This window comes from Macrosteles quadrilineatus, unplaced genomic scaffold (genome assembly GCF_028750875.1).
Source record: "Macrosteles quadrilineatus isolate MER2022 unplaced genomic scaffold, UCM_ALF_1.0 Scaffold_8__2_contigs__length_117827958, whole genome shotgun sequence".
In the NCBI taxonomy this organism is placed as follows: domain Eukaryota; kingdom Metazoa; phylum Arthropoda; class Insecta; order Hemiptera; family Cicadellidae; genus Macrosteles; species Macrosteles quadrilineatus.
In genome coordinates, this window is record NW_026542601.1 from 88,192,349 (window position 1) to 88,336,527 (window position 144,179).

Below are 144,179 nucleotides of genomic sequence, written 5' to 3' on the forward strand. Positions count from 1 at the left end.
TACCAACCCTTACACTCCTCTGTAACTGAAGGGTGAGTATAATATAGCTGGTAGCTAATGTGTAAAAGCCCAATGATCAGGAACCGTTGGAGCTGGGTCCAGTTTTGAACCATTAGTGATTTAAAAACTATAAATATTTTATAGTTCTATAGTTTATAGTAGACTCTGGACCCCTATCCTTAAGCACACGGGTCACACTGGGCCGACATCAGCCGCGAATTAAAAGAAGTCGTTATTATCAGCTTAAAAGCACTGGTCACAGGCACAGGTGGTGATCAGCGGCTGGCAACAGCACTACCAAGCAGCGGCTGGCAACAGCACCACCAAGCAGTGGCTTGCAGCCGGGTCATACTACTCACCATCTCACCTAGTCAGTTCTAGTTGCCATGCCATCCGTGGGACCTCGTAAAAGAGTACTTAAGCGATTATTGAGGATGTGTGTGAAAGAGAATCTTGTAGCAGGCATTCCAGCATCCTTGAGGTTATGCAACAACTCACTGTAAGCTGCTTTCTATGATGTTACCACAGACAGTGTATTGTCTGTACCATGACCTGCTAGTCGCCGCTGCCTTGCTACTAAAAATTTAACATGTCTGACATCGCGAGCGGTTAGTGTGTGCTTCTATTTTTATTTTTGCATGTTGCCAAAAAGTGTGACCCGTGTTGGATGCTAAATTTAAATAAATACTATTGTTATTATTTTACAGCAAATTTTGCTTCAAATGTATTACATAGAAATAGAATGGCTGCATATATCCATTGTAACCAAGGTTTGAACAAAAGCATGCAGACAGTGAATAATTATGTTTCCATAGAAACAATCTATTTAATTCATTCAATGACACAATTAATTAATGCAAGGTGAAATTTACCTCCTGTCAAAAATATTTTTGGGAAGAATACAGATTCTATAAAGTTGAGTGTATTTGCTCCATTCCAGAGGATACAATGTAGAGCAGTTCTGGAAGATGAAACTTCAGTGAAAATTAGGCAGAATTCTTTTGTTCTTGTCCCTATTGTTACATATTAACTAACAGAAGAGGATCCCTATAGTAAGCAAAGTAGCACTCCTCGTGAAATTGGGAGATTTATAGTACTACATGGATGTATTGCTTCAGTAAAACAAAAAGGATCCACATTGCTGGGAGGATTGTTAATGCAGAGTAAAATGCATAAGGGTTTGCCATGAAAAAACGTTTGAGAAACATTCTGAAATATAGGAGATGAATGCAACTATGGATGAGGAAATTGAATCCTGAGCAACTTCAAAAGGTAGAAACTGAAGAGTTCTACAACAACGCTGTGAGGCGATTGAGGACAAGTGGATACAGAATACAAGGAGTTGTTAGTATAATTAGTATATCTCATGTATCTAGTATTAAGTATCTAGTACCTAGTGCCTAGTGTTTGTATTTTATGTATGTAGTAATAAAGTATCCGTGCGCTTTCCTACTTCAGCGTATACGGAGCGTCCCCTGGGTGGCGGATAGGGGGAAGGTCGGTGGATCTGTCTGTCAGTCCTACCGGTTAGGTCCTATGGACCCGCTGACCAGAAGTAGGTCCTCCATGCATATTGGGGGTTGGGGCGATGGGCTAACCACCCTCCCTCGTAAAACAACCCTGGTTAGGTATCACCTACGGCACGCCTAGGACAGAATGGAGAACATTTTACAACGACCTAGACTGCGTCGTAAGGACTTAGATTTGACAAGTACCGGTAAACACTGCAATAATAAGTACTGGCATATATAATAAACAGCATCAGCGATCTGACACATATTTTCTCCCATTAGCTTGTCGACAACCCAGCAGAAATAACACTAGATATTTCTTTGGGCAGTAAGATATTTCAAGCAAGGTTTCAAACCCAAGACTTGGGGTATTAAAGATCAGCAGGAAAAAGTGATATGTAAGAAAAAATATGTACTTAGTGTATGGGAAGAGTATTTCTCAACAATACTAAATGTGCCTGTACAGCACCAAGAAGAGACGTATGTTGAGGTATTCCAAAATGTGCAGTCAATAATGATGAACCAACACCAAAAGAACTACCCCCCACCGCAGCCAACATGCAGACTAAGATAATTTCCATTTGCCTGATTTGATTTTCACTAGACAAGTAGTGTGATCGGGCTTCCAGCCGTTACTTGGTGGTGCTGCTACTAGCCTAGTGTAAGTGTGATCTATGCTTTACGCCAATCAATGAGAGTGGAATAAGTTAGGTGATTTAAGTGCAGTTAATAATGTCATTATTTATTTATCTGATGGTATTTGCTCTGGCAACTCAAAATAAAGATTTGGCTATGACAGCAGGTCTACCTTAAAGAAAACGTTACAATTCTAGAGACATACTTTGAGAAGTGAAATCTCAAACCATATTTGCTTAAGGACTGGCCTCATTTCAATTACAAACCGCAAGTTTAAATGAGATATAAATTAACACCTGCATTGGTATCTAGGAGTCATTATCGATATTCTGTAAACCTCACTTGGATCAACCACCCAGAAAGTAAGAAACAGGGTAATTGTAGTGCTTATCCAATGCTAATCTAGCTTGTATGTCTTGAGCCATCCACACACATATTACAATTTTCACTCTAGCTCCTCCACAGTTGAATGTTAATGGTGTTCCTATCTGGAAAATTAGTGTGTTTAGTGTACAGGAAGAAGTAAAGTAAAAGATGCGTCTCTTCCCTGCTCCCAGGTTCTCTTAGTAATATTTTCCTAGAGATGATATTAAAGATGCGTTCCAAAAGAGAAATTGTTGAAGGAATCTGTAAATATCTTGCCTGCCTCACACTAACCCATGTCGTGAAAGCCAACGGCATAGCCATTTGATAAAACTCATGCATAAAGAAAATATCCTCATCCTACTAAGTTTTGTCAATTTTTCATCTATTTGACTTTTTTTTAGTTTATTAATATTTTATGTAGGCTTAAAGTACACCACGAGAAACAGGTAAACAGCTTAAAATCAATGCAGTAAAATAATTGAATCAAACCCATCCACAAGTTACTTAATGCAACTTAACCTGACAGGTACCTATAAATCTAACCTTTTGTTTTAAATTAGCTGAGTAAAGCCGACCTGAATAGCTGTTGAATAAATTCTGCAATCAGATTAGCCTGCAGTGCACTTAGGCTGCGTCATTCCCGTTCAAGAAAATGGGTTACCAGCATAGGTATTCGAATTTCAATATTTGTACATGTTATAATGTAATAGTTGTTTTAACGTAGATTTTTTTAAAAGCTACTTAATGCAATAAAATATAGGTACCAACATAACGTTTTTATGTAAATCTAAATTATAAAAATTGAAAAACCATAACCAATAAATTTAACTACACTAGGCTGCTTATGAAACGGGCCCACATATTATTTTCACGAACTTATAGCACATTCCCTTATATCTGACACCCTCAGAACTAACAGAAATTAAATGATTAACCGATTAAATTAAAATATTCACTAAATCAATTTACATGCACTATTCAAGTTTATTGATTGGACGATCATTTTAATGAACATGTCAAACTAAAACTGTGATATTAAACGTTGATTATTGACTTATTTATAATTACTGTTTATACTGGTATGTAACTAGGGGACAAGCTATTGTTTATGATTATATCGTTTTATTTTGGTAAAGGAGGCTTTAAAAAACTTAAAAAAGAATCAATATCTTACTTAAAGAAAGAAAAAAATAATTATTAAATTACCCAATTATAATCCAATAAAGCCTCGTTGCCATGTCCGATCTTGCTGGTTCGTGAGCTCGTTTGAATACATGTAGGTGTACACTTTGTACCAAATTTCATTAAAATTGAATGCTTTTTATTCGATTAAACGTGCTAATACACATACAGACATACAAGGAATTTGAATGGAAGGTGTTTTTGGCTTTTGGAGACATCAAAACAAGAAAGTAAATCCATCGACATATAAAAAGTTAGTTTTATATGTCGATGAGTAAATCAGTTCCAGGTCTGGGTCTTACTAATAGACCTATCCCTGAGGAGGTGGTTGTAGCTTATTCGGATTCCCTGTATGGGGAAATCGCTAAAAATAAAAAATAAATATTTGCTGAAATTATAGCTTGAGTTATTAGTCAACTTCGAAATGGAGGATATAAGTTCCTTGAATACACGAACTTTATTCAATCGTAAACCATAACAAGAATTACTATTTTTATGACGTTAACTAAAGTGGGTGATTAAGCTTAGCAGAATTACGAAGGTGATTAAAAGTGTGATAAAGAAGTCTGCGTTTTCTATTTGAACTCGGCAATATACAAACTTAATTTTCGAATAAGAGTAATAATTTTACTACCAGCTTCCATCTGTAAATGCCTAAGAACGCAAAAAGCAACAGCATATTTTAAGTTTATCCCTATCATGCATTTAAATACCGTACATGGAAATATATTAAAATTTTTTATGATAATGATTTTTTACATATACACAAAAAACACCACAATAAAAGCGTAACTGACAATTCCAAATGATTTGCATTCTATACAGTGTTCTTAAACAAATTCATTATACCCCTTCAAATAGTAAATTTCGATATTGATGTATAGTTAATGATATAGTCATCAAACCTTCAAATCTTATAAGACGATATAATTCAGTTTGCAGACGCCTGTCTTTATACTTCTCCATCTTTTCCAGAACGTCTAGATAATTTGTATTTCGAAAAAAGCACTGATTGTTATTAGTAACATTTTTAAATTCGGTGTAATGATCTGTCATTAGACCAAACCAAAGGTCATTTCCCTGCGACTATCATTTTACAAATTTAAATACCAATTAGTTAATGGAGCACAAACAGAACAACATCTCGAATAACAAAAAACTGTAAAGGCAACAGAGCAGAAACAAAATATTAGAAGATAAGGAAACAGAAACTTTTACAGCCCAACGGACCGGAAAGCTTTAACGATGGTTTGGACTGCTTGTTAAAAATATCGTGTATCGTGTTGGTTTCACAATAACATACTGGATAATAACTTACAATAGTTTACCTACGACCGTTTTTTAAAGTAGCCATTTCAGTTCAGATCTTAGAATTGAAATGTTTCACTTAACAGCTGTTTATACTTTCATAACAGCATAGTTTCATTTCATAACAGCATAGTTTTTCTCATAACAACACGGGTAACGGACCAATGAGGTTCAAGGATTGAGAGAAAAGAAGTACTTGTAATACTTCGAACGTCAACTAATCAGCTGATCAGCTGATCAGTTGACAATTTTAATTGTTGATCCGGCTTGTTCCTGTTGATACTCGCGTATTCTTAACCTAAGTTGGTGGAAGTTAAATGAAGGTTGATTTTAAAATATCAGTTAGTGAAAGTGATGTTGACGAGATAGAAATGAGAGCACAAACTGTTTGTGCTATTCTTTTGCCACCAAAATCAAAACAAAGGTACCATATGCAATTACATACCAGCAATTCGTTAAATGGACGAAACAAAATAAGGTTAAATTGATAAATGAAAATGTTCTTCTGGTTAATTTTGAAAACCTCTTAACCACTTTTTCACCCAACTCGTTGTGGACCACATATTCGATGCTGAGATCTAACTGTAAATGAACTGTTTCACTATATTATTCAGTTGTCCAAAAATATATGCAATATTTCCCTAATTGTACCTGATACAGTATTTATGGTAAGAATGCTGCTAGCAGAACCTATTGCCTGAAAAAGTAACGTATTATTTAACAAAGTTTTACAAACACGTAATTACATGAAATCAGCTGATTATACAATAAGTCTTTGCATCACTTTCAGTGACAATGACAATAAACGAAAACCTCTCTAGGAAGTTATGAGTAGTGATTGTTAGTAATAAAAAACCAGATTTTTAGTAATTAAAAAACGGTTGTAGGTAAAGTAATGTAAGCAGCTCGCGTATTTACGCAATCGTTGCGTAAACTACTATTTTGTAACATGCTCAACTTGAATAGGTTAATAAATAGGGGATGGTTAAACTGTATAAAATAGCAATACTCAATGTTGAAGCTACAGTTCTATTGTAGTTTACGCAAAGATTGCCTTAACACTATTTACCTACGACTGTTTTTTTTGCCGATTCAGTTATATGTTCTTAGTATTGAAAAGTTTCACATAACAGCATTGTTTACTTTCATAACAGCATAGTTTTACTCAAAACAACACGGGTAACAGACCAATGAGTTTCAAGGATTGTAATGATTCGAACTTCAACTAATCAGCTGTTCAGACCAATTTAATTGTTGAGTGGTGCAATTAGTGTTTGGTACAATGTTTCGTTGCATCACTGTCAGTGGCAATAAGAGGTTATAAACGAAAACATAACCTCTCTTAAGCCGGGTTTTCCTAAGTGCGAAAACGGAGAGCGGAGAGAGGAACGCGGAGAGAGGAACGCGGAGAGCGGACTCCACTTGTCTTAAGCCGGGTTTTCCTAGGCGCGGAAGCGGAGGGCGGAGAGAGGAACGCGGGGAGCGGAACGCGGGGAGCGGACTCCACTTGTCTTAGGTAATTTAATGTTACTGTTTTCCTAGAAGCGGAGCGAAACACCATGTCAATCTCTTTTCCGCTCTCCGCGTTCCTCTCTCCGCTCTCGTCTTCTGCGCCTAGGAAAACTCAGCTTTAGAAGTTATGAGTAGTGATTTTTAGTAATTAAAACACTGTCGTAGGTAAAGTAGCGTACGCAACTCGCGTAAAAGTATTTAAATTAGTCAATAATTACTTCAGAACGCAATCAACATCTATATAAACATTTCGTACTTCCTGCCTCATAAAATTGGTAGTTTGGGCATTTCTTAATTACCCTGTTCATAACTTACTCCTTTAGTAATTCGTTTACGAACTGTATTAAGTAGCTTACTATAATATTTTTAGTTACATTTAATCAAGCAAGCTATGAAGCCCACATAATATTTAACAGTTTTAAATTCACCTCATTCTAACAATTTCCAACAAGTGCAGTGACAAACATCCGCGCTGTAAAGTGTTTCCAAATCCCAAAATGCTTGTTTTTCGTTACTCCAGTAATAACATGTTTACACCGTCTGTGTAATTGTTTTACTTGTAAAACATGAGATTAAACTCGTTACCCTCTTTATTTTTGTTCATAATACCAAGATATAAGGGTTGGTATAAAATATATAGTCTTCTACTAACAAAAGCATTTGGGGGATATTTTAATGGTTGTAGTGTTCTAATCTGACTTTTCTTATCATAAATGAGATAGTTTATAATTTTGTATTAACTGCAATATTTAGAAACCTAACTTGAAATTTAAATTGTGTTGGCAACTGTTGTGTCCATAAATGTAGCTTAATGTTTTAATAGCCACATGTAAATTTAAGGTAAAACTGCGTCAACTTATTTGTTTTGTTTTTAACAAGAAATAAAATCATAGATAAAAAAGACCAATAGTTTCAAAAGATATATGTGGTGGATTTAATCTTAGTTAAGTTATTCAACGAAACACAATTATTTTAGGTCTCAAACATGTATATTTCATAACTTGTGTAGCCTACGAGTTATATGTGGAAACATGCTAAGTTATTCCACTGCAGTTATTTTATTGTGATGATAGTGGTGACAAGTGATTGTTATCAGTGCCATGATTTTAAAACTTTTTAACAAAAATTTCACTACAAGATCGAGACAAAATTACTGTTATATTTTCAGGAAAGAACATTCCCTATGATTACATGATTCTGTATGCATGGTAAAGGTGATTCAATAGTCTTCATCTCCTTACATAATCTTGTACTCTAGGTGACTATATTCATAATAACAGGTAGATAAAATATCTAGTTCACATTTAAATATTCAGCATTTTCATATTTTGTTATATACTTAGTTATGATTAAATATTTTGACATGATGAACGAATTGAAAATAAAACGTCCTTCAATGCGTTACCGTTACTGTTGATATTATTTATTCATAATTTAAATTTATAGGTTTCCCAAGCTTAAAATCTTTGGAAAAGCCAACTGAAAAAGTTGATATACAAATCAACCATAGAAGGGAATTTATTTTCTTCATCAACCTACTGTATTCGAAGTTGATATCTGATTAGAGGCTGATTTTTCAGTTCTCTACCCTTCACTTAAATTATATCCGTACGTTTAGACCTAATGTTATTAATTTAAATGCTCAACTTAAACGTAATGCTACATATATTTACTATCTGTACAAGCCACGACAGTAAAACAAAATTGTGGATTTTGTTATAAAATATTTACGTTTTATAACTATAGATACAATGGGACAGAAAAGTACAAAATGTGAGTTTTCGATTGAAAGGGGAAATTTTATGCAACACCAGCTAGACGAAGATTTAATAACACATGTTTCAGAAGCGTTTGAGACTTTTCTATTTCTGGAACCTTTTATACCCAACAATATATAGATTTAATAAATTTTTAGAAGCAATTCATTGGTGATCTTTACATTACTACTAAATATTATGTTAATCTATTAAAATACACATTATCTTTGTTCAAATTAGTGTGAAATTGTATATACATTTTGAAGAATAATTAGGCATAAACATTTGTTGTGCATAAAAAATTATAAATAAGTGATTCATTTACATAATTTAGAAATGTAACTGTTAAAAAGAGTTAATAATATGAATCAATTAACAAATTTACAAAAGTACCATCAGAGTTACAAACATTCCAAAGGATGTTTTTCATATCTCGTCTATGCAGTTTTATCCTAGTTCTGATTTTAAATTATGACTTTGATTATAAATTCGCAATACTAAGAACAGTAGGCCTAAAAATATGCTATTAAGGCACAATTTAATCTAAAAATTGGCAAAATAAGTCAAACTAGTGTAATGATCTTTGTAGCTTGCACTGAAACAACAACACTTTATTTTACTAGAGAACATGCTAAGAAACACCTGAGTGAATTAAAGGAAAGTTTTAGTTAAGTTTAACTAATAAGTAACTACTCTACATCGATAGCAAAGCTAGGCCTACTGATAAAGGTTATAGACAAAATAGATTATAATCTAACAATGATTAAATATTAATACAAAGTTTGAACTAGAATAAAAATGAGCAGTAAAAGTGGGTAAACGTTCAATGATATCAATGCTTCATGGTTCAAGGTTTATTTATTCGAATAATAAATTTTCCTATGGTCGAGAATATTTTAGTATCTGGGTTCAATTTAACAATGAAATGAAGCAAGCAGTGAGGGAGCTTTCTTTTACTGCAGACAGGAGCCAAATTTGTCAGTGAAATAACCAGAAAATTGAGTCATCAAAGCAAGATTGTAATGTCTGGGGCCATTGGATGAAAAAGATAAACTAGAATTATTCATATATATATATATATATATATATATATATATATATATATTATATATACAATATATATTATACATATACAATATATATTATATTGCTCTATTATTATAATAGCTTTATCATTAAAAATGTGAAATCATCTTGGAGTAACAAGTTAAAGAGTGATGTTTACTTTTAGGTAATCCAACAATTCAACACACATTACAATGTACACACCATAACTGATCCCTAGGCAAATTTGTATATACAACAAGGATTTGCTTTTGTGATCAAATAACATAAACAAATCTTTCTTTTCTTCATCTGACATTTTAGCTTTCCTCATAATAAAAAGTAAGTTCCAAAATAAATGTAATGGAAATTAAATGGTCCCGTTTTAAATCAAAATTTTGATCACATTTTATGAAACCTTTTTGAAACAAGTTCATTAAATCCCCTAATATTTTAATACTCACCTTTTAGAATTTATTTTACAAATAAAATAAAGTACCAATTGTTAAGTGAAACTATAAAAAACTCATGTTTACGCACGCAACTGCAAAAGTAATTTGTTAATTAATATCTATGACACTCAAACTGCTGAGCTAGAATTGTGTTTTGGAGTACACAAACGCAAAAGTAATCTTTTAATTTCTGTCTCGTAGCGTCGTTTGTTGAAATACTAAATAAACGTGAGTGCATTCCTAGTACAAGCATTAATTGCATTTCATCTCCAGCCACAAAACATATACAATACAAAATATAACAGAACGCCTGTGCGCTCAAAGATATTTAATTTGATGAATCCTTACTTTTTACAACGTTTATATTTTCTTCAAAACTACTGCAACGAATTTATATCAAAATGAGTCTTTGCATATAGTTAGTACAATCAAAGTTTACATTTATCCAAGTTAAAACTTACTTTATAAATTTGATACCAAACAATAAATGAATACTAAATTGTATTTAATGGTTACTTGATACTTGTTGTCGATATGTTGGTTATATCTTGATTATCCTCCTTAATAGAGCAACTGTTGTTTTGGGGTAAACAAGTTCTCTATTATTAAGTGTAGCGAAACGTCAATCGTTTATGGTACAAAGCAAGTCCAATCTCTAAAGCTTACGTAGCTTTAGAAATACCCACTTCAAAATTTAATATACATACATTTTTCAACTGAAAGTCTGCTATGTAATCTCGACTAAACATATTCCTAAGCAATATATTATTTGTAGCCAAACTGCAAATAACTATTGGGTTTTGAACGTAAAATATTTTAATGGAACACAGCTTACTTTGGATTTAATATCTTATCTTAAATGTTTATTTCATATGAAAACTAATAACAGGGAGGAATTTATGATATTTATTAAAGTATATAAGTATTTATATTTGATGATGTGTTTATATCAGTGCGACATTCACAATACAAGCAGCTTACTACCCAGCAAGATATTTTCTACAACACGCTTCACATGATCTTGCAAGATAATGTGCTTTATTCCTAGAATCATATACCATAATCCAAAATTCGATCGAATATTTAAATAGGAAAGGTAACCTACAAACCTCAGATCGATGCTACTATCGAAAAATTATGGTATAAGAATTTAAATAAAATGTCAATTTATGTTTGAAAATTATACTGTGTTACGTAATTAACTATACAAATTATATGTAGAGCTTAAACAAAATTTGCCGTAAAATTTTGGTATATTTATAGTAAAAAATAACTGTAAAAACAATTTGTTAATCGTCAGCAGTTAATAAAACAATTAGTTAAATAGCTCAACATTCCTCACATAGCAAGTTAGCAATAACACAAAGAATGCACATTTATTTCATGTCAGCCTATTTAATTACTTTTGACGAAGCATGATTTTTGTTCCCTATGTTGTACGGAAATTACCCAAATTTCCGGAGGTAATTTGGATGAAAGTGATTGGCAATTAGCAGCGGAAAGTGAGGCGTGATCTTGATCAAGAACTTGTGAACAAACTTCAACGTGAGACCAATCAGAGTATTTTTGTAGTAGGATTATCTTAGGTATATATGTAAGACGTTACTATTATACGCCCAATACTTAATGTGTAAACATTTATTTCAGTAAAAGTTAAAATATATTGTTAAATGAATAATTGTCCACACTGAAGGTTATTTTCTCTTAATATTGGATCCAAAGATTAATTTTATGAAATTCAATTTATCGTCAAATTGTTACCCATTTGGAAAATGTTGTTGGATTCTCTACTCTACTTTATTAAGGAGTTTAATTCTAAATGAATACTGAATTTAAGGGTTAAATGTAATAATTTTGAACCTAGACAACAATATAAAAATACCCAATTCATCCCTAATCCAAACACCTCGGAAAACTTTATTATCATAATCTACCCTTAAAAGAGTTTTGCACTTGTATTTGACCTGATTCTACCAAATAATTTAAAAGTCAACTAATGAAACTGGTCAGTAGTAAGAAAGTCAGAAAGAACTTAAAAGACTAACACGAAACAATAAAAACTTGGTGTGTAAATGCTATTTCAATAACGATTAAAAAAGTACATCAAAGGGATTAACATACAGCATTTTCTTTATTTTCATAGCAGTAAAACATAAATTATTGGTAAAGATATTTTGAAACTGATTTTTTAGTTAGCTGATATGAAATATATTATTGACGGGATATTATTGATATGTCCTGGCCACATGATATGACAATATATATGTCAGACGCCAAAATATAATCTGTCACAATAGAATGATCTGGTTGTAGACATATCTCCTTGCAGCAATAAAATTTCAAATATTCTTTTTTCGATTTTTTTCAATTCCCGTTTTATATGTTATCACAGCTATCAGATTGGGAGGTCCCTACTAAGGAGAGATTTCTTCTGGATGGAAAGCTCTCTCTCCTCTTTACTTGAATGTTACTTCATGTCCATGTTACTTGAACGTTCTTTACTTTGTTTGTGTTGAATGTGTCTCTTCTTTCTTTGATGTTATTCTACAACATTGTGGTACCCAACAATTTATTCTTGTAGGCAACAGCCCCTTAGGTGTGTTGTAAACAACAAACTTTACTTTCAGTGGAAAGATCCTCATCATTTTTACTTAATGTATGAACCTACAGACTATGATGGACCGTGAACTTAGCAAACAAACAAACAAGAAGTTGTACTGTTATTGCAAGATGCATAAATATTTTAGTATGTATTGTAGGCTATGTATTGAACAATGGTTTATTCAGTTTAATTAAATATTAATTTTCGTCAGCTCTTTTCGTGTTGAAAAAATGTGTTAAAATAACAGTAATAATTTATTCATACAATTTAATTAAAATGAACTAACAAACAGATTAATTATTATTATTCAGTGAAAATTAAAAAAATATTATATGTTGGCCATTTTGGACCTTAACATTTTGTATTACATACAATTTATTTTCCAATATATCCAACATAAGTTAACAAGCAGTACTATACTGCAATACTTAATATACTGCAGTGTATATTTTAGATATATTTTTCAGTGTATACTTTACTTGACAATGATACAGTTCTGTATAATTTACAATGATTCTGCAGTTTAAACTTAACAATCATTAACTCAGTTTATTTATAAAACCATTTATTTAACCATTTTGTATTAATCTATTATATTAAAACGAAACATGGTTTTTTTATTTCACGATTCTGAATCAACCACTTGACGGATTTTCATGATTTTTGTGTTGAAAGAATGATAATTTTGAGAACTAGGGAATGTCGAAGCCATAATTTTAGTTTAGGGTTTCAGTTTTTTAGAAATTAAGTTTTAATTTTTAAAAAGTCTAGCAGCCGACGCTAGCAATTTAAAGTATTTTCAATGCTGGTTTAACTAACAGCTGGTTTATAACTGTCATTGAAATGTTTATGTTACGAGTTGTTTGTTTACAAAAATATTGTTCGTTGGTGTTTGCCTACATACTATTTCACTTTAAAATGTAGGTAGTTTTCCCCTACCGTGAAGGATCTGCGTTATCAGGAAATGTGTTATTTTGAACTAAACATCTCAAACACTTGCGTTTAATCAAGTTTTGTCGTAAATGCAATCTGTGTAAGTATTTAGCTTATGCATTGCAAATTTCAACTCATATTTGGGAAATATTTTTTCAGCAGTTTATCACTTAGTTGTTTAAGATATAAGTGGTTTACGTGTTGATACTTCTTTTCTGTATGTTTGAATGTGAGTATGTCGGCATACTAAAATTTTGGTTAGTAATGAAAGCGTCAATCGGTGTAGTAGGTCTCTTGTTAAATAAACTGCAGCAGAAACCAAAGTCGACTCATACCATATCAACTATCCCCGTAGTACTGATGATTCAGAAACTTGAGCACTGACCAAAGAACCGAAAAACCTTAATGCTGGGTTAGATAATAAAGTGCAGAGAAAATATACAGACCAGTTCAAGATAACGGCCCGGAGGTCGAAATAAAAAAGAACAGAGAGCTAAGAGAAATGTGTTAGCAACCAAATATAGGGATGCTTTCCAGAAGTAGGTAATGCTTAGATGGACAGGCTCTGCATAAACTTTTATAAAGTATATTCCAAGGAGTACCACACGATAAACGGGAAATATCAAGTTATGAAATGCATCCTCAGACTGGGATCTAAATTTTGAAGAGGCAGGTGATAGAAGAGAATCCTCTTAAAAGTTTCAGTGGTCACGGAGGTAAGATAAAACCATAAGTAGTACAGTATGCAATAATTAGAGGTGGCATGTAGCTACTCTACTCAAAACCAGTGTGAATCGGTCGCCAATCTCACTTCAAGATTTTTCAAATCGACACAAATGCTGTTTTATGGTAAAATTATCGGATTTAAAATGCATATCACCATATTTTAGGTCTATATTCGAATGGAATAAATAGGTGGTCACGTTACATTTGTTTATAAGGTGATCTTCCCCATTAAAATTGCCAGAATTTGTGTATATGCGTGTAAACTAGATGTTCTGAATTATTCCGTTTTAGTTGACAACTCGATTCCCGTACCCCCGTACGTAGGACGGGCCACCAGCTCGTTTGTTTTATTATTTAAGACAGTTGTATGATTTAGGTGAACCGGTAATTTACACACTTAAATATTCATTTCGGAACCTTAAATAGCCTTAGACACATCTTTGTAAACGTAAGCAAAGTTTTTGCTTAAAAAAGAAAAAAGATATTCACATGACTTTGAATAAGGCTTTTTTGTTAAAATGGGTATCTAATTACATCTACATAAGTTCTTTCTTTACAACGATACTGCAGAGTGTATACCTTACAGTTTGCTTTTGTGCTATTTAACAACCCTAACACCTTAAAAATATGAATAAATTGGTTTAGAGGTTACACTTAGTCATGGTGTTTTACTCATCTCAAAGAACCTAACAACATTTATTCAAGTTTGAAGTTTACTCTCTGTCCTTAAATTTGCAAGAAAGAAACTGGTACTGTATTTCAAATCTTTACATGGCGTTATGTACAAATCACTAGCATAAAATAACGACGGCTATTAAAAACTTCCTTGAGAATCTCGCATGTGACTAAGGGTGAAACTAAAATTAAAATTAACAATGTTTTATTAATTATGTGGCAGGAACCTTAAAGAAAGCGGAGAAAGTTGAAAAGGAATATTTACAACTAAACATTCATCATGTAGGCTCAGGCTTTCAAAGAAGCTTATTTGTAACTGTCAAGTAATAAACCTAGTTTAATGTTTAAGAAAATATACCACAAAATAAGCATTACTGTTTTTGTAAATTTTCTCCGGAACAAATTTGGTTTACACTGCCAATAAAAATTTGTTATGAAGTAAGTTTGACATGGAATTGCTTAGGGCCTATGAAATATGCTCCAAACATTATAAATTATTTTGTAGCCTACCAGTGCCCTACAGTTGAATTTACCTTAAACTCTAGTTATTTTCTAGTTTTAATAAAAATTAGTTTGGGCGCTTATCGAAGGTTTTACGATATTTATGCTTTATGATCACACACTTTGACATCGGCAAACACTTTCTGGAGTGATTAATAATGTTCAAAGTAGTTTTTCAAGCCTTAAAATTTTCAAAAATATTTTAATTTTCAATAGGTAAAGTAATAAAGTAAGGAATGTGGAATGTAATGGTATTGTACAAAATATCTTGCTACCATACCGTGCTATAGAAAAATTGAAAATTTTAAATGAATATTTATGCGTAGTATTTTAAGTAAGTCCATTAACACTGCTGTCAGTAAGTGATTGTTCTGTGTAACGTTTGTAAATGTCAGAGACAAGCAACCAACTTGAACTTCAACGTTAGTTTAACTAACCTCCATTGTTGGGTTTGTTAACAAAACTTTTGGCGAACACGAATACACAGGTGAATAATTGAATAGACTTACGTCGTTGACTTTTAAATTCATAACATAACTTGAACCCATAGTAAACAACGTAATGAAAATAAAAACAGTTTGGACCAAGAATATTCAAAGCTATTCCTTATTTAATATTCATCAAGCTAGATGAAACGCTTGCATTCTTCTGATAGTATTAGCTGAATTATTTATCCTTCAGTGATATTTAAAACTAATAAACACAAACATCCTGTTTGTATTTACAGGGTAGATTACGTTGGCCTTAGAAATATTTATGTTGGTACTGAATTTTGAATTAAGACTAGTTAAACATAAAAAGTGATAAAATAAAAACAAACAAGTTTTACTAATACAGTAGTTATTCAAATAATTTATATGTGATTTGATTTTTACTTATAACTGTGAGTAATTGTATAATTATTTGTGATTTTTCAGAAAACAGAATCTTTATAAAAAATACCACTGCAGGAATTAAAGCATCATACAAGTTTCAAAACTGACATTTACTCGAAGACTCGTGCATAGCCTTAAACGACTTAAAATATAATGAGCATGTTTTTACAATTTTGCACCGGTATTGATAAAAGATAATAGTAAAATGTATGGTTTACATAAAAAATGCTGTATTAAAATATATTGTTCAAAATTGCAAGACAAATTTCATTACCTCATTATATGACGTTCTTTCTGTTCCGCTGAAGTGTATCCTGTTTTATTTGCATGATTTTGTATTCATGAAGTGTTCTCAGTTAGGAGTATTCCATAGAGGTTTGATCAAGAACACAAAAGATAACAAGTACTACATATTATAAATTCTCCTGGAAAACACCCAATGTTTAAACTACTCACGCTATACTGACACCGTGATTGTAGGAAAGCGGTGAAACATAGTTTAAGTTTGGCGTGTAACTTCGTACGCTAAAAGTGACAAACTGTAGCTGTAAACAATATTCGTCAAATACTTGGTAAAACTAATTGCCACATTCTGGATTGAACACGCTACATATATGAGACGAGTGTTTAATATCAAACGCTTCACATACGTTGATGTCATAGTTGGGCTAGTTTAAAACTTAATACACACAACGTTTCTACTATGAAAAAATATGTGGAGCAATACATGTTATACTGACATTGTTTGGCTTACACGTTGTTGTATTAATAGTCAAAGCTTATACTTTATTTTTCCTCTAAGAAAAAAAGTTCGTAAAAAACTTTAGTTATTCGAAATCGTCATTAATTCAGTGAAGTAGGCTTTACACTTTTTTTGGAAAATTAAATATTAAATCTGTCACCAAAAACCATTAGGAGCTATAAATGATGTATTGATATATTGATGTGAGCTAATCTAAATTTTTAACCATATAGTTGATCGAATATTTAATGTTAAGTAACGTTTCCCATGAAATGCCATGAAAGTGATTTACAATTATAAAGTAAAGCGTTTCCATGATTAAGAAAGAACTACGAGTATACTGAAATGTTGACTAATGTCGTTATAAAGATGACGACATTGTGTTGAAAGAATTACTTTTAGAAGACTATTTTTGGCACTAAGAATAAATGGGTCTATGTATGGCTCTTTGTGTAGTGAGATTAAAATCGTATTTAGATTTGATCTGATTTTACTTTGAAATCCCTTTCGTCTTTGTATAAAATTAAATAAACCCTTTCTTTGCTATTTTTTATGTCTCATGGAAAAGTTACACTTTTTTTACAAAAAAGTTCAGAATGTAATAAAGATGAAGATTTCAAAACTTTTAATAGTTTAGATGGTAAAAACCTTAAAGTTGCCTTTAAAAAATTTAAATATTAAAGTACCCAAAATATATAAATCCATTCGCTCAATTTTGGGTACTTTAATATTTAAATTTTTTAATGGCAACTTTAAGGTTTTTACCATCTAAACTATTAAAAGTTTTTAAATCTGCATCTTTATTACATTCTGAACTTTTTTGTACCACGATCTTTAACCTGTAAAAAGTCACATATGTGTTGGACTGCTTCAATCTGCAACAAATTTCAACACTATTTTATAGTCTTTACCATCACAGTTTTTTTCTGTTGTTAACCTCTTTATTTATACTTATAAATTTAATGATGTCGAAATCTTTATTGTATAAAAAACATATAGACGACCAGAAACTTTTTATTTAGACAACATTTTGACAAAGAAAATTGTGACGAATGAAATTTAACAGTTTGCATTATTGGACCCATAATGGTTTCCTGTATCTTGTCGCTTGTACCCCAATTAATTCTCATAGGCAACGTTTATTTTCCTGATTCTAGAGAAACATGGACGTTCTGTTGGATATTAATCTCAAGCTTATATTGCGAACAGAAATTAGAACTTGATTATAATTTTCAGTTTTAAGTAAATTCACGACAGTACCCTTAAAGGTTTTTGATTTAGGTGCTAATTCCTAACGTATAATACACACCAACAAACTGCTGCTAACTAGTACATAAAAATAATAATGTAAATAGTGTATGCGTAAAGAAAACATAAATAAGAGCTTATCTTCAAGATTACGCAAACTAATGTTCCTTTTGACTAAGAAGACTAGCAGAAAAAACTCAGAGTCAGAATTTTCTCAACGAATCTAACTAAATATCATTTTCATTGTTTATCTCAGTTTTAATTTAGCTGATTTATTTTCTAATACTTGAAATGTATACCTACAAGATACTTACAAGACTTACGCAACTTATGCCACTACTTACTTCATGTATACTTATGCAAGATATTTATAAAAAAGAAACAATTTCTACAGACGAGTCGACAGTTTTATAGTCAATGGTTTTATTTATAAATGATTAACCATCAAGCTCTGTTGTCTGTCCTCATGAATCATTTAGTAGGATAGCAGCCAGTAATTGGACACTATGCAACTGATCTGTTTTAATCATTGGTCTAAAATTTTATATTAAAAATCGCCAATGATATAAATTTTATTTCATATTAATGTCGCTAATTTAACCATTGTGGATAGTCAAAGGTTATAGGTAAATTGATTGTCAACTCATTTACTAAAGTTTACTTAAAAGTTGTTAAGATGCATAGTTAAGTTAAAAACGTTATGTACCAGGGGAACTTTTAGGTAATTTATACATTAAAACATTCATCTAGGAAGCTTACACAGCCATAGACATATCTTTGTATACGTAAACAAAGCTTTTGCATAAGATAAGAAATAAATGGATATTTTGCATGACTTGTTAAAGGATTTCTGGTTAAAATTGGTATCTAAGTTCATTTAAGTATGACAGGCATGTCACATTTACTTATACTGTAAATTAAGGGCTTAAAACCAAGTACATTTTTCGAGGTACAAATTCGTCTTACAAATTAACCTAATTTTTATTCACACAGTGAAAGTACTTTAAAAATAAGAAACGTTTCAATGAAAAACGACTAGGGACGTTTTATTTTGTTCATAACTAAAATGTCTTAAGACTTGTTATTCTTGACGAAACCCTCTTGAGAGTGAGGCTTATAAAAGCATCATTTTAGAACATTCTGGGTAGATTAAATGTAGAACATTGTCTCCCTCTCCAGAGATTGTACAAAGAGGCCCTTAGCTGTTCACTCACATGACGAGGTACATGATACCTCAGGAGGTAGTCCTCTCAGTTAGTTGTGATGGACTACTATGATACCTGTACAATGGTTACTCGCACTGAATTAAAATGCCGATTGTCTATAAAACAATACAATGCATTTTGATGATGCTAATGTAGATAATTTACTGATTGTTGTAAATATGTGTAGGTTGATCCTGAAGATAACAACTGTTTCTGAAACACTCTAAACAACTTAATTCAACCACTTCTTTTATGTTTCATGCTTGCTTGAAAAAGTACTTCGACATTTTATTTGAAAACCAAGGTGCTTATACATAGTTAGACCATTCAGAGACTCACGTTAATATACCCTAACAATTAGATACTTAACAATTTATGAGTTCAAAATTCAATGTACTTTTAGGTAGTTGTAGTTGATGCGATGGTAAACAAAGGTAATTTTCATAAAATACAGGTAAAGTTGATACTACACAAGTAATATACCCTTGTAAAAAACGCAAAAAAAAACTACTTTCTCAATCCTAATTTGAAACTAACATATCGTAAATTTAGTTTATAGCAAAGCTATAGTTTGTAATGTATAATTAATTTTTTTATGTAACACACATAGTTGTATGGTTTTGTATGGTTTTCAGAACTAATTTCTCTACACAGTTTGCAGAAATAGTTAAATAATATAAAAATAATACCCTTCAAGTGGCTCAAACCATTTTCTCAGATCAGATACTTAAATAAGACGAAGCTATGGAGACAGCTCATAGCAAAGGGAAGTAGTAGAATGTTTGAAGATGAAAGGATCCCTACAGAGACTTATGTCTCCTTTTCAGAAAAAAGAAGTTGAAAAGTATACAATGTGAGGTATAGTTGTATGGGAGTAAACTATTGGTTCACCCATAATTGTAAAAACAGTGATGTGAGAAGCAGGGTCAATGTTTTTCTAGTGGGGTCTTGGTCCATTACGTCAACGAATTTCAGCTGTAGTCTATCCTTTATCTTAGGAAATGTTTAAAAAAAATTGTAAAGTTGATATACAAGCATTTGCTGGTTTGTAACCGCTGATAGACTATTGTGAATGTCTGATTAATATTCTACACCATTAATATTCAGACACATGATGATGACAGGAGGTTGGCTGAAGGCAGTGTAATTAAACCATTACAAGTGATATGATGCTAATTGTGTACAACAAGATGAGGAGGCTTCCTGTTTTGGTGATCTATGGAGGAGACTTCTTTATATGGTATTAGTTGTATAACTTTTCATGTATTAATATTCTCGATGTTACTGGTGAAAGCTTGCAAAAAAAGGTAGGATTTGTAAAACACATACACACACTTTTGGCACTTCAATTTGTATTTGTCTGTAATAAATTAAATTTTCTTTTTAAAATTACACACGCCCACATATAAAGCTCATTTATATAGATATACATACATATCTAATATTTTTTAATATTTTTCAAACCAGCCCCACTATACCATCTGATAACGGGTTTTCATTAAATTCATGTCCTTTAGCCTCATATCAAACGATATTATACAAATAATAAATTTTGTATTTCATAAAATAAGCAACTAGTTTTTGATTACATAATGTAAATAAAAATTTCTCGGTAGATTTTGATGAAACGAAAACATACTATGATGAACGAAAAATTATGCAATGAAAATTTGGTGATTTAAGAATGAAGATTTATTTTGAAATTGGAGACACACTCTGAATATTTACACAATTGTAGTATAACTTCACTTGCTAGTACAACAAAAAAGCCTTCACTGTATAGTAAATAAATAAACATTTTCAAAGAATGATTTATGGAAAATAATTTAGTTTTGTAAATACTTAGGTAAGGCAAAATGTTTGATAGATAAAACCCTTAAACTGAAGAGAGGAAAAAATATAGTAACAACTGAAATCTTGCAAATTTATTATAACATCCTAGACGCTTAGCAACTAGCAGATTCTAACGTAAGAGCATGAACTCGTAAATAATTCATTCCTAGAAATTATTAACTCATAGTCTTGATTTTTCAACTTGCAACCATTGCTTATCTTTTGCATAGCATGATTGTTACTAAATGCAGTTTTACTGATCATATCAATGTACCTTTTATGGACATTGTTTTTGCTCTTTTTGGCTAATTTTCTTAGGTGGCTCAGTAGTTTGTAACTAGATGATAATCTCCTGAAACCTAAAAACCTAAATTAAGATATTAATTTAGGTTTTTAGGTTTCAGGAGATTTCCCTGCATTATATAAGCTTTCTTTGACTATTTTCAAAAAGTTTACCTTTTAATTAATTTAAAATTTATATATTATTGATATCTTAAAATTAAATGCCAAACTGATTGGTTTACTAAATTAATCGAAAAAACAGTTATCAGATTATAAATATTCTTTAGAGAAAAGGTGATGGTGCTTTTCGTTGTACTGCATTTTAGGGAAATCGCATTGATGTAGGCACATGGTTCCTAACCATAAATAATAATATTCCAAAATATCAAGAGTAACTATACACGGTTTGGTCTTCAGCAGGTTTTAAACTGATGACACAGGCATTTATCGTTACTAGTAGAGTCAAAAGAGTCTCAGGGATATGCATACGGAGTTTGTAAATATCGGTGGTGCTCTGCACTTCTAGTGGAAAGAAAATATTAGGTTATTACAAAATGCATAACAATAAATAACGAAACAGCGCAGCTTTACTAGGGTTGACCACAAGCCACGGATTGTTGTGGCTAACCACGTGATCAATATGTCACCAGATTCAGCTGTTAAAAAAGTATCTTTGTTTTGTGTACTGTATTTATTTTCTGGCCATTTTATATCTAAATATGAATTTGAACGGAGGGTGTTTTTGGCCTCTGGGGATGTCAAAACGAGAAAGTAAATCTGTCTCGGGTCCTGGTCTTACCATGATACTACGGTAGTAGCTTGTTCCCTATATAGGAAATCCGCTTGAAACAAACCATTAATAAATAACATATTCTATGGTTGTAAAAAGAAGGAAATATAATAAGTACAATTAAAACTATTATAAAACTATTTAGGTTCATCGTTCCTCAACGTTAAATCAAACCATAGCTAAGCATTTGATTTCCTATACGTGAACTCAAGTGTTCCCAGATATTTTTTTTCCTTTTTCCTTATCCTTAAACTTAAATAGCGTCATCTTTTAACAAAATATGCATATCTATTTGTAAAGAAATGAATAAATACGTGTTTTTTATTGTTAGATCAAAGATTTCCATCTTTTATGTTACATTTAAGATGATGTAAAAAAGATATTCAAAGAATGTAATATCTGTAAGTTATATGTCATATGTTTGGTTACATAGCATTAGCATATGTAGATATTATATCAGTAATGAATAAATGTTAAAAAAATGTGCTTAATATTTTAACACTACCTTTTAATTTCAAGCATTACTAAAAACCATCGATCTCTATTAGTATAGAGATCGATGCTAAAAACAAATACCGTACCTACCTAGTAAATTACTGATAGTAAAAAATTAAAACTGTTTTGCCCTTTTTAGGGAAACAATAATGTTATACTAAATGAGAAATATTATTTAATATTTGTTTAACTACTACTACAATTAATACTACAATGTCAGAATGTAATATACAAATTTGCTTACATAAAACGTTAATTATCTTGGTTCGAAATACAACACGTTTTGTAAAACTGTTACACTAACACTACAGTAGAGATTATATACAAGGAAAGCAAGTGTTTAATATAACAACAAGTGGTGGGGTTGGCAAACTACCGTATCCAAAGCGTTATGAAGTTTTAAGGTCTAGTAAGGTCAAGTAATTATTTCTTATTATTTTACTATTATTGTGATTTGTATAATTATTTTTATAGAAATTGTAGAGTTATGTTCCATTAAATTTTATTCGTTTTGTTAAAATTAGGATAACACATTCAACATTTTTTGTATTTATTTTTAACTTTATTAGGACGAATAATGCGATTTAGGCTATAATACGAAAGAAGAAGAAACTCCAAATTTACTGGCTTAGACACTTATTTGGAGTATCGAGTAATAAAATCTCATTAGGTAACAGCATTGATAATAATAAAAATATATATATAAATTGATAATAATAAAAAAATATATATATAAATTCATCTTTTATTTTTTACGATTCATATAAAAACTTTAACGTTGCTCCTTGACGATATGTTTTAGAAAGTATAGTAATATAATAGCCAAGATTTATTATTATCACAAGTAGTAGTTGGATATTACCAAGCAAAGGGATCAACCATATAACCCCTGAAATGGTTGGTGTATCCATTACAACCAATGATTGATCAAAGGAGATAGACATCGACACATGTAGATATGACATGTATTACATATGTCATGACGGAATATTGCATACGATTGTACACACTCTAAGGAAGTCTTCTGCTATGTAACATCTATTTCACGTTGTTTAACCACATAAACTCTTTCTACAGTTGCTCAAACCTTAACTATACCAATGCACTACAGTGAAATTAACATTCCCCTCCTATCTTAACAACGTAAAACAAGTTTTTAAGTTTTTAAGAGTTTCGTGTTGTTAGGTTGGCGAGTGATCGGTTGGAGGGACTTGTCAAATTAGAGGCAAGATGGCGTCATCCTGTTGTTTTGTTCATAGTAATAAAAAATATATCAACATTATGATTGCAATATAAGTTTATTTATTTACTTTACGAGCAATCCATTTTAACAAGATCATAAACCGGTGTTCTTTCTTCAATCAAATGCCATAAATAAGAGCTAAACCATTCATCTCTATGGGATAAACCCAAGCCTAAACCAATATCTTCAAACCAGGAAACTTGACTTTTTTCACGATTAATCATAGCTTGAAAAGTGGAAAATAAGTCTGTATTTATTTAGCATAAAAAACAATTGATAATGTATCAAAATAACTTAAAATACACAGGTTTTAACATGCAATAATTAAATAAGTTGTTGATATAAGTCCATCAAAATAAAAGATAACCCTGATAAATAGCATGGTTGGAATGAATGGAATTTGACAGCAACCAACTGATCATACGGCCAACCAACAACAAAAGGTATCGAAAATATCTCCTCCCGTCAAGTCAGGAGTCCCGCGCAACAATAGCCAGGCACCGTCTCAAAATAGTCTAGGCATATTAGGAAAGTTAGCAGAAAGTTTAGGTACTGTCCTAATCATCACTTTTCTTTATGTTTTTTGGGTCGCTGAACACGAATATGAGGTTTGCTGACAGATATTTTGCCCGGAACATTGGTTATTTTGTGAAAAACCTTAAAATTTCGGCACTTTTTTTGGTTTTTCGGGCAAATCTCGGTAAGTATGGGTTTTTGAGAAAATCCTGCTTTGTAAAATTAAAGATGACAAAATTTACTACAAATTTCCTATATAATGTTTGTTTCTACGACGAACCGATTCGCCACTAGAGCACACAAAAAAAGGCCAGAAGTACAAAAAATTAAAAACATTGCTAAATGCTACCGATTTACATTAGGTTTCCATGGAAACAACCCATGTTACGATAATTTTCACTATTTATTCACGATAACAAATTGAAACACACTTAAAAATATTCCCGCCACAGCAAACCTGCAGACTAAGCGAATTTCCATTTCCCCGATTGGATTCACACTAAAATGCCTCCTTAGAAATATCACATTTATTCCCTATTTAAATAAAAGTTTAACGAGTACTTAGGTTTGCTGCATCAGGGAGGGTAAAAAGGTGTTTTTAGTAAAATGTAATAATTTGGTATGAAATGAATGCATTTTCCAAATTTGATAATAATAACATGGGCATTTCAAATTTACAGATTTATGGAATTTTCCCCGTAACCATTAGGCGCATAACAACGCATTAATATACTAATTTATTTGTTTTTTTAAGCTCTACGAAATGGTATGGAAAGGAATCACTAAATTTTAAGTTTATAGGGTCAAAAATAGGAAAAACCAATTTTACCCCATAAAACCCCCCATAAATCCCTGTTCCCATAGTCCGATCATGCTGGTTCGCGAACTCGTTCGAATAGACGTAGGTTTACACGTTTGTCTCAATTTTCATCAAAATCGGATGATTTTTGTCGAGTTCTTGCCCTAACGGACACATATATGAATTTGAACGGATGGTGTTTTTGGTCTCTAGGGACCTCAAAACGAAAAAGTAAATCGGTCCCAGGTCCAGGTCTTACCACGAGTCATACGGTAATAGCTTATTCCCTATAGGGGAAATTCACTAATAAACTAACTAAGATTAAATTGTGGAAAATGGAGACAATCTTTCTTTTTATAATGTTAATAACCTCATGAATAGGTAGGTTGGTAGGATCATGTAATTCACTCTCTTCGGGTCGAAGGTTGGCATTCTATCCATTTTTTTATGGGCCCAAGATGAGAGAAAAAACATCTTCCACGTCCTCATTTGCTTTTAAGGCTTCCTCAAGGGTTAGAAACTGAGGACCAAGTTTATCTTTGAATATTCTTAGCTGCCTACAGTTTTCTTCTTTATAGCAAGGCAAGGAGTGGTGAGTATGTTGTCGATTAAGTTTTTCTTGGTTGATGCTTGGTTTTTTATGGTCGAAAGGTTGATGCTCTGGCCATAACTTTTGTGTAGTAGGAACCCACCATCAATAACATACTGCACTTGACCATGGAAGTGCTTGTTTTCAATGGGGACAGGGGCTTTAGGCCTTTAAAGATTTGATTTGGTTATTTGTGCAAACCGTTATTATCAAACAACGAGAAAGAGTATGGACCCAGTTCGTAGGACAAGAAGTGTTTAAGTTCTTCATCAGAATTCTTAGCGATGCTGATACGTTGAAACAATGTGTTGGGGTATACGGGTAAGAATTCTCTACTTCATCGCGTTATTTATTATGGCAAGTGGCTGGACACGGTCTGCTCGTCTGAATTTGACGTTACCAAAGTTAAAAGTTATCTACAACTCTTTTAATGTATGTCATCCTTTTTTCTCAATCACTATAGCAGTCAACCTGTGGCCAGCAACATCCCTGTGCTGAGAAAATAAATGGGGGTTTTGTGGGAACGGGAAATGTTCTAGCAGTCAGTCATACATAATTTCATACCAAATTATTACATTTTACAAAAAACACCTTTTTACCCTCCCTGTTGCAGCAAACCTAAGTACTCAATAAAATGTTATTTAAATAAGGAATAAATGTGATATTTCTAAGGAGACATTTTAGTGTAAATCCAATCAGGGAAATGGAAATTCGCTTAGTCTGCAGGTTTGCTGTGGCGGGGATATTTTTAAGTGTGTTTCAATTTGTTATCGTGAATAAATAGTGAAAATTATCTTAACATGGGTTGTTTCCATGGAAACCTAATGTAAATCGGCAGCATTTAGCAATGTTTTTAATTTTTTGTACTTCTGGCCTTTTTTAGTGTGCTCTAGTGGCGAAACGGTTCGTCGTAGAAACAAACATTATATAGGAAATTTGTAGTAAATTTTGTCATCTTTAATTTGACAAAGCAGGATTTTCTCAAAAACCCATACTTACCGAGATTTGCCCGAAAAACCAAAAAAAGTGCCGAAATTTTAAGGTTTTTCACAAAATAACCAATGTTCCGGGCAAAATATCTGTCAGCAAACCTCATATTCGTGTTCAGCGACCCAAAAAACACAAAGAAAAGTGATGATTAGGACTGTACCTAAACTTTCCACTAACTGCCACTTATATTCCCAATATGCCTAGACTAAAAGGTTTGTTTGTCAAACACGGGATTCTCGGAACGCACCAGTGATAGACAATAGACCCATGTCAACGGACTACGTAAATAGGGTCTTTGACATCCACCAGAAGCTTCCACGGCGATCTGTAAACACCTTTGTCTAGGCTACTAGGGGTATCCAGAATGTTCCACGGCAAACTTATATAAGGGACCGTCTTCCGGCACACGGCAGTTGAGTTGAGTTGAGTCTTCCGAGAATCGTCGCGGCAAGCGCCCGTCGGTGTTAGTGACCAGTGCTAGTGCTAGTGGCAGTGACAGTGTAGTGACGGTGTAGAGACAGTGTAGTGACTCTAGTGACAGTGTAGTGACAGTGTAGTGACAGTGCTGTCAGAAGTAGTGATAAATCCCGTAGAGGCTAGCTGTAAGTAGAAACATTGTAAATTAGAATAGGCTTTACCTAGGTTTAGATAGGGTTAGTTAGGTGTTAGGTAATTTTAATTATTTGTAAATAGAGAATAATTAGTGTAAATAAATAGCTATAAAATCGTCAAGTTTTTATTGTAAAGAACCCGTTAAGCCCGAAACAATTATTTTGTGAAAGAAAAGGGATACAATTATAACATTTTTTAATTACTGGTCCTTAACATTTACTATGGACACCTGGTTTATCTGATTGGGCTTCACGTAATCAGATAAAATTTGTCAACTAGTTGTTATCACACAACTAACATGGTCGTGCGGTTATTGTCCACAAATTATCGCACCTCTATCTATCGCACTATGGCGGTCTACACACTGTCACTGGTGGTGGTAGGCCTGTTGTCGGTTGTATGTGTGGTCGACTTATTTGGACCTAAGGTGGTGAGTGAGTTAAAATAAAGAGTTCGTGTAAAGGCATCATTCTGCGATTGATATTTAGCATTCTACTGTTAACTCGTTCTTAATGTTAACATAGTCTTGTTCTAAATTCTCGTACATAGTCCAACTGAACTGTACGAAAACGTGGTGTTATGGTAAAACTCTGCAGTTATTTTCAAGAACTCGTTTTCAAAATAATACAATGAAACTATTGGTATTCTTAATTTTTTACAGTGGGGCTATCTATCTTCAACCTACATTTATCGCAGAAATTCTGTTAGCATGTCATTTAAACATTATCTTTAATGCAACGCCAGGGCTAACCGATAACACATTCAACATGCGGTACGCATTATAAATATTTTCTAGATTAAATTAAAATTATATTAACCAAAGAAGCATTCATTGTATTTAACTAATGCTTTTAAATAAGGCTGGTGTCTACGAACATTTGGCATGTTGGTTCATCAGTGCGAAACAACTATCAAGAATAAAATCACAAATGTATTAAATGCACTTAAGCTTACGACCCTTTACATTACTTCTTAGTGTTCGTGGGTATGATCCAAACCTTTTTTTCGAATTTTAATAATTATTATTTTAACAAAGACACTCTCAGTTCTACTAAAGTTTTAGGTTTAACTAATCTCTATTACTACTTTCAGGGGCCTTATGACCTCGAGATTGAAAAATTCGCAGACTGTAAAGACCAAGGGTCCCGTAAAATTATTGTTGGGACCAAAATAACAAAGGTTGGAAGGGGCAAGTATCTGTATAATGAGAACTTCTCGTTTCTAGTTCCTGTTGATGACGACTTCCAGGTAACGTGTTGCTGTTGAGTCAATAAAATGTACCGTTATAGAATCGATTTAGATAATTGTATAAATTAAGTTTTTTAAGCGAATCTTCCATGAAGGTATTACCGTAAGTCTCGTGTATGACTTCGACCCGGGAAAAATTTAATTTTTAATTTTTTTTATACTAATTAATATGTATATAAATACAAGCTCTCTTTTTCATAATTTTATTTAATAAAATCAGAACACGTTTTTGTTCATAATGTCATTTTTAAGTGTAACCTATTTCTACTAAATAAATATTACTTTTTTAAATAAATAAGTTCATACAGGGTGGTAGCAAGATTCCGGAACGTTTAATATATTTTTTAACCATTTCATATAGAATAGTATTGATTATTACTATTATTACTGGTATGGATTGGTATTTAATATGACGTCGACGTAAACATTTGTATAAGGAGTTCTTACGCTACAAAACAATACCCACCTAATGTGCCACTGTGACTGTGGAATTGGGGTTGAATGAAAACTTCATACAGAAAATGCATACCTAATCAAGAAATAATATATTGCCAAAAAGTATGATCTATGTACCCGTGAAAATACATTAATAACTTAATCCAGAAGATGTAGTTTGAAATTCGGAAATCCTTTTTGGTTTTTTGTGCAAAGTTTTTTTTAACGTAAATATACATACTTTTAGGAAATTTTGTTCACCTTCATTTATATATGACCGAATGTACAAGGCAATTATCCTACCAATTAGAATGTAATAGATAATTATAAATCAAATAATACACAATCATTGTCGTTACAATGGTTTATTAAATTGTTTAATTGTTAACGATACATGATAGGCTACTTAAAACATAAATTTTATAGAACTTATTACTCAATATTCCGTTTAAAAGGACTGTTCACACAATATCAATGTTATTAAGGAAACATACTATGTATACACAATTGAATGAGCATTGTACTGCAACATATAAAAAAAACACACCCATTATACTCGTATAAAATAAAAAAAATTACCATGATTTTTTCATGCAATAAGGTATAACATATATTTTCAGCTTTAAGGTTATACAAATAATGTAAAGTTCTTTTTTTAATAAATACTTCTTGCAAACATTTTAGTTTACTTAATTGTTATTCGTTTAAGGAATAAAGGGTTAAAACAAGATCATTTTGAACAGTGCACGTGTGCTTCTTTCAGGAACACATTGAACTTCAGAAATGGGGAAATGGCGGCTGGAGACCAAAATACATGGAGGGGAAATTAAAAAACTGCGATGAAATTTTTAATGTACTCAAAGACGCGTACAAAAGCTTAATGAGGTCTGCGGGTGTTAATTTAGAAAAGTGTCCTATGCCTATGGTAAGTAAAAACTGTACTCGAATGACGGACATTTAGACATAATAATAAATTTTAAAATGTCAAATTAGGCTCCTTTTATTCTCTGGGGCGCGCCGCACGCCGCTGCGTTCGACGGCGGGCGTCGCATGTTTGTTGTTCAATGTTCATGAGCTTGTAGTCTTCTGATGATCAACCCCACAAACTTGGTCTAGATTTCATTTCGTCGATGAACTGATTGTTCAATGTTGACTTCAGTCGTAGTAGGTTTTGTGATTTTGCATACACAAAACTTGCTAACTGATACTCAGAGAAGAAAAAACCACCTACCACACCGGCAACAGAAAGTGAAATGATAGAGGCAAGGCAAGGCTGTACCGTTGGGCTGAGTTTGTTTTGATCAGTTGTTTTGACAACGCCACTGCGGCACGCCGCAGAGTATAAAGTCTTCCATATAACGCAATGCAACTAGAGGCTTCACGTTTCTGCGGCTCCTAGGTGCACCGTCATTCATCTAGCCAGTCGCAGCGGCGTGCGGCGGCCACCCCAGAGTTTGAAAGCAACCATTTAACTTAATGCACTTACAGTGCCGCAGGCCGCAGTGGCTTGCGGCGCGCCGCAGAGTATAAAAGCTCCCATATAACGCAATGCAACTAGAGGCCTCACGTTTCTGCGGCTCCTAGGTGCACCGTCATTCATCTAGCCAGTCGCAGCGGCGTGCGGCGGCCACCCCAGAGTTTGAAAGCAACCATTTAACTTAATGCACTTACAGTGCCGCAGGCCGCAGTGGCTTGCGGCGCGCCGCAGAGTATAAAAGCTCCCATTATAACGCAATGCAACTAGAGGCTTCACGTTTCTGCGGCTCCTAGGTGCACCGTCATTCATCTAGCCAGTCGCAGCGGCGTGCGGCGGCCACCGCAGAGTTTGAAAGCACCCATTTAACTTAACGCACTTACAGTGCCGCAGGCCGCAGTGGCTTGCGGCGTGCCGCAGAGTATAAAAGCTCCCATATAACGCAATGCAACTAGAGGCCTCACGTTTCTGCGGCTCCTAGGTGCACCGTCATTCATCTAGCCAGTCGCAGCGGCGTGCGGCGGCCGCCGCAGAGTTTGAAAGCACCCATTTAACTTAACGCACTTACAGTGCCGCAGAGGGTATAAAAGGGGCCTTAAGAAGACTGTTGGAATTCACATCAATATTAGATCAAATTCTATGTAAGTTGTTAAAAGCTTAAAAAAAAACTTTTCACCACACTATGATGTTTTTGGCTGTATTACATACGTTAATTGGTGGCTGAAAGTTACGTTTTGCTGGCCATGCCAGCTGTCACCAATTTGGGGACCGAGCAGGTTTTTACAGGCCGGGGCCGCAAAATCAGCTGTCCGCTTACTTAATTAAATCAAGAATGCGTTTTAAATACACTATCAAAATCCATAGCATTGCAATATAGAATTGTGTTATTGTCACCGTTGCCTAGCAACTATTTATTTATATTTTTGCTGATTCCTCAAATTATTTCTTCACATAACCTTAAAGTTGTAGTTGTGTTGACGATCAGTGTGCATTATTATAGTGGTGAATAGTGGTAATAGGGTATAGTGTGGTGAAAAATAGCGTTCGTACCACGGACCGAAATGGTTTTGCAGCTCTCGATCGATTTAAGTTCTCGACTTCGTCTCGAACTTAAAAACTATCTCGAGCCGGCAAAACCTCATTTTCGGCCCTAGGTACGAAATATACTATTAAATCAGATAGCTATTACTTTCAACACACTTATTTACAATTTGAACTCACAACAATAAGCATTTAAATCATAACTGTATCTTAGCAATGAAACATCAAGTACCAAGAGAATAAAATATATAACAGCTGATTTAAATTATTTCACTAGCTTGGACTTAACAAAGACTTTGCTTGGAACTTTTGTTCCGCTTATCACATCCAATTGTCACTGTAATCAAAAAAATGGCTACCAAATAGGAAGCGTTTTGGAAGCCAGATTTATAATTGGCTATTCAAAATAGAATTTAGCTGTTTTAAAAAGTCGTGTCTCAGTAAACACCACTTTTCATCACCCCCAGCCATACTACTTTGAGGCAAACATCTTGAAATTAAATTATCCAAAAATCATCACAATGTTGCTGTGGTTTTTTAATTTTGAAAACACACTCCTTAACATATTTTACGTCAGGTTTTAAATTTTTGTCTCGGCGTAGTTAACGAATTTCTCGTTCTTCCACACCACATAGCGTATATCTCATCATGTGACCACATCTTTATGACAGGGCTTTTGTTGTTACCGCTTGCTGTCTTACGGTTACGGCCTACCCCTGCACATTAAATACCTTGAAAAACGTCTCCAATTTGTGGCAACACTAAAAAATCTCCACTTTGAGCAAATGGTTTTGGCTGGTGTGTCCCAAGGATTCTGTGTCTTTGCGCGATTGCTGGTGCGTGTGCGTGCCAGTGTGTTTGTTATTTATATTTATAATAATTATTATTTTGTTGAATTGCACTGTTGTTTCATTTGTACTTAATTTGTTAAATATGCAGATTTATATTACATTAAGAAATCTCATTGTATTTTTATTTCTTTGTACTTATGTATGTCAGGTTAAGTGTAAAAAAGGGCCTTGTGGCCCTAACTTTGCCTGGTAAAATAAAGATTTTTTCATTTTATTTAATTTTAATTTAGGCACTACCTCAATTTGAAGCTCCACTTATCACTAAACCTTGATAAAAAAAGGTCTCTAAGGTAAAACCCCCGTTGTGATCTACATTTTCACGGGTTCCGCACACATATACGAGTATACACGCATACGGTAATCTAAACAGAGTATAAATATTAATGGAATTTAAAAATGTCTTGTCGTTGCAGGGAAACTACACGGCCAAAAATGTAGTTATCGAGTTGAACATTGAAAAAACCATACCTGTCATGGAGTATGGAAAGTATCGAGCAATTATGAATCTCATATATAAAGATGAGAAAGTTGGATGTGTGATGTTCTACGGTGAAGTGGTCCCCAAGTCTTTGGGGTGATTGCAATAGCATGGTGATGAAGTTATTCCAAAAAAATGTATTACATTTTGCACTGTTAAAATATTTTCACTGATTTTCTTACCTTGCACCCATCCTGTCTCATGCCAGGCATCATCTATTGACCAGTAAATGGCGTAAAGGCGTACTGTGATAATGCTGCTAAGACATACAAGACATAACTCACTGATTATAAGCTCCATTGTGTGAGCCTGAGATAAACACAAATACAACACTGATTATAATTAACCTTCTATCGTCATTCAAACATCTAATATAGGATTCCCAAGTCAGTTTTAAAGCTATAGGGTATAGTCCACTACTTTAAAGGAAGTTTTAATATCCCTAAATTTCCCCTAGATTATTGGATATCCAGGGGCCATTCCGAGCCCAAAATAAAAACTGGAACCAAACAAGGACTGCTGTACCAATCGGTCAAAAAAATAAATTCAATGTTATCAAGATTAGTGACCATTGCCTACATTTTATTTCATGAACAAATTACTAACTTTACTTTGTTCCGAATTTATGGCAATAAAATACGATGAAATGTGTGTTAAATATTTGAACGTTTCGAGTAGAATAAAAACAACATATAATCCCAGAAGTAATGTTTCGTGAAGATTTAAACCCTCGTCACAAGAGCGCTGAAACGCACGGCCATTCCCAGAAGTTGAGTTGTGTATTCTTTACATTTAAGAAGTTTTCACAAACACGGTTTCTTATTTGTAGTTCCACATTTAAATCATGACGATGTTATTGAATACAAATGTAGAAAATAAGTGTATTTTTTATATCATTTTCATGAAATAATACTTATTTAAACAATTAATTGACTATTTAAATTTGTTATAATTTATAGATTATTAGTTACCGGTACTATTTATGTATCCAATCTTATTCAATTGCTACAATTTATAAAGTATCGAAAACTAAGAGAAAAGCTGAGGTCGGGTTGTTTGTAGTACGCCAACGGCAACGGTGGCTTTAGTGTTTTCATTTTAAATCGGTGTTTTCTTTACTTTTTGGGGTTTTATCCTACTAATAAAAATATTTATGATTAATTCTAATTTTTCAAACACAAACTTAACACTAAAATATGATTAACCATGTTACATTATTAAAAAACACAATTCCAATAAGTACAAATTGTAAATAAAAACAACTATTCTTAATCTTAGAAGGATTGTTATTTTTAATAAGTAATAACTTTGTAAAATGTACAATGTAATTACAGTGTAAATTGTACACTGTAATATACAAATTAGACAGAGAGTGTAATATAAGTGATGTTCAGCTATGCCACATTTCTTGACATAACAAATTAAAATAACGTTAGTTTGCTATCATACCATTTCTACCATACGTCACTAAAGGTCTACACAATCGCTGAAATTTTTTCATATAAAACTACTGAATGTTAACCAGTTATCGTCAGTTTATCATTCCTTGGTGAAACATAACGGATTCAATCAGTGTCGTCCACAATCACGTTGTAACTCCGCTGAGAGAATGGACAACGAGTCAATCTTTGCTAAATGTCTGCGGATGAACATTTATGCCTACTTATTTTGAATTTTAAATGACGATTGCGTCTGCCTCTTGATTGCCTAGTTTTGAATGTCTCCTAAAGGTCCTAGTTTTTTTGTTGTACATAAGCAAGTGACAGTTTACCGATTAAATTTACCACTATTGATAAGTTACTTTACTCACGGTTATCAAATTCTTTTGTGAGATAAAATAAATACAGTATAACACCCATGTAACAAAAGTATAATACGCACATACTGGCGTACCTATCTTAAACAACTGATTAATAATACTATTAAACAACAAGTGGCGGCCATGTTGAATATATATAATCCATCAGCTGTTTTTTGGAGTATTCCTTGCAAAGGAACACTTTGGGGACCGATTTGCAATTGAGAATGTTCAAAAAATTACAAATAGCTCTATTACGAATCAAGTTATTTTTATAGATGTTAAAATGTTATACTACTATTGCTTTTATTTTGTTGTGATACTGTGTCTATAACTTTTTTAGTAAAGAAAAACTATTTATGAAAGATGTGTAGTGCCATAGCCTACACAACCAACTAGTACCTGCTACTAACCAATACAAGTACGTAGACTTCTCATCCAATTGTAAATGTTTAAAATCGTTTTTCGTTCTGGTGACCGGGGCTATAGAATACATTCTATAGCCCCGGCTGGTGACACTGATTTGTAGTGACAACGAAATTTTGTTTGTATTATTTTAGGGTTAATTTAAGATTTGTGCGTTATTGTTTGGTTAAATAACTAGGAGACGAGTTACTGTTTTTGATTTGGTCGTTTTATTTGGTTTAAATGAATGATGTTTTAAATCATTCAAATAACAGGAAACAAATTGTAAACGAAACACGACCTTTACAGTACACAGGACAGATATAACAATACAATTGGCTTCAGCTGTTCCACGAGGATGAGTAATCTAGTAAGGCAGTACCGGTATGTTTTATCTATGGTAGTTCTTACCGAATGTGTCTAATATTAGCGTTTTTTTGTACAGCTTAGTTTGGTGACATTGTTTGCAGTTAACACTCCATGCTAAGTGATAACGCGATTAAAATAATTATCTATTTGCTTAAGAAACCATTCTCCACAAAATTACGTGTTTTCAAATATCAATCTGTTTAAATAAATCTTGGTACGCTATAAAAACGTAATTATTTAATTACAATATTTTATGAAGTTTGTTTAAATCGTTCATTTATTCATTGTTCTAGCAGTAACGACGTAATCCTAGGTAGCCTAGAAAATGGAGATTTAAACTAGAGATTTACATTACTGTCCTCAACTACATAATTGAGTGCCCGTGATTTACAACTCAAAATAATTTAACAATGGTTTACGAGAAATGTAAAAGGGATCGTCAAAAGATTGTATTATATCTGTGCAGGCAGAGTATTACGAATTTCTATACGTGAGCGTGTAAAGTGTGGAACTCAAGGTATAGCTGAGATTTCAATGGTGAAAGTCTATGTTTTGGGCCTTCCTGGTGTTTTACTCGTGCACCTTTTCTCCTCTATGGTGAGCCACCAAGTTAACCTTCAACTAGGTCAGGATTCAAAGTACGTATAGTGTGAGCACCCCTGGGCCCTTGAAGAAAAGCTGGCAGTGATCCAAATACCCAGCCGATGTAATAATCCTCAAAGAAAATCTTTTGCAAAAACAGCATCTTCAGCCGCTGAGATGTACCCCCACGATACCAGTCAATACCCAATGGGACACATGGATATGAAATAAGGCATAGTTCACTGATAATAGAGAAGCTTTTGGAACTTCAGACCTAAGTTTTCTGAGAAGATTGAGGACTCGAGATAGCTTAACATACCTGCGAGATATGTTGGTTCCAACTTAGCCTGGTATCCACCATGAATCCTAGAAGCCTTACTGCGCTCTCTTCCTTAACTCCCCGTTTCAGCGTGCAGACTAGTGACGGTGTTGTCATCATTAACTTTAGGTGGTAAGCCACATACCAATCCTTGGCTTTTTCAAGCAGGTCTTCAGCCTCTGTTGGTAGATGGAGAAAATTTGCATCCCTGGTCAACAAATGTATATCATCTGCAAATAATAGCGTGGTTTTTTTCATTTAAATGTAGTTAATTTATCATTATTGTAAAGAGGAGAGGGCCTAGAACTGATCCTTGAGGGATGCCGTGTGAGAGATAGCCTACGCTGGAAAGGGCCCCTCACAGAGACACAACCTGCTTACGATATCACAGATACACAGACCCAAATGACCCAACAATGAGAAAATAAACTATTGCAACTCTACCCCGCGGCGCTTCCGTGACGCTCACAACGGACTTGGCTCACTCTCCGCCTAAGGGACCTCTACAATGGTTAGTTTCATTATACATCAATGGTTTCACCAATCAAATAGTGTGTGACTAATTTAGATCTCAAAAATAACATTAAGTACCTTTCAAGTCAAACACTTTACCACTTCAATTCTCACTAGCTACGGCCGGCCATAACGCCTGGTCCTTCGAGTAATAACTCAAATAGTATACATATCATTATAATTAACCCCATACTAATCATTTGCTCCTTGTCGAGCCGGATTTATTTGAATTAGTTCTGTGGGGTTATGTTTTATACGGTCAATATTTGTCAGATGTCTAAAAATATTTATTGTACAATTTTCAATGTTTCTATCAAAATTGAAAGGATTGTAGATCGCCATATTGGCTTCCTCAAATAACTCAAATAGTATATACAGTACATCACTCTAATTAACCCCATACTAATCGCAGGTTATGAAAGTGAATTTGGAACAGAGATTTTTTTTTTTATTGAGGTATCTAAATTGCTCTTTATGGTGTAGATCTAAAAACAATTCTGTAAATGAAATGCTAGTTAGCCGTTTTATTAATCTAATAACTGTCATAAACAACAATCTTCTTTTAAACATAAAAAGGATAATGCATAATTCGTTTTGCCTTGGAAACGAGTTTCACACTCTATATAAATGCATGATTTTCGCACGGGTTTCCTCGTAACAATTAGTTCACAATCTTGTTTTTTGTATTACAGAGGTTATAGTTTTTGGCTATTTTGGCAACTGATATAATTTAACCAAGGACATTTGATTTGCCTGAGTAGGCCTAGTACACGATCAGATGACACATGTCAACTAGTCGTCATCACGCAACTACGAAGGTCGTGCGGTTATTGTCCACAAATTATCGCACCTCTATCTATCGCACTATGACGGTCTACACACTGTCACTGGTGGTGGTAGGCCTGTTGTCGGTTGTATGTGTGGTCGACTTATTTGGACCTAAGGTGGTGAGTGAGTTAAAATAAAGAGTTCGTGTAAAGGCATCATTCTGCGATTGATATTTAGCATTCTACTGTTAACTCGTTCTAAATGTTAACATAGTCTTGTTCTAAATTTTCGTGCATAGTCCAACTGAACTGTACGAAAACGTGGTGATACGGTAAAACTGTGCAGTTATTTTCAGTAACTCGTGTTGAAGATAATACAATTAAATAAACTATGGGTATTCTTAATTTTTAACAGTGGGGATATCTATCTTCATCCTACATTTATCGCAGAAATTCTGTTAGCATGTCATGTAAACATTATCTTTAATGCAACGCCAGGGCCAACCGATAACAAATTAACGCATTATAAATATTTTCCAGATTAAATTAAAATTATATTAGCCAAAGGAGCATTCATTGTATTTAATTAATGATTGTAAATAAGGCTGGTGTCTACGAACATTTGGCATGTTAGTTCATCAGTGTGAAACAACTATCACGAATAAAATCACAAAATATTAAATGCACTTAACCTTTCAACCCTTTACATTACTTCTTAGTGTTCGGGGGTATGATCCACACCTTTTTTCGAATTTTAATAATTATTATTATATCAAAGAAACTCTCAGTTCTACTACAGTTCTAGGTTAAAATAATCGATATTACTACTTTCAGGGGCCTTATAACATCGAGATTGAAAAATTCGCAGACTGTAAGGACCAAGGGTCCCGTAAAATTATTGTTGGAACCAAAATAACCAAGGTTGGAAGAGGCAAGTATCTGTATAATGAGAACTTCTCGTTTCTGGTTCCTGTTGATGACGACTTCAAGGTAACGTGTTGCTGTTGAGTCAATAAAAACTACCGTTATAGAATCTATTTAAGTAATTGTATAAATTAAGTGTTTTAAGCGAATCTTCCATCTTGAATCCATTGAATCTTCAATGAGCTATTACCGTAAGTCTCGTGTAAGACTTCGACCCGAGAAAAATTTAATTTTTTATTTTTTTTTTATACTTAATAATACATATATAAATATTAGCTCTCTTTTTAATAATTTTATTTAATAAAATAGGAACACATTTCGCTCATTATGTCATTTTCAAGTGTAATGCTTAGAAATATTACGTTTTTAAATAAATAAGTTCATACAGGTTGGTAGCAAGATTCCGGAACGTTTTAATATATTTTTAACCATTTTATATAGAATGGTATCGATTATTACTATTATTAAAGGTATGGATTGGTATTTAATATGACCACGAAATAAACATTTGTATAGAGTTCTTACGGACCAAAACAATACCCACCTACTGTGCCACTGTGACTATGGATTGGGGTTGAATCAAAACTTCATATAGAACTTGCATACCTAATCAAGAAATAATATATTGTCAAAAAGTATGATCTATGTTAACCCGCGTTAAATTAATAACTTAATCCAGAAGATGTAGTTTCAAATTCGGAAATCCTTTGTGGTTTTTTTTGTGCTAAGTTTTTTTAACGTAGATAAACATACTTTTAGGAAATTTCTTTCGCCTTCCTTCATATACGACCAAATGAACGAGGCAATCATCTAACTAACTGGAATGTAATCATAGGCATCTATAAATCAAATAATACACAATCGTTTAAGCGTCACAATGGTTTGTTAAATTGTTTAATTGTGAACGATACATGATAGGCTACTTAAAACATAAATTTTATAGAACTTATTACTCAATATTCTGTTTAAAAGGACTGTTCATACAATATCAATGTTATTAAGGAAACATACTATGTATACAGTATTAAATGTGTTTTGTACTACAACATATAAAAAACACACCCATTATACTCGTATAAAATAAAATTGTTTACAATGATTTTTTTATACAATAAGGTATAACATATATTTTCAGCTTTAAGGTTACACAAATAATATAAGGTTCATTTTTATTTTTTTATAAAACACTTCTTGAAAACATTTTAGTTTATTTAATTGTTATTCGTTTAAGGAATAACGGGTTTAAACAACAACATTTTGAACAGCGCACGTGTGTTTCTTGCAGGAAATCATTGAAATACAGAAATGGGGAAATGGCGGCTGGATACAAAAATACATGGAGGTGAAATTGAAAAACTGCGATGAAATATTTAATGTGCTCAAAGACATGTACAAAAGCTTAATGAGGTCTGCGGGTGTTAATTTAGAGAAGTGTCCTATGCCTATGGTAAGTAAAAACTGTACTTGAATCACGGACATTTACACATAATAATAAATTAGGCTCCTTTTATACTCTCTGGCGAACCGCACGCCGCTGCGTTCGACGGCGGCCGCCGCATGTTTGTGCGTGTTTGTGTTGTGTAAGTGTTGATTGAGTCCCTTCAACATCCCTGAGCTTGTAGTCCTCTGATGATCAACCCCACAAACTTGGTCAAGATTTCATTTTGTTGATGGTCAAGATTTCATTTTGTTGATGAACTAACTGTTCAATGTTGACTTCAGTCGTAGTAGGTTTTGTCATTTTTCATTCACAAAACTTGCAAACTGATGCTCAGAAAAGAAAAAAAACCACCGACCACACCGGCAAAGAAAGTGAAATGATGGAGGCAAGGCAGTACCGTTGGGCTGAGTTTGTTTTGATCAGCTGGCAGCACTTGACAACGCCACTGCGGCGTGCCGCAGACTATAAAGGCTCCTATATAACGCAATGCACCTACAGGCCGCACGTTTCTGCAGCTCCTAGGTGCACCGTCATGCATCTAGCCAGTTGCAGCGGCGTGCGGCGGCCGCCGCAGAGTATGAAAGCACCCCAATGCACTTACAGGGCCGCAGGCCGCAGTGGCTTGCGGCGCACCGCAGAGTATAAAAGGGGCCTTAAGAAGACTTTGCTTGGAACTTTTGTTCCGCTTATCACCTCCAATTCTCACTGTAATCAAAAAATATCTACCAAACAGGAAACTTGTTGGAAGCCAGATTTATAATTAGCTAATCAAAATAGTATTTAGATGTTTTAAAAGTCATGTATCAGTAAACACCACTTTTATTAATCAAATAATTGCCGCTGTTTTTTTTTTTTTTTTTTTTTTTTTTTTTTGAAAACACACTCCACATTCCTCGATCACGATCATGTGACCACAACTTTATGACAGCGCTTTTGTTGTTACCGCTTGCCGTCTTACGGCCTGCCCCTGCACATTAAATACCTTGAAAAACGTTTCCAGTTTGTAGTGGTACTAAAAAATCTCTACTTTGAGTAAAGATGAAGTAAAGTGGCTGGCGTGTCCCAAGGCTTCTGTGTCTTTACGCGATTGTTTGTTACTTTCATTTATAATTATTTTGTTGAATTACATTGTTATTTAATTTGTTCTTAATTTGTTAAGTATGCAGATTTATATTAGATTAAAAAATCTCATTGTATTTGTATTTATGTATGTCAGTGTAAGAAAGGGCCATGTGGCCCTAACTTTGCCTGGTAAAATAAAGAATTTTTAATTTAATTTCATTTTAATTTAGTCACTACCTCAATGTGAAGCTCCACTTATCACTAAACCTTGATACAAAATAGGTCTCTAAGGTAAAAACCCCGTTGTGGTCTACATTTTAATGGGTTACGCACACATATACGAGTATACAGTATACGCATACGGTAATCTAAACAGAGTATAAATATAAATGGAATATACAAATGTCTTGTGTTTGCAGGGAAACTACACGGCTAAAGATGTAATCATCGAGTTGAACGTTGAAAAAACCATACCTGTCATGGAGTATGGAAAGTATCGAGCACTTATGAATCTCATATATAAAGACGAAAAAGTTGGATGTGTGATGATCTATGGTGAAGTGATCCCCAAGTCTTTAGGATAATCGCAAAACCATGGTGAAGATGTTATCCCAAATAAATGGATTACTGTTTGCACTATTACAATATTTTCACTCATTTTCTTACCTTGCACCAATCCTGTATCATACCGGCAGACTCCACAGCCGGTTTGAGATAGGCTTTTTATATTAGATTGACCAGTAGGCGTGCTGCGATGTTGCTGCTAAGACATACAAGACATAACTCACTGATTATAAGCTCCAGCTCCATTGTATGAGACTGAAATCCACACGAATACAACACTGATTATAATTAACCTTCTATCGTCATTCAAACATCTAATATAGGATTCCCAACTCAGTTTTAAATCTATAGAGTAAAGTCCGCTACTTTAAAGGAAGTTTTAATAACCCTAAATTTTCCCTAGATTATTGGATATCCAGGGGCCATTCCGAGCCCAAAATAAAAACTTGAACCAAACAAGGACTGCTGTACCAATCGGTCGAAAAAATAAATTCAATGTTATCAAGATTAGTAATTATAGCCTACATTTTATTTCATAAACAAATTACTAACTTTACTTTGTTCTGAATTTATTGCAATAAAATACGATGAAATGTGTGTTAAATATTTTAACGTTTCGAGTAGAATAAAAACAACATATAATCCCAGAAGTAATGTTTCATGAAGATTTAAACCCTCGTCACAAGAGCGCTGAAACGAATGGTTTGGTTATACCCAGAAGTTGAGTTGTGTATTCTTTTTAAGAAGTTTTCACAAATACGGTTTCTTATTTCTAGTTCCACATTTTAATCATGACGATATTATTGAATACAAATGTAGAAAATAAGTTTCTTTTTTTAATTATTTTCATGAAATAGTACTTATAAAATTTATTGAATATTTAAATTTGTTCCAATTTTTAGTCTCAATTGCTACTATTTATAACGTATCAAAAACTACGAAAAAGGCTGAGGTCGGGTTGTTTTACTATGTTGTAATGGAAAAAAGATTGATAAAGTTGGTTCATACATATGGGACCTTAGCATACCAACGGCAATGGCTTTAGTGTTAAATGCTTATTATGCTTATGTTAATTAAATGCTGTATTTTTGTGTGTATGTCTGAGTCGGTAGCGCATATTTCTCAGTGTTCCGTACGGACAGGAAAATAGCACCTTTGATAGTGAAAATGTCAACCTAAATGTTTAATGGTGAGGTTGAGGTGTAGTATTTTAACTACTTTTAACCATTGTGGAAAGTAGCTTTCAATTATATACCTACTTTAAGCTATGCATCATAGATCTATAAAGCATTTTTTTGACTTGAATCTGTCAGATATTGTATTTGTTTATATACAAGTTTGGCCAGGATATCTGAAAGTTTGCAAACCAACTGCTGTTCTTTATGTAAGAAGGTTTCAACTGACTACTATAAGAACCCCGTGTGTAGAACGGGCACACAGTTAGTGTAATATACAAATTAGACAGAGAGTGTAATATTAGTGATGTTCAGCTATGCCACTTTTCTTGACATAACAAATTAAAATAACGTTAGTTTACTATTATACAATTTCTATCCTATGTCCCAAAGGGCCTAATCATTACTCAATCGCTGAGCTTTGGATATATATAAAACAACAGAATATAAACCAGTAATCGTTAGTTAATCATGCCTTGGTAAAACATAACGGATTCAATCAGTGTCGTCCACAATCACGTTGTAACTCCGCTGAGAGAATGAACAACGAGTCAATCTTTGCTGCTAAAAGGATGAACATTTAGGCCTACTTATTTTGAATTTTAAATGACGATTGGGTCTGCCTCTTGATTGCCTATTTTTAATGTCTCCTAAATTAAGGTCCTAGTTTTTTTTTTTTTTTACATAAGCAAGTGACAGTTTACCGATTAAATTAACCACTATTGCTAAGTTAGTTTACTCACGGTTATAAAATTCTTTTGTGAGATAAAATAAATACAGTAAAACACACATGTAATAAAAGTATTATACACACATAGTGGCATCCCCATCTTAAACAACTGATTAATAATACTATTAAAGTGGCGGCCATGTTAGATATATATCATCCATCAGCTGTTTTTGGAGTATTCCTTGCAAAGGAACACTTTGGGGACCGATTTGCAATTGAGAATGTTCAAAAAATTACAAATAGCTCTATTACGAATCAAGTTATTTCTATGCATGTTAAAATGTTTTCCTACAGTTACCTAACAATGTACATGTTCTCTCTGATTTGAGAAAGTGGCCAATTCGCTCATCAGTGAGACAATGTTAACATTGTCTCACTCTAATTACTTTGTCTCACTCCAGATTTGCAAGTGCAACGTGAAGGCAAGAAATAGTGAGCGCGTAACATGCAGGCAACGTCGTATGCGCGCGAAATACGTTGGCAGCACTGGCTGTAAATCAGCTGTTGTACTGTTGTATTTGTCACTTCACATTAAATGTTATATTAAAAGTTCACTTCTGTGTAAAAATAGGTTATGTTTCTTAACCAATTTATTTGTTTTATGGTAACTGTAGGAAAAGTATAATGTGCAACTCGAGTTCAAAGTACAATTGCCTCACTCGAGAAACCATTCCTCACTCGCCTACGGCTCGTGAGTAAGGATTTCTCTCGAGTGAGTCAATTGCTCACTTTTCTCACTAGTTGCACAAATAACTATTTACTACTATTGCACTTATTTTGTTGTGATCTATAACTTTTTTAGTAAAGAAAAAATATTTATGAAAGATGTGTAGTGCCATAGCCTACACAACCAACTAATACCTGCTACTAACCAATACAAGTACGTAGACTTCTCATACGATTGTAAAATTTTTAAATCGTTTTTCGTGCTGGTGACACTGATTGTCAAGGACGACTAAATTTTGTTGGTATTATTTTAGGGTTAATTTAATGATTTGTGCGTTATTGTTTCGTTAAATAACTAGGGGACGAGTTATTGTTTTTGATTTGATCGTTTTATTTCGTTTAAATAAATGATGTCTTAAATTATTCGAATAACAAGAAACAAATTATAAACAAAACACGACCTTTACAGTACACAGGACAGATATAACAATACAATTGGCTTCAGCTGTTCCACGAGGATGAGTAATCTAGTAAGGCAGTATGTTTTATCTATGTTAGTTCTTACTGAATGTGTCTAATATTAGCGTTTTTTTGTACAGCTTAGTTTGGTGATATTGTTTGTATTTAACACCCCAATGCTAAGTGATAACGTGATTAAAATAATTATCTATTTGCTTAAGAAACCATTCTCTACAAAATTACATTTTTCAAATATCAATCTGTTTAAATAAATCTTGGTACGCTATAAAAACGTAATTATTTAATTACAAAATTTTATGAAATTTATTTAAATCGTTCATTTATTCATTGTTCTAGCAGTAACGACGTAATCCTAGGTAGCCTAGAAAATGGAGATTTAAACTAGAGATTTACATTACTGTCCTCGACTACATAATTGAATGCCCGTGATTTACAAATCTCAAGGGTTTACGAGAACCAGAAATGTAAAAGGGATCGTCAAAAGATTGTATTATATCTGTGCGGGCAGAGAATTACGAATTTTTATACGTGAGCGTGGATATCTACTGAAGGTACAGCTGAGATTTCACTGGTGAATGTCTATGTTTTGGGCCTTCCTATTGGTGTTTTACTCGTGCACCTTAAGGTGAGCCACCAAGTTAACCTTCAATTGGGTCAGGATGCAAAGTACATATAGTGTGAGCACCCCTGGGCCCTTGAAGAAAAGCTGGCAGTGTCCAAATACCCAGCCGATGTAATAATCCTCAAGGCCATCTTTTGCAAGAACAGCATCTTCAGCCACTGAGAAGTACCCCCACGATACCAGTCAATACCCAATGGGTCACATGGGTATGAAATAAAGCATAGTTCACTGATAATAGATAGCTTTCAGAATTTCAGACCCAAGTTTTCTGAGAAGATTGAGGACTCGAGATAGCTTAACATACCTGCGAGATATGTTGGTTCCAACTTAGCCTGGTATCCACCATGAATCCTAGAAGCCTTACTGCGCTCTCTTCCTTAACTCTCCGTTTCAGCGTGCAGACTAGTGACGGTGTTGTCATCATTAACTTTAGGTGGTAAGCCACATACCAATCCTTGGCTTTTTCAAGCAGGTCTTCAGCCTCTGTTGGTAGATGGAGAAAATTAGCATCCCTGGTCAACAACTTTGTATCATCTGCAAATAATAGAGTTTTTTCGTTTAAAAGTAGTTAATTTATCATTATTGTAAAGAGGAGAGGGCCTAGAACTGATCCTTGAGGGATGCCGTGTGAGAGATAGCCTACGCTGGAAAGGGCCCCTCGCAGAGACACAAACTGCTTACGATACCTCAGATAGCCCAAATGACCCAACAATTACACATAAACTATTGCAACTCTACCCCGCGGCGCTTCCGTGCCGCTCACAACGGACTTGGCTCACTCTCCGCTGAAGGGACCTCTACAATGGTTAGTTTCATTATACATCGATGGTTTCACCAATCAAATAGTGTGTGACTAATTTAGATCTCAAAAATAACATTAAGTACCTTTCAAGTAAAACGCTTTACCATTTCAATTCTCACTAGCTACGGCCGGCCATAACGCCTGGTCCTTCGAGTCATAACTCAAATGTATACACATCACTCTAATAAGCCCCATACTAATCATTTGCTCCTTTTCGAGCCGGATTTATTTGAATTAGTTCTGTGGGGTTATGTTTTATACAGTCAATATTTGTCAGACGTCTAAATATATTTATTGTACAATTTTCAATGTTTATATCAAAATTTAAAGGTTTGTAGCTCGCTATATTGGTTTCCTCAAACAACTCAAATGTGTATACATCACCCAAACCCCATACTAATCACAGGTTATGAAAGTGAATTTTGAATAGAGAATTTTTTTATTGAGGTATCTAAATTGCTCTTTATGGTGTAGATCTAAAAACAATACTGTAAATGAAATGTTAATTTGCCGTTTTATTAATCTAAAAAAATGCATGATTTGCGCACGGGTTTCCTTGTAACAATTAGTTCACAATCTTGTTTTTTGTATTACAGAGGTTATAGTTATACGGCTATTTTGGCAACTGATTTTAAAATGTAACCAAGGACATTTGATTTGCCTGAGTAGGCCTAGTACACGATCAGATGACACATGTCAACCAGTCGTCATCACGCAACTACGAAGGTCGTGCTATTGTTGTCCCTAAAACAATCACAACTCTATATATCGCACTATGACGGCCTACACACTGTCACTGGTGGTGGTAGGCTTGTTGTCGGTCATAAGCGTGGTCGACTTATTTGGACCTAAAATGGTGAGTGACGTTAGAATATAGTTTGTGTATTACTCATGGGGCAGAGTGTTCCCTTATTCTATGTAGTCCAGCTCAACATTATTAGAATGTGATACAGGAAAGCTTTGTAGGTTTTCTCTAGATCCACTGTTACATTACAATTCATGTTAAAGCCGTTATGAAGCAAGATCAGCATCACTGGACCTTTAAAGTGTACTCTAAAAATAAATGAAATTCTAGGAGATGATGCCCTAAATAAAATTACAAATTTAGCTCAAAAATATTACAAAGGCAGACAGTAACAAGTTACCCAACTTTTACGATCATTGAGTTTCTACATTTTTTTTACACATTCGCAGTAAGTCATATGATTTACAATACTTTCTTTACTGAATGGTATAAACATAATATGGTGTATGTTATTAATAGCATTATTCGTTTTAGTTAAATAAAGCATTTATTGTATATGTATACATGTGAAATAAACATCATACATTTGGTCATGTATGTATGTGTTTCATACCAAACTTGTATTTTCTATCATTAGAGAACGACTTTTCAAAATTTTTTTGTGAAAAAATAGTTGTATATTTTGATGTGGTATTACGATATTTAATCTACAAATATCGGCGTAACATAGAAAGACGAAAACATGAGTTTTGAAATTTACTTGTTTTACCGTACTTAAACCCTTAATCTTTTAACCTTTTACATTACTTCACACACGTTTTTTTTATTTTTTTGGGTTTTAGGTAAAAACTATACCTAATCTCTATTACTACTTTCAGGGGCCTTATTACCTCGAAATTGAAAGATTTGCAGACTGTAAGGACCAAGGATCCCGTAAAGTTGTTGTTGGAACCAAAATAACCAAGGCTGGCAGAGGGAAGTATCTGTTTAAAGAGAACTTCACATTTCTGGTTCCTGTCGATAATGACTTCAAGGTAACGTGTTGCTGTTGTGTGAATAAAATCTACCGTAATAGAATCGATTTTGTGTCTTTATTTAGATAACAATTGTCTAAATTAAGTTCCTTTTAGCGGATTTTCCATACAGTCCTTATAGTATAACTATGGAGAAAGTATTGTTTTCATCAAAGTTTTCGAGTTTGGGTTTTGGGTGGGTGTATTCATTTTAGGTTCCTCTTAACACAAAAAGTAACCTTTTAAGTGTTGTATCGGTGTTTCTGTATGTGTAGATATGTACAGAGAGCTACAGACCACACCCGTGGTCCGATTTTGATGATATCTAGTATGTGGGTACAAATCCTTACTATCTACGGGTTTGATTTCTTTTAATGGTGATGTTCCCATGCAAACCAAATAATATTTAAAAATGAAATTTGCACAAAAACTGCCCAAAACTATTTTGATTAAAATTTATTGTTAAATGGGATACCTACCATGAGTAGTAAACTTAATGTGTTTTGGTCTACATCATAACTTTTTAAAAATATATTATGAATTCAAATCAATTATACTGGTATCCTAGTAAGGCTAGAGCCTTATAAATACTAAAAACATGAAGTAATTCAAAGAAAAGATTATAAATATCATTGAATAATAAACACTTTTGTTTAAAGTATAAACGACAATAAATTAAATTAAAACCCAAACAAAAAGTCAGGTGACCCTATGGTAATTAAATTGTATACTGTATTATAAATTATAGCAAATGCAATAAGTAGCAGACTCATATAAATGGTAAAAAAATATATCTAAGGGACTACAGGTTAAATAAACATAAATGTTTGAAACGAACACGTGTCTTTCTTAAAGGAACACGTTGAACTTCAGAAATGGGGAAATGGCGGCTGGAGACCAAAATACATGGAGATGAAATTTAAAAATTGCGATGAAATTTTTAATGTACTCAAAGACATGTACAAAAATTTGATGAAGTCTGCGGGTGTTAATTTGGAGAAGTGTCCTATCCCTGCGGTGAGTAATAATATTATTTAAATTACGAACATTAATACAGAATCGTCAATTGAAAATAGTCTAATTAAGAAGACTATGTCAAGAAATTTTATCCCACACATCACCTCTAATTCTAAGAATCTTTTAATAACGATAATAAAGATCGCGAACTTTTGAGAGAACCGTAAGCCACATACTTGAATGAAAGGCCTTGATGTCAAACTTGCCCGAAAATTATAATTGTGTCTTATAAACCATCTCCTAAGGGCACGAACCTCAATTAAAGGACCAAATTTAATCATATTTATAATATTAAAGATGCATCAGCTGTTTGGTTGGTTTCAAGGTTTGTTTGTTCACTTTTCCCTGAGTTTATATTTTGATTCCCATTGTAGATGTTTACATCCATCTATATTGATAGAACAAAACCAACAAACAGTTAACAGGCACGTAACATCTATAACTTCTATATACTTAATTGGCCAAAATTGGCCAACATGCAATTTGTGATAGTTTTTTTGAAGCTGCCACGCGCCCGATCCATGTGTCGTTGGATAGCTCGTAGACTTGCCATCAAACAAACCATTTTTTAAATACCATCAGGGCTCTGTCCCACTGGCCTTCAAAGTTTCCATGTTATTCTTAGGGAGAACATTGTTGTTTACATTTGAACAGCTGATGCATACTTCGAAATTGACATAAATATTTGAAACAGCTGATTATATTACAAGTGAATGGAAAGATATTGATGACATTAAAATTACAGTAATTGAATTGATTAATTTAAAAGGTAAAGAATTGGTGTTTCACAGCATAACGTTTTTCGAAAGGTTAAATGGATTTAAAGTCAAGATACATTATATCCATTATTTGTTGTTTCTTTTTAAGATATTTGTTTTATTTAAAATAAATAACAGCATATTATTTAATGAGTGCTGGATATCAATGTCAAAGGAACAATGATTTGATTTCTTTTTCAAGTAGAAATCACGGCAATTCCCTGCATTATTATTACCTGCACGTTCCTGTATGATTATATAAGATAGGTGCTCAACAATAATGATCAGAAGTTCTTGATATTTGTTGTAAACATGTTTTCCATCATTGAAAAGAATATTTGATTATATCGAATACGTAGGGATGGACGGTTCCCAAAATTTCAGGGCATTTTCAGGGGAAATATATTTTAATTTTCAAGATGGCATACATTTAATTTGGAATTTCCCAGATCTATATATTTAATAGGCAAATGTGAATTTGTTAATACTTGTTTTGTAGCTGTCACACTACTAATCATCATGTCCAAGGTGTCGTTGGATAGGGGTTGAGGAACGTATCCTGCAAACTTATCTAGGCCTTCTACCATCTCCATGTTTTCAAAAAAAACCAAAATACCCAAAAACACAAAAAAAAATAAAAATCCTTCTTCCACTGTGTCTGGATTGCGCACGATGTCGTGCACCAGGTTTGCTAGTTACAATTAAGCTATAAGTTTAATCTGATCACACAGTTTAATGCAAATGCACAAGAGATTTACATTAAAATAAGAAAGAAATACGAATGAGATTTGCCTGCATGGCAAGTTATTGTAACTGTTTTTTACAGTACATTTATTGACCCACTGTATGCTCTTAAGTATATTGCCCAGTTGCTGAGCAAGGGCAGAACAACTAGTAAAAAATATGAAATCTGTACCAAACAGAAAGATTTTAGTTACATCTGGAGAAAGTATTAGTGTAGTTTTTATGTCCTAAAAGCCGGTTCCTAATCATGCTAATCAAAATGGCACTTAACTGTCTTTAACTGTCAGAAAAGGTGCCTCAGTAAACACCACCTACCCCAGACACCATCCTACTATGTAGCCTCAAATATACCTAAACAGCGACACTAATACGAATCTCTTAAAATAACTGTTATCTTTAATGGATTCCACACATTTATACGAGTATCCAATCATCCAATAATTATTGTAAGAGAGTATTATAGAAAAAATAAAAAATCTTGTTATTGCAGGGGAACTACACGGCTAAAGATTTCATCATCGAGTTGAACGTTGAAAAAGCTATACCTGTCATGGAGTATGGAAATTATCGAGCAATTATGAATCTCATATATAAAGACGAGAAAGTTGGATGTATGATGTTCTACCTTGAAGTGATCCCCAAGTCTTTAGCATGATCAAAAAACGTGTTTCTGAAGTCATTATAAATAAATGTATTCAGTTCGCACCATTAAAATATTTTCACTGATTGTCCCTTACATCCATCCTGCCCCATGTCAACATTCCATTACATTGACCAGTTAAACGGAATAAAGACGTAATGTAATAATGCTGCTAAGACATACAAGATATCACTAATTGATTAAGAGATCCATTAAATGAGGCTGAGATCGGCTACTTAAAATATTTTATTTTATTTCAACTGACGAGATTGAGACCATCTTGAATTATCTCAAATGTATACAATTAAAAATGTATGGCTGGATATTTCTTTTAAAAAGAATAATTTGCAATTAAGTAAAAAAATCTCAAACATGTTTCAAAACATTGTGATTTACACATGGTTTTGTGTAAGCGATGTTCATCGTAATTGAGGGACTTAAGCCTGAATTTGCCTCAAGTTTTGATCCAGGAGCAGCATGGATTCACGACTAGTCGCTCAACAACAACCAATCTTTTAGCCTTTAAAGATTACATAATGTCTTCCTACTCAATGAGTTTAATTATGTGTGTACGGCTGGTGCTTTGTATCTTGTTTGCAGCTAGGCTTTCGATAAAGTTGATCATGCTATAGGCCTACTAATATCGTTGTAAGATATTATATTATATATTATATTAAATAAGATAAGATTATCATGCGTTATGGATACCTTGTTATCATGGTTGAGAAGCTATATACAGGGTGCAGCAAAAACCGATTTATTTTCTGAAGTGCACTGTTCAGCGACAGGTTGTCTGAGGGTGGTGGGGGTAGGCTCTTTGGAAAGCCTACACGATGCCATTATCTGTAGTCATAGATCAGTAGTCAAATGAGGAACGTGCGTTTGTTATCGAGTCGTTTAGAAAAATATTGATTCAGTCATTGCAACTCAGCGCCATTTCCATGCATTCTTTAAATTAGGTCGACATGGAGAGGTCCTGTCCTGATTATCTGTATGGATAATCAACAAAATTAAACATATTAATAAAAAAATAATCTGTAAGGATAAGAGTTAAGATCGATCCTCAAAATTAGTGTAACCCAGCGGGCAAACATGTTCAAAGCAGATGCTTGTTAGACGGGCTTGCGAGGACTGTTTCCACAGCAGCACGAACCCTATCGAATGCTAGTTGTGTGGCATCCGATTTGATTTTGGACGGCTTGTCAGCTTCTTTTTGAACGCAGAAGCCGTTGTTCTAAAGTTTGTAACCCACCACATGATTGTGCTACTTGACGGAATCCACGTCGCCCGTCGCCCTATTTAAAAGAACAACTGTGTATTAAATATATAGATGCACGGAACTGCCACTGAGTTGCAATAACTGAATTACTTTTTAGATTCCACTCGATCTATTTACAATACTACCACCTATATAAGCCTAGCCTATATATAACCTAGCCTGTTTGTCATCAATTGCTCTATGGCATCGTGTAGACTTTCCAATGAGCCTAACCCCACCCACCACTCTTAGACGACCTGTCGCTGCACAGTGTGATGCAGAAAATATATCGGTTTTTGCCGCACCCTGTGTCTGGGAGACACTCAACAATCATATTCGCAAAAGGTTTTTCTGAAATTATCAATGTGATATTAGGAGCTCCACAAGGCTCGCTCCTGGGACCCTGCTTGTTTTAATTTATTTATGAACGATATTGGTGAGGTAATTGAGTGCAAGTTTCCCTTGTTCGAAGATGATACTAAGCTTTTTCATGCTCTGAATTTCCCGGAACATGGTAACATACTGCAACGCTCTATTGATAATGTCAGTATTTGGTGCACTAAATAATATGATGCAACTTAATGCTAGTAAACGCATGGCTTTTTCTTCTACCGGAGGGATTCCATCTTGCAGATTGATTATGAAATTAATGTTATTAGTATAAACGTTGTGAGACTGTTAATACCATTGACTGGATTGGATTAATAGTCAAAGGTTAATACTGTTGGTGACCTAACACATCTCTTACTCCTGATGACCTGAGTCCCTGAGTTATTTTTTGTGTTTTAATGTCTGACTGTGGGTATATTATATTGTTTTTTGTAAATTAAAGTTTAAATGTGTAAAGTGTTTCATATTGGTCTGTAGAAAGGTTGTTGCATTCCAAATAACCATTTGGAATTCAACAGCTTTTCTTCTCTTAACAACCGTCAAGAGAACCCAAAATCAATTTTAGAATACACCATATTCATCCCAGTCCTAACTTACCGTGGTTCAGTAACTTAGTAACCAGGTGGTCACTAACCAGTGAATCCGAAAAACGAGATTTGATTTTTGGTTTTGCATTAGATGATGCGAGATTCTTCTAATGGTATGACTATTTTTCAGGATTAAGATGTAGGAAAAATGTGTGGTGACATTTCTCTGAATGAATGGTAAATTAATAAAAACTATTATTGATAGTGACGAGTCATGATCCGGATAATATAGATCCGGGTCAGAGGATCGGAACGAAAATATAAAGATATAAGAGATAAATAAACATATAAAGAACCTCGTTTACAACAGATGAAAACCTAGTATGTAACCAGGTGCAACATTGTATAAGTATATTTCTGTAATCGTTTTTTGGTGGTTTTACAGTTCATCAAGACAAAAGACGAAAGAATGTATTGACATTTTTTCTTTACAGTCCAAAGTAATGAGCAAATAACAGTACGTTAATGATCAGCCAAGCGCGATCATATTTAGCACACCTGGCTGCACTCAACCAGCCTCGGGAGTCTCAAACTGACAAAGCTTAGGTAAGTATTTGACTGGAAAATAATACCAGAGGAGATTTTGTTTCATAGCCAAAGTAATATTAAGTGTAAGCTTTCGTAAAAACGAATGATTCAAAGTTTAACATAAAACTACAGAAATATCAATCTGTATTTGCATTAACTACCTTTGTGTATTTTTATACCTCATGGGTAAATATTGATTTCTAAAGTCAGCTTATATATGTTTATAGTAATCAGATTTATGGATTCGTATTTATTTCCTGAGTATATGTAGGTAATGTAACAAAAGGTTAAGTATAATAGTTACAAAATTGGATATAAAAGTGAATCGTTCATAATATATTATTCGTAACACACTTAAACATATTAAACAAGTTAAAAGCAAAGATAAATCCAATGTTTAATTTACGAAGCTGCAACAGAAAAGCTTTTTTCTTACATCGTCAAAGCACGAGGATATAGCATTGTTTATTTTACTTTACATTTGCTTTCAAAGACAATTGTAATGCTTTGTTACTTTTTATTTGTGTTGATTCTGGATTTATTGCTGAAACACTCTAGCAATTGCCAAGAGACTATTTTGTCAAAATTTTTAGTAATAAGTGTTAAAAGTTGTGATGGGTAAAGAATTTCCCAACACTAATATAGATGTTCAAGTTGATAGAACAATTTTTTAACATGAGAAAATACTGTTAGAAACTGTTAAAATTAAGAAAAAGAAAAATTGAAATTTTGAATTATAATTAGTTAGTAGTTAGCCTACAAGACCTACGCTAGTAATCTATGTTTGAAGCTAGATAGTAAAGTATTTTGAATTGTTTAAACTCAACTTGTTTGAACTGTATTATTTAACTATAAGTTTATTAAGTTAGGTTTTAGATTATTGTTGCATTTTTGTCAATAGTTCAACATATCGATGATATAACATATCGATTACACCGACGTAATTACTAAAAAGCTGCTTATTTTTATTAGCTTGAAAACAATCTGGAAGTCGTTTTGAGAGGTTATCTTCACATGAAAAGTATTTTTATTTTCTTGCTTAATGTTTTAGTTGTTGATAAAATGTGAAAAAATCTACTTCATTACACGGTCTAAAGTGTCTTTTCAACCCTCGCTCATTGTTTAACCTCTATCGCCTCAATCCTACAAACAGAGTTTGGATTAAAAGGTCATTTTATGCCATAATGATGAAATATATGGTTTTAGCGAATTTCCCTATAGGGAAGTAGCTATTACCGTAGGTCTCATGGTAAGACCTAAGCCCAGGACCGATTTACTTTTTCATTTTGATGTCCCCAGAGGCCAAAAACACCATTCGTTCAAATTTTTATATATCTATATATATATATATATATATGTGTGTGTGTGTGTGTGTCCATCCGCACGATAACTTGAGCAATTTTTGTCCGATTTTGATAAAATTTGGTTTGAAGGTGTAAGGCGGGATAAACTTGAATGAGTTCGCGAACCAGCATGATCGGACTATGGGAACGGGGGTTTATGGGGGGTTTTATGGGGTAAAAAAAGGTTTTTCCCATTTTTGACCCTAAAAACACAAAATTTCACAATTTCTTTTTAAACCATTTTGTAGAGCTTAAAAAAACAAATAATTTAGTATATTGAAGCGTTATTATGCGCCTAATTGTTACGGAGAAAATTCAAAAAAATTGTAATTTTAAAATTCCCATGTTATTCTTATGGAGAATAAGTCAACTGTTGTAGTTTGCTTGTTTATGAACATATTTTGATAAAAGTTGGAAAATACATTAATTTCTTACTAAACCACAGTACCTTTTAATATTCTACATAAAATAACTTTTTTACCCTCCCTGTTGCAGCAAACCTAAGTACTCATTAAACTAATTATGTTTAAATAGGGAATAAATGTGATATTTTTAAGGAGACATTTTAGTTTAAATCCAATCAGGCAAATGGAAATTCGCTAAGTCTGCAGGTTTGCTGCGGCGGGGGTATTTACTTTTTGAGTGAGGTTACCAAAAAAGAATATTTTAACAATGACCTTTACCATTTAATTATGGACACCTGATTTTTATCTGGTTGAGTTTTACACAATCAGATAAACCTATCAACTAGTTGTTATCTCGTAAATACAAAGGTTGTGCAATAATTGTTCACAAAACGATCACATCTGTATCTGTCTGTATCTGTATCATGTGTATCTGTTGCACTATGACGGCCTACAACACACTGTCACTGGTGGTGGTAGGCCTGTTGTCGGTCATAGGCATGGTTGACTTATTTGGATCTAAAGTGGTGAGTAACGTTAGAGTAGAGTTTGAGTAGCTAATTAAGGGACAGAGTTTCCTCATTATATGTAGTCCAGCCAAACTGTAAGACAATGTGGTGCTAAGGGGAAACATTTTCATTCCAGTTAATCCCGTTCAAAATAATAAAATAAATTAAAAATACTGGTTCTTAATTTAAAGCAGCAAGGTCATCTAACTTACCTTGATCTTAAATAGAGTATTTTGTAAGCATCTCATGTAAAAATTAGTTTTAATCAAACATACGGACCAACAGATAACTGTTTAAACATGACGTACAATATAGTAATTTCACACAATCGCATTGTAATTTTGCAAACAAAATTGTCAGTTTTCCGAAGGACCCACTATGACATTACAATTCACATTACACCCGTTGTGAAATAATCAGAAATCTTATCACCCATTTTTTACAAATTCAAACTGATAGGTCAACTTATGGTAAGCCAACATGTCTTATGTCACAAAAAGTAAGGAATAAAATGTAGCGTTGACACTAGCACCTTATGGGAGTGACTCATTCAACGATGATCTGTTCGAATAGAAAATAACCGATTTCACCAATCTGATGCATACTTTCTCCCATTAGCTTGGAAACAGCCTTTATCATGGGTAAGTGATGAGAGTAACTACATTTAATAGGTAAAATAAAAAAGGTTGCATTTGAACCGTATTTTTTACAGGAATAGGGAGTTGCACTATTTTGTTTAGAATTATAAAGACTGTTACAGAAAAATTTCAATCAGAATTGGTGTTATCTTTTTTGGAAAATCAATTTTTCCGTTTTTATGGGAAAAAACATAAGTTACAGTAACTTTTGAGCCGTACATTTTCCAGCAATGGGGACACTATATTGTAGGAATTATAAAGACCATCACATAGGCCTGCTTATTTCCCTCAGCTTTTTTCCAAAATTCCGATTTTATATAACTTTAAAGTTTTTTTTTTAAGATAACATTATCAACAAAAACGTTTGAACCTTAATTTTTCAGGATGGGACTTGTACAATTTTGTTCATAATTTAAAGGGCTACAACATACAAAATGTTTATCAAAATCGTTTGAGCCACTTTCAAGACAGTAAGATCTTTTATTATTTTATGGGGTTTTATGGGAAAATCACAACTCTTTAGCTACAAAATCCACAGTTTTTTAACTTACCTGGCCAAAAAATACAAAAAGTAGCAGCCGACGAACTTTTTCCTGTCATATTTAAAAACTCATTTAAAAGTACCGACTTTATTTGAAGATTTAAAATAGAAAATATTAACTCTTAAGCTTTTTATTAGAACCAATAGTGTCATAGACTTATTGACTTCACTCATACGAAGTTTAAACCATATAACTTTAGTCTAAGTAGGCTAAATGTCGAGTAATTTTGAAGCGGAACATTGAGTTTTGGTGCCGTTTTCATTGACATCTAGCGCTTCTAACCTAAATTAAGATGGCGGACCTGGCTTCACCTGCTTTAATGTTAGTAATCTCTTAGGCGTGCTCTATCTATTGGTCTTTTGTGATCGTTGCGTTAAACTTATACGCCGACCCCGTCCGAAGGGCGGGTACTCTGCTAGTTCAGTAAATAAAAATTCATTGATAAACCTGGTAACAAAGAAAGAGGAAATTATCAGGTTTCAAATGCACTTTTTTAACTGCACTGAAATTTTCAATCATATTCATTACTTCACAGTGTTTGTGGGTAGGTTCCACACAAGTTTTTCGAATTATTATTATTATTATTTTAACAATTCAACATTACTCTATTTATTCTAATACGCTAGTTTTAGGTTCAACTAACCTCCAGTTATACTTTCAGGGGCCTTATGACCTCGAGATTGAAAGATTAGCAGACTGTAAGGACCAAGGGTCCCGTCAAATTATTATTGGAACCAAAATAACTAAGGCTGGCAGAGGGAAGTATCTGTATAAAGAGAAATTTTCGTTTCTGGTTCCTGTTGATGATGACTTCAAGGTAACGTGTTGATGGTGTGTGAATAAAATCGACCTTAATAGAATCGGTTCTGTGTCTTTGTTAAGATAATTGTCTGAATCCAGTTTCTTTTACCAAATTGTCAAAATATTAACAATGGTAAAGACCGGGACCCGGAACGAATTGACTTTTTTTTACAATAATACAAATAAACATGCATGCTCTCTTTGTTATATATCTAATAAAATCATAACACGTTACCTTTGAAATTAAAATGTCTAGTGTTATAATCTAATGCCACTCGTAAATAATGTGTTTTATAATACGAGATATTCATATATCTCGTATACAAATACATATGTTAATTTTGTTTGTATGGGATTAATTGTTTACCTGGTGTTGGGGTTTCTAATAACGGTATGGTACTTATAGTTTTTTTAAATATTGGATTTGTGTTCTGTGTGTACTGTATGTAAAATATTTCCTTTATTTTCTTGGTAGCGATTTATGCGTACATTTTATTTTGGGTACATTATGTTCCTTTGCTCACTATGCACAGTATGGTAATTATTAACTAAACCTCGATCTTGTAACTTTATATTTGTAAACTAAAGCCCAATTGGTTCAGTAGTTTATGAGTTTATCCCATACATACAGACAGACACACAGACACCAACTCTTCTTTGTAATATTATAGATTTCCCATGCTGCAGCGAAACATCGGGTTTAGTACATGCGTTGTGGATCTAAAGTGGCACTTTTGCTTCCTAGGGAGTAAAAACCCTCTTTAGTCCCTAGGGAGTAAAATTCAGCTGTTGTAAACTCAGTTGTAGGCCTAAACATCGATTTAAGTAATCGCATGTATCAAAACTATGTATTGATTGATTTAATCGTTTGCAGCTTATTCTTGCGTTCTTTTCAATAGTTCAACATATTTATTGCATTATGTATAGAACAATCAGACAAATGATTGAATTACTTAATAGTACAGAGCTGCGTGTTTGCATTAGCACGATTGAAAACAAGTCGGAAGTCGTTTACGAGGTTATTTTTACTTGAAAATTATTCTTGTATTCTAACTTAGTTTGTCAATTAATGTTGCAATTAACATAGTTAACCACACGGACACAACGTGTTTTTTCAACCCTCGTTCATTTTCTGACCTTTAGTCAAAAAGTCACTTTATACCCAAGTGATGAAATATATATTATTATTACTGAAACATTAGCTTAGGTCGAAAAGAGCTACTTTACGCCCTAGAGAGGAAATCATAGATTATAGAGTAGTCTATTGTCAGTTTATAAAGTTATACCAATATTATATAGTTCCCTTCTGGTGTCTAATATAGCTCCTTTTACAATCTTTTAGTTAATATAATTGATAAAAAATAGCTTAAAGTAGCTTAAGAGACAACAAGTTAAAACAACAAAAATATTTTAACCACACACGTGTTCATTGCAGGAATACGTCGAAGTTCAAAAATGGGGAAACGGTGGCTGGAGACCAAAATACATGGAGGTGACTTTGAAAAACTGCGATGAAATTTTCAATGTACTAAAAGACATGTACAAAAACTTGATGAGATCTGCGGGTGTTAGTTTGGAAAAGTGTCCTATCCCTATGGTAAGTAATAGCTATGGTAGTGGTAGTTTATTATTATTTTATACATTTATATAGAATCATTGATTAGAAAGAGTCAAATAGACTTGATCAGACTTTGCTGAGAAATGTTGTCCCAAACATCAAATTTTTAAATCGATGTATCTTATATCTTTATATAAAATTAACAAGACAACTAACAGCCTAGGCTACAAAAAACTGCCTTGAGAGCATTAACATCGAAGTGCTCCGTTGTAACATTGTAAGTCAATCTTAAGAAGGCAAAAACTGTATACTGTTATTGGACAGTAATATTCTCCTCCCTTTTACACGTCAGGTAGAACATTAAGCTACTAAGGACTAGAGGTTTTCATAGCTATAACACACACAGCAGAATAACAATTCTTGGAAGCTGTACAACAAGGTCCCCCTAGAGGTCAGAAGTCTCCGGAGAAATACGTTTGCCAGGGCTGTACGGGATAGGCTTCCCAAAAAGCTTCCTACTCCGTGAAAGATTATTTTCATGACCAGTGCTAATCACCTCCGCAGTCACCCACCAATTTTTATTTGAAATCTTGTTATTTTTACTATAGGGCCCTGTGCTGCTCCGTAGCTTTGAATTATGTTTTTTATTAAATATTGCAGTATCTTGAACTTAACTGATTCAAGTAGCCTTTAATTCTAGGAGTATTTTAAGTCTAAGACATATACAGGGTGCGGCAAAAAACCGATATATTTTATACAGCGCACTGTTCAGCGACAGGTCGTCTGAGAGTGGTGGGGTTGGGCTCGTTGGAAAACCTACTCGATGCCATTATCTGGTCATAGAGCAGTGGTCACCTGAGCAACGTGCGTTTGTTATCGAGTCGAATTAAAAAAAGTATTGATTCAGTCATTGCATGCGCTTGCCAAAATAGTTTTTAACCGTGGTAAATGTGCCCCAGTAAAAACCACCTTACCTCAGATGGTACCTTACATTTAGCTTTAAATACGACGAACCCATATTACTAGGATAGGGCTCTTAGGCAAAACTGTTATCTATCATGGGTTCTCTGCATTACAGGGGAACTACACGGCTAAAGACTTCATCATCGAGTTGAACATTGAAAAAACCGTACCTGTCATGGAGTATGGAAAGTATCGAGCACTTATGAATCTCATATATAAAGACGAAAAAGTTGGATGTATGATGTTCTACGTTGAAGTGGTTCCCAAGTCTTTGGGGTGATTGCAAAGCCTGTTGCCGAACTCTTCTGAATTAAATGTATTCAGTTTCGCTTTATTAAAATATATATATATCTTCGTGGGTTTTCTTACCTTGCATCCATTTTGTCTCATGTCAGGTAACATTCTTTACATAGACCAACTAAAAGGCATAACGAAGTAGTGTGATATTGCTGTATAGTCGAACTAGACATCACTCATTCATTATAAGCTCCATTATGTGACCTTGAAATAGCCTACTTAAGACACATTTTTTAATTTCCAACCAACAAGATTGATACAATCTTTAACCATCTCAAACGTATAAAACTAAACCTGTATATTCCTTCCAAATGTTTTACAACATCTGTTGTTATTTAGGAAACAAATCTTTGTAGAAGTAAAATAAATTTTGTACATGTTAAAAAAATAATTGTAATGTACACATGGTTTTGTGTAAGTGATGATCATCTTACTTGACAGGTTAATAACCCTGTACTTGCTTTGGTTCTCAGTGATAATCACTTACGAAAAGCCTTGTGTACATTACAATGTTTTGAAATATGTTCAAAATTAAATTTACTTCTACTGAGATTCACCTGAGACAGTGAAAGCTCCAGTGATGAATATTTAGTTATAAATATTCCTGCCTTAACTCCTCCAAAGTACACCTGGTATGTTGTAGTGTTGGCAAAGTAAGCTACAAACCTCTGCGTTTACAACATTAGTTTTACGTTAATCATATCAAAAAGCTTTATACACAATACTAAATGAATTGTGTTGTTGTATTTTTTTAAATTAAAAATGTAACAAAACAATAACATAAACATCAACCAAGTTCAGAATCCACAACACAACTGCTAATACAAAATTCGGCACAACTTTCCGAATTGTACAGCCATAACCTGACACAAATTGACAGACAGATTTCTCGGTTTGTTCAGAAACTAGCTTGCACTGTGATTTAGAGACAAAACAACCTAAATATGAAAAATATTTATTTCTAAGATTACAAAAACTTTAGCTTCCGGCTCGTTTATAAGGTAAAGCTTGTATGGTAAGTTACATTGTAGTTGTTAATTATTGACATTAATGGAAATACAGTAGATCTAAAATTGACAATGTCAAAAAGTGAATAGATTATTATTTATTATGTGAGACACACGTAAAACGTGTTAAAACAAAATAGAAACAAAGACAAATGCGATGTTTTATCTACAAAACTTTAACGGAAAAGCATTTTTCACACAACATCAAAGAACGTCGATATGACATTGTTTATTTTACTTACGTTCTCTATCAAAGACTTTTATAATGTTTTGTTACTTTTCATTCGTGTTGATTCTGGATTCATCGCCGAAACACTCTCTAATGATACTATTTTACTATAGTTTTATAAGAAGTGTTGAAAGCCGTGATGAATAAAAAGATTGTCAAAACTAATTTATATGTTCGAATTGATAGAATTTTTTTTTTTTTTCAATATGAAAAAAGATATACACATTGAACAAAAAAAAACTGTAAGTACGAAGTATAAAAAAAAATGATCAATCAACCCAAAGAGTCACAAACAGAAAAATGTGTATTTTCCTATTCGAAGAAGTACACACTTTCAGATAGGTACTTAAATATTTTAAATGCAGTATTGAACTTATCTTAACTAGACCAATTTATATTTATAAGTACAACTAGTAGCCTAACACAGTTTGCAATGTGTTAGTACTAATTATTGGAATATTGTTTTGAATATGCCTATTTGATTTCTAAGAAATTTAGAATGTAATAAAATAATGATTTACATATAATACAACAACAATGTATATTTGTTTACTTTATAAAACCGTTAAATTTGCAATATACCATACGGAATTGTACTTAACAATATTGTGCATTGCAATACTGTTTAGTGTAACCTTATTGCCCAACGAAGATTATTCTTCTCTAGTTTTATTATTTAATGCAAATGTTTTATTAAGACAAATGTGAATCATATTATTAGAAAATCACCTGAGCAAACATAAAATACAAGATATACACGGTTGGAAATCAAAGTTTGCTATATTTCTCGGAAAATACGTTATTAGATTAATTTAATTTACCATTTAAATGATAATTTTCTATTCAACGATCAAATGTAGCTTTTACGCCTATTACTATGAAGTTTTCTCAATACATTTACTATAAAGAATTTTTACTATTATAAATTTAAGTTCATGTCTCACTTTTTTCTACTAAATGCCAATCACATTTATCCCAATGAAACTCCGGTAAACTGCTTTCCGCCAAATATCCTTAATAAATTTAGGCAATTTAAGGAAAAGTCCTGGAAACATTTGAATTTATGTCCTTGGTGTGTTTTTAGGCTATGCTAAATACACTAAGTATATAAATTTACCCTTCATATTTTTCGTAATTAAAAGTATTTTTTAAATATTGATGATTTTTTTCATAATAATCGTCCGCCTATTTATTCTTCTGCCCCTTTTTACTAAACACATGTCTATTAGTATGAAGTTTGTAGCATACTCAGTAAAATTATATTTTAGAACATTATTTTTAAAGAACTGTTCTGTAACAATATACAACCTAAAAATCTGTTTTTAAAAATTTTAGTTTTTTATTTGAACAAAATCTTTTGTTTCTATTAATTTTATGCATGTGAAATTAACATCACACATATTGTCAAACCATGTTCGAAAATTAGTTTTTCAAATTTACATTAAGACCATCTTAAAGAGCTTAAAAACGAATAATTTTGTATACTGAAGCGTTAGATTAAAAGGTAACGGAGAAAAAAAAACTGTATATTATATACAATTTCCATAAATGAAAAGAAAACTGTTGCAGTTACCTTGTTTATGGATACATTTTAATCAAAAGTGGCATATTTATTTATTTAATCGTGTACTGCTTAAATTTGGTCAAAATAACACTTTTAAGCCTCCCATAGCACCAAACCAAAGTACTCGTTAAACCTAATGTTAATTTAATGGGTAATAAATATGGCATGATTATGAAAATGTTCTAGTAAATATCCTATCAGACAAACTGATATTCGCTTAGTCTCCAGGTTTGCTGTGGAGGGGTAGTATTTTCTTTAATGCAAGAACTATTTCCAAATTACCAAAAATATATATATTTTTTTTAATTTGTTAGGCAAACAATCAATATACAGGGTGTTTTTTTAAAAACTTGCATCTTTATTTATGTAAAAACCGCAATAGATAGAAATATGCAGTTTGCGGGAATCATCTATTGACGTAGGGGGACCAATTGTTTTGAATTCAACGTTACATTCACATTCCCCCCCTTTCCCCCCCTGACCCCAACTTATTTTTTTTAAATAGCAAGGTACCCCTTGTGACATATCAAATAAAAGAGCGCGAAAAAAGAAAATGTTTGATGAAAAAAAATGAAAATCGGTCCATAAATTTGTGAGATATGCCCCCCCTCAACCCCCCGGAACTTAATTTTTTTTAATAGCAAAGTACCCCTTGTGACATATCAAATGAAAGAGCATGAAAAAAGGAAAATTTTGGTGAAATTTATTTTTTATTTGATATGTCACAAGGGCGGGTACCTTGCTATTAAAAAACAAGTTATGGGTAGGGGAAAAGGGGGGTGATTATCTCACAAATTCATGAGCCGATTTTAAATTTTTGTTCACCAAAAATTTTCTTTTTTCATGCTCTTTCATTTGATATGTCACAAGGGGTACTTTGCTATTAAAAAAAAATTAAGTTCCGGGGGGTGAGGGGGGGAATATCTCACAAATTTATGAACCGATTTTCAATTTTTTTTCATCAAACATTTTCTTTTTTTATGCTCTTCTATTTGATATGTCACAAGGGGTACCTTGCTATTTAAAAAAAATAAGTTGGGGGCAGGGGGGGAAAGGGGGGGAATGTGAATGTAACGTTGAATTCAAAACAATTGGTCCCCCTACGTCAATAGATGATTCCCGCAAACTGCATATTTCTATCTATTGCGGTTTTTACATAGATAAAGATGCAAGTTTTTAAAAAAACACCCTGTATAATAAAAGGTTGTTATAAAAAATATTCATATAATTTGGAACTGCACAGATTGAATGAAAGAAAATATGTGTCTATATGAATAAAAAACCGAATGTCCTAAACTATTTATAAAGCTAAGCTTGTTTAATTGTTAGTAGCAATGGAAAAACTGTTTAAAACACCACAATTTACAAAGGTTTGATTTAAAATCTATTTCTTTAGTGTCTACAAGTTTTGTGTTCAAGGGTTGTTCTACATTAAATCTAAGGCTTGGCGAGCAGTAAGAAACAGTATATTGGAAAATGTGTCTATGTGAGAAAATCGACAATCTACCTGAAACGTGACTTGCATGTGCGATATTCACTACTACTTTTACAACATTTTATTAGTACTACAACAAAATAAGTTTTTAAATTTGATGTTGACATATATTTTAAAAACAAGTTGTTATGGTAGACATTTCCACAAAAAAAAGTATTTTTTAATTTACCTTACAACTTTATTGTGTTAAAGTTCAATGCAAAAAATATTTTCCTACACACCCGATAAAGTGCACTAATAATCACTAAACGATCCTGTCTTATTTCAGGGTAGATTTTACAGTATGAACATGGTTTTATGGTTTTGCTTATTGATAAAAAGCCTGACAATATAAAATAAATAGAAACATTTTTAACAGTCTTATGAGGTTAATATAGTTATATTTTTTATATTCTGTTTGATAATCAAAAATTAAAGAAAAAACTGACTATTCCTAAGCTGGGTGCAAATATCTTACAGATAAGGAGGAGTGTAGAGAAGAATAAGGAATAATGAAGACTATTTTAAATTTGTTCATTTATGATTATTGAACTGATCTATAACAATACTTACACAATTTTATTTGTTCAAAACATTTTTAAATTTTGACGCATTTATAGATGATCTCCTGGGCAGATAATAAGATTTTAGTCTGTGCCTTCTGAATGCCTGTAATTTACAATTCTAAATCATTTTCCGGAATTTACCAGAGCCAGGAATCTGAACAGAACCATAAAATCGATTATATTTTGCTCTAGGTAATAGGTTAAAATGCTAATTAAATATTTGAATACTACTTTATAGATGTAATTTGATATAGATAGACAATTGTCGTTGCGATTTAAGAATTTGGTCTGAACGAAGTTTTCTCTGAAGGATATATATCCTGAAGGACATTGTTGTTTGTTGATTGAAGTGCTCTCTTCCGGAGACTGGCTAAACTAAACACGGTTCTTCTCTTGTTTACTTCTGCAGAATGTGCCCTCGTGTGCATATCCTAGAAAAAATATACTTCAGAATACACTTTATCTCCCAAGGCATGCGAGACGTTTTAGTATATAAGGAAACTTGGTTAACAAATAGATGGAGACGCTATATTGTTATGTTATAAAGAAATATATTGTAAAACAGTCTCGAGCAATATTTTTATAACTATAATACTGTTTAGGCTTAAAAAAATGTGAGGTAGCCCTAAACAAAAGGGAATATGCATCTGGGTGACGATTTAGGAGTGTTTTAGTCGTGCTACAAAACTCTTTCCAATAAATAATGTGTATATTTTTTATACATTCTTGTAATTTATATAATTGTATGTAATTTAACAAACTTAGTATGCACGCGTCCTGATCTAAACAATTGATAAGAATCAAATATCAATAAGAATCAAAAGTGTATGCTGTGAACACGATTTTTCATAATCAAATTATTAATGTATTCTCGATGGAAAACATTTTTATAACATTGTGAAAAGATAATACCCCCGATGCAGCAAACCTGCCGACTTAGCGAATTTCCATTTGCCTTGATTGATTTTTATATAGGCCTATTGATCTATTAAATTAACATTTATGTTTAACGAGTGCTGCTACAGGGAAATTAATAAAGTGTGTTTTTTATTAAAATATCAATAGCTTAGTATGAAATAAATGAAAATGCCAAGTTTGATCAAAATTTATCCATAAACAAGCCAACTAAAACATATTATGATATTCTCCACAAGAATAACATGGGAATTTTAAATTAACAATTTTTTGAATTTTCTCCGTAACCAATTATTGTACAAAAACACTTTGCTATACTAAATTATGTTTTTTTAAGCTCTTTAAAAAAGGTCTGGAGAAAAATTGATCAATTGTGTGTTTTAAGGGTAAAAAATGAGGAAAACCCATTTTTACCCAATAAAACCCCGCGTTCCCATGGTCCGATCATGCTGGTTCGCGAACTCATTCAAGTTTATCCCGCCTTACACCTTCAAACCAAATTTTATCAAAATCGGACAAAAATTATTTAAGTTATCGTGCGGATGGACACACATATATACAGGGCGATTGATAAAAGTGTGCCAGCCGTTTTATTCGAAAACCATAAGAGATATAAAAAAAAGTTAAATGGTAAGTGCCTTGGATTTTTTATTTTAAAAATTGTAGTCAAGTCGAAAAAAAATTTTTAGCCGCCAATTTTCCAATATGGCCGCCAACTTTGATTTTTCTTATAGAACACCCTGTATTTCATGATGTATTCCGGTACAAAATGTAATTTTAAGACGATTTTATTCTTGTGATTTTTTTCATAAACCTAACAGTTTCATAAACCTAAGATAATAATGGTTTAAGTTGTGAAATTTTGAATAGTTTTTGAATAAAACAGCTGGCATGCTTGATTAGGCCTTTATCGAAACTCTTTCTTATGCCTAATTTTTAAAACTTTAAACATTATTATCTTTGAAACTGTTAGGTTTATGAAAAAAATACCAAAATTAAAATCGTCTTAAAATTACATTTTCTACCGGAATACATCATAAAATACAGGGTGTTCCGTAAGAAAAATCAAAGTTGGCGGCCATATTGGAAAAATGGCGGCTAAAATATTTTTTTTAACTTGACTAAATTTTTTAAAATAAAAAATCCAAGGCACTTACCATTTAACTTTTTTTAATATCTCTTATAGTTTTAGAATAAAACGGCTGGCACACTTATATCAATCACCCTGTATACATATATAAAAATTTTAACGAATGGTGTTTTTGGCCTCTGGGGATATCAAAATGAAAAAGGAAATCGGTCCCGGGCCTAGGTCTTATCATGAGACCTACGGTAATAGCTACTTCCCTATAGGGAAATTCGCTAAAAACATATAAAAGGAGGGAAATAAATAGAAAAAGAGCCTTGGTTTACAGTGAAAAAAATAAACTAATAATGTTTTAAAATAATGAGCTGGAACATATGATGGTATTTTGGATACTAAAGCATATATCCCATCTATATGGACCAGCTGCTGTCACCAATGTTTATTCAAAAAGGAGATAGTTGTGTGAGCCAGTCACAGAATGTGCTAGTGTCAAAAATTATATTAGCTTGATTTTTTTGCTGACATAGTTGATGGGCCATAGCAGTTGATTTAGCTCACAATAAGTCGTTTAATCAAGTTGATCAGGTCAAAACGTTCGTGTATTTGGAAGAAATTAGTAATATTTAAATCAGCACAATCTTTTAGTGGCTCATATAAAATACGACGGCTTTGATAAAAAAGCAACAACTTTAACGTGGGAATGGATTGTTTTACCAATAGGTAGTCAAAAGTTTTATGAAGATATATGCAATATCATTGTCTCACCCTGTATAAGATTAAACGAATCAAATTAAGAGCCTTAATTGTTTACAATAAGAAATAATGAACTAATATTTAAATTAAAATCCATGTTTTAGCCCCTGAGCTACGTCCGGCAATAATGTAAGACTAAATTACTTACGTAATTACCGTCACAGCTTAACGAAATATGCCAATTTAGTACATATTTTGGTGTTAATAATAGTACAATTTTGCTTGTTCTGACCACACAGGTAGCAATGGACAGACTCTAAAATCTAATTTTTTAATAGGTACCTAAAAAATAAGATAATAAATGTTTTTAGGAGACAGCAATAAATCCTGAATTTAACACGAACGAAAAGTAACAAAACAGTACAAACGTCTTTTAAAGCGAACGTAAAGTAAAATAAACAATGTCATATCCTCGTCCTTTGACGTTGTATGAAAAAAGCTTCTCTGTTACATTTTTGTAGATAAAACATAGGATTTTTCTTTGTTTCTATTTCGGTTAAACATGTTTTAGCTGTGTCTCGTACGATAAATCATTATCTATTTGCTTTTTAAATTACTAATTCCATATATTTTTCCAATAATTAACCACTAAGTTGTAGCTTATCGCAAAACTTTACCTCATAAATGAGCCATAAGAAATGGTATTTGGGATTCGATAGATAAATCTGTAGTGTAAAGAGTAGGTTTCTCTGATAGAAGTTAGCCTTTAAAACAAGTGATTTTTAAAAACGTTCGTTTCTGTCATGACAATAACGTATTGATACACTATTTTATGATACCGTAAATCTAATTAGAGTATTAGTCTAAAATGACCGAAATTCGTAATCGTCTTTAGTTAAAGCGTAGACTGCCCTGCTTTGATGTGTTTTACTATGGATTTTTAGCTTACATTTTAAGTTTCATTAACTTAAATGTCTAATTACAATCACTTACCAATAACCCAACGATTGAATGCTGCTTATGTTTTTCTAGTTTTAGAATAACCGATTAATGTTTCTGGAAGTTAAAGATAGGTTTTGGTTGTAAAATTCGGCATGCTATGTTATGCAAAAAATGTTTTCAATGGTTACATTGCGAGATGTAAACTCTATGTTAATTTAGGGTAAGTAAAACTATTAAATAATGACAACAGCACAATAATGATTAATGTTGTAAACGCAGAGGTTTGTACCTTACTTTGCCAACACGGGATACAACATACCAGGTGTACGTTAGAGGAGTTAAGGCAGAATATTTATAACTAAACATTCATCACCGGAGCTTTCACTGTCTCAGGCGAATCTTAGTAGAAGTAAATTTAATTTTGTAAATGTTTTAAAAACATTGTAACATGCACAAAGCTTTGTGTAAGTGATTTTCATTAAGGAGCTAAATGAAAATATGATTTAACGTTGAATCTTCATTGTTTATCAACCCACTGTTTTGTTTTGACAAATTTATAGTCATTTTAAACTCGTTTACATTGTTTTTACACGTGCATATTACTTAAAAAGTAATCGTAGAGAAACTGAAAATTTAGCAATAATATTTTATACATAGAATTTAAATCTTGTAAAGTTTGGCAGAAGACATATTTTTTACAAGGTAAAAGCGTTTAAAACTAAAAAACATTTTTGTTATAAAATGTACCTATGATTATTTGTGATTTGAACATTATGTATTATTTTTAAAACGTTAAAACTATAATATTCGAGTCTTTAAAACCAATCAACAAAATAATAGAACTGGAGAATAATATTCGTTTAAATTTTATTTTATTTTGGGGTGTGTGGTTATTTTGTTTAGTAGTATCTAAATTAAAAACATAATTAAATATACATTTTTGACATCAAATATCTTAGTCTACAGTCTAAATAATACATTGCTTTATGGAGATTATTTTTCACAAGTTGAAATAGGTTAAGCAATGTTTTTTTATCATTTTAAAAAACAATAGTGTATTTTCTAAAAAAAATTAACCCTTAAACACGTCTCAACAAACCATTCAAATCCTACAATCTAGTTTTTAATTAATAAACATGAATCTGTTACTTCACAACATAGTATAACATCTATACGAGATATACGCTTCGCTTATAATATTTTTTTTAAGTTAGATTATAAAGTATTTTACTTAATTTTAAACTCCTGAGGAATTAAAACAAATAACCAGCTAGATAAAAGCCGCTCATGCATATGGTAATTTTATGCATGAGAATCGTCCTCCAATTATTCTCCTACATTTTTCACTAAACGAATAGATTTTCTATTTGTAGAAAGGTTTACACTTATTAAAATTATACTTATAGTATATTATTTAAAAAAAGAACAAATGTTTTATAACGTAGAGCTTACCATTCACCATTTGTAAAATATTCAGTTTTTGTGGTTCAATAAAACTAAATAAGGGATATTAACTCAAAAAAATTTGGTCAGAATCTCAGTTATAGAGTAAATACATTTTGTAACATGTAGAATTTGTTAATAAATAATATTCTAAACGATTTTTCGCTAATAGCAGCAACTTGTATTTGCAAAGGCAAACTTGTATTGAGTTTTTGTAATTAGCGTAGATAAGAAACGGATTTTCAAACACACATCATAGAGAGCAATAACACTTTTGATCTTGAGCTTGGCTAATTTAATGTTTATTTTTTAGATTGTTAAGAATTTTTTCTGCTGACCACACAAATTGTTTAAGTGGTCAGTTAGTATTTCCAATAGTAATATTGTTTTTACTTTGTAATTTTAAGTAGAAATAAACTCATTAATTCGTAAATATTCTACATAAGTTAATCATAGAAAATAATTTATACCTATTTCAAGTTTTTTTGATAGCGCAGATTTTTGCTGAGTCTTATTTAAGATATTATCTGGATATTAAGATACATAAATAAATAAATATCGGCTGGTTTGTCTATAACTATAATCTTGTTTGGTTTCACGTCATAATAAACTAAAGCGTTACAAGCAATCCCTATTTTTCACATGCACATAAGAAATACCTATCCAAATAATGTAAACAAATACAAAATGTCAAATTGTACAAAACTGGCCACTGCGGCAGTAGAGAGAATTTACGACAAGACTATTGTATTGCGACAGTCTGATATATCTCGGCGAATGACACGGCTATTGTTGTATACTGCGGTCGGGATATATCAATAATATCCTCACAATATAAGGTACATCAAGAAATGATATAAGCCTGCTAGGATATTTGGCGTTGTTTATAAGTCGAAAATGTTTTTCTAATATTATAGAAAATAAATTAAATGTCAAAGCTGTAAAAAGTTCACCAGTATGGCATCAACTCCTTAATTGAATTTGAAAACTAGTGTTTGGTGCCTGGGTTTATATTTTTTTCTGTAATCGGATGAATTCTTCTTGTAAAGAGTACTTCGGTCTCTGACTTCTAAAAATATTAAACTATTTAACTAAAAGTTGTGAGAAGAATACACATATACATTTCATACACATACACATTACACATTACATAATCATTTTGTAATGAGCACGTTCAATTAATTTGAACTACCTTTATTCACCTTTTACGTAGGTAGTATGGTGTGTAATCAGACTAATAATATATCAAAAAAACAAATTAGGTACGAAGGTATGAAATGTCTTCGAATTTATATTTAATATATCATTAAAAAATTACTTAACTTAAAAATAAATTTTAAACATGAATATTTGTTTATATACAGTGTATCTTTGAAAATGTTACTTCGGGTTTACTACCGTTTAAAGGAACTTGTCTATGCCAAAAGAAACAAAATGTTTGTGCTATGTACAACAAAGTTTAAAGGTTAAGATGAATTTGGCAAGGCATCACTGGTATCAGGTCTATTGCATACGATTAGTGTAAATAATTTTTAATATCTTTTGTTTTTGTAACTAAATTTGTGCTTTTCGTAAAATACAAATTCGGGGATATCTTAGTAATGTGATATGCGCTGTAGACAATTAAATTATACAATGTTTGTTTATCTATTTGATTTCTTCCCTCCCTTATTAATAATTTATGATAAAATATTGGGTTTAGAATTTCCTTCTCATATGTTAATTCAGAATTATGGGTCTACGGAGAATATTAATATCAATCATTCATCTAAATACACAATACAGAAAACAATTAATAGTACGTTATCAAATTCTGTGATAAAACTATTATTTTAAAACTCAACTGCAGGACATACTTTCACATGAATCACTTGTATTGATCACTAGATATTTTTCTATAGACTGTAAGACTAATAAATATTCACTTTTAAGATATAATAGAACATTTGTTTCTTCTGTGAAAACAGACTAAATGATGGGTTACATATTAAATGTCATGAGTTAATATTAGTAAAATTATTGTAGAACCCCTGAATTTTCCAACTCTCTTAAAGACCTTAATAATTAAATTCTCTGTGTATTTTAGTAGACTATAGCTTATAATGTAGGAACATAAAACGTAGTACAAAGATTGTGTTAAACATCCCCAAGACTCGTTAGCTCTTTAAAAAACTCGGAATTCAGTAATCTCACGTTCAAGTTTGTTCACAAGTTCTTGATCAAGATCACGCCTCACTTTCCGCTGCTAATTGCCAATCACTTTCATCCAAATTACCTCCGGTAATTGGTTCATCTCCGTTCAACACACGAAACAAAATCAAACCGTTGCTAAAGGTGATTTATTTGGCCTCATTCATTGCATAGAAATTCCTGATTGCATTTACAATGAAAACTACATATAATGGACGTATAATGTAAGTTAGGTGGTCAAATAAAATTTCATGGGAGTTAATTAGTAAAAATCAATTAAAACAACCGGATGAGGTGAAGGACCTGAACCCAAAGGCTTTTAAGAAACGACTGAAGGATTGCTTAGTGAAAAGGCCGCTCTACTCTCTTCGAGAGTTACAAGATGGGTCTCTATTTGGGCATTAAATAGCCTCAACACACTTCTGACGCAGTCTGTCCAATTTTCATTGGTCAACGACGAAGACGAGAAGTATTACAAGTAGTACAAGTAAGTTAACACTATTTACGCGAGTTGCGTACACTACTTTACTTACGACAGTACTTTAATTACTAAAAATCACTACTCATAGCTTTTAAGGGAGGTTATGTTTTTGTTTATAACCTCTAATTGCCACTGACAGTGATGCAAGGAAACATTGTAGCAAACACTAATTACACTACTCAACAATGAAATTGGTGTGAACAGATGATTAGTTGAAGTTCGAATCATTACAATTTTACTTCTTCTCTCTCAATCCTTAAACCTTATTGGTCCTTTACCCGTGTTGTTATGAGTAAAACTATGCTTTTATGAAAGTAAACAAAGCTGTTATGTGAAACCTTTCAATTCTAAGAACTGTACTGAAACGAATACTTAAAAAAAACTGTCGTAGGTAAAAGGATTTAAAGCTTTTATTTGAATGTTAGCTTCTTGGACTAAATAGTAAAGACCGTTCAATTATTATAATATTTATATTTACACTTTATTTATCGATTGAGAAAGTAAATAATTGTGTACACCTCTGTTAACCACCATCGATCCGCTCTGAAATAGAGTTGAGTTGACGATTCGGTGTTAAAGTGTAAGTAGTTTTAAAGCCTGCGATTTACATTCCATATATGAAGAAAATATCATTGAATGCAACTGCATTGGTTATATTCAAGAACAATTGATACTCGTGCCTTTAATGTGTATTTCAACACGACTATTCAAGTGTCATGGACGAGATAGCAATCCATAAATTACTTTTGCAGATGTATACTTGAATCTGACTTTGTTTCAAGTGCGCAAGGCTTTATTAGTCAGTTTTTTGTTTGTAAGCTCAACTTCATGTAGCAAACATTCCAATATCCCAATTTGATTTTGAAATTGAGGAAAACAGCATTGATTAAATTTGAGTTCCCGATTAATAAAGGAAGCAAGACTACGAATTTCATTCCAACAAATGGAACTTATGCTTCAAGTGAAAAATGTTGTTCTCTACATATGTGGAAAGCATTGTAAGATAGTTAAACTAATGAATACTAAATTTATTTAAGGTTTTTAATATCCAAGCAAGCAAGGGTAAGTAATTAATACAATTAATAATATTTCATGTCTTTGGCAATAATATATCAATATTTTATACGTGAGAACGGTCAAGGAAGTGTGCTTAAAGTTTTTTAAACTACCGTAACCGTATTATGAATTCCGGATATTTTCTAAATGAATAATATAACAATCATAATATTATTTAACTCCATGTATTTTCCTAGACAGAAATGACGCTACATAAAGTGTACTGCAGATGTAGCCTGATTGACTAATGTATTCCGCAGCTATTCAGTTTAGTTTTTCTATACTAATTTACAGCAAAAGGTAGCTTTTATAAGTTTTAATATGGGTTACATTAAATAATTGTAGATTTTCTAACCATTCTTAATTACGTCTTTGAAAATAGGTTCTAAATATTCTGTGGCTATACACTAGAAACTCGTTGCATTAATCTATTTATATCTCGAGAAAAAAAGAGAACGGTTCTTATGGATAGCATTGATGTGAGTACATTTCACATTTCAAGATAAAATAGGCAAGTTTTGATAAGTCTGTTCTATTTATAATTTACATTTTTACTAAGCAATTGTTTGCAGAGACTTTAAAAGTAATTATACTGTTGCGTCGGAATTTAATTGTATATTTATCTGTACGTACATTTGTCAATTATGCTCGATTTCGAGCGACTGTTTTCCTATAGTATTGGAGGTAGTAGGATTAATATGCACGTTATTAACGTGGGTTCATTAAGAACCGGAGTTGTATTGCTTAGGTTCTTCCATTGAAATCAACGTTATCTAGGTAATAAGGGTTTCGTAAATGTAGATGTTTTTATGTAAACATACACGTTTTTTTAAATATCCTTTGGAAAAAGTTGCACTTGCTGTAAACCTTAAAACAAACAAAAATTATATGGAAAATTCTAACTATAATTGGACTAGTGGAAAAAGTTTTGAAACATGGAATTTTTATTTGATAAAACACGCCATTTCTTTGAAAACTTCGTACATACAATAGTCAAAGCGTCTGATTTTTTTTATAACAGTGTAACAAGAAAAGAATACCAACACTTTAACACTTTGTCAAGTATCTTTGAGAGGAAACGGATCTTTGCAATCTTTTTCTTTTTCAACTTGAAAATATAATATTACTCTACTTTATGATTTATAGAAAGCTATTTATTAGCTGAAAAGAAACATGACCCAGTTAAAGACATTAGATAATATTAGTGAAACATTTCAGGATATCTTTCTTGGCCCAAATGACCCTTAAAATTACAATCCTTAAGGTTTAAGGACTCAATTTTCTGGTTGTTTCACTGACAAATTTCTTACCCGTGCATTCTGTATGAAACCTTCATTATTACTTGATTAATTAAAAATCATAAATACCATTCATATTTTTTCTAATATTTATAGCTCAATCATATTAAGTTTCAAAGACAGCTGGATTTTCTTTTTCATACCAAATGATTTATTACCTTCATTCTGATTTACCTACCAAACAAACAATCATCGGTATGAAACATTGAACCATATTCTCTAGTTAAAATTCGAACTAGAATACATTTACCTGACATTTAATATGATTCAGTAGCCTGTACATTTAGCTGATGAATAAAAAAATACACGTCCATCGCATGATAATTCCTTATCTTTACATAGATGTAGCATAGGTTGACTCTGCCTATAGTATCGAAAACATTAAAACATCTAAACATATTTCGTATACAACAACTAAGGTGCATATGCGAAGTTCTGTTGGTTATTTTATTAGTGGAAATTTGAAATTCATTTGACAGTTCTGCTTGTTTACATTGAAACATTATGAGTTTGCCCTCTAAACCTCAGCTCAAGTTTTATCCGTTACATAACTTTATTAATTTGAGCCAAATAAGCTAAGAGTCTAAAAACAAGTCAAATGTTTATCACGAAAAGTCTTCCATTTGGTAAACCAAACTAGCAACATGTATAATTAATTTAAATTTGAATCATCGACTTGCCTTCGGGTTGTTTATAAATATCTCCAATTTTAATGTAATTCTCAAAATAGGTCAGTTGTATTGTATCCAGTTGCTGGATGTTCCTACTATGATTCATGAGAACAGACAACAAAGCTTTGTTGATTAATTTTTTTAATGAAACAATAAATTTATTCATGGAAATTGGTATTTTTGAAGTAAACGTATTTCAGAAGTATTGCGGATTGGTTATACTTACTGTATATATAGGATGGAACCGAAGTCAGCTAAATAATAACTAATATTAACCATGTATATTTTATTTAGTAAAATAAAGAATAATAAATAATGAGTCCATAACTTTTCTACAACAGAAATTAATACGCACAATTTGAAATAATTTGTGTGTAATCACTTATGATTTTAGTATTTCCCTTAAAATGGTAATAATTGAAAAACAAACTCAAGCGTGATAAAATAGGTTATAATTATGGTGTTATGCATGAGAACGGTTTGAAAATTTATCCTAAGGTGTTATCCACTAACACCTAAGTTACAACATTAGTTGGCGTACCTGATATTGAAGATAAGCTCTTACGTATGTACTGTTTACTCTAAAATACCTTACAATATATTTTATAAACAGTTATAACCCAAAACTAGCATTTCTATACTAAATTAGGGATCATGGATGAATCATAAATTTTGTTACTGAGCCTATTAGAACTGAAGAGTAGAATAAGTTAAAAACAAATTTAAGCGTGATAAAATAGGTTATAATTATTATCCACTAGCACCCTGGTTACAATATTAGTTGGCGTAATATTGAAGATAAGCTCTTACTTATGTAGGCTACTGTTTACTCTAAAATACCTTACATTAGTAGTATAATATATTTTATAACTATTTAAAGTTATAACCAAAAACTAGCATTTCTATACTAAATTAGGGATCATGGGTGAATCATAAATTTTGTTACTGAGCCTATTAGCAATGAAGAGTAGAATAAGTAACCAAAAACATTCAAAATTATTTGTAGATTAAAGTAAAGCTGATCGTATATGAACTTTTTAGGTTGAAACATTATAAACCATAAAATATAAAAATGTAATTTTGATATTATAAATCGTAAACAGTGTAGTTTCTTTAAAAATAATTCAGTAATGGTATAAGGCACAATACATGATAATAGCCTATAGTAGGAAAATCTTAAATGCTATGGTTGCTACTTTTACCTGAAACATCAAAAATCATAGATAAGTGGAATTGTATATTTTCATTTAAATTTGTTTTCAAAGATATCAATACAATGTATTTATACAATCTATATTGTGTAAAAATATATTTTTTTGTTTATCTGCTTGTAGGTGAGATAACCCTGTTGAGTGGGCAGTGAAAAGCGATCCTCTAATCTATAAAAAGCAACGTTTCTTGTGATCGACTGCTGACAAACATTGGGCGCTTATTTTCTTTCGTATAACAACAACAACCCCCTTAAACAACAAGTACCTTCTTGTAATTTAATCAAACTTCTTTCAGAGTTTTAACGAAAAACAAAAATACATGGAAAACACTATTACGTATAAGATATTGTTTTTGCTTGAAAAATGTTGAATGGTTATAGCTGAAAATATGACCTCTAATTTGTTGACCATGGCTGTTATTTTTATTAATAGTGTTTTAACATAAATCTGTTTCATATTTAGGCTTCGTTTAATCATTGACTATGAATTCATAGTCAATGGTTTAATTAAGCCCGTTTAATATTGTTCGGCATGGATTTTGAAATGCACCTCAATTTACAAGTGTAATAAGGGTTTTTATTATTAAAATTAAATATACAGCAAAATATTTATCAACGACGTTTGTTTATATTTTGATACGTTAATGATAATTACTCTTTGTCTGTTCAATATAAGTGGAAAAAGTACAGAAAATATAACAAATAACACGCTAGATAAAAACCTTCATATGTATGGTAATTTTATGCATGAGAATCGTCCACCAGTTTATTTCCTTACCTTTTTTCTCTCGTCTAATGTATGTTGCATTACTGCTAATACCCATTTGGGTTTTCTCGAATGGAGTTAAAATTTTCTTTTTTAATTTAGGGATATAGGGATTTGATTTCCTAATTGAGGATTTAAAATAATGTAAGCTTTCACAATCATCGCACATACATTAAGTCGATCACTGTCATGATAGGGATTTATAAAGAATGCACTGTTTAATTTTTTGTAAATATGAAGATGAAAAAAAACTGTAAAATTTATAATATTTGTAAGATTATTTATATAAGTAACGTATCACACAACAGTATACCATTCTGATTCATTGCAGGCTCTGAAATTGTTTATATCTTGAATTGTATGATTGAATTAAATTGACTGGGACGGTGGCGTCGCGTCGTCCTGTAATCCAACTACTAGGAGGTCACGGATTGTGGATATTTATAGGCATGCACTGTGGATGGATACTCCCTGGTGTGGATTAACGTCCGCACTAGTGAGTACTACGACTATCCGCAGTACTATATCCTGATAATTAGACCAATTCGTTAATATCAAGGCAAAAATGTGGTTTGGATTCCACTATAAACTGTAGGCCCCTTAGTTGCCATTAGCTGAATAGGCTGATAATTAACAGTTGTGTCTAAGGAATATGTCGGTCTAAGTCACTAACAAGACTATAAGATTGCGCCACTCATCCTACACTCATCTTTCTTTCATATTTGGTTTAAAATACGCACATAGTGGCGTCCCCATCTTAAATAATTGATAATTGTATAAAATGTTGAGTGGTTAAAGATTGATCCAACCAAGCTGTATAAACTGCTGTATACCAAGCTGTGTCACTGTTTTAGTCAGGTGTGACAATAAAATCAAAATCAAAATAAATAGCAGGTAATTCGTTGAAATATTCCAATGACAACACTTTTATACAACATCAAAGGCCGTCTGGGAAACTGCAATGTTTTATTTTCTTTTACATCTGGTTTTAAGGACTTTTTCAATTCTTTGTATCTTTAAAAGCATTGTAAGGCTATTGTCGAATTAAAAAACATATTGTTTTGGAAGACAGTTTTCTATGAAAAACCTGTCATGGGGGAAAAAACTGTTACATTATTTCCTCTAGTATTTAATAATTATTTACTGCAGTATTGTTTGTTGCAGTATTTAAGGCTATCGAGAAGTTTGATAAAACCACATAGTCATAAAACAATAAATTGTTATTATTAGTGGCAATCTATGTAAAGCCATATCTACTTAACTGTTAACCAATGATTTCATTCCTCTAATGATTTTCGTTTAAACTCTATGTAAAAAAAGATTTTACGTGTTCAAAATACGGTTATAATGACGTTATAACATTAATATCTCAATAATTTCGTGGTTCAGGAATAGTTTCATTTTATAAAAAAGTAAATCTTATTTTAATAGACAAAAAGACTTATGAGTATACCACAGACACTTTTCACACATTAATACCCATTTTATACCTAAATATATATTATAATAGATAAGATTTTCAGTTTTGATATTACGGGCTAGGAAAGTACCCATTACAAAGAAAACCTGAACCCATAAAAAAATCAATTAATTAAGAAAACTTAAAATTTACAACCAAGGTGATATGAATATTTAGATATGTAGGAATTATAGTAGGAGCTTTAACACTAAAGAATATCAAAAATATAGTCGTTTGAAATTCAATTCCCATTCCTGGCTCTCGTAAAATATTGGAAAATGATTTGGAGTTGTAAATCACAGGCATTCAATAGTCACAGACTATAAATCATCTGAATTTTTCTAATTGCATGTTCATTATGACTGCTAAAACAAGGATTGAGTTGGTTAACAAGTCAATACTTATTTTAAAATAATTAAAAAAGTTGACAACATTTCTTATCAACGTTTTATTGAATAAGTTCTCATTAAAAATCTATTGGCGATAATGACTATTTGTGTGTCATTACATATTAATAATGATATAAGACTATATCCTTTGAATTAAGAAGATATATAATATATCCTTTATAAAAAGAGATAGCGAATTCTGTTTTTCACCATTCTTTAAGATTTTTTATACACTTCAAAATGAGGTGTCACTTGATGAGGGTTTACATCGAACCATTTTTAGTTGCCCCCCACGGCCCCCAAATCCCCCCCTTTTGGGGGGACACTCAAAAATTTGTAATGTAAACCCCCATTTAGTGACACTTTGTTTTGAAGTGTTTACAAAAACTTAAAGAATGGTGAAAACCAGAGTTCGCTATCTCTTTTCTATCCAAAATGGTAGCCAATATTACCATTACGATCCAATTTTACCATTGATTTTCCACAACATTTGACGGGCTACCATTTTGGATAGAGAAGAAATAGCGACCTCTAGTTTTCACCATTCTTTAAGTTTTTGTAACCACTTTAAAATGAGGTGTCATTTGAAGGGGGTTTACATTTAAAATATTTGAGTTGCCCCCCAAATCCCCCCTTTTGGGGGGACACTCAAAAGATTCAAAATCTTGAAACTTCCTGCTAAGATTACACGATCACCAAAATGATATCTCTGTATATTTACTTGGAAAAATATTACAGGGGGGGGGGTGTTGACTTTTTATTCACCCTGTATTTTAATATTTTCTAATTAAGGTAAACGCAATTTAAGACTTTTACATACGATTTGAATTTTAAAATTTTTTGTACTGAAGTAATCTTTGTATGAACCGTGTCTGATTTCATGGATACGATTACATTTTTGTTGTTACACATACAACTAAATGAAACGATTGATCTAAAATAGTTTTCAAAATATATCTAAGACATAAATTTGCTTTTTATATTCTCAGACGTTTGTTTGAAATGGAATTGAATAGTTTATTGCAGAAATCCCATAACTAACATTTTTTCGCAGTTGTGTGATTTCTGCACCAAACAATGTATTTCAATTTGTATATCATTAATGTAATAAAAGGTCAAAATACAAAAATAAACATGCTAAACATAATAAATTTGTAAACAGAATAACACGATAAATAGCTTGCTGTTAGAATTCAACACAACTGCGTGCTTTTTAGTTGCAAAACTTCACTATTCAATTAAATAATTCGGTTAGACTACCAAAGCACAATCATTGCTGTAGAAGCAGTAGTAGATATCTTACATGCGAGTCACGGTTCAGGTAGATGTCGATTTACTCATATATACACATTTTCCACACTACAACTTCTTGCTGGTAGGCCTCAGAGTTCCATAAAACCTTATAGAGAGTTACACGTAAAGCTTTGATTCTAAACTCTAATAAATACCCTCGAACTGTTAATTAAAATATTCTTACAGAATTTTTGTTTTTTTTTATTAAACTTAAATAAATGTATAGTTTTAAACAGCTAATTCTTATATATAATACGTGAAGACAATTTATACGAAACACTACTCCTCTGTTAATAATGGACGGATTTTTACAAACGATGTGTCAAAATTAAGTATTTATTGTGTAAACGCCCCCTTTCGCCAATTCCGGTAATAAAATTCCTCGGGCTTCGCCCCACAGGCCATCAAAATCCCAATGTATTTCTTATGAAGAAAAGATTTTGTTTACTTCAACAGACGAAATATTTGTATTAATTACAGCAGTTCATTGTAAACACATGATACACACACGAGAGTTCGTTTTCAGAGTGAGTTCGTTTCCAGTTTCTATAACTGGAGTGGAGTAATTGATTACATAATCTTTGAGTCATAATAACATAATCTTTTAAGTCATCGGAAATTGTGACTGTTATTCATTTTCAACGCCTGTAATACTTTGCAATTACTTGAATTGAGCAACAAGTGGACTAGTAGCATATTAATAGCTGTGACTAAAACAAGTAGTATTAGCTTCGTGTGATAAAAGTTGTTAGGTTGGATGCTAATTAATTGTAATACCTAAATATACAGTATAAAACAACAACGTCGTGTTAGAACACTTATAACTCAAGAACGGTTGGACTGATTTTAATGATTTTCGATTCGTTGGATTCGTCTCTGCCTCGATTAACATAAAGGCATATTCAGTGTTGTATTTAACCTTAGGGCTAAGACCCACTGGCCTGTTAAGTTTGTATCTTAGGCTTATGAAGAAGATACATTGGAGAAAATACATTGAAGAAAATACATTGGTTAGGCTATTCAAGGCTGCATTGGAGCGCATGCCAAATGATGACTACAAAGTCGTGATCAGACCGTATAAACGACCAGCTGGATCATATGAACGCACGTTTAACGCTCCAACAATATATGAAGTTGTAATCTTGATTGTTGGTGAAAACGTGGAATCACGCAACATTTTTTAGATACTGGGCAACTGCAACAAATGTATGAAACACACCGTTCAAATGATACTTTACAATACCCATTGATGTTCTGGAGAGGAGGCGATGGGTATCACTTAGATATCAACGTCATAAATGACTGTTATGCGGTACAAAGTTTGCCAGGTTAAGAGGTAAATAATAACCTGACTAAATATGACTAAATATGATCACTTTCTGATAAGGACCACAGTCTCTTAAGTGATGCATGGTGAATTATATTGAAATCGTTTTAGAAACTAAATGGTTTTTTTAAGTTACAATAATGTTTAACTTAATTAGAAGTTAAACAGACTAAAATTTACAAAAACATACTATCGTAGAAGATGGTTTCTGAGTAAAAACATATTTTCAATAACATTTTAAGAACAAGCTCACATTAATGCTGCTAATTTTACGCTGAACAACAAATTGTTGAAAATGAGGGTTCACACTCAGAAAGAATACGTTAATAACCAATAACATTTCTTATATAAACAGACCACATGCCTTATAACAATAGAACTAGTGTCAGAGGATTTAAGTATACAGAAAATTTTGAGTTAAAGTAAAACAATATATCGGTTGTTCACACATACTCAGTTACAAATCGGTCCCCAAAGTGTTTCTTTGTTAGGAATACTCCAGAGACAGCTGATAGATCGGAGATATTCAACATGGCCGCCTCCCGTTTTTATATTTCGCGTGTAGTGATCTATTTTTATAAACTGTATCTTGTATATGTAGGATCCAAATTTATAACTGTAATCCTTAACTCTTTATTTTAAGAACAAATGTAACGTAAATTTGAACACCCCAATAAAATATTAAAAAAAAATTGTCTTTATTACGATTAAAATCACAGCTCCTTCAGTTTCCTATCTTAGCCACAGTTTTTTTATGTCACGTAGGCTATGGCCATAAAACTTTTATGTATTTAGCTGTGAGATATCAATAATTGATGTTTATTAATACAAATGACCAGTAGTTTAGCTGACTATGCAACGATATGTGACTGAAAGATGCAGTCAGTTTTTTTATACAAATCAAAGGAGAAATGTTAGTATCACAGCAAACTAATTTCATATAACACAATTTATACACGGTAATAAAAAAAACTACTACATGGTGTCAATAAATCAATTGTTTGTAAAGTAGAGGCAAACAAATTTTAAAAAGTTTAGGAAAAGGCATTGTAAACAGTGTAGTTATTATTTTTGCTGTAAATATTAATCGCAGAAGGAATTCACGTTACGCTTTAGTGGTAGAGTCGTGTGTTAATATATAAACGGCGACGGGTCTTTTACCCATTTTTACCATGACATATGATGTTTTAATATTTAACATAAGAAATGCACACTGAGCATTAGGCCGACTTCCGATTAATATGTATTTACAATCAGAAATAAAATGATTCCTCACTCAAAAGATTACATAAAAATACATCATTAACAATTAATTGTGTTCATTCATTATCCATGTTATATATGCAGCACCTTCCTTATAACTATCCTGAAATCCTGGTTGTTATGTTATAGAATGTTAATAAGCTGGCGACTTTTATTAACAATTCAAATTCATTAGAAAAAACGTTCATCCGCAGACATTTAGCAAAGATTGACTCATTGTTCATTCTCTCAGCGGAGTTACAACGTGATTGTGGACGACACTGATTGAATCCGTTATGTTTCACCAAGGGATGATAAACTGACGATTACTGGTTAACATTCTTGTTATTTTAGATTATATAGGGCCTAGTATGTTAGAAGCGAGAGTTTATTTTGGTTTGAATATGACGCGTATACTACCAAGTTCAAGTCCTAAAGTTTTTCGTTAATTCTTCTTTGAGGTCTAATTCTATTGCAAAAACAATGCAAATTCTCCTTTTAACCATTTGACGCGGAGGATATTATATTATATCCTTACCAAATAATTTATTTTTATTTTTTTATGTAAGTTATAGCATGCGTTTTAATGAACAAATTGAGCACTTTATGTCCATTTAATTGAAACAAACCTGAAAATGGTAGGTCCGTGTACTTATCCCCTATACAAGTTAAAACAAATTTGAACATGTGTTGCGTCTAACATTTACAAATGCCGTCAACTTGCATCAGAACAAAACGTCGCTTATTAAGTATCGCCCTCCCAACGGCTGAGCCACATATTAGCAACCTTAATAAGGATTAATCACTCAAATGAGTCAAACCCATATAAAAAGCCCTCAGTCCTGCACTCGTGTTTGGAACTCTTAAGCTAAAGCATCATATCTCCATCGGATGACTGTTGTGACTCTTTCTAGACATTATTGGAATTGTGCTATAAATAAACTTGAATGCCAGTAATACGTAATAGGTTCTTACACTGAATTGCTAGTTTTAAAATAATATAATATAAATTCGTCCTAAGCAAATACGGGTACTAATTCAAGTAATTATATCTAAGCATCGAAATTTTATTAGTTAAACTTCCTACGGTAATGAAACAAAATCTCCTCTGGTAATATTTTCCAGTCGAGTACTGACCTAAGCTTTGTCAGTTTGAGACTCCCGAGGCTGGTTGAGTGCAGCCAGGTGAGCTAAATATGACCGCGCTTGGCTGATCATTGTCGTACTGTTATATATTTATTGCCTTGGGATATTTGTTGTATGTCCAAAGAAGATTCTTAGCTTTGAACATTGCTGTACTTCCTAGTGTAAAACTGAATGCCAAAGGTCGGAGTGAGAATAATATTACAACTTTGAAACAGCTTTGAAATGTGGCCAGTTTGTTTTTATGCCAAAACGGCAAGGTTTTCAAGGGTATCATTCCGTGCCTAACACTTGCACAATATTTTGTGTCGTTTAGTTGAAATACCGAAATGCGTGAATATAAAATGAGTGCGACAAAGTAAAATGAGTGCGGTAAAGTGAGTAAATGCAGGTATCAGCTAATTTGCGTGTTACAATCAGTGAAAGAAATCCCATTTTGCCAGTTAACTGCAGAAAATGGACATGTTTAAAAATATACAACCCTTTGAAATATATGACTGCATTACAATATAATCATTTTTTTGTAAACAGGATAAAAGCTGCCGAAGTTGTTACATGTCCTATGCTCATTCTTTCACAAATTACCAAAAAATATTACATTTACAATATAGAGACAATGCTAATTATGAAAAACTAATTTGAATTCAAGCTATAAGCTAAAAAAAATTTATTTATTTATAATATACGGTATATCGAGTTTATTGTTTTTGGATTTACAACGTTGTTTGATGTGTTCAATAAAATCGATTTTTTTCACACGTAGGCTGAAAGCATTCTTAGGGGAATATGTCATTAGACTTGATAAACTCAATTAGTCGAAACAAGCAACACCGCCACAAGTAAAAATAAAAATCCATATCACTTATTAATTTACTGTAAGGAGACACTCAACGCTACCATATGTTGCCATATAGAGCACATGGGTCCCTCATATATAACACTCCTGTAATGAATATTGCAGAAAGCCTCCTGTTGTAATACATGGGACAACAGTTCAGTGAAGTGTATTGCCTAAACGAGGTCATTGTTTAAAAAAATCTTCCTTTGATTAGATTTACTTTAAAACACTGACAAATGTGTTTATTGTGACTAAACACATTTGACTAAGATTTGCACGTTTTCTGATAAAGGTTGTTGTTAAAATGTTGTAACGAGGATAAATTTCACTAAAAGTTCCATCCAATACTAGCCAGAAAGTACTCGATACTTTAAGATCCAAATACAACAGAAGATTGCACTTGAGAGTTATTTTACAAATTTATATCATTTTAAGAATCTCATATGTACACATCTGAAATAACGGTTTCCAAAAAAGTGCTGCTACTGTATACTAATATTGGACCAGTGTCCACATCCCCTTACCAAGTGAAAGAAGACAAAGATTATCAGTATGTCCTACATTTTATGATAAATTCGTTGATGTGTGGCTAAATGAATCCTTGATTTTGAAATCTAAATTCAATAAAGTAAAAGTGATTACTGGTACCCTTGTGTTACTCCCTCTTCGTTATCAGATTTTTGCAATGTCTTCTGATAATGTTTAAAGATACTCTCCTTAAAAAGTACATTTTAGAACTATTTCATCCACGTTTCGACGGGTAAAGTTTATTAAAAAAATTATAATTATGATTCATTATGTATATCACATTTCAGTATTTCAAAATGAACCTTTTAACTACGAATGTGTTGCAAAATAAATTACAACTGGATATTTTATTATTAATGAATTACTTGAAAACAGGGGTGGTATTCAAAAAACGGTAAAATAGTTACACATAATTATATTATAATTATAATTGACTAAAAAATCAATAAATGTGACCGTCCACAGGAAAAGGGACCTTAACTTCCCTGGCAAAATTTTACAGTATGGCACTTTTTAGTGGTTTGGGTCAAAATTTCACATTTTTAGGTTTTGATTGCATATTGTAACTGGATTCTTTCTGAATATGAAAATGTAATTTTTATACATATATCTTGATTATAACACCCTTAATTATCTAGTTTTCTAAACCTCTGCACTCAACGCAAAAAGGACCTTAACTTCCATATGATAAAATACATTGTGGAAGATAAGGTCCCTTTTACTGTATTACTCTGTGACATTGTATTATTGTCATTTTGTTTTGACGTTTCAACAATAATATAACCTTAAATACCCCCGCCGCAGCAAACCTGCAGACTAAGCGAATTTCAACTTCTCTGATTACATTTTTACTAAAATATTTCCATAAATAAGACATAGGTATTTATTCCCTATTTAAATAACATTAGATTGAACGAGTGCTTAGGTTTGCTGCTACGGGGAAGGTAAAAAGGGATTTTTGACCATAACTCAATAGTATAGGATGAAATAAATAAATTTGCCAAATTTTATCAATATATATCCATAAACAAGTAAACTACAACAATCTTCATTTTCTCCATAAGAATAAAATGGGAATTTTTAATTACACTATTTTTGAATTTTCTCTGTGACCGTTAGGCATAAAGCAGCGCTTCAATATACTAAATTATTTCTTTTTTTAAGCTCTACAAAATGGTTTAGAAAGAAATTGCAATTTTTATTGTTTTTAGGGTCAAAAATGGGAAAAACCCATTTTTACCCCATAAAACCCCCCATAAACCCCCGTTCCCATGGTCCGATTTTGCTGGATCGCGAACTCGTTAGAATAAACGTAGGTTTACACGTTTGTACCAAATTTCATCAAAATCGGATCATTTTTGCTCGAGTTATCGTGCTAACGGACACATATATATATATATATATATATATATATATATATATATATATATAAATATATATATATACATATAAATATATACATTTTAGACATTTTTGCTTCCAGCTACCAGAAAAAAAAGGAAAATGAAAAAATAAAACATATTTCAAATCAGGACAAAATTACCTACAAGTAGGTACCTCAACTTTGATATTATTGTAAATAATAACAGAAATATTCAACGTTGAATATTACCAAAATTTGACGCTCATTTTCCGAAAACGAGGTTTTTATGATAAAAAAACTTTAAAAATTCATAACTCAGTCATTTTTTTAGATATCTCTACAATTTTTTTACCAAAATGTTTGTAATTTAATGGTGTATCCAAAGCAACCAATAACTCAATTTCGAAATTTTGGAAGTTAAGGTCCCTTTTCCTGTGGACGGTCATAAATTTATGTTTAGGCCAAGAATCAAAGATTGCTGGCAAGGCTGTATAATTACTATAAATAACTTCCAACGTTAACTAACGGGTTATCAAGCATTTCCGTGACATTAATATTTAGACACTGACGATGACAGAGTTTGGCTGTCAAGAGGGTAATTAAACCATAACACGCGGCGTACATGACAACATGTTAATTACGCTATGTGGTTTATACTGACTATGAGATTGAACACTGCCTACATGTGATGATTTGGACAGAAGTTGACAAGTAACTGTAACTTATGTTATTTTCCTGTTATTTTCTTCTGTTTTGTTCTGCCAAAAAGGTTAATTCAGCACTATAAATGTAACTTAATTATTGACAGTAGAAAACACATTTTATTTAAATTTTATAAAATATTTATAGTTATTTTAATACTATGTGACTTATACCCTAACAATACTTCGCTGTTTGTAAATCCCTGCACATACCATTAGGTCAATGTGAAAAGCTGTAGGCCTATAGTAGGGATTTAAAAATAAAACATATTCTCTACAATTTCCATTGATGCTCTTAACATGTTTAGTCCCTTGGAAACGGGGGGGGGGGGGTTAGTAAAAATTAAATAAAAATATTATTAGATATCCACTGTTTAATATTTTAGATGCAACTTTACTACAACGATTAAAAAAAGCATTCTACTTAAAAAATACCAAAAATCAAATACTTTGACCGAATAACTGACTTTTTTTACTGGTATTTTCCAAAAAAACTTATTAACTCTATCTTGATACTATAACTGTATTTAAATTCTGGTAATAAATGTAATGCTGATTTTAGTATAACAACCCGACATGTTAATAGACAGTGTTGCCAATGATATATGTCTTGACAGGAGATTGTAATCTTGTGATTCACCTTGCACGAGGATCTATGTTCCAGGAAGCTCTTCATGTCACTATTATCATGTTACGGAGATTAATTTAATCCTAAACTATACATTGACCTTTTTTACAACCACTTCTATAAGTTTGTGTAATTAAAAGAACAAGTTTTTTGTTAAATTTACTACATGTGTTTAAGGCCAAGTATTGCTGGAACTTCATCAACTGGCAGATGCTATTTGCTGTTAGAACATCCAATTTTTTAAGAACCTTATACTATCTTATTTTTTATTCCTTAACAGTAGAAAGAATATTTTAATTTTGATATTATACTAACATCTTTCTTGCTAATTATAGTCATAAAAAAGCTTAAAAAATTGTGTTTTTGTTCGATTAAAGATATTATCGACTAAAGATATGATAAATGATTATCAATTAGTTAAAGCATTTTTATGAAATGGAGAAATTCGTTTTTGAATGTACAAACTTTTAATCTTAGTGGTTTTATTCAATTGAGGCAAACTATATAACAAAATACCCCCGCCGCAGCAAACCTGCCGACTAAGCGAATTTCCATTTGTCTGAATTGATTTTCAGTTAAATATATTTTAATAACATTAGGTTTAACGAGTACCTAGGTTTGCTGCTACAAGGAAACTAATAAAGTGTGTTTTTGAGTAAAATATTGATAGCTTAGTACAAAATAAATAAATTTGCCAAGTTTGACCAAAATATATCCATAAACAAGCAAACTACAACATTTGACAGTATTCTCCATAAGAATAACATGGGAATTTGAAATTTACAATTTTTTTAATTTTCTCCGTTACTAATAATCGAACAAAAATACTTTTATATACTTAATTATTTGTTTTTTTAAGCTCTTTAAAAAGGTCTAAAGAGAAATCGGGAAATTTTGTGTTTTGAGGGTCAAAAGTGAGAAAAACCAATTTTTACCCCATAAAACCCCCCGTAAAGCCCCGTTCCCATGGTCCGATCGTGCTGGTTCGCGAACTCATTCAAGTTTATCCCGCTTTACACCTTTAAACCAAATTTCATCAAAATCGGACAAAAATTACTCAAGTTATCGCGTTCACGGACGTATATATATATATATATATATAAGTCTATATATATATATATATATATACATATATAAAAATTTGAACGAATGGTGTTTTTGGCCTCTGGGGACATCAAAATGAAAAAGTAAATCGGTCCCGGGTCTAGGTCTTACCGTGCCACCTACGGTAATAGCTACTTCCCTATAGGGAAATTCGCTAAAAACGGAAGTTAATCGGGAATTTAATTTCAGAACTAAGTTCTAAAGATTGTTCGTCAAAAGTTGTTTACCCGTTAATGATTTAATCCTTTAGTGATTCATCCAAATCACAACCGTGCTGTTTGAAACTTAAAATGCTGTTTCATCATAAAACCTACTGCTTCATAATATTTGACCAACCTCTTTATAAGTCAACTTTAAATACAACATACGCTTTACAAAAACCATGATTTGTTTATACTCTTTATTTGTGATATTCTAATATCCAGATATATTATATAATGTTATAACATACATATAGTAATTACAGAAGAAGCATTACATAAAAAATCGGAAATATCTTTCTTTAACAAAAAGGATATTAGAAATGTATGTCCAATTATATTTACTGTGTGTTTGTATAAAGGATTCTAAAGCACTTTATCATGAAGATTTCTTTGTTTTATTCAGAGAGTTGTTTTACTAAATAATAAATACATTTTAAGAAACACATTTTGAACAAATTGTTTGCGAAGACATTAATTATACATGTGTAAACCTTTAAACTTCACAGTGTTTCAGATACATTAGTTTGGCAAACCCCACAACACAACATGGTGTCATATTGAACACTTGCACCCCTCTATATAATCTCTACTGTAGTGTAAGTGTAAAGCAGCGTAACAACATGTGTTATGTACCAAGCAATGATTTATATAGTTTAGATGAATTGTTATCCAAGCAGATACTTTCATTTTATTAGTTGGAAGATCGGTTATTAGAGAAAATATAATTTACTTATGTAGTTTAGTAAGTTGAACATGAACATGTTTATGTTTTTTTTATTTTATTTTACTTAGTGACGCAGTATGTGCATTGCATAGCAGCTTTGGTTATTTCAATTGCAGTAGTACATTTATTACTAATAATTAAATATCGTTATAGTCTTTTAACGAAAAAGGTGTTGCATAAGACAACTTTGAACTCTTCCTCAAATCATAAAAACGGTTTCCTCCAAACATTTAAAACTTTCTAGGTATACAAATTATATTACATCGTATAAGCATAGATCTATGGTATAAGATATATAAGATATATAAGATATAAGATAGACATCTATGGTATAAGATAAAAAAATATTGTTTGCTTGCAATAAAAAGATATGTATATGTATTCCACTGTTGAGGTAATGAATGTAATCTTTCAAGTAATATTTTTATATTATATTCATTTCAACTAGTTCAATATAGCTATGTTTTATGTATTTCAATTAGATTTGTCATTTTATATTGTGGTGTATAATAATGGGCACTATTTTAGCTCTTTCGTGGCACAGTCGCTGATCCATCTCAGATGTGTATTATCTTAACATGTGGATCTGTAGATTTTCATTAGAAACATAATCTAACCCTTTGTATCTTGTTCAAATCTTAAAGTCTTAGTACAATTCAATCACACAGTCCCAAAAGACAACCATTCGTTTTGTAAAATAATGTTTTACTAACTGAAGAAAATGTATGATCGTGTTTATACAAAGGATTAATGGAGGCTACCACTTGCATTTGGTTCTCACCAAACAACTATTTTAAACATTGGGATAGTTCTGTAACACTCTGTTTACACTAAGACCACTAGGTTTTGCAAAATTCACGACAATGAATTACCAAACAGCAGCTCCAACGCTTGGGTCGACCGCAAACCATGGATTGTTGTGGCTAACCTTGTGATCAATGGATCAAAGTTGAACATGAACATGTTTGTGGTTTTTTTTATATTATTTAATGACACAGTATGTGTGTGAAAAATTGAAAAAGTTGCCGATTATTGATTTACTAATGAAGAGTTTTATTTTAAGGTACTGTTTAGTGTGAGATTATTGTACTGTCTTTTCGTAAACAACAGTAAACCTATATTGTTGAATAAAAAAGTATAACTTAATATAATTTTGAAAGATAATTGAAATCAGAGATTCTAAAATAATTTATTGCCAATGACAAATATAGATTTTAGTTTTAGGGAAATGCCCGTGTTGTTTAACTCGTGGCAGTACTGGCCAGACCAGATTATTCTTATTTTATTTGTAAGCAAACACACTTGGGAATGAGTTGCTGCAACGCATGCGAAACATTGGAAATTATTGCCAGTTCAACGACAAGGTCGTTTCCAGAGGTCTAAGATTAAAAAGATTAAGAAGTTTTATTTTTACATACATATATTTATATAAATTCTTTTTTGTAACAAATCCCATATTGTTCTGTATAAATACACAAATATTTCCTATGTAAAGGCACATAAAATATTATAAAATAATAGATTGGTCAATAAAAGAAGGCTATCACTCTAAGAATACACGTATCAAGGGAAAAATAATACTATTTCACTTATTTAAGGTTTAATATTCAACTGATCTTTTATTCAAAACTTAACTAAATTTTAATCCAATCTGTAGCTAAGAACGTGATTATTATCTTGAATGGTTGATTGTATTTTATAACTTAACGATTCCAACCTAGGATGGGACTGACCATATATTGAGATTCAGTCTTCCAAGACAGCAACATCATTGTTGAGACGTATTCAATCTGTGAACTCAAGTGTTCATCCCTGAGTCCCTGTATTGCAATACGTGTATTGTGTATTGTAAGTTACGGTTCAGTGAACACACTATTGTCAGAACTCTTCTTTTATTAAAGTTTTACCAAGTATTGTTGTGTATGCAAGCAGAATAATTATGTGTTATAGGCTTCATGTAGTGTATGCAGTATTCGTAAGATAAGCTTAGTACTCATAATTTAGAGTTATTTCTATAATTAAAAAGTTTAAACCGTTACAAACGTTTTTAAAGAACAGCAAAAATGGTAAACAAATTATCAGCTGTTTAATAACATCATTAACTTTTTTATGCGAGTTAGATTTAAATTGATGGTTTTGCAAAAATGTAAAGCATGGATTTCAAAACAAAACATAATCATTTATGAGATAATTTTCTACTAATTCATGAAACTAAATAACGTGCATTAAACATACGATCCTTGCAAGTAGTAATTCATGAGTGTAATTTAAGCTCAGGAATGAATTATTCTCATTTTACAGTACGGCCTCGATTGGAATTATCAAAAAGGTCATTATGCCAAGGTCATTTTTTGGCCGGATATACTTCTTCTTTGGATTAGCTATACATGTGATTGGGTTAATGCAAAATCAATTGAAAATTGCTACTGTAATTTTACTGAGGGTCTTGCTGTTTTATTTAGGCCTCACTGTATTATATTGAACTACTTAAACTCTACTTTGCGATTCGTCTTGGATGTTATTATACATTCATAAAATTTGTGTCGTCGACCCTTTTATGTAGAAGATTGTATTTATATCGTATGTATTTATATTAGGTAATTTATCTATTTTAGGAAATGAAATTTTTGTACTAAGCATTTGGTTAAATGTTTTATTCATTCACTGTACAATGAAGATATTTAAATGAATACAGATTATAATTTTGCTAAAGCACTCAATCACTATTGTGTGACTGAGCCACCATTTCCATATCAAATTACATTGTTTTCATTTTATGGTATTCCATTTATTAAATTAATTTTTAATTTGATCGAAATCTCTTAATTTATCTATTACAAATTGAAACTAGTAGCGTAACATCTGACATAAGGAGAATTTGTACGATAAAGTTCTATGATGGCTTCGGAATTTACATTGTTATTTGGAATAACCGTCAGAAGGTTAGGTCACCAGTTTTAAACTGGTGAAAGTGTTAGGAAAATTACAGAAGATGAAACAAAAACTGGTAATAGTGGCAATATATAATTTTAGAATTAAACATTTTCATATTGTGTTGTTTATTCCGAATCACGTTAACAATAATATTTCAAAACGTTTAAAATATCTGTATTTTACTGGTACGTATTACAGGTATTTAGACCTTTTTACAATATTATTAAAAAAATCTTGATATATATTAAGAAATTTCATTCCACAGGTTTATGGATGTGTATTTAAAATGTCATTTTTTCTATTTCACTAGTTTTATTAACAACAAATACATACGACTTATACAAAAAATTCTTCTCCATAGATCACCAAAACAGGACGCCTCGTCATCTTGTTGTACATATGAACACAATTAGCACCATGTCACGTGTAATGGTTTAATTACACTGCCTTCAACCAACCTCCTGTCACCATCATGTGTCTGAATATTAATGGTGTAGAATATTAATTAGACATTCACAATAGTCTATCAGCGGTTACAAACAAGCAAATTCTTGTATATCAACTTTTAAATATTTTATAAGACTTCTTGAGAATGGGGTGCATTCAATTTTTCAGTCTCAGTATAGCTCGATTGATGATTTATTCATATAAATCAATTCAATTGTTAATACTTAACAACAAGTGCCTTAACTACAAATACTGAACAATTATTTTTTATGGTCGGTATGAGGTCCTGAATGTTAGTTTGTTTTTTTCATTAAATCTGTTTTGATGTAGGCCTATATAGTTTGTTTTATGTATCTCTAAGGGTTTATTTTGTAATTATGAAGCCTACAAATTTTGAACACCAATTTCCATAATTTGTACATTTCGTGCATTATTTTACTTTATCATAATATCAATACATTTTGAATTCATTCAAATTTTTGAATGATACATGTTATCGGTTTATATAAACTACATGTCAAAGTAAATCCACCATATTATCTAAATAAACATTAATTTAAATAGTCTCTGTATTTGATTAAGTCAGTATACAATGTCACTTGTCAATATAACATTGACAATATGTCTGTCCTTTTCAAACAAAGGTTTTGTTTGCAAATCCGCTTACATTATGGACGAAACAACGTTTGTACAGTACCGATACATTTAGTATACATACACTGTACCGATCTAAAACATTAATCACACAGAAGTAAAACGCTTCATCATGATTGTGAAATGCTTTGCTTAAAATGGTAATACACGTAGGTAATATATTTAACCAAATTTTATAAATTAATTTTGAAATAAAATACTTCCTAGGATATATCCTTTTACAACCTAAACGATTTTTGCCCTTTTTTACCTTTTTGGTGTTGCATGTAACTGAATATTGCTTTATATACCTGTAAATACATTTGACCAACTCGGAAGGGGAAAAAAACATAAAAGCTTACACAGGATTTTAGAGATACATTCGTTCATTCTGTACCTTTGGTTAGTCCTTGTTTTAAAAATTACGATTGTAGTAGTAGTAGTAGTAATAGTAGTAGTAGTAGTAGTAATAGTAGTAGTAGTAGTAGTAGTAGTAGTAGTAGTAATAGTAGTAGTAGTAGTAGTAGTAGTAAAAGTAGTAGTAGTAGTACGTCTTTTTTATTCATCCATTAATTTACGTTACTTTAAAGAATTTCAAGATGACGAGTACTAAAAGGAATTTAGATATTACAGATCATACAAAACATATTTAAGTAATTGTATGTGCTCGTATCACATTTCCTTGACAAATAATAAATCTGTCAAAACACTAAACCACTATGTTTATTATAATGGTAAATATGTTTTACCCTGAAGAATAGTTACAAGAGCTTTACCTTGTTATTTCCCTACTCAAAATTTTGCTTTGTTATTCCACAACACTAACCATGACGTCTTCTGCTGTTTTATTTACCGAAACTTTATTTTAAACACAAATTGTGCCAACGTTCCAGCGTATGAACAAAGTTAAGTAACGATATGTTTACATAAGTTCACATTGTTTTCTGTAATGTTTACTTACTTGGAAACATTCCTCACATCATATAAAATCCTGAAACGTTTCTTTTTTTATTATATAATTATAAGATAGGGAAAATGCTCTCTCTCTCTCTCTCTCTCTCTCTCTCTCTCTCTCTCTCTCTCTCTCTCTCTCTCTCTCTCTCTCTCTCTCTCTCTCTATCTTAGTATAAGAGTTTTAACGTTTATTAAATTGTACATATATAAATTATGTCGACTACCGTATCGAATGTTAGTGTTAGAAATCAGTGACTTTTACATCATATGTTTATTTGCATAGCTTATAATGAACACGAAGGACCCCTTGTGCAGAGTTTAATGCTTGTTTTTAAGGCTAATCAAATGACATAATACCCTTTTACTTTTCAAAGGTCATGTTGGTTTAAGACAATTATCAGGTGAAAACTACCAATTAATAATAAACTTAATTTGTTAATTTTCTTTCTATGCCATAATGACTAAATTTGCCCTCAATTAGACTAAAAATATCACTCCGTGCAGACCTATATTATTTAATTAATAATATATCAATTTATGAAATTTTAATTTTAAGATACGTATGAATTTCAAAACGAAATGATGCAGTATAATATTTTATATTATAGTATATTGAATTTTATAGTAATTGAAGCGTTATTGTGCGACCACAAGCTACGGAGAAAATTACAAGCAAATTTAAAATTACCATGTCATTCTTATAGAGAATAAATCAACTGTTGTTGTCTGCTTGTTTATGAACATATTTTGATCGAATTTGGAAAATACATTAATCTCTTACTAAACTATTAACATTTTACAACAAAAACCACTTTTTTGCCCTCCCTGTTTGCAGAAAACCTAAGTACTCGTTAAACTAATAAATTAATTCTATTTAAATAGGGAATAAATGTGATATATTTAAGGAGGCATTTTAGTGTAAATCCAATCAGGCAAATGGAAATTCGCTTAGTCTGCAGGTTTGCTGTGTCAGGGGTATATTAGAATTGCAATGGCGTAAACACACTGATTCTTACATGAGACTGATTAGCTTTTCTATTTATGGCTAAACAATCTGTTGTAGCTCATTGTACGATAAAGGTCGTGTAAACAGTGCACCAATCACAATAGGATTGAACTCTGAACGCTTTGTTCAATTAACTCAGGCTGATTGCTTAGTTGCTTTTTGTTAGCTCATGTTAGCAGCAAAAGCAATTCAAAACTGTTGTTAGAGTGCACAATCAATGATTGAAAGATTACTATGGTGTGTTACCTCTACTTAAAGTAGAAAATATAGAATGAATGTCACTGAAAGAAGTTAAAATCAGACGATTTAATGCTTTGAATTTATACCTCAAGAAAAAAAAATCGAAATAGTTTAACTGAAGAGCGATTTCATAAATGTTTAATGCTTCCTATAGAGTTAAATGTGGTGATGTAAACATTTGCACTTTAAATTTTTTGATAGAAGTTTAGTAAAACATTTATTAGTTTTGAAATTTGTTTTTGTTGTTGTTTAACTGCTTTAGTGTGTGTATGTTTGCGTGAATATGTTCTAATTGTAAAACTAACTGGATATAACCTGTTTTTTAATGATATATTTAAATAGATTTGTGAGACATCCTTTCCCTAACAAAGAAAATGCACATATGTTGAAAAAATAAGTAACATTTTAAGTCTTTTAATTTTTAGTTACAATTGCTAAACATCACGTCATATCCTAAATCCCGAACCCCAAAACCCAGATCCAAACTCCCAATACAGTAATTTTTTTGTTTATAAATTGAAAAATCTGATAGGATTAAATTAATTGTTCGGCGTATAATGTTTATATAGACAAGAAAAACTGTTTTGCCATAAAATAATATAAACTTCGTGGTAATATAATATTGCGGAATTTTAATTCTGGGGGCAACATAACATTACACTTTTCATGTAACGAAGTGCAAAATAATTATACTTGTGTTAGTCGTCCTTGAGCTCAGTTCAAAACTGGAATATACTCTCTTCAACAAATCGTTAAGTCGTTAACTTCATACAGAACTTTTGCAGATATAACAGTGCTAAAGGCTCAGTACGTCAACCTTTGTGTCTCATAAAATAGCACAATGTAACTTAAATCTTACAAAAGGTTTATAGCTAAGATTGATCATTTGATTAAAAAAAAGGTTTATAAAATGAGACAAATTTCCAAGCTTAGCAACAATATGTTTACGGTAAAAGAAATGAATAAGTAAAGTATAATTACCACAGGAAACATAAGTCATAGTTGGCTCATCACTGCGTTATTTTTACATTTTATCACAGTATCGTCAAATATTGCATGACTGCTTCCCTCGGCTCTGAAAACTTAGGCCTCGTGGGGAAATAAATCTTGGAGTTATCTCTCAGTTTCTTCTACACTAAATGGTATGACACTTTAAGCAATATCAGTTTTCCATCAGTTATCAAGTTTAATACAGTATTTGTTTCAGTTGAGTTTCGTAGATTTATATAATTTACATTATAAAAATTTTAACGTTTTAATGTAGGCTATCTGGGATCTGTCTATCGTACGTAGCTCTAATATTTTTTTCTTAAGCAGTATTTATACTTACAATATGATATTTAAGGTACTGTACACCTTTTACCAGGTATATATCAGTACAAAAAGCTGATTCCTGTATTCAGTGAGTATGAGATGAAGTATGAGTTAAATGCAAGTTACAGCTGTGGTAGGACAATAATTCGTCTTACCATACAAACACAAAGCATTAGCATCATGTCACGTGTAATGGTTTAATTACACTGCCTTCAGCCAACCTCCTGTCATCATCATGTGTCTGAATATTAATGGTGTAGAATATTACTACTATTATGATAATCCATCATGAGTATTGTCAAAATGGTCCAATTATATGAAAGTACAGACGGTTTTATTGTTTTATATCCTAATGTAACGAAAGAAGTATAAAGAGTTGGTTGATTGCAATTTTACAAATGAACCAAACAAGATTTCTTTAACACGATCTCCATGTTGTTGATAAATACAGCTCTTGTAACTTGGCAATCCTTACGAAAGAGTTTGGTTTATTATTATTCTACTATTGGAAAAATCTATAAGTTTATTACTCGTTTTTTTTTTTTTGTACTATGAAAAGTTTAACCATCAGCTTGAAGATACTACATCACATCTGCAAAATCACCTTAAGTAATTTAAACTTTTTCGTTAGCTTCTTAGGACAAGTCTTGGCTTATTCATTCCAATAATAGAATGTTTCATAATATATTAGAATTTAAATACTCAAATTCTCATTTTTTTAAGATTAATTAATTAATTTGACAGATTCTTAAACATTTAATTTATTGCAATTGCTTCAAAATCGAACATGCCGTAAAATAGCAAAATTTATTATTGAAAGAGGTGTTCATATCTTTGAAAGAGTAGTTAAATACAATCGGTTCCGACTATTGAACTAATACGTATTGACCACCAAAATATGTATACATTGAAAATCGTTAAAGTGCCTGTATTAATTAGTGACAGAGTGTACAGTAATTCCCATTCATTCGTCTCACACATTGTGTGATATATTTGACAGACTCATGTCCTTTGTATTTGGTCAGCCTTATGAAATATTCTGCAACACCTGTCATGTCATCATCGGAGTACAGCATGTATTGTGACAGGGCTTTTGTTGTAACTGCCTGTCGTCTTTGGAACAATATTTTCTCTTTTTCTCTCCAAAAAGATGCTTGATAACTGTCCCAGACCCATTGAGGCACCCAAAACATTTTTAGAGTGTAACTCTTTGGATAGTTCGTAATAGGATTATTTTTACCCTCGATTAATTGCTGAGTTTATGAGTTCAAATTTATGAGTGATTTGATAAAAAATTTAAAAATATATTTTACTGTGAATATACAGTGTTTTTACGAGCGTTCATTTTCAGAGTGAGTTCGTTTTCAGTTTCGATAACTGGAGTGGAGTGATAGATTACATTATCTTTGAGTCGGCTCTTTTAAGTCATCGGAAATTATGACTGTTATTCGTTTTGAAATAACGCCTGAAATACTTTGCAAATGCTCGAATTCGAGCAGTAGGTGCACTAGTATATAATAAAATAGGTGTTTGTTTTGGCCAAAGTCTATAAATCGAAATTAATGAAACAACATTTTCATAATGTGGTGCATTGCATCTTTGAGTATTGAATTAGAAATTCCATTCCTAAGTTAAACATTTAGCAAGTTTCACAGTAAAATAAATGTGGTTGAGCTCATCCGACATATGCTGCTGTTTCTTACCGATTTCTGCTGTTTAAACTAACTCACTTAAAATTATACCAACTTATTGGAAACTTAGTGGTACTTATTTCGACTTAGGGGTTTTAGCAATATCACTTAGATAAAATCCATTGTCAGTTTGGTGGATTTGAAGCCGGCAACTCAGGGACCGAAGTCCCGCGCTCTACCAATGGACCAGCTCGCTCCCCTGCGTTCAATTTATCAGAACTTGTTTATCAAAATATAATAATATTACTCAATTCACATACGCTTGTCAATGCAATAAAGTGACAGAGTTTGTAAACATTTCCAGTTCTTTGTTTCCCAAAGGAGACGTCATCTCCAATGTATCTCTGAAGCCTTTCATCTTCAGCCTGTCTTCAAACATCTTCTACTAATGGATTTACTTTGCTGAAAGCTGCCTCCAACGCTTCGACGTATTTACATATCTTATGAAATAAATTGTGCTCAAAGTACTAAGTGTGGAATCAAATCATGTTCACTTTTACATCCTCAGTTTTTTTAAGTTTTTTCAGACATTTGCACGTTAATAAAATGTCCAATTCGCTATAAGAAAATCTTACGTATTTGTGTAGTTTACAATAATTAGTAATTCTTGTAAGGCTTAAGGGATTATGGTAGATTTTTGTCAAAATTTACAAATATATTACTCATTAATATTAAAGGAAAACTTTATCATAATACATTGTGGTTATGATGTGTTAACATTGATGACACCATTATTGAATCATATTATTCTCTATCACGATTGACAAAGGCATAAAAAATAGTTATGTGTGTATATAGTGTAAAAATTTTTTTTTTCTTATTCACAATGAATAATCTAATAATAGCCTTGTTTACATAACTGATAAAACTGACCTTTATTATTGAAATATAATTTGCATGTACTTCATCATACTTAGACTATTGTATATTAAACTTTTCAGTAAGACATTGATTTGATCTAAATACGTAGTGTATTATTATAATGTCAAGCTATATAATAGCTTAACTATGCTACTTTTAGCTTACCTCCTGCCATCATCATCTTTCTAAATACCTATTAATGATGAATGAACTACTTAATAATTGATAATTATTCATTAATTATCTGGTATCTATAAAATAGGTTATATTATAATGCCAGATATTATTAAGAATTTTTTTAAAGCAACGCAGATTGATAAATTATGAGTTTGCTAAAAAAACCTTTTCGTAACTATTTCTTTATACTACTTATTTTACAATTTTTTTACTACACAATTTTTCTTGATTAACAGTGACGTATGTAATTAGGCTTTAACATTCTACCTCCGTATGGTCAATATTTCAAAAAAAACTATTTCGTATATTTATTTATTAATTAATGATTGCATGCCCCTACATCTTTCTGTTTAACATAACATAGAAAAGTTTAATAATCTATACAGCTGTTTATGAATACTCAATTATTCTTTTTGTACTCATGAATTAACTCTGGTACAAACTAATCTAAAAAATAGGGGGCAGGGCACATAAAAGTATATCTAGATTTTAGTGAACACTGGTTTGTAGTACTGTGGCACAAAAACAGTTCAATTTAAAAGATTATTTTACAAAGTTAGATGTTTTATTTCTAAACTAAAGTTAGATGTTTGTGTGGTGACCATAGAATAGAGGAAATAAGGTATTGGTTAAACATAAAGATATTTGAGATTTCCATTTCGGAAAAACGAGTTATAATATAAATTCGTTACATTAAATGGCAAATGCTGCTTTTGGGGACGATACAAACGTTTTACCTCTAATATCATAAAACGAAACATTTCAAATTTTCTGTGTATTTTTCTAACCATTTTTCATTGTCCCTTCAATATAGCGCGAACAGTCTATCCTTTTTAAACACATATACCGTTTCCCAATCAAAACAGTTCAATGTCAAAAGAAATATGACAGTACTGTGCGAGCGTTTAAAAAAACAAACCTACTCTCAACTACACTGAATTTAATTCAATGTAAAAAGAACGAGAGCGTACCTGGAGTCGCGAAAACCCGTCACCTTTAATAAAAACTGGCGGTGGCGGGTTGTCGGGTTGTCGGGGTGGCACCTTGACGGCAGCCTAGCATTGCAGCGCACGGTCCAGTTATATTAGACTAATAAGAGATATGAATTAAAAACTAACTGTTCCTTGGATATTAAGATTTTCCTCTGCTTTGATAGTATACTATAGTATAGTTGCGTCAAACAATAGATTTAAGAATCGTAAAAGCCTAACCCGCTTGATTACGTTATATATTTTTGGTCTTTATAGACTATTTTAAGATGGAAATGACATTGAAACTCATAAAAAGACAATTTATTAGTTATTTCATGACGGAAAGTGTGGAATTTATATCTAAATTACATTTACTCATCCGTATTCTACTAACTAAAACGATCTTGAACAAGCCATTTCGCTAAGAAGTGTTCAATTCGAAGGACGAACAAAACAATTGGAGATAACAAGAGCTTTAGCTGGATATCAGGGAATCGCTCGTTGATTTTCTGTAGTTGATTAGTTCTCATTTTGATAGAAACTGTTAACTAGTAATATTTCCATTTACTGTCATTATAGAGAATTTTTATCAACATGAATTTATAGGAATCCGGTTTATGTATAAAATATGAGCTATGACAATGTTGTTCTAATGATATAATGCTAGGTATATTAAAATCGTTAGTAAACTTTCAACTGTAAATTAATTTAACACGAGTTAACATTAGCTTCTGTTGACATTATTTATTTGCTCCTATGTTTCCCATTATCATTAAGCCCGTGTAAACTAATCTTAGTTGTCCTCTCTCATTTTTCAAATCTGTTTTAGCACAAATAAACCTACGTTAGGGTATACATGCAAGACCAAGGGATAAGCTGTTAACTTTGTTTTCTACGATTTAAAATATATCACACCATAATTGTTCATGAACTATTATGTCTAATAGTTTCTTGTATATTTTCATTAAATGCAACTGTGGCCAAAACCTTTGTCTTAACACATTTGATTTTTGCTGCATCATCATTGTACAATCTGTTTTTCGCCTCGTTGGATTTTTGTGCCAGAAAAATAAGTTCTTAAGAACAAAGCCAAATGGTACATCAAATATTTAGACTGCAAATTGCCGTATTGTACTATGTTCAACATATGATATTTAGTTTAGTTCTGGTTAACGATAATGGCCATAGTTAATTCCCTTGGTTATGTTCAATGTGTTGGAATCGAAGTAGTTGGCAGAAGTTACAGTACCTCTGGGAACACATTTTGGATGTAGTATCAAGGTTATCTGGTAAGTTTCTGTTTAAATTAGGACACTATTCAATGTTGAGTTGGTTTGATAACTACTCAGGGTTCAAACTTATGGTAAGAAATTTATAAACTTGTAACTAAATAAATAACTTATTATATATAAATATACTATAAATTATTATTTTTATTTGTAAGAAAATAAACTCTTAATCCATGCCAGTGTTGTTAAAATATAGTATATTATTCTTACTAAACTCATCCGTGTTTTATTCTTCTTATAGTATATCTCACTACTCCAACCTTAATATCATTACATTGGCTAGGTTACTACTCTTTAGGTTGGTAATGAGTTTAAGCATATAGTTTCATATGATGATAGGTTCTTAGAGCAAACAACTTATATCTAATTATAGTATACAGGGTGTCTAGTAAGTAAGTGCCAAGAATCTAGGTATATGTTTTACGGTTCAAATTCGGAGGAAAATATAGAATAGCATTTTCTCTATTAATGACGCGTTAGTGATATATGTGCCACTAGATTTTTTTTTATTTATATCTCCAAAAAATTTAAGATAAATTTACAAAATAAGTTAATTGATTTGAGCTAGCATTAAGCCGATTGCAAAAAGTCAGTAAAATATTTTTGTTTCAAAATGGTGGTAATTTAAAAGTTTTATTTAAAAAAATAAATAACTGAGTTAATGAAAGCTAAACAATTCAAGAACACAATTTTTTACTGTACAGGTAGTAAAATAAGGCCAATCTGTCATTGTGTCAAGGGATAGGTATTTATCATGTTGTGCCCAAAATGATTCTTCGCCAATTATCATTTGATCGTGATGTTCTTTGGAAAGTTTTAAATGCTAAAAGGTTATCCTTGAATAGTTTTATGAAATCAGCCACTTTTATAATTTTAGTTATAAAATAAACACATAATGTTAAGGTTTCCTTGAAAAATATAATTGTTAATCTCATTTATATTCAAAAGTAAAATAACTCGTGGTAGAACAAAAATAATCAACAAGGTAAATATAATAAAGAAATGGTTACATTGTTCCAAGTACAATAGTCAACGTTTAGTCCCTAAAAGGTGTTAATTAATATGAATCCTAATAATATCATTTAGTTCGATTAAATAGTTAGTTTAATGCACTACCCAAATCGTCACTCATATTTTTATTGCTATTTTTATTGCGGAAAAGTTTTTATTGCTACGAATACGTATTACAAAATTAGAAACTAGAAATTTTAATTAAAAGAACTAATACCTAACCTGAAAAAGAATTTACAATGTATCCTTTATAAGAAGAAAACTATACCATTTTGCACATACTTCCATTAAGAAATAAATGTCATAGTACTACAATGGGTGTGGTTAATACATATTGAAGTACAATTGGATTTCAGTAAAGCATGATGTGTAAACATCCAGACAACAGTTAGCCAACTGTAAACTGTGATAGACAGAAAGTCAGATAACAGTTGGACAGTTATAACAGTGATGATCTGTACACATTGATACAAATAATCCAGCTGGTTTTGTTTGAAATATCACTAAATCAACTTCACGATTATGCACCATGTTTCACATTAGTTTTCAGTTTTATTTCGTTACTGTTTTACTCACAACCCATGTGAAAAGACGTCACTCAAGATCGGTTCAATGATCAATAAAAATTTAGTTTGAATAAACACTTCTGGAACCAGTTTAAGCGTGTAGTATGGTGCTTCATAGTCTGTAATATTATACACGGGTGGACGAAATATAGACTTCATTTAAATGGGTAGAGTTTAAAAAAAAAATATAAAAAATTGAAAATGTGGTTGAATTCGTGTACAAAAGAATACTGTAGATTATTGTATAGAACATTGTTTTTATTGTGTTTTCGCCAATATCATGGACACTCTAAGATCTTAACACCACCTGCTTTTGCAAAGTAGTCTACATTTTCAAAATTTTCCTGTATATTTCTGAAAATTATTTTAACACCTTTTAAGGCCAAATATCTGGTAATATTTCTCCAACTTTTGCTTGAATATTGTATATTCTGTATTGGGATGGACACTAATATTTTTTATCTACCTCCTAGACAGTTATTTATTTATTTATTTATTACGCCACATTTCCAATTTTTAAGTTTAAATTTACTACGGCATAAACGTGGGATTCCAAACCTAAATCGACCAGCTGTTCAGTGTACGGCACAACACATTGTAGTTCATTATATGATAAAGGTCGTGTAAACAGTGCACCAAACACTACAGGATTGAACTCTGAACGCTTTGTCTGATTAACTTGGACTGATTGGTAAGTTGCTTATTGTTAGCTCATGTTAGCAGCGGAACCCATCCAAAACTTTGTTTGGATAATTCATGATGACAATACATAAATTACCTCTAGCAGTGGTAAACAACATTAGTTTTGGCTGAATGTTAAACATGAATAGTGCAAACTTATTGAACTGTGAAATGAAATGAAATAATATTTTATTTCCCATTAATTATTTACAGACAAGTACATTGTATTTTTTTCTTTTCTTAAATATGAAACAGCAAAATATTACTAACTAGATAACAAAACAAAAATTATATACTGTAGAAATAAGTAAATAAAAGTGTTAAAAAAAATACATTCTATAAGAAAGGAAAAAGTCTACATAGGCAGGGCCTGTGCGTAGACTGAGTTGCGAAAAGATTAATTTAAATGGGAAGTAAAAAATATATAGAGAAAAAAAATCGTATAATTTAAACCTTTTTTTTTTATTTGTCTTGCTTGAAGCTGAATTTTTAGTGTTCTGGAATAAATTGACGGTAAAAAAAAAATTCCTTGTGCAAACAGAGGTAATTTATAATATCTGGTGAAGATTGAAGAGGAGAGGTGGGGTGTAGTGTATTAGTCAGTCAGTGAAAGTGGTGTATCAGTGATTGTGTAGGGTCAACGGTCAGGTCCACCCAACGCGATAACGGCCTCGGTGTCCTCTGTACTCAGACCAACAAGCCACCCCACAACATGCTTCTTAAATAGAGAGAGAGAGGGTGAATTTAGAATGTTGACATTTTGATATCTGTTACACATGTTACGATAAATGATTTGGGTTAAGTGAAAGCAATTCGTATTTGAAAATGATTTGAAAGTTTGTGGAACACTTACACCAACATTTCGAGAAAAGCGCGTATTGTGGGGATAAGTAATTTTTACAAAAATATTATCAAAGTTTTTGTACATGTGAACTAAAATAAATTTTAAAAATAACTGCCTGACTGTCAAAACTCCCGATTCTACAAAAAGATCGTCAGTTGAATATCTAAAGTGTTTTTTAAAAGCAACTTTAAGTATTGTTTTCTGCACTACAAAAACAGGTTGCAAGATAGTTTTGTAAGCACCACCAAAAGCAATAATTCCAAAAGACAACAATGATTGAACATATGCATAGTATGCTATTTTAATTTCTTGCTCTTCGAGAATATCACTAAGTTGCCTAAATGCATAAATATATTTACGTAATTTATTTTTTAGGTATTCAACATGTTCCGACCATTTCATCTTTGAATCAAAAACAATACCAAGATATTTGTATGAATCAACTTTTTCAATTTTGCTACAAAAACAAGAGTTATTGAAATGATTTCCACAGACATGAATAGTTAGGTTATCAAGTTTGTATTCGGTTATCTTGCGTAATGAAATTGGCATAAATTTTGTTTTAGATATATTAAGGGACAATACATTTTGATCAAGCCATTTTTTTAGTAAACAGAGGTCTGATTCTGCCTTGTTTTTAACCTCCTCCCAGGATGCTCCGGTTACAAATATTAGAGTATCATCAGCAAATAATGTTAATTTCCCTTCTGTTTGAATTTTAGAAATATTATTAATATAAATGAGGAATAAAACAGGACCAAGGGTCGAACCCTGGACTACACCATACTCCACTGGCAATACATCGCTTGCCACTTCACCAAGTGCGACAGTTTGCAGCCTATCAGAGAGGTAGCTGCTGAACCAAGCGAGCGAGGTGCCACGCACCCCGACAAGCTCAAGTTTACGCAACAACCTACTTCTGTCCACTGAGTCAAAAGCTTTTTTCAAGTCTAAGAAAATTAACATGCTTCGTTTGTTGCCATAAATTGCCTCGTTAATGTATTTATTAATATCAAATAAAGCATCAGATATGTTTTTGTCACTCCTGAAACCATACTGATTTTCACTTAAAATATTGCACTGGTGGAGGTAAAAAACAAGTTGGTCTTTGGCAATTTTCTCTAAAAGCTTAGCAATTACACTTAACAAAGAAATCGGACGATAGTTATTCATGTCTGTGAAATCATTAGATTTGTGCAATGGAATGATCTTGGCCAATTTAAGCTCGTTTGGGAATATACCAGATGTCAGGCTAATATTGACAATGTGCAGAAGAGGAGCACATAGAGAGTGGATGTTTTCTTTAAGAACAAAGGCCGAGATACCATCATGGCCAGGTGCAGACCCTCCGCGCAGACCCTGGACGTAACGTTCTATGTCAGCGTGTGTGACCGTGTTGAATGTAAAATTCGTGTCAAGTGAGAAGTCAGCGTCGTTTACGACTGGAGCCCCAGCTGAATTTATTGAGTTGGCCAATTTAGAACCTACTGATGTAAAAAAGTTATTGAAATCGTTTGCTATTATAATCTTAATGTTCGCATTATTCGAAGAACCAGGTAAAACTTTTTCAAATGGGAAATGGTCCTTAGTGCAATTCCTGCCTGATATTTCACTAACTATGCCCCAAAATAATTTTGGATCCCTGTTAGATTCTGAAATTTTACCCCTATAATAATTTTTCTTTGCAATTTTTATGTTTTGATTTAAAGATAGGCGCAGGGCCCTGAATCTATCTAGTAGTAATAAATTAAACGGTTGGGTTTTGATCTTTTTACTTAGCTTGTCTCGTTTTCGAATTAATTTTATGAGATCTACGGTAATCCAAGGCTTTATTTTTTTTAATCTTGTAGAGTGATGTTTGATTGTTTTAGTTGAGGCTTTGATGCAGTTACTCAGTGTCGAACAAAAACATGCTGTGCACTGATTAACCTCGTGATTGCTCATGATTGGACTCCAGTCTGTTTTTGTAATATGTTCAGTTAATGTAGCGTGATCAATGTAGGTGCGAAATTGGTTCTGTGGCTGAGTGTCAGTTCCAGTTCCTGTAGGCGTCTGAATGGTGTTAGTGATTGTAAGAGCAGTGCTGTAATGGTCAGTGATGTGAGATTGTATGACAGCAGATTTGACTCGTCTCATATCTTGGAAACGGACAAAAATGTGGTCAATACAAGTAGATGTGTTGTGTGTCACTCTGGTCGGCTTGTCGATGCACTGGACTAGTCCAGCGCCTAGTAAAGTGTTTAAGTAAAGATCCGTTATTGCATCAGTTTTGTGTAAGTCGATGTTAATATCACCCAAAAAGATACAGTTAGTATCTTTACTTATGCGATTATAATAGCATTCCAAACCAGATATAAAATGATCAATTTCACAATCAAAAGTCCTATAAACAGCTAACAGATTGAATGTTTTATTAAAAAGACTGAATTCCAAAGAAATACCAAAAACTCTGTTGATGTTTACTTGTGTTACGGTAGCAGACAGTTGTTTGTTGATGAAAACAATGACTCCGTCATTTTTGTTGTTTTGTGTATCCGTCATTGTACAGTCAAACCCGTCCATGTGACCCACCTCCCCCCCGCTCAACCAACACTCTGATAAGACGATGATATCTAGATTAGCATTCAAAGACTGTAAATACACTGATAAATTGTCAAAATTTTTTGAGAAACTTCTGATGTTCGTGTGAAATATTTTAAGACTACTATTTATTGGGGGTTCATTAAAAAAAATTTCGCTTTCAAAAACATTATCCAGCTCCAAGCAAGAATCGTATTCAAAAGGTGTATTTTCATCTATGTTGCCAATCATCGTCCCGCATAGGCCCCCCTGCCCGTGCCTATCCTGATAACTTAAATAATAAATTAATATTTACATACATAAAATGAAATTATGCAATTATTAATCAAACCATACAAATCTAATCATCGAAAATTACTTGAATTAGATATAATATGAGTTAATACACGAAAAGTTTACTATTAGGATTGCTTTACCTCAGAACACTTAAATACATAAATTTCTTTTGGAACTAAATAAATAAAATTGTTATTGAATAGCTTAAATTAAATTAATGGTATTTTGGTGTAATAAATATTATAAAATAACTAATGGACTTTTCTTGCATCCCTTGCATCTCAATTAAATACTGAATAAATAATTCTACTAATTTTACATGCAAAGAAACATGCTATTACAAAGATTGAACTGAGGTAACAAATAATTTAATGAAATATTTCACTTATTAAACTCCATGCAGTTGTTCAACACATGATCTTTAGAGTACTAGATAATTAGTTTTTCTCTCAATAGTAGTGATAAAGGCTGGTAAAAAAAAAAAAAAAAATAAGTCAACACTTGCAAATAATAAATAAAAGTTAATGAATAATGAAACATATTTATGTTGCAATAATCATGCTTTAAAAAAAAAATGTGAAAGACATAAACATAACAATAACAACGACCTTGATTAAATGAAACATTAAAATAGTGATTCTAAATTTAAATTCAAAGAGCAAAGCTAACTGAACTGAGATCAATAAATATTTTGATAAAAATGAAACTACTTTAGCTTTAACCATAGAAAGAAACATAACTGAATACAACATATAAGTTTATCAAAAAATTAAAATATTATAAATTTTTATTTTGTAGTAGATTTGTAGTATATTTTTTGCATGCCTAAAATAAATTATGAAAAAAATGGTAGTTTTACCTAATTACTGTTAACATCATCGTATTTATCCAAGTCTGCCTTCTGCTGGATCCGGATGGCGGCTGCTTCCTCGGACAGCTTGACGAGGATCTTGCCATTGACGAATCCCGCGTAGTGCAGCTTCCCTGCCTTTTTCAGACGTCTGGCCCGTCCCAGGATGGTTTTGTTGAGAGGTGTCAGATGCTCGTTGACGTACACCTTCCCTGGACGAAGGTTTGCGGCGATCTCCCTGGTCTCGATGGTCTTCTTGTTCCTCGCCGCTGACAGCCAGGCGTCCTTCGCTGTTCTCGAGGTGAATTGTACGATGATGGGAGGGTGGTCGAGTTTATCCGAGAACAAACGAAGCCGATGAGCAATGGAGATGAACGCCCTCCTGTATGTAACGCCGATGACATTGGCTAGCATCTCTAGACAGGTGTAAATGTCTTCTTCCGCAGTTACAGGAATGCCGGTGATCTCAAGGTTGTTGACACGGGAGTACTGCTCGATGTCAGCGAGTTGCATGCGCGTCGTCCGGAGCTCGTCACGAAGTCGCACGTTTTCCTCTTCAAACTTGGTACATCTCTCTTCCAGATGCTGTTGAGACGTCTCCACGGAGTCTGTACGCCGGACTATGGTGTCTAACTGAATTTTAAACTCAGACAGCTGTTGTTGAAGAGCTGATACCCTTTCGTCTGTGTTAGAATTGATTTTAGTTTTTAGGTCATCTAGGGCACTGAGAAACCATGACTTATCTTCACTTGAGTCTTTGTCGAGGGATGACACTGACGAGGCTTCTTCACTGCACCCTTCGCACTTCCACGAACGAGTCTTAGTTTTAGTAAAGCCGCGCACACACGTGGCGTGGAACGTCGACTTGCATGCGGTACACTTGGCGGTAGTCTCACCGGACGAACATAAGACGTCGCACTTTCCGCATTTGCCACTCATGCTGACTCACAGAAATGAAAAACGAGATAAATAATTAAATAAATAACATGTGTTGCAAAGTCTTACATAACCTAAAACAGACGGTAATGTAGGCACTGAGCAGGACTAGGCACGCGTTCAGATAAGGTTGGAACGACGAGATAAGAGGTCCTTCCTCATCGGCGCTCAGACCGCAACTGATAAATAATCCAACTGTTAAAGTGTAAAACCAGAATTTAAATTAGTCATAATAACGGAAACTTAACTTTTCACACTGTGTGAGCACAAATTAGGAGTGCTAATAGCTATATAGAAGTTTTATGAAACATTTCAAAATTTAGATTATTTAGCTTGACAGTTTAAGATATGACCAAGTAGTATGAGTACGTTAATAAACGTAAGGTTACATTAAAAACTAACATATACGATAACATTTCCATACTTATTTGGTTATGAAATAATATAAACAGTAGGATTTCTTGTTTAACTGTCCCACTACAAATAACCAGTGCCATATATTGTGTAATAGTTCAATAAAGAGTCATCAAGTTCACTAATTTTATGATATTTTATAATACAGTGAACAAGAAAACGCTTATAGAATGATAGAAAAATACATGTGAAAACTGTATAACAACTATAAATGTAAAACATTTTTTCTATATATATATTTTTTTTAATAACACTCATAATAGCATATTTACTGAACCGTATTCTTTTAATACAAAACTATTTTCTCCGTTTCAGACATGAACACTTATGTTCAAAGGATTGAATACAATTCAACAATGATTCCATCGTTCACGATATGATAGCAACGTTAAATGTAAAAGTCCGACAGTATAATAATAAAAAATACAACAACGTAGTCAATGGAGAAAATATCCATACTTTGTTTAGCTCGTCATATTTTCACAACAGATGTGTTAGGCTAAGTAGGTCTCATTCGGATAAACATTAATACAATGCTTATGAAGACAAAAGCATGTTCACTGATCCATAAACTGACAATACACAATACACGTATTGCAATACACAATACACGTATTGCAATACAGGGACTCAGGGATGAACACTTGAGTTCACAGATTGAATACATCTCAACAATGATGTTGCTGTCTTGGAAGACTGAATCTCAATATTGGCTCAGGTCTCATCATACGTTGCTTATAAGTCTATAACATATGAGCACTACTATTCAAGGAGGTGCAGAAAATATCCGTTCTATTTTTTTTTATTGTCATTTTAAACAATGCAAGTACAAAGACTTAAACATATACTTTATATTTAAATTATTTATCTTGTACAAATCGTATAATGTTTGACCAAGGAAGGGTTTCTATTATTTGAAACCCTTCGCAGATTGCCTATAGATTTTTAGACTCAAACTTCCAGCATCATTGATACCTACATATTTTTTAATAAATTTTACCTTCCTCACTAGCGCTTATGTTTACAAGTTATCAAATTATATTGTACTAGAGGCCGTCCAGTGGTCGAAAACTTGACCAAAATGTACAGACTTCTCTATTTTCACTCCACGTTGTAAATAATACATGTGATTGGAATTTCTTCTATTTTTTTCTGTTTATGTTTCGTTGTTATTTCGTCACCAGCATGGCAACCCATAAGGCAAGTGTTAATTTTGTTTTAATTTTAAATCCAATTTTGTGTGTTTATTTTTGAGCCTATTTTAATTTAAAAAGGGATTCTACACATCTGCAGGAAAATATCTTTCCAGCAGTATGCGTAGATTTGCGTAAATTTAGGTACTCATTAAAAAATTTAATATAATTTAAATAGGGGAAGATCCGACCATTTTCAGGGAATATTTTTGTAGAAATCCAGCCAGGTAAATGGAAATTCTCTTAGTCTGCAGGTCTGCTGCGGTGGGGGTATTTATGATTGTGTTTATTGTGCTTATTGTTTTAACGTGTCATTCACCCCTTATTTGAAAAGTGACTGTACAAATCAAATTTGTTAGTAACTAGTACTAGTCCAACACATCTAAAATGGGTTACGATTAAAGTTATTGAACCAACACCTAATCATTATTACAGTACATCGTACAGCAATTCATACAGTAATCGTTCTTTACACAACATACTACTATTACCAACCTCGCTTTTGTCAAAAAAGTAATTTATTTTCATTCTTAGCACGATCCTGTTGGACTGATGTTTATTGTATTTGGACAATTTCATGAAATATTATGTTACACCTGTCTTTTCTGCATTTGTTTTCTACTCCATTGCACTTGTTTGGGATATTTGTAATGCACTTGTAATAGCAAAAGACAATCTGTCATCAAATAAATAATTAAAATTATGCTAAATTGTTGGGGAAATGGTATATAGTTTCTAAGAATACTAATAAAATGGAAACGGGAATACAGGATTCAATACAGCTAATAAATTGCCAAAAGGTGAGGAGGTGTTTATACGTAATGATGCCGAAATTCTCTAGGACTAGCAAAAACATTAAAGAAGGGAGAACTGTCCATTAAACAAAAGTCTAGGATGACTGTGGATATCTAATTAAGTTAATTTTAACCACACACCTCCAATTTTTGGACGTGTATTTTTATTTACGATTTGATAATAGCATTCAATGCAAGAGTCTGACAATATACAAACACAATACAGAACAACATGCATGTCAATGGTGGAAATATCCATTCGATTAGCTCGTAATATTTTAAAAACTAATCTGTTTAATTAAGTATAACTCATCAGGATAAATAACCTCATTTAATGTTTACATTAAGACAATCCGTACACTGAACCGTAAACTTGCAATACACAATACACGTATTGCAATACAGATACTCAGAGAATTATTTTACGTAATTATAAAAGTACTACATAGACAATTTAACAAACACACGTACAAAGACACATACTATTTGTGTGCTGTAAATTTAAAATAAATTATTCTTTTTATTATCTTCCATTGACTGTCGAACCTGATGATCTATTGATCACGTGGTTAGCCACAACAATCCATGGTTTGTGGTCAACCCTGTACAAACTTTACTGGTGCAAGGCTTGGAGCTGTGCCGTTTACTAACTCTTCATGTGTATATACATTAGACTATTATTGCCATAAGAAATGGTAGTTTTAAATTATAAAAAAAAATACTTTAAGTATTTAATTATTAAAGACTGACAAGACGCACAGTGTTTTATCGAATTAAAGGTCTTTTTAGAAGAATACAATGCCGCAAACCCGACCTCAAACGGACAACCGAGTCAAAAATGGCAGCATTGCGAATATTGATAAAATAGCGACAATAAGCGAGTAGGTTTTTAAACATTTTAAGAGATAAATGAATGAGGCGCTCCGTTATCTTATCGGTTTAAAGGTCCCTTATCGCGGAACGCCATTCATTCGCCATTCATTCCTTGGGTATTTAAATTTATCTCTACTATGGAATGTCATTGATTTTAATTTATACTTTTAAAAATCGTAGCTTCAGAACGAAACATGCTATTGGAGTCGGGTTTTCGCCGTTGTGTTTCCCCATATAAAATCTTCAAAATAAAACGTATTTTTTTATATATTAGATAATTTTGATTATTTTAAAATGTACAAAAACATACTTATTCCACCAGGTTGTTTTATTGTCACCGTTGCCTGGCAACTATTTATTATTATTTTTTCCGATTCCTCATATTATTTCTTCACATAACCTTAAAGTTTTTGTTGTGTTGACTATCAGTGTGCATTATTATTGGGGTAAATAGTGGTAATAGGGTATATATAGAGTGGTGAAATATAGCGTTCGAACCACGAACCGAAATAGTTTTGCAGCTCTCGATCATTTTAAGTTCCTTCTCGACTTCGTCTCGAGCTTAAAAACCTCATTTCGGTCCAAGGTACGAAATATATTATCGTCATCTGATGCTAAATTTTAATTTGCTAAAATTTAACTACTTATTATATATGTTAAACTTTGTAACTTGTCACTCTACTTGAAAAACGTGGCCAGTTTAAATTTCTCAACTATTATTATGATTACTACTTTTTTGTTATATTAAATATTATATTGTATTTATTAATATTTTTTCATTAATAACCAATAGAGTCAATGTGTCATTAGTGCATTCATAAGCTATTTACACAGATCATAGCGATCTAAAATTTACAGTTAAGGATTTTTTTATTTATTGCTCTCCATTAAATAGTTTGTGGTTCTTCCTTACGAAATGCAACTGGTGTTGATAGTATCATAAAGAATACATAAAGTGAAACCCTGAGTAATCATCTAGTATTAAGCAACAAAAACCCATTATATTTGGTATATACTGTATTAGACCTGTAATTTCAATACTTTAACTCTTTCTAATAAATGGCAAACAAATTACAATACGGTTTCCATACCTTTATCTCGGGGTGTCTTGGTTATTATCGCAATGACATCAACAAAATAGTGAACAAAATTGGTGAGTCGGTGGCTCAGTCGGTAGCGTCACGGACTTCGGGCCCAAGGCAGTAGTGTCGTGGGTTCGGATCCTGGTCACTGCCACTAACTTCTATCAGTACAGTTCACCTTTGTACTGTACCGGCTCACCCCTTGCTTTGCTGGATACGTTCCAAGCACAGATCTGTAGTCTATGTGGACGGGCAAATGCAAGGTTAAAAGAGGCCGCCAACCTCTTTTTCTAAAAAAAAGAAAAAAAGTCCTCGGACTTTGCCCCACAGGCTATCAAAATCCCAATGTATTTCTTATGAAGAAAAGATTTTGTTTACTTAAACTGACAAATAACTCGTATTAATTACAGCTGTTCATAGTAACCACATAACACACATAAGGGTTTGTTTTCAGAGTGAGTCCGTTTTCAGTTTCGATAACTGGAGTGGAATGGTTGATTACATTATCTTTGAGTTGAATTTTTTTAATCATTGCAAATTAGGACTGTTATTCATTTTTAAATAACCGTAAATAACCGGTTAGCGACGCGTACCGGCCGGTACGCGTCGCTAACCTTCTCAGCAACTTTGTATGTTTTTTAAATGTTAAACGTCAGTGTTCAGTGTTCAATGTTCGTGTTACGTGTATATTCGTTTTTTTTTAACTATGACGACCTTCAAATGAAGTGATAACTTATATCCTTGGACGCCTGAAGATGACTCCACGGAGTTGAAACCGGTTGCAACACAAGCAACGAATTGGATTACTTAAATGCAGGTATTTAAACCACTTTAAGAATTGTATACACAAAGAATCTCTGGTTCCTGACCTGGATGATGCCTAGTTATTTAATTTCATTTACGGTTACACTATAATATTGCACTTGCGATTAATTAAATCCGTTATGTAAGAAAAACGTTTTTAATCTCACTTTGTTTGGGATTTGCTTTCAAAACGTGATCGGAAATAGCTGCGGTATTTGTAAACAACATTTGTAAACATATCAGTGACAGCTAGAAAAAATAATCTTGACCCGAACAGCTGTTGTTATTTCATAGATGATTATGTGTTAAAAATTTTCAAGAAAACTTGACAAATATCTGACAAAACTGCATTTTTGAACGTCCGTAATTTTATTTACAAAGTAGTGAGGCCATATTTTAATGGCTAAAGACACTCTCGCCAATCAAGTTAATACATTAAAATGGCTTGGGTCTTGATAGGTACTCTCGTTTTTCTGGAGAAGATAGCGTAAAATGCCATCTTGAGTGTTACAGACAGATAGAAAGACAGACAGACAGAAATAGAGATAAGACTCGTTTCTGCATCTTTAATGTATAAAATGTAAAAATGACCTTAACATATGTAATTCTGAGCAATGTACAGACAAAACTCTAATTTTATTTATATAGATAATATCAAAAGATTTCTCAAAATATATTTACCTTAGAAGGTAATTAGAATTTATTGTTTGCCGTTAGGTCAAACAACAACAAACACCTCTCATTCAGTTAGATTCGTTTCTGAACTCAATCATTGCAATGAGACAAAAAGTACCTAGATTAATTGATTTACGATTGCCAATACCTCTTAGGTCGCAGCTTTCGTAAACATTTCCACTTCTTTGTTTCCCAAAGGAGACGTAATCTCCAATGTAGCTCTGAAGCCTTTCATCTTCAGCCTGTCTTCAAACATCTTCTACTAATGGATTTACTTTGCTGAAAGCTGCCTTTAACGTTACGTAAGATTTACATATTTAATCTGAGAAAAGGGCGTTAAGGATAAAGTAAAACAATTTCGCCTTTACACTTCCTGTTCTCTCCAAGATATGCATTTATATTTTAGAAATGTTTCAATATTTAATGATAATGGTTATTATGTGTAGGCCTAAGCAGTTAACATGAAATAAAATTGTTGGTATAGATATTTTGTATCCTTTTGTATCAAAAACTATGGAGATTGTTTTTCATTATAAAGCACAGGGTTATTCCAAATGATGGACCCATTGTTAATGCTTTATAATTTTTATACTATTAAACTTACCGCTATAAAATACACATCAAACGAAAAAGCAACTCAAAGAGTTTATGCCTTCCAAAGACACATCATTTAACAAAATCGATCCAGCAGAACTGTAGACTTAATTGTACAAAGTTAAAAAGTAATCTCCAACTTTTTTTACCACTAGAAATTTGGAGATTACTTGACGTTTTTGCAAATAACTTTTGAATGGTGAGGAAATCGACCAAAGTGGAAGGTAATATTCCGAAAGAAAATAAAATTTCCTACAATCTACTATTATGCATTTTTTGAAAATACTCAAAAAATGTACCAAAAATTGCCTCAAAATGAAAAAAAAAATGAAAATCCCCGTCTTCAATGTAGAAAATAAACATAGCAAACATTAAATTTCACACTTTTTTATTTTAAGCCAAATTTAGGCTACATTATATTTAACAGTATATTTAACGCGGTTTGTAAGCAGTTTTAGCCGTGAACAGTCGAATCAAACAATATAATCAACATCAAACAAATAATATAATGTGTTTCTGGCATTTTACAATTTATAATTTATAATTGCCTGTAGAAACTATTGTAGCCTAGGTCATCAAGAAAATTGTGTGACTATGTATTTTTTTCGCATATTGTTCTTTGTTACATTTAAAAGCCATTGAGTGTTCAATGCTAAAACCACTTACGTTTTTGTGGCAACAAGAGATCGCCAAACGAATGAGTTTACATTCGTTTCTAAATATATGTAATGCATCGAAAACCAGTCTATGTATGTCTTCAGGAAAATCAAATTATCAGACAGAGCTACAGTAGAACCTCGAAACCAGACTCTCATGGGGGGAAAAATAAGACTACTATTAAGGTTGACTTCTTATCGAGGTTTATAATAACATGTGATTAGGGGTCTCCAAGAGGATTTGAAAGTGACACTTGTTTTCAAGGGTGGCTTTTTATCGATGGTCTTGTTATCGAGGTTCCACATTTATCAAAACAATTAACAAAAAACTGGTGTTAAAAGAATAACAAGCTTGGTGTTGGTCAACTTAAGCTATTTAAACTTGCAGTGTTTGTAAACGAATTACTTTAGTAATTAAGAGCTAAGGTAGGCTAAGATTCGGAATAGCACCACAGTAAAAAAAAAAAATCTAAAGTCTTTAATGGTTTTCAGTCCTAACACTTATCTTCATTATTTCATCTTAGTATGTTTGTTTAGTTATTTTTGTCCAATCGGTGTTTAGAATCGGGACCATAAACCACATAGTAAACGAATTATAAAATCAGTATCTGTAATACTTATTTGATAATGAAAACTTATTAATGCTGTGTATTTGGTTACTGAGTTATTATTAAGACAATACAATTGTTAACTTACATGGCTATTATAATATTGGCAAGGCAGTAGTTGGTAGAAGTTACAGCACCTCTGGGATCAAAGTTTCCCAAACAGGACCATTTGGACTAAGTATTAGTAGCAAGACTATCAAGTAATCTTCATTTTGTTTTGGTGCAATGTTGACAGGAACAGCATCACTTTGATATACAATATAGGTTTTTGAACTCAATATGTTAAAGCTTACATGGTTTTACTCATTCATATCATTATTGTGGTGTATCTGATAACCATTTCAATCTATGTCTATATTTATAACCCAAAGTTAATCATATTTTAAGCGTAATTCACAAACTTAGTTTCATAATTTGTTTCTATCCAGAATATTGAAACCGAAATATCATGATTTAAACACACATTAAATACTTGTGAAATTAATTAAATATACATTATAATCTATTGATATTAAATCCGCCTGCCATGAAGGCAAAGACAGATGTGCAAACTATCCAGACAACTGTTAGTCAACAGTAAACTGTGATAGTCAGGAAGGTAGAACAGTTGGACAGTTTGTGATAGCTTGCAGTTTGTGTAATTCATCTGATATTGTTTGTACGTAAGTTTGAATATTGAGTAAACAATAGTACTTTCCACGACCTTAATTGAGGTACTTAATGTGTTTCATTCATCTTTTATTTATATTTAGTTTTTACTTTGCTCAAACTCATAACCGATGAGCTGAGCCACCCAATATATGATCCATAAATATTTAAAACGAATGTCTGGAACATGACGTCAATGGTATTTTATTGTTATTATTTATAGAAGTAGGTTGGAATTAGAAAATGTCTTAACCCATAACAAGAAATGAATGAAAAAAACCTATATTAATTTGCTACCATTAATAAGAAATTATACATTCTCTTCTAAGCAACAATGAACATAAAACCCAGGTGGAAGTTTTAAGTTTAAAACAATCAACTACAACAAAAATATATTTAAGTTATTTAAATAATAAAGTTCTTTTAAAGGAGTAATTTTAAGTATTTTATTTCATTACTCGTTTCAAGAACGAAATATTTTAATGCATTTTTGGTTTCCACTATTTAGAGTGAGTGGAATGGCTTGACACGTTAATTTTGATTTAATGTAGTGCAAAATTTCTTAAACACATAATTACTCAGTCTGCACTATACATCTATAGTATACATGTTTTAGGTTATCGTACTCAAACCTACATTGTTCAATTAATTGTAATATTGATTGGGAAGGAGTTATACATAATTTTAAAACATTCAACTGTATGTTGAATAAACAAAATAATCTTCTAACCTATACAAACACATTCTTTTAGTCATATTACCAGTAACTTTACCTGTATTAATCTTTTCTACCATAGTCTCAGTGATTTAAAAATATATAAAAATGCAGACGATTTTTTCTAAAGAACGTTAGGGTTATGACAAATATTTTTAGATAATACGTTCTTGGATGTACATTGATTGACTATTCGTAAAATGTACTCTGATAGATTATTTTTAATATTTTTAATATTTTTATACTATGTTAAAAACTTGTAAACCTACACAAATAAATCACCAAACATTTTATGTAAACTCTACTTCATTGTCAATTTGTGTTTCAGTTGACCTAAAATCCCAGGAATAATTAAACTCAAAGCATCAATGCATAGTTTATAACATTAATTATGAATGCCCAAGCTATATTGGTTCTGCGTTTAGTTGCCGTGTTAATGGCAAATAAATGACATTTGGTCGTTTTATTAAATGTAATATCTAATTAAAATGACAAATATTTGTGAAACAGTAATACAATAAATATGCTTGGCTAGAAACTAGTTCAAAGAATTAACATAGAATTGTTTATGACAATAGTCCTCTTGCAATCTATTTAATACTGGATTTTGTAATTGAGTAAATGATCGAGTGAAATTCCTCATGTCTGATTAAAACAATTCATTGCCTAAGTCCTACAAGCAATTTGATACAAGTAACTGTTCCAATTTAAGTTCTAGTAATAGTGGTTTTGTATTCCAAATAGTTCTATATATTCGAATCAAATATTAGGAACATAACTTAGCTTAATTAATTGGACTATATTCTTCCTGTATCTATTATTGTATCTTGAATCTCTGAATTCTCATTACATTCCTCATTATATATCTAAAATGTTGCAGTAGCTTCCCATCTGTAACATGCTATACTCTGCTTTATTCTAGCTTTTATAGTGAAGCTAACAAAGGGGTCCATGCCAAACTTCTGATGTTTGTTTTTGAACTTGCCACAGAAAAAAAAACTGATTCATAAAACTGACCGGACCAGTTTTTCATTGTACGGCACAACACATTGTAGTTCATTATACGACAAAGGTCGTGTAAACAGTGCACCAAACACTACAGGATTGAACTCTGAACGCTTTGTCTGATTAACTCGGACTGATTGGTAAGTTTATTGTTAGTTCATGTTTGTAGAGCGAATTCTGTTGAAACACAGCGTTAATTTGCACTGTAAGTGAAGTGTCGGTCATTCTACAACTAACTAGGAGCAAATAATGTACGGTGATTCCTATTGAAAATACTTCAATTCTCTGGTTGTGTGTGTAGAATTTATAATACAAGAATAAAATCACGTTTCAAATCGTGCAAATATGAAATAACATTATGTTGTTCTTGAGCGAAAGTTAAGGCTAGAACGAACGCCCCTTGTATATTAAATTTATCAACAGTAATTGTATAAAATATTTGCTAATTTTGGTGTTTATTACTTTTTAGTTGAATTAAGTGAGCTTTTTCCCTTTGCATTTCATAAGATTAATGTATCTACATATTTAAGGTGAAATTTAAGAGTGTTGAATTATTGCACACCACAAAAAGAAATAGTCAGTGTAATGATTCATGTGAAATGGCTATGCCTAGTAAATTTATTATAATTAGGTTAGCGATAAAACTAATTTTTACATGGAGCCAAACTCCACCAACGAAATGACACAATGCTTATATCCAGCCATAAAACTGGCAATTTTGAAACAGCGACATTTGTCATGTGAAAACTGAAAGTGGACTATAGTTTTATGCGTGATTTTATGCACTTAATATTGCATGGTCTTACTAACGTTGTGTAGTGAAATGTTATGTGGTTTAGATGCCCTGGTCCCTTCCATGAGTTATCCTGTTTAAAATTCTGCGAAGTGACAGTCATATGAAATTAAAAAGAGGTCAAATCAACACATACTTTTATCAGAAAAATGATTTTGTTCCCTTAAAACACCATAATCTAACGGGATTTTTAAAATTATCAAAGCAATGACATACTTTTGGCATAATGCTGTCTGTATACTAGATGTTTTTGTCAGAGGAAATATGATTTTAAGAGCTCAATACTGAGGTTTATAAATCACTCTCTTACAAATATCAATAAAATAAAAGTTTAATAAATTATTATTGTACATAATATTTACAAATAAATCATCCATATTTTTATATATATATTTTAACATTAAACACCCATTTTTCTATTTACATAGCATCCTTATACTGTACAATGAAATGATAAACAATAAAATATAAATATACATTTCATTTTATACATTTTAATTGGAATATAGTATACATCTGTTAATACAGTTTTGTGATTTCCTGTCACTATAAAATCTTACATTACACAAAAAAAAATAAAAAACTGGCAGAAAACTTCGTATAATTACATTTGTGGGTTTAAGGTTGTTTAGTGGTTGAAATATGCACTTATTATGAATTCATGATTTGTTGTTTTTTCCGTTTTATTCCATACAAAATTGTATTGCTAAAAAGTGTTAATATTTTAAAATTATGATTATAATCAAGATTTTCCAATAGTGTAAACCATATGGTAGGGTGTAGCTTACAGGGTGAAATAAATTGTACCTCATATTTTGTTTATCTTAGACCTCTACACGTTACTCATTATATTTAAAAATATTTTACATAATTGCATCTCATCAATGGTTTTCATTCTAGATGAATTGACATTGAATTGTTTTGACTGCAGTTTATATATTTCATTTAATACAAACATTTAAAATCGTTATACCTTTTTACTTTCTGGCACAATCAGTTATTTAACAATAAAGACTTTTTTTACTATAATTTTAGTGTTTGTATTTTTAAATTATTAAGTTTATTTTTTTCACGTTTTATTTACAACTCAAAAAATAGTTACATATAGTTTAATATTATACATGATTATTTACATAACACAGCTTTTAAATAGATCAACAGTTATCCTATACATATTTAAAAACTTAGGCGATGTTACAAAGTTAAAATACGTGTTATATAAATTGTAAAAAGAGGTGAAACATCGCCAGACTCAGCGTAAAGCCTCTTCGATGTACGGAAGCTGATGGAGATGACAGGTGTTCCACGTTGTTTTCTGCAACAAGAGGTTTTATATTTACATACGTGTTCTGTCCGATAGAAATGTAAAGAATTTGAACATCAGATAAAATGTTTTTACTTGCTGGCCCTGTAGGATTTTTTTATTTAATAAGTATTATAGCCTACATAACATTGCATCATTGTTTTACTATGGTTTGAACTGTTTCAGCACAAAGTAATATTAATTATTCTAATTTTTGTACAGCCAAAATCTAAGTTAAGACAGTATTTGTTATCTTGGTTAAATTGCAATGTCATACATTTTTTATCGCACTTATTTTGTGTAAGTTATTTTTATATTTTTATTTTTATTTTTTTTTTACGATGAAGAAACTTAGGAAATATTGTAATAACATCACTACGACCATTCAGGTACATTGGATGGATACACATTATACTGTCGTGTTTTACTTCCAGTTTGACAGTTTTGAATGGGTAATTTAAATAAATCATTCTTTTGACCATCAGTTATTGAATATGTATGAGAAGAAAATGTTACAGAAACAAATCAACGAAAACCACTGCATTGAGAAGCTTCCAGGACCTTAAATTAAAAGCCAAACCATAAAGAAGGATGTGTCCTTCAACAAAGCATAACAAATGACTTACTTTCGCCATCAATTTCTGACCAGGAAAGTGCCATTATGATTCAGATTCCCAGCTATCTACCACCCATCGTAGGTTGTTCTTTTTCCATTTTGATAAAGATCCTTAAAGCCTTGGACGCTAATTTGTAGCCCAAAACCGTTTTACGCATCACCTCAGGATTGGCTCTAAGGGTCGTGGCATTTCTCATGGACAAACGTCATTGGTGATTATAATTTATTTTTGTAAAAAAATACAACCGACTTCAAACGCTCTAAAAAGAATGAAATAATTTCAATAAAGTAAACTTTTGTATTAGGCAAGCTCACGTATTTTAAGTCGGCGCGGCTCTATGATGATTTTTGATAGAAAATTAAAAGAGGGTGCCCATATTGCAGGTCACTATCTATAACTAAAGGTGTTAATCTGCATGTCTTTTTCATAGTTATGCGTTAAGTGTTATTTTATTACCGTAATCAGAGATCGGCATTATAGTGGTATTAGAGTATCTTTAAAAAGATTATAACGCATTTAAATGTTTTTAACTTGGAAAAGTAACGTTTTAATACTAAACTAGCTTCTTTTCCCTATCATAATATCAAACTAAATTATTTTCCTATTCATATAGAACATTTGTGTGTGTTATTTTCATAATGCATTTATTCTGAAGTAAACATAAAATACAAGAAAATATTTCCTTTAATATATAAACAAAACAGTTCAGTATGTTTTTTATATATTTATGTTATCCAGCTACAATTTATTGATTTTCAAAATATACACACAATATTTAATTTCAATCATATTTGCAGTTTGAGCCGCACCGACTTGAAATACGTGAGCTTGCCTAATACAAAAGTTTACTTTATTGAAATTATTTCATTCTTTTTAGAGCGTTTGAAGTCGGTTGTATTTTTTTACAAAAATAAATTATTTCATGATTTTTAGTGACTGTATAATTTTTTATGTATTAATTACTCGAGGTTTTTTGATAAGCAAAACTGTTTGAAACGATCAAAAGTTCCACAGAACAATCATTATTTTAAAACTGTTTGAGTCACCTGTTCAGGTTACATAATCAATGGGTATGAAAATAAACATTTTTTGATATTCCTTAAGAAAAAAAGAGTTGTCAATTACATTTTTTTTGTCCTAAGGACGCTAGGCACGAGCCTAGACCTAGGGGTTGCGGCATTATCACTTAGATAAAATCCATTGGTGACTTGGCGGGGGTCGAACCCGGGACCTCAGGGACTGAAGTCCCGCGCTCTAACCACTACGCCAGCTCCATTACATTAGGCCTAATGAAATGTCAGACATCATCGTTTCCTGCAATCGGTGTACTTCTACATTATAAAAAGAAATACAGTAACGTATCAATAAACAATATGAAAGTTATTCCTCAGCCACCAGCACTAAAATATCTCTCAAAAGTGGAAAATTGGTCGTTAACACGTATAGTACCTTTGGAAAATATTATATGAAAGATTGGTTCAGCTAAAAGTGGTGTAAGTCATGTAGGGGGTTTTGTTTGCTCAAGATATAGCCTAGTCGAAATTGCAAATCATCTTTCTCTAGGACTTTCCGAAGCAGGCATAATAGAGTTGATATGATATATTAACTGGGTAGAGAATATCAATAAACATTCCACATCTGCAAATGAAATATGTATATGAAAGATTGGTTCAGCTAAAAGTGGTGCAAGCCATGTAGGTGGTTTTGTTTGATCAAGATATAGCCTAGTCAAAACTGCATAATCATCTTCCTCTAGAACTTTCCGAAGCAGACATAATAGTATTGATATGATATAGTAACCGGGTAGAGAATATCAATAAACATTCCACATCTGCAAATGCATGTTTAGTAATTAAAATATTTAACACTTTTGACGATTATGCACTGTCACACTTCTTAGGTCGTGTAAGGAATAATTGCATTTAATTTATATTTAGACCTGTTTTACGAATGCTTTGGTTTTCACAATACACCTTTATTTGTCAATATCATACAGCTATTCACTGAAACATATATGTTTTTGTAATTCAGAATATTCTCTACTAAAAACAGAATTACTGTATACACAAATCAGGTCAAGCGTTAAAATACATTTTTTATAGTAACCAAAACAAAATGCATTTTTTTCAATGTTATTCATTTAGGCTCCATGGCAAGAAATAGTTTATTGATCAATATGAAGCAACTGTTTCATGAAGAATTGTCTGTAGCTTCATTTAAATGGGTTTCAACTAACAGCTGTAGGAATGTTATTATTATTTATTGCCTTCTCTGCACAAATGTAAACAATCTGCACAAATGTAAACAAAATAAGTGTTGAATATTTAAGGTTTTCAGAATTTTTCACCGAAACAAATATTATACTTAAACATAATATATAAGGTACCAAATAGAAACTTTCCTGGTTATTTTGGTGGTGGAACCACACTGATCGGTAAAAGAATCACAAAGAAATTGATGAACATACATAGAAAAAAAAAAAAACATCGCCACAAACAAATTGAGAACCTCCTCCTTTTGTTGGTAGTGGGGAAGTCGGTTAAAAAGCCAAACCATAAAGAAGGATGTGTCCTTCTTCAAAGCATAACAAATGACTTACTTTCGCCATCAATTTCTGACCAGGAAAGCGCCATTATGATTCAGATTCCCAGCTATCTACCACCCATCGTAGGTTCTTCTTTTTCCATTTTGATAAAGATCCTTATAGCCTTGGACGCTAAGTTGTAGTCCAAACCCGTTTAACGCATTACTTTAGGATGGTCCTATAGGGCCACGGCATTATCCCATGGATAAACACCATTGGTGATTCAAGAGAAAAAATCAAGACCCTAGGGACCACAAAGCCCGCACTCTACCGCTAAACCAGCTCGCTCTCACCTACCAAAGGTACGAGATATAAGTAAGCTTGTCAAATTACCAAAGAGGTCGTGAGTGTCCCCCCTCGTATAGAACTGGAATGGCTCGGACATATCACTCCAACCGTAGCGATTGCGAACCTGAGTCTGACCCTGGTAGACCGAGGACGGCTGAAGGTCGCCGAGCAGGAGACTGAGGGTGGAGGACGACGGAGGACGAAACCTAGTCTCCAGCCAGGGTCCAACCTGCTGATGGGAGTCGTTGATCTGTGGGGGTTAACAATAGGTATTAGTAGGTAGTAGTAATATGCTGCTGAGGGTAGATGTTATGTAGGAGATTGGCAGATGATTAGTAACAAAATGGTTAAAAAAGAGATAAGTAACATTTAAGTGACACGGGAGATGTTTTTTTTTTATTTTAAAAAGAAATACCATAAATTAGTGACAAGGGTGAGTTTTCAACAGGTAAAAAAAGATACATCAGTAACAGATGAATAACCAATTAGTGTTTTTATTATTTAAGGGACAATTGAAGAAATGATAGCAGATTTACATTGAAAAAAATTTAAAATTTTATTAATTGTGCTTGTGGACTTTTTGATATCCATCTAAATAGCTATGTTAATTATTTGATTATCAAATTTGATAGGTTGTTTAAGTTTTAAATGACATAGCTTTTCAAACCATCTATTTATCATTTAGCATAAGTTCAATGAATATATTTAAAGAATATATTTGTCTTTATTAAAATTTATGTTTCATAATGTTTGTCTTATATTTGTAAACCATTAAATTTTATCTTTTTAGTAATGTAGAATAACTAAAAACAAAAGGAATAGTGACTGGAACCCTACGGTAATTATGGGTTGGTTGAAAAGGAGTATGAACACATTTAAATGGATTTCCAGTGGGGATAAAATCGGTACACACATTCATTCAAATATAGGAATTGATACATTCTTGTTTACAGTAACCACATCAAACATGGTGGTAAGAGTAGAAACATGATTGTGTCTGTTATCGCAGGTCATTGTCAAAACCTCTTGATCAATCCGTGATCAATGAATGGAATCAGCCTAATGGAAATGCACCATAATCTGGCTACTAACAGCAACTGGACGTTCGGGGATTATTTATCCATTAGCCACTCACTTCATCAGCTTTGGAGGTTTTGTTTCACTCTGTCCAATCTCCTTGGATAAATCTTTGTAGGTAAAGCTATGTTAATGTAACAAGTATTAAATAAACTTATGCCAAATAATGTGCAAAACCATGTAAACCGGCGTAGGTTAATATTATCTTCACGATACTGCTGAAAAAAAAGTAATAAGCGATTGTAAAAATGTCTTTTTTGAACGATTACGACTTGACAAAGCCTACGATTTACTTCATATAAAGCAACCAATAAAGTATGCTTCAAATCATGATTTGAAGGTTAAAGAAATATTTATGCCAAAAGTGTCCTTACTAAAATCTATTACAGCTCCAGTCTTAATTTACCATTATTTTCCTGTAAAGAACTCTGCACTCCTCGAGCGGTGAGGCACTGTCCACTCTCCAGACAAAGTTGTAACTGTGAGATGAAGAACTGTATGGTGAGCTGACAACCCTCAGCTTGCCCGGCTTACCTGCAAGTAAAGCGATGATTCAAGAGGCAGCACTACTCTCGACTGTTGTAATGTGTGACTTGCTATTTTCATGAGTATGCATCGAGGTAAAAAAATATTAAGGTTAAGAAATTCGAAACTATTTCATGGATATTACACGAAAAAGTGTTCACACATAGTGAGGTTCTTGTCTGAGTTGCCGAAATTACAGCCTTCTTAAGAGGCGGATCTGCAAATGAGAATTTGAGAAATTGTTCAGGTAGTGGCTCTATTGCATAGCGTAAGCTATCTCTACAACCAATAGACTGGCATTGCCTCCATCTCTAATGGCCCAGTGTATGAGTGCTTGTAAATATTAAACAAGATAGTGCAACCCTTACACCATAGAAGACTCACCGGAAAGCTGGATAGTGTGTTTTGAGCGACCAAGTGGGTTCTCCGCAACACAGCTGAAGTTTCCAAAGTCTTGTCTCAGCACTGGTGCTAGTGATAGAGAGTGTCTGTTGTTGACTGTATCTGTAGAGTACCTCTTGGTGGCCACGACTAGAGCACCCTCGTGGTACCACAGCAACTGACAAACATTTACGTCTTACATTTACACCATAGCAAGCTAATATTTATTCCAGAACAGTTTTACATATTACTTTTGGCTGGACCTAAAATATGACGGCATTGTGAAAATACATTGGTGATTTGCGGGATTTGGACCCCTTGTCTCACTTGTAGAACACCCATTAGTGGTGGTTGTGAATAGTTTTTATAGCGTTCTTATTTTACCTTAGGAAACAAACTCTTTATCGGGACTCCTGCAAAAAAAATTATATGGGCGGAATACTATACTCTCCTATATTCTAGCCCGGGTCAAGGTCAATGGGTGGGAGAATTAATTTTCCAAGACATCGGGTTCAAATACCAGCAATCACCACCAGCATTTAGCAATGCGACAATACCGCTATCCTTTTGGCATAGCCTGAATTTAATGTGTAGAATGATTCTAAGCTAGAGAGTAGTATCCATAAGTAAGATGTAAAAGATTCTTTAATAATCAACAAACATCTTTGATTTTTTAAAGTTAATAATCTGTAAGTAATATTATAGAGCTTTTGCTGTATTCCCTCCTAAAAACACAACAACAAAGTTTATCATTTTTATAGACAATTTCCTGTTAAGTGAGTCTAAGCGTTGTTTGGGAGGATTACTGAAAACTTCTATCTTTATCGGAAAAGTTCTCGGAGTCGTGCCTCATAGAATGAGGATTCTTTAGTTTTAGGAATTTTTAGTTTAAAACACATTCTTTGAAAGATTCTTCTAGAAAAAACTGTATAATTCTTGTTCAATAAGTATTTTTATGTACCATTATCATAGGATGTTTTGTTGTGAGTTTATTAAAAATACCTGATAACCATTTCACTCACAAAGAATAAGAAATATTGTTTGTGGTAATATCATTTATTTCGTTTATTTAATTAACTTATACTGTATGGTCTCAATAATAAACTGGTAATATTGCAAACATGTTCTTCAAAGGAAAATTTAAATTATTACTATCATTATAAAATCACAAGAAAGTGTTTAAACGAACTATGTTACATTGAACGAATTAAAAATATTTAATCGTAACCTATGAATTATGTTTATTTCAAAAATAGTCTCTTTGTTCGCACAAAAGTAAATCCATGATATTGACTGGATTCACCCAGTCGACCTATGATTTCCACATCGGCTATACTCATAAATCAAATTGAACTGTATTGATATTTCAGGAGGGGCGTTTTTATGCTCTGCTTTAAATTCCAAAAGACGTTATCATATTTATCATGGACGTTTGTTAATCATACCACATTGTTATTATTTTTTTTAAAGCTTTGTTCAAACAGTTTTATTAATGAGGTTTAGCTGAGTTGATTGTACATAGTACAGCTTATTTTTAATAGCAAATCTTTAAGGGTGTTTGGTCGCAAATTTTCATGTCTGATTTTTTGTTATTGTTTAATTGTACTAAAAATTAGAGATACAAATATATAAGAAAAAATGTTTTATTTTGAATATTAAGCAAGATATGGAGCTTGAAAGTAGTAAATTTTTAATCTTTGGTACCAGTTCACAGGGAGAATGGGTAATGCGATTCTCACCAAAATTTGCATTCAGGTGTGGAAAAATAAGATAATAATCACTAGCTATTTAAAATTAAAAAATTAAAAAAAAAATTTATTTTTTATTTTTTATAATTTTTTTTTAAAATTAAAAAAATTTTAAAAAAAATTTAAAAATAGCTCTTTGTTTTTGGGAAAAATGTATCTGTATGTTGGAATAACAAAAAATGTGATATGTTAACTCGTTTGGGCTGTGAATTCGTACCTTTGATGCCTTGCGCTGTCGGAGCACTACTCGGTGAGAGTTTGTACACTAACACCGGGGCTTAAGAATACTTTAACATCACGTAATTATTAACATCCTTTAACATTGAAAGAATACGTTTATCGTTGTATTCTAAAGCCCCGGTGTTAGTGTACACACTCTCAACGAGTAGTGCTCCGACAGCGCAAGGCATCAAAGGTACGAATTCACAGCCCAAACGAGTTAACATATCACATTTTTTTTTATTCCAACATACAGATACATTTTTCCCAAAAACAAAGAGCTATTTTTAAATTTTTTTTTAAAATTTTTAATTTATAAAAAAATTTATAAAAAATAAAAAATAAATTTTTTTTTTAATTTTTTAATTTTTAATAGCTAGTGATTATTATCTTATTTTTCCACACCTGAATGCAAATTTTGGTGAGAATCGCATTACCCATTCTCCCTGTGAACTGGTACCAAAGATTAAAAATTTACTACTTTCAAGCTCCATATCTCGCTTAATATTCAAAATAAATAATTTTTTCTTATATATTTGTATCTCTAATTTTTAGTACAATTGAACAATAACAAAAAATAAGACATCAAATTTTTGACCAAACACCCTTAAAATACTACAATATTTTCTTAAATATCAGGATTAACTTGTAAAAAGGATTGTTGTATTACACTGTTACGCGTATCGTATTATAAAAACATGATTTAATACATGTATTTCAAGCTATGTAATAGGTAAAATTTTAACAAATAACCCTGAGATTTAGTAGAAGAAGCAATAATGGCTATCAATTAAACGAGGTTTTGTCAAATGACCCATGGTAGAAATATACGCCTGATTGTCCCTCGGATCGTTAATTGGTTGATTCTCCGAGGTTAACATACAATATTCTTTCAATTTGTTGCTCTCAAACATAAATTTATGAGTAAAATTAAAGTTTGGATTATAAACCTAATTCCGCTTAACAATATTGAAATTGAACGTCAACCATAATATTCACCATAGACATATACGAATCAATAGACGAACGATTTGATTTATTGAATGAACATATAGGTTTCCTAGGTGATTTGCCATTGGAAACAGTCTATACAAGATTTTGTTGCTAATCTAGGATGAAACAAAACATGGTTACTCACATTGGGAGTTGGGTTTCCATAAACCGTGCAGACAAGCTTTACTTGGCTTCCCTCCGCCGTGTTCACCCACCCTTGCTCCACTTCTATTTCAGGGGGATCTAAATATAAAAAGATTACTTAAAGCTAGTGAATTAATGGATTGCTAAGTTAAAGTTCTTAAGTTAGAATTCATGAAAGGTACGTACTACCTTTGACTCTACGAATGGCAACGAAAGCAATCTTGTGATTGCATTACGTCTAAGATACTATCATAGGCCACTATGTAATATATTGTAAAACGTAAATGTGATCGGATGTAAAATCAACCGTTACATATGTCACAAAAATTATTAGGTTCTTCCTGACATCGGCTATCTTTGACAGCTATTAAATAACAGAAGCAATTTTTAATCCCACGGACGTATATTTGTAAATTAACTGATAGTTATCGAAGTTTTAGAATCTAGAGAATACATACCGTATACGTTAACACATCTAGCCGTACATCCAGCACTGCAGGTGGTCCCACACCATTGGTGGCTGTACACTGATACACTCCTGCGTGGTGACGATCTACCCTGTCTAGCGTCACCGTAGACCCAGGTTTGTAGAGATGGCCACTGTCCTAGCATAGCAACATACTGTCATGTTGTTATACTCACGTAACACATCTAGCCGTACGTCCAGAACTGCAGGTGGTCCCACACCATTGGTGGCTGTACACTGATACACTCCTGCGTGGTGACGATCTACCCTGTCTAGCGTCACCGTAGACCCAGGTTTGTAGAGATGGCCACTGACCTAGCATAGCAACATACTGTCATGTTGTTATACTCACGTAACACATCTAGCCGTACGTCCAGCACTGCAGGTGGTCCCACACCATTGGTGGCTGTACACTGATACACTCCTGCGTGGTGACGATCTACCCTGTCTAGCGTCACCGTAGACCCAGGTTTGTAGAGATGGCCACTGACCTAGCATAGCAACATACTGTCATGTTGTTATACTCACGTAACACATCTAGCCGTACGTCCAGCACTGCAGGTGGTCCCACACCATTGGTGGCTGTACACTGATACACTCCTGCGTGGTGACGATCTACCCTGTCTAGCGTCACCGTAGACCCAGGTTTGTAGAGATGGCCACTGACCTAGCATAGCAACATACTGTCATGTTGTTATACTCACGTAACACATCTAGCCGTACGTCCAGAACTGCAGGTGGTCCCACACCATTGGTGGCTGTACACTGATACACTCCTGCGTGGTGACGATCTACCCTGTCTAGCGTCACCGTAGACCCAGGTTTGTAGAGATGGCCACTGTCCTAGCATAGCAACATACTGTCATGTTGTTATACTTACGTAACACATCTAGCCGTACGTCCAGAACTGCAGGTGGTCCCACACCATTGGTGGCTGTACACTGATACACTCCTGCGTGGTGACGATCTACCCTGTCTAGCGTCACCGTAGACCCAGGTTTGTAGAGATGGCCACTGTCCTAGCAAAGCATCATACGGTTATGTTTTATGGTTGTGTTATAATGCATACGTAAATACAATTTTGTTGTTTATTTTTACGTTTAAAATAAAGTTTTGGTTGCACTAGTTATGAAAAGAATTGGACAAGACCCGAAAATGAAAAGTATTAACCTGAACAATGTTTGGTCCCTGTGTGATTGGAGCGTTAAAAATTCGTTTAAATTGTTATATGTATGCATAAAACATCAAATATATAAACGTTCCTGAACTCGATGACTTAAGTAATTTTGTCAGATTTCGATGTAGTTTGCCTTAAAGACGGGTGGGATAAACTTGCTTACCTTACTTGAATGAATTTGCTTACCAGCATGATCGGGCTATGTGAATTGGGTTTTACGGGACGGTTATATGGGGCGAAAATTATATAGTTCATTCACATCTCGGTGAGATGGTTTTTATCGTACTTGACCGGGTGGACACAATGTACAAAGGTTAATGGACAGCTCTCGTTTGTCGGTGTTCCTCAAGGCAGTTGCTTGGGGCCGATTTTATTCCTTATATACAATGCAGATTTGAAAGATAATTTGAGTCACTGTTCTTTACACTCTTATACGTATGATTCCCAACTGCTAATTTCTTATAAGCCCTCAGAAACAGCTAAGACTATTCGTTATATCAACAATGATTTAGAGAGTGTAAATAGATGGTCGGATGACCATGGTTTGCTATTGAACTCCAGTATTGAACTCCAGTGTTCTGTCTTGCTTGTAGATAGGCCATATTCGGGTGCCCACTCAGCGAATAGTTGTGTTGAACAGTGTATCTTTGTTGATGGCAAACCACTAATTTTAAGTAATATTCTTAAGATTCTCGGTGTTACTCTCGATTCCCAACTTGATTTTTCTCACCATGTCAAAGCTATCTGTAAAACAGTAACAATACGTTTAAAAACTCTTCGCAGACTAAGCTCAATTTTTCCATAACTTTCTAAGCTGGAAATTGTCTGTTCAACCATTTTCCCTGTTATATACTATGCTATTCCTGCTTTTTTCCTGTTGCCTAACTCGAGAAAATTTAATGATCCTTACCCGGCTGCAGAACAGAGTGCTTAGACTTGTCTACAATCTGAAAAAATTTGATCACACTAGCGAGTACAGATTGAGTGCCAAGGTGTTGTCAATCATGGGGTACTCCGACATACTAACTGTAAATCTGGTCCAACAAGTTCTTCAGACGGGAAAATCTGAGTACCTTAGGTTGGTGTTTATGCATGAAATCAATGAGCACAGTACTCGACAGGACAGCCTGTTGCACTGGCCAAAGACAAAACTGGAAACGGGGAAGAAGGGGTTTAGTTACTTTGGCCCAAAAAAGTATAATGCTTTCCCACCCACTTTGAGAGAGTACAGTTATACTAGGTTTAAGAAATGTGTAAAAGAAATGTTTACCTAAACTGTATGGATACTTTTACTTTTGATTTTATGTACAGATTATTGTATGGTTTTATTTACTTAGTTTGACAAAAGTTTTCATGAAAAACAGAGTTTGTACTTTGATGAACGCTTGCAAATAAAGACCTTATTTATTTATTTGTATTGCAAAATACAAATACCTTAACACTAACTTATAGTATTATTGTCATGGTATGTAGTATGTTTTTTTATGAATTTAAGATTCATTAAGTCGAGTTAAAGTTTACTTCTGCAGGTAAATTGCATAATGAAATTAGTTCTCACCTCGCGTTTAAGCAAACATTAAATATGTATGACATAAGAGCTTACTCAACTCTGAGAAAAGCGGGGCCTTAATCCTCCTTCACCAGAGATACCAACTTTCCTGAGATGCGATCTAGGAGACCATTTCCATCTTTTAATTTAACAAAAGTCGAATTAATGTAGAAAAAAGCATAAGAAATAGTTTCTGTTGAATTTGCACGAGTATAAACCATGGGGATGGAATGTCTAGTTGTATTAATAGTCAAAGGTATAACCTACAAAATCAAGACAGCGAGTGGTTAAAACATTGTATACTAAATGTATTTTTGGGAATTCACGAGTCTTTTAATAATTTATTTAGTTTATGTTACCAATTTATAATTCTAAAACATCCTAACCTGAGGAATCAATATGTCCCACTTGAATTTACATGAGTTACTCCAACCAACCAAAATTGATCCGAAATCAGTTTGAAAAATCCAACTTCCATCCAAGTAGTTGCACGCCAAGTGTATTTCAAGAGTGTTCATTTGGGGGGATTTAAGTTAATACAGATGAAATAGTATCGCATGGACACATTGAGCGATAGATTTTTTTCTGTCAGTTAGTGGACAATTTGCAATGCTATGACTTATATACATCTTTCGGGTAGGATATTCTGCGGAATAGGCGAGTAAGGGCAGAAGCAGGGTTTCTGTTTTCTTACCAAAGCCTACTAAGGGAGGATTTTAGAAGGGATAGTAAGACACGGAACTGGAAGCCATGAAAGTTGGCAATAACATGCCACTTATTGTCATCATTACCCTGTTAGGCTGTTCAATTAGACCAATAATCAGTGAAGTAAATATCAAACACTTAATTGAATGATACTGTTGTCTTTTGCAATTTGTTTTGATTGCTTTAACCACCAAAATAACAGATATGATTCATAAAATTAGAAAGCATTTAAAGACACATGATTTAGATATAGTTTTAAACTTTTGAGCATTCTATGTAAGCAGGTAGAGTATTTTGTTTTACTTGGAACCTGTATGAGATTTGAATCGTATCTTATTCTCTTGTCTACTTTATTCTAAATGTGTTTGTTTTTTTTTGTTTTTTTTAAGATGTCAATTACAATGCATTACCATGAAAAAATATTTATCCCAATAATTTTCTATTTGAGCTGTTATCACAAAATATAGCACGTTCTAAGGTGTGGAGTGAATTTACTTTTCATTATCTATATCCAAATTAAATCATGTATTTTGGAAGGTTTCAGGATTGGTTTTCCAGTCTTTTGTAAAGAATAATGGAAAAGTGAGGCATAATACAGGTTGAATGGGTCGATGTCAGGAAGTTTATAATGGGGACCTACAATCCGAGATAAAAACTCAGATCCTTGAACTCCTTTTCAGAAAGAAGTTAAAGAGAAAAGTTTATCTTTCCATAACAACGAAGTTGTCTTTGATATCGATAATGGTATTGGGAATAATTTCCTTAAAATTCATAACGTACTTCCAGATGCATTTTACGTCATATGCTATACATACGGGCTATCGTAGACAAGTAAACTGTAGTGATCACTATTCCAACTGTGGGAAAATAATCAAACTCTTATATCATGTTTTGTGCAGTTCAATCGCATATGTTTTCATTTCTTCTGTCATGTCTCTTTTCGACAATCACACCTATTGTTGATTACTTTGTTCCGAAGTTATATTGTTATTAAAGATGTTTGAAGTGCGTTGTAATAATATGTCTCGTACATTTGATTTCAATATTTTATAAGGTTTGGAAACAGCTAGAAAAGATTAACGTTTCAAAATGTCATAGAAAACTTCCAAACGCACCAATTTTTATATTTCCAACACAAATAAATTTATATTCTACCTTTTTCTTTGAAAACTCATAATAACCAATCGGTTGAACTAAATGCTTCAATACTGAGACATTGAATAAACAACTACTGTACTCTATTTAAATGTGAGGATAGTTGGTTTAACCCGAAATGTCAGACAAAGATTCAATCTATCATTGGGCTGTCATTTAATGATTATTTATAACATAATGTCGAAATTATATACCAAGGCTTAAACTGTTCTCTTGCAAAAATGTATAAGATATTCATGGTGTTGAAAATGATAAAACAGGTTTTAAACACGTATAACAAATATTATGCAGCTGCTAATCAATACCCACAAAACAAAATGAAACCTTATATAACACCCCGTGATTAGAGTAACCAATTTTATGGTTTTTAAGGAATTCTACTAAGAAGTGGCTTTGAAATTTATCTGGGCCTGAGCCAAGCTGCAGAAAATACCGCACGCTTATAATCAATTAAATATTTTGAACATAATACGCCATAATTGCATCTGAACAGTTTGTACCTTCTTAGACCAGAGCACGGTGGGCTGAGGGTTCCCTGTAGCAGAGCAGGTCAGAGTGACGGAACTGCCCTTTCTGGCGGTCAGTTGACTGTTGGCAGCAGTGGACACAATCCTGGGCGGAGCTGGAACATTCACGGAATTAGTAAGGCCTAAAGCAGTAGTTTTTTTTTATATATATATTTTAAAGCAGTAGAAAATCGCTCATGGTTAAAATTTCTGTTTCAAGAGGAAAACCAAATGGCTTACAATTGGCATTATAATAATGTAACATCAATTTTATATAATATTATTTTTTGCATACAAACCTTTGCGCTTACGTAAAAGCTACTAAACGTTAATTTTTTTAATCCTTCACAGCTTTTGTTGTCCTGGAGAAGAGTTGCTAAATTGACAATCAGCTGTTATCTACATTACCTAGCACGGAGACCTTGTGGACTTGGTCCTGTGACGAGATGTCTGCTATTTGACATATGTACTGCCCCGCGTCCTTGGCTGTGATGTTGGCAATCCTGAGGTCGTAGTCCCGGTCCTGTAGGAGCGACAGGCGGGAGTCCCGGGCGACCATCAGCTTGGCGGCAGTAAGGATCAGGTTACCTTTGCGCCACAGCAGGACGTGCGATCCTGGGGAAAACCAAGACTACTAAAGGGAAAACTAAGATTTGATTTCAAAACTTTACTTCAGGACTTTAAATTTTTATGTCGTATTACTAGGATAGTAATACAGTGATAATTTACTTGTTTAGTTCAACTGTTGCCTGTAGGGCGGTTGTCATTTGTTGTTTATCATTTAGGTTATCATTTTGCTGACCTAAAATTCACTATTTGATCATTACACCCCAATGTAATGAATTTGTATAATGCAAATACTTTGCAGCGTGTCTGTCTTTGCCTGTCTCAGTGTTGGTTGTAAAGCACATAGAACTGTATACAGTAGAAGGTATTGTTTAAAGTGAGAGAAGGGGAACTTTCAGTATTTTTTAAAATTTTTTGAAACTTGGTAGCTGTGAATAATGGTATATAATGCTTAAACCTCGATATTGTTTTTTTATGAATGAACCAAGAGTGACGCGCACTTTACGCTTGAAACTAATCCTGCATTGAATAGCCTCTGTTTTACAAACGTAGATCAGACAAAAACAAAGCTTAAAACACTCCATGGCATGATGTGGAGCATAATTTATGCTCTGTAGCAGCATTTTTAATAGTTAATTACATGCTGTAAAATGAGATATGATTTATTGGTATTGCTATTTGTGTGTTAAGAGCGGCAATGATTTTGCTCGTAATAAGACCTTTTTACGACCATTATTAACATATCATAACACACAGATTAACTTTTTGGTTGTACTATATAAAACGTCATTTGGGATATTTTTAACTGTAAATAGGTGATCTAGTTTTTTTTTAGTTTAATAACTATAATGAATTAATCACTTTCATGGATGCATTACCGGATGTGTTTTATAAAAACGCTCACAGTGAATTCAGCTGATTTAGCGAGCGGGAATGAAAAAGATGGAAATAAGCTATTTTTCGTGCTATTTACAGGTGTGGCAATGTGATCATTTCCGTGCAGTGGTAGAAAAGATATTTAGTAAAACTTTAAACCTTAACGGTGATTTGTTAGAGACATAATACTTTCAATCCCCACATTTAAAAATTCATTGGGTAAATTTGCTTGCATACTATATTTAACTGTATAGGTTTTCTGTGTGACACTTAAACCATACTGCCATTACTCAAACGAATAGTTAATCTAACTCTCATGTAAGTAAGCCGTATATAACGCATAACCAGTAAGACGGAAGATTTTAAGCAAGTAAGCCGTTAAAGTATCGCATAAACTTAGTTAACTGCGACGATGCGACGAAGTGTTTATTGATGCTCCAGTAAAGTTGAGTGTAGAGAGCTGGGATCGTGTTTATTCTGTTGCTGTTATATGATACTCGCGCTCCATGTTAGGCTTTATTATTGGCGTGTAAAATATAGCAGCATGCACATAATGCTCATCATGTGGGAGTTGTAGAGCTTAATACGAGATACTTGATCATCAAGTATGTTTAACTAACCAACCCGGCAACAGTTCGCTCTGGCTTAGTTGTGCAATTAACTCTTGAAAGTATTTCTCGTGCTCTGGTTCAGCTGTAAAACCAATAATTGTAACGGAAAATAGCCAAATAATAATGACTTTATCATTGATATAATATATAGCTGTTGTGGAAAGTTACATTCTAAATTGTTGTTATTGAGATTAGTTAACACTAACAATTGTTTCATTTGGAAATATAGATTGTATAATTTAGTACAGACGTGTTTTCATAGCTTAACATTTTTATTTCGTTTTTACACCTTTATCTATCTATATATTAATAGGCAAGCATGTTTCTTTAAAACCTTTTTTCTCAGCTCGTGTGCATCGCAGGGAAAATCTACGCATACTGTTAGAAAGATATTTTCCGGTAGGTGTGCAGAATCCCTTTAAAAATTAGAATAGGCTCAAAAATAAGCACACAATATTAATTTGAAATGTTAAAAAAATTAACATGGGCTTTATGGGTTGCTATAGTGGTGACGAAATAACAACGAAATTTACACACAGAAAATCAAAACAAATGTAAAAATTCCAAACACATGTTTTATTTACAGTGTGGGGTGAAAATAGCGAAGTCTGTACATTGGATATTTTTGGTTGAGTTTTCAACCACTGGACGACCTCTAGTATAATTAATTATTCAACTGCTATTCATCAATAGGATTACGTGTTTTAAACTTCAGGTACAATACTGTTTTATAGGACGGCCAAATAATATAAATTGTTCCGAGGTCAAAAATTTATTATTATTATTATTATTAAGTATTATGCCTGTCTCACAGTCATCTGCTATCATGAGTACTGCAATGTCACATTGTAAAAGAAATTTAAAGCAATCCTTTTCCTTTCAGAAGGGTCAGCTTCAACCAAAAACAAACTAATCAACTTATGACTCCACTCCAGTAGCTAATAATGTACTGTTCAGTCGTTTCAAGTATTTGCAAATACAAACATCAAAATGATTTAACTGTAAGAATAAAATTTTTTTTTATTCATAATCCTGTCGAGATCTGGTTTGTAACTCACCGAGATTTTCCACCGAGCAGGGTAGAAGCAACGTGTCGCCCTCTAATGCCTCATATTCTTGTCCTTTAGAGGCAAACCTTGGAGGCTCTGTTCCGACACTCTGCAGCCCTGCAATGGTAGTGCGAATATTAGTGAAGTGATCGTTTGGAATCTATTTATAAGGGTACTTGTAAACTGATTTAGTAGATAAAACTATAAAATCAAACTCAATTCATTGTTCTAATAATAATTGTGTGTCCAAATATGAACCCTCGAGGTTGGGTTTCGATTTTTAAATGTCCATTTTACTTTACACCATTTCATTACTGAGATGATCGTTTACTTACTACTCATTTTATTACTGAGATCATAATTTTACTTTGCCGCATTTCATTACTGAGCTGTTCATTTTATTTAACCGAATTTAATTATTAATTGACATCATCATTTTACTTTAATATATTCCATTACTGAGATTATCACTTCGGATTTCAATTTACAGATCTTCTTACATTCCCTAAATTTCATAATAATTAAGATGACCTTTACTAAATTTCATGACTTGATTAAGGTCATACAGTGACTATTCGGGATATTGCGTCACACACTTTAATATTATCATTATTTGCCAGCTTAGCGTAGGGTCTAGTGGACTTTGGGAAGGTTTTTGTGATTTAATTCAAGCCTGAAATCACTGCACACACAAATGCCCAATGTTTGCGCAGAAACATTTGCTACAGGTAAATATTTACCTTTAGTAAATGTGTACAAACATTAAGTATTTAAGTGTGCAATATTTCAGGCCTAAATGAAATCACAAAATATGCTCTATTTTGTGAAGAATGTACTTCGTCCTGAAGTCGATCATCCAAGTGTTAAACTTTGATGATTTAAATATGGTCAGAAATATAGACTAATTGGTGATTATAATTGCGTGAATAAAGTTATGATGAAATATTAATTATATAAGACATTTCTTTTATTTACTTTCCGTACAAAACAATGCTGCATTTTACGTACAATGCTGATCAAGAAGTTATTTAAATATTAATTGAATAACTTAATTTTATTTAACAACCTGTGCAAATGGTATGTAGATATTTTTTCGTAATACTGTAGCAAAAACAGCCGTTTTGTATTAATGCGTTGCGGGTCTAAATTAGCGTTTTTAATCTCTAGGGAGTAAAAATCTACTGTTGTCAACTCAGTTGTAAATTTTCCCAATTGTCTTTTTAACCCCCGCTCATTTTCCGACATTAGCCTCAATCGTAAAACTTGACCTCGTGTCGAAAAAAGTCACTCTAGGCCCTAGTGATATACTATTTGATGTATGACTCTATAAACAATATGAAAACAATGATACAATATAAGATCAGCAATTTGCATGAATTAGTACTAACATGTTTATTACTGCGTCAGTTTATGTTTTTTTTTTTCAATTTTAATAACCGACGCAGCAGATCAACTACTGTAAATCCTATCCCATCTGACTCAGCATTAAATGCCGTGTAAATTATTACTGCTGTTTTACATATTGATCTGCAATATGACAATGTGCAGCAAGTATGTTAATGCATTGTTTTCATTACCGTAAATTTACAATGTGCCGTTGATTTGTTTAGCATATTAGCAAAAACAGCAGTGTTTCAATTTAGTACTTCTGCTACTATTAGCGATAAAAATCAAGCTTAGGGAACATTATTCATTAATAACTACTAGCACTCGTTTATTTTTAACGATCTCAAAACGGAAGGTAAACAGGAAGCTACAAGTGTTTCGAGTACTAAACTCAACTCGATTATCACTTGAGAATTATCCGTTACTTGGTGATCTTAAATAGCTATGAACACTCTAATATGGGTTTGAAAATTTTAAAAGTTTTTTTAACCCGTATACACTTTTTTACACGTGCTAAAGATATCTTACAAACTGCTTAAATGTTTGCGTTTTCACTTCCGAAAATTACTACAAATGTTTTACCAACAAAACTTATTATTAAAACGTGCCTAATATGTAGATATAGAAATAACCTCAAATGATAAGTAAGACAACGTGAGTTGAAGACAACTCATGTTATTACTTATTATACTTCTTATCAATAGTGTTATTATTACTACCTACTTATTATTACTTCATATTAACTTGTTATACACATAATACATATTTCAAGGAGTCAGGCATGGCACGATGAGTATTAAGTGATAATAATGTTTAACCTAATGTTTCACCCTTCTTTAAAGGTAAGTGTACATTAGTCGTTTTGCAAACAATGTTTGTTTGCTGGTTACAATACCAGAACTAAGGTTAAAATAAAGATATTCTATTTTATTCAATTGATTTTAAAATTAGTAAAACATTAAGAATAAAGTCAGTGCTGTTTTGGCCTTAACAACGACATTCTAACCATCATCTATCCAATTGGAAAACTACCATAAATGTGTCAAAAAAATGTACTATATCAAGGAATATTTATATACAATAACATTAAAATTTTTGTCATGTTATTTTTTCATGTACTTACATATTCAATGGTTAATAAGAAGGCTAATAGTTATCAAAATGTTGGACATTCCTATTAACTTTTTTTGTGCACACGTACTTTGTAAACGGCAAATGCATTTTTAGTGTAAACAAATTTTAATTATGTTGATTAAATGTTGTTTAAACAACACTTTAACAGCACCTTACAAAGTGTTTGTATAGAACCCCATGGCAATCTTGTGCAGTAGACTAATTAATAGATGGCTACAGTTACAGAACTGGAGGCGAGTAAATGTAGCAACAAACGCTGCGAGCTACTTAATATCTTCTGTCTGTGGACATTACAACCTGCAAACTGTTTGTTTAATGTGCAATATTACTACGCAATTACACACGACAAAAAATTGCTTTGTTCTTTATTTCTAGATAGTAAATATTGAACACCCAATTATCATATTGCACTTTGTAATGTTATCTTGAATATGAAAACGATATTTTGCACAATACTTATATTTACTATCGTGGTTACAAAAAAATCTCGTTCAAACAATGGTATGAGCTCATTTATGGATCACGAACAGCACACACGTAACACTATATTTTACACCAGAGGCTG

At 32.4% G+C, this 144,179-nt stretch overlaps 4 protein-coding genes across 4 annotated transcripts in view; 3 read left to right on the forward strand and 1 right to left on the reverse strand.

Annotated features, from left to right (window-relative positions):
* Positions 1–27,773: 27,773 nt before the first annotated feature.
* On the forward strand, positions 27,774–41,715 carry LOC129000538 (uncharacterized). Its single transcript, XM_054427500.1, has 6 exons — positions 27,774–27,854; positions 28,517–28,672; positions 29,871–30,032; positions 38,539–38,694; positions 39,914–40,075; positions 41,551–41,715. Exons 1-6 carry the CDS (start codon positions 27,774–27,776, stop codon positions 41,713–41,715), a joined length of 882 nt encoding a protein of 293 aa, XP_054283475.1.
* Positions 41,716–46,943: 5,228 nt separating this feature from the next.
* On the forward strand, positions 46,944–51,102 carry LOC129000539 (uncharacterized). Its single transcript, XM_054427501.1, has 4 exons — positions 46,944–47,026; positions 47,794–47,949; positions 48,784–48,945; positions 50,938–51,102. Exons 1-4 carry the CDS (start codon positions 46,946–46,948, stop codon positions 51,100–51,102), a joined length of 564 nt encoding a protein of 187 aa, XP_054283476.1. The 5' UTR covers positions 46,944–46,945.
* A 4,938-nt stretch (positions 51,103–56,040) lies between these two features.
* LOC129000540 (uncharacterized) lies at positions 56,041–101,047 on the forward strand. Its single transcript, XM_054427502.1, has 5 exons — positions 56,041–56,124; positions 57,948–58,103; positions 59,523–59,684; positions 60,724–60,884; positions 100,963–101,047. Exons 1-5 carry the CDS (start codon positions 56,041–56,043, stop codon positions 101,045–101,047), a joined length of 648 nt encoding a protein of 215 aa, XP_054283477.1.
* Positions 101,048–123,715: 22,668 nt separating this feature from the next.
* The window catches only part of LOC129000541 (hemicentin-1-like), a 22,881-nt gene continuing 2,417 nt past the window's right edge, over positions 123,716–144,179 (reverse strand). The window contains exons 2-13 of the mRNA XM_054427503.1: positions 141,104–141,211; positions 138,400–138,606; positions 137,986–138,107; positions 133,799–133,918; positions 133,623–133,742; positions 133,447–133,566; positions 133,252–133,390; positions 132,435–132,532; positions 129,333–129,507; positions 128,830–128,957; positions 127,392–127,596; positions 123,716–123,869 (exon numbers count right to left, since the gene is read on the reverse strand). Of these exons, the coding sequence (XP_054283478.1) occupies positions 123,769–123,869; positions 127,392–127,596; positions 128,830–128,957; positions 129,333–129,507; positions 132,435–132,532; positions 133,252–133,390; positions 133,447–133,566; positions 133,623–133,742; positions 133,799–133,918; positions 137,986–138,107; positions 138,400–138,606; positions 141,104–141,211 (1,643 nt within the window). The 3' untranslated portion in view covers positions 123,716–123,768. The remainder of the gene's footprint in view (positions 123,870–127,391; positions 127,597–128,829; positions 128,958–129,332; positions 129,508–132,434; positions 132,533–133,251; positions 133,391–133,446; positions 133,567–133,622; positions 133,743–133,798; positions 133,919–137,985; positions 138,108–138,399; positions 138,607–141,103; positions 141,212–144,179) is intronic.

Coding starts and splice junctions, on each gene's coding strand:
- LOC129000538 (XM_054427500.1), top strand. CDS start 27,774: ATGGCGGTCTACACACTGTCACTGGTGGTGGTAGGCCTGTTGTCGGTT. Junction 30,033..38,538: donor AAAAGTGTCCTATGCCTATG/GTAAGTAAAAAC, acceptor TACTACTTTCAG/GGGCCTTATAACATCGAGAT. Junction 40,076..41,550: donor AGAAGTGTCCTATGCCTATG/GTAAGTAAAAAC, acceptor TTGTGTTTGCAG/GGAAACTACACGGCTAAAGA.
- LOC129000539 (XM_054427501.1), top strand. CDS start 46,946: ATGACGGCCTACACACTGTCACTGGTGGTGGTAGGCTTGTTGTCGGTC. Junction 47,027..47,793: donor ACTTATTTGGACCTAAAATG/GTGAGTGACGTT, acceptor TACTACTTTCAG/GGGCCTTATTACCTCGAAAT. Junction 47,950..48,783: donor CTGTCGATAATGACTTCAAG/GTAACGTGTTGC, acceptor TCTTTCTTAAAG/GAACACGTTGAACTTCAGAA.
- LOC129000540 (XM_054427502.1), top strand. CDS start 56,041: ATGACGGCCTACAACACACTGTCACTGGTGGTGGTAGGCCTGTTGTCG. Junction 58,104..59,522: donor CTGTTGATGATGACTTCAAG/GTAACGTGTTGA, acceptor TGTTCATTGCAG/GAATACGTCGAAGTTCAAAA. Junction 60,885..100,962: donor GTGGTTCCCAAGTCTTTGGG/GTGATTGCAAAG, acceptor AAACATTTCCAG/TTCTTTGTTTCCCAAAGGAG.